A 121,896-nucleotide genomic window follows, 5' to 3' on the forward strand; every position below is an offset into this window, starting at 1 on the left:
TGTCTGTCTGGGTGTCTGTCTGTTACTGTGTGTGTGTGTGTGTGTGTGTGTGTGTGTCTGTCTGTCTGTCTAGGTGTCCGTCTATCTTGGTGTCTGTCTGTTTGTGTGTGTGTCTGTCTGTCTGGGTGTCTATGTCTGTCTGTCTGTTTGTGTCTGTCTGTCTATCTGTCTGGGTGTCTGTCTGGATTTTCTTCCCCTGTTCTACCACTTTATTTCTGTACATGTCTTTATTTTCTCTCTCTATCCTCCATCTCTCTCATTTGTGCACATTCAGTATCTGCGTCCCGTTGTATCTCTTTTATTCAGTGTCTGTCTTCCTCTCTGTCGGTCTCTCTCTCTCTCTCTCTATGCAGAATAACACGAAACAGGCCATTCAGCCCTTCCAGACTGTGTTGGTATTTATCCTCCACGAGCAGTATCCTAATCCCACGTGCCCACTCTGTTCCTATATCCTTTTATTCCCCAGCCCCCACCACTTTCCCTTCAATCACCCATCTAACCTGTTCTTAAAAGTTGACCTGGTCTCTGCTTCAAACACTAACTCTGGTTGTGAATACAACAGCCTGCAAAGCCTCTGTGTGAAGAACCTCCTCTGCTCTCTGTCCTAAATCTCTTACATTTAATCTTATACTGATGTTCATGGCTCTCGATCCCTCGATGACTGGAAAAAATCTCTTTCTATCTACTCTGTCCCATCCCTTCATCATTTTAAACACCTCCACTCAATCACCTCCTTTATCTCCTCTGTTCTAATGAAGCCAGCCTCAGTTTTCCCAAGTCTATCTTCTGTATTTGTGCTGCTCAGACTAGTGTCCCAGTGACTCTGCATGTTCCCTCTCCAAAGCCTCAACATCTGTCCTGTATCATGGAGCTCAAAACTGCACACAGTCGTCTAACCCATATCCCTTGATTTTCTGAGAGACCAAAAATCTCTCTATCCCAGTCTTAAATGTATTGAATGATGGAGCATCCACAACCCTCTGGGACAGAGAATTCCAAAGATTCACAACCCTTTGAGTGAAGTAATTTCTCCTCATCTCAGTCCTGAATGATTGGCCCCTTATCCTGAGACTGTGTCCCCGTGTTCTAGATTCCCTGACCAGTGGAAACAATCTCTCAGTGTCTACCCTATCCAGCCCTTTCAGAATCTTGTATGTCTCAATGAGATCACCTCTCATTCTTCTAAACTCCAGAGAATATTGGCCCAATTTACTCAGCCTCTCATCACAGGACAACTCCCTCATCCCAGGGACCAATTTAGTAAATCTTCACTGCACTGCCTCCAGTGCAAGTATATCCTTTCTTAAAGGTGGAGATCTCAGTTTGTATATTCTACATCCCTTGCTATTGAACCTAGTATTCTATTAGTTTTTTGCACTTAAGATGCTGTTTCTAATGCCTCATAAACCAAAAACCCAAAACTCTCTGTTTCTCCTAAACACCACCCAGCCTTTTGTCCATTCAAAGTATAACTCGTCATATTTAGTGACAATGAATTCCATTTTCTGCCCATTGCTTCATCTGACCAAAACTCTCCATGGTCCTCAGGATTACTTACTCTATCTCCTCTTTAAGTATTGTTTATATATCTAGACACCAATTCTCACTTCCAACCACTCTGGGAAGCCTCTGTTAACTCATGCCCACTATTTCCTCCCTTTCTAACCAGTTTTTATATCCAGTTTTCTACCCTAATTCTATACCTTAATCTTCTCCAGTAGATTCCTGTGTGAAACTCTGTTAAAGGCTTTCTGAATGTCCATATACACAGCATCCGCTGCATTTTCCCCAACTATACCACCTGTCACCTCCTTAAAGAAACCCATATTTGCTGCTTCCAATTACTTTCTCTTCCTAGAATCTTCCAGCACAGAAGGAGGCCATTCGGCCCATCGTGCCTGTGCCGGCTCTTTGAAAGAGCTATCCAATTAGTCCCACTCCCCTGCTCTTTCCTCACAGCCCTGCAAACTTCCCCCTTCAAGTATTTCTCCAAGTCCCTTTTGAAAGTTACTATTGAATCTGTTTCCACCTCCCTTTCAGGCAGCGCGTTCCAGATCACAACAACTCACTGTGTAAAAAAAAAAATCACTCTCACTCCCCTCTGGTTCTTTTGCCAATTATTTTAAATCTGTGTCCCTCTGGTTACTGACCCTCCTGCCACTGGAAACAGTTTCTCCTCATTTACTCAAACAAAACCCTTCATGATTTTGAACACCTCGATTAAATCTCCCTTAAACTGCTCTGCTTTAAGGAGAACAATCCCAGCTTCTCCAGTCTCTCCCTGTAACTGAAGTCACTCATCCCTGAGAACATTCTAGTAAATCTCCTCCACACCCTCTCCAAGGCCTTGACATCCTTCCTGAAGTGCGGAGCCTGGAATTGGACACAATTCTCCAGCTGGGGCCTAAACTGTGATTTGTAAAGGTTTAGGATAACAGCCTTGCTTTTTGTTTTCTAGATATTTAGTAACTTAAATGTTTAATTAGAGATTGCAGGTCTTCATGAAACAAATGAGCCTGTAATTATATGAGTTACAAACGATCTAACTTATTCTTAAATGTTGACGTGGTCTCTCCTTCAATCACTCCCAGTCCTTCATCACATTTTTCCAATCTTAGTAGAATCTTGAAATATCAATTCTGAAAGAAAAACATCAGTCCTCTATCACACACATACACACATATGTACACAGAGACACACAGTGAAAGCCTCATTCACTCTCCCAGCTCCTCACTCTCCTACACTTCACACATTTCATCTTTTCTTTCTTTATCTCTCACTATGTCTTGCTCTCCTCACTTTCCCCTCCCTCCCTCCCTCTTTCCCCTCTCTCTTTCTCCCCTCCCTTCCCGCTCTACCCCTTCCTTTCTCTCCCTTTCTCCCCTTTCCTCCCCCTCTCCCTTCTCCTCCCTTTGTACCTTCCCCTCCCTGTCTCCCCCTCCTTCTCCTCTCCCCTTCCCTTTCTCCCTCCCTCTCGCACCCTCCCTCTCTCCCACTCCTTCTCCTCTCCCCTCACACTCTCCCTCTCTCTCGCTCCCTCTCTCCCCCCTCCTTCTCCCCTCCTCCTTCTCCCCTCCCCCTCCTTCTCTCCCTTTCTACCCCACCCTCTGTGCTGGGAAACACTGGTTGATGCCGTTCCCCTTTGGCTTTGAGGCTCTGTTTTGTGAGTTAAATGATGTGATGTTTACTAGATCTGGTGAGTAAGTGATGAAATAACCAGAGCAGTAAGAACATGAGGTCACTCATTGCTGCTGTGAACTGTTCACAGGCCTCTGAAGAATGTTTCAGATGGAGCTCTCATGGATGACAACCAGAATGAGCACTGGGGCGCTGACAGTGGGACAGACACCAAGAGATTCAAGGTATGGGGTTCTATCGAGTGTTGTCTCCCCCCGGGGGGTGGGAGAGGGTGGGTAACTGTCCCGGCCAGTGTGGGCATGAAGATCGCAGGCCCAACCTCGGGTCTGTGTCATAATTGATCCCAACTGTTTGGGGCAGGGAAATTCAACCAGGTTATTCTGCTCCTGAAGGCTGTTGCGAGCCCCCTGTCAGGTGGGGAGAGTATCGAATACTCACCTCACCACCCCTCCCCCCTTTCCCCCTGCATTGTGGAGTCACCTCTTCCCTCTGGGTCACTCCTGCTCTCTCTCTCTCTCTTCCCTGCCACCCCCCCCCTCTCTCTCACACATGAAATAGCTTGGTGAATGTGTGTGTCTTTTGCTTTATGTTTGTAATCTTGGACAGTTTGAGGAACAGGCGATACTGGTGAACCGTGAGGACCACACTGACCACAGACAGTGGACACAGCAACACCTGGACGCTGCAGACCTCCGACTCCCGACTATGGCCCCCACCCCTCCCCAGGGGGAGATTGAGTCTGACTGTATGGATGTCAACGTCAGAGGCCCAGGTAGGTTACTGGGTGTAACACTGATGGTATAATAACGCACTGTGTGTTACTGGGAATAACACTGTATGTATTATATAATAGCACACCAGGTGTTAAAGGCCCGAACCCGACAGAACCACATCGGACCCACATCCCGACCATAGTGCACTCACTGTACGCACCACTTTATTTTGGATGGATGGAAGGAAGCTGTAGTCTGAGCGCGATGACATCATAGAGACGCTCACTCGCTCACTGCATTGATTCAGAGTCTGTGGAGTACTGTGTGTATCCGACTCAGATCTGGCCCGAAACGAACCCCACATATGTCGTTATGGGGTGTAACCCCGTATATATTATATGGTAATACACCAGGCATTACTGAGTGTAATACTGCATATATTATATAATGACACACCATGCGTTACTGGGTGTAACACCTCATATATTATGTAACAACACACTGTGCGTTACTGCTGTAACGCTCTATATATTATATAGTAACGCACGGAGTGTACCACCTCATATATTATGTAACAACACACTGTGCGTTACTGGTGTAACACCCTATATATTATATAATAACACACCGTGCGTTACTGAGTGTAACACCTCATATATTATGTAATAACACTGTGCGTTACTGCTGTAACGCCTTATATATTATATAGTAGCACACCATGCGTTACTGAGTGTAACACCCTATATATTATGTAATAACACACTGTGCATTACTGGTGTAACACCCTATATATTATATAATAACACACCGTGCGTTACTGAGTGTAACACCTCATATATTATGTAATAACACACTGTGCGTTACTGGTGTAACACCCTATATATTATATAATAACACACCGTCGTTACTGAGTGTAATACCCTATATATTATATAATAACACACCGTGTGTTACTGGTGTAACACCCTATATATTATATAATAACACACCGTGCGTTACTGAGTGTAACACCTCATATATTATATAATAACACACTGTGTGTTACTGCTGTAATGCCCTATATATTATATAGTAGCACACCATGCGTTACTGAGTGTAACACCCTATATATTATGTAATAACACACTGTGCGTTGCTGGTGTCACACCCTATATATTATATTTTAACACACCGTGCGTTACTGAGTGCAACACCCTATATATTATGTAATAACACACCGTACGTTACTGGTGTAACACCCTATATATTATATATTAACACACCATGCGTTACTGAGTGTAACACCCTATATATTATGTAATAACACACTGTGCATTACTGATGTAACACCCTATATATTATATAGTAACACAGCGTGCGTTACTGGTGTAACACCCCATCTATTATACAGTAACACACCATGCGTTACTGCTGTAACACCCTATATATTATATATTAACACACCGTGTGTTACTGGTGTAACACGCTATATATTATATAGTAACACACCATGTGTTACTGAGTGTAACACCCTATATATTATGTAATAACACACCGTGTGTTACTGGTGTAACACCCTATATATTATATAGTAACACACCATGCGTTACTGCTGTAACACCCTATATATTATATATTAACACACCGTGTGTTACTGGTGTAATACCCTATATATTATACAGTAACACACCATGTGTTACTGCTGTAACACCCTATATATTATATATTAACACACCGTGTGTTGCTGGTGTAACACCCTATATATTATATAGTAACACACCATGTGTTACTGAGTGTAACACCCTATATATTATGTAATAACACACTGTGTGTTACTGGTGTAACGCCCTATATATTATATAATAACACACCGTGCGTTACTGAGTGTAACACCCTATAATGTAATAACACACCGTGTGTTACTGGTGTAACACCCTATATATTATATAGTAACACACCATGCATTACTGAGTAAATGTGGTTTGTAGGCAGGGTCAAAGGTTTGCTGTGGGGTCAGGATTCGGGCCGTGATTGTGTTTTGGGGTTCAGGGATGGGGGTGGGGGGGTGAGATTGGGTGTTTGAGGTAAGGATACATCGCTGTGATCTCCAGCTGTCTGACACTCACCCCCTGGTTTTCCCCCACAGACGGCTTCACTCCCCTGATGATTGCCTCGTGCAGTGGGGGGGGTCTGGAGACCGGGAACAGTGAGGAGGAGGTAGACGACGCCTCCGGCAATCTCATCTCAGATTTTATCTACCAGGGCGCCAACCTCCACAACCAGACAGACCGGACGGGCGAGACCGCCCTGCACTTGGCTGCTCGATACGCCCGTTCCGACGCTGCCAAACGTCTCCTGGAATCTGGTGCAGATGCTAACATTCAGGACAACATGGGTCGGACCCCACTCCATGCTGCGGTGGCCGCCGACGCTCAGGGCGTTTTCCAGGTGGGTTCAGGCCGTCTTGGTACCAGTTTAACCCAAATGTCACGTGATTGGAGTTAAAACCCGTGACCCTACTTAAATGGGGGAGCAGCCTTGAGGCGCAGAATGGCCTCCCTCCTGTTCCTGCTCTCCCTGTGTCAGTATTCCTGATCAGTGTTTTATTGTCTACCTGGCAGATTCTGATACGGAACCGAGCAACAGATCTGGATGCGCGGATGCATGATGGGACCACACCACTGATCCTGGCAGCCCGCCTGGCGGTAGAGGGAATGGTGGAGGAGCTGGTTAATTGCCATGCTGATGTCAACGCTGTGGATGACTTTGGTACGAGACCTGCCGCTCGTCTCATGAGATGGGGGGTTAACGGGAATACAGGGAGCACTGCGGTGCGGCCGCGGCGGGGTGGGGGATCCCATTCGACTAGGTGGGTTGGAGTTGCTGATTGGAGGCAGCGGGTCAGGGGTCACTGATTGGAGGTAGAATGTTGGGGTTGGGTGGGGAGGTGGGTCACTGATTGGAGGTGGAATGTTGGGGTTGGGTGGGGAGGTGGGTCACTGATTGGAGGTGGAATGTTGTGGTTGGGTGGGGAGGTGGGTCACTGAATGGAGGTGGAATGTTGGGGTTGGGTGGGGAGGTGGGTCACTGATTGGAGTTGGAATGTTGGGGTAGGGTGGGGAGGTGGGTCACTGAATGGAGGTGGAATGTTGGGGTTGAGTGGGGAGGTGGGTCACTGGAGGTGGAATGTTGAGGTTGGGTGCGGAGGTGGTTCACTGATTGGAGGTGGAATGTTGGGGTAGGGTGTGGAGGTGGGTCACTGATTGGAGTTGGAATGTTGGGGTTGGATGGGGAGGTGGGTCACTGAATGGAGTTGGAATGTTGGGGTTGGGTGGGGAAGTGGGTCACTGATTGGAGTTGGAATGTTGGGGTTGGGTGGGGAGGTGGGTCACTGAATGGAGGTGGAATGTTGGGGTTGGGTGGGGAGGTGGGTCACTGATTGGAGGTGGAATGTTGGGGTTGGGTGTGGAGGTGGGTCACTGATTGGAGGTGGAATGTTGGGGTTGGGTGGGGAGGTGGGTCACTGAATGGAGGTGGAATGTTGGGGTAGGGTGTGGAGGTGGGTCACTGATTGGAGTTGGAATGTTGGGGTAGGGTGTGGAGGTGGGTCACTGAATGGAGTTGGAATGTTGGGGTTGGGTGGGGAGGTGGGTCACTGATTGGAGGTGGAATGTTGTGGTTGGGTGGGGAGGTGGGTCACTGAATGGAGGTGGAATGTTGGGGTTGGGTGGGGAGGTGGGTCACTGAATGGAGGTGGAATGTTGGGGTTGGGTGGGGAGGTGGGTCACTGATTGGAGGTGGAATGTTGTGGTTGGGTGGGGAGGTGGGTCACTGAATGGAGGTGGAATGTTGGGGTTGGGTGGGGAGGTGGGTCACTGATTGGAGTTGGAATGTTGGGGTAGGGTGGGGAGGTGGGTCACTGAATGGAGGTGGAATGTTGGGGTTGAGTGGGGAGGTGGGTCACTGGAGGTGGAATGTTGAGGTTGGGTGCGGAGGTGGTTCACTGATTGGAGGTGGAATGTTGGGGTAGGGTGTGGAGGTGGGTCACTGATTGGAGTTGGAATGTTGGGGTTGGATGGGGAGGTGGGTCACTGAATGGAGTTGGAATGTTGGGGTTGGGTGTGGAGGTGGGTCACTGATTGGAGGTGGAATGTTGGGGTTGGGTGGGGAGGTGGGTCACTGAATGGAGGTGGAATGTTGGGGTAGGGTGTGGAGGTGGGTCACTGATTGGAGTTGGAATGTTGGGGTTGGATGGGGAGGTGGGTCACTGAATGGAGTTGGAATGTTGGGGTTGGGTGGGGAAGTGGGTCACTGATTGGAGTTGGAATGTTGGGGTTGGGTGGGGAGGTGGGTCACTGATTGGAGGTGGAATGTTGGGGTTGGGTGGGGAGGTGGGTCACTGATTGGAGGTGGAATGTTGGGGTTGGGTGGGGAGGTGGGTCACTGATTGGAGGTGGAATGTTGGGGTTGGGTGGGGAGGTGGGTCACTGATTGGAGGTGGAATGTTGGGGTTGGGTGGGGAGGTGGGTCACTGATTGGAGGTGGAATGTTGGGGTTGGGTGGGGAGGTGGGTCACTGATTGGAGGTGGAATGTTGGGGTTGGGTGGGGAGGTGGGTCACTGATTGGAGGTGGAATGTTGGGGTTGGGTGGGGAGGTGGGTCACTGATTGGAGGTGGAATGTTGGGGTTGGGTGGGGAGGTGGGTCACTGATTGGAGGTGGAATGTTGGGGTTGGGTGGGGAGGTGGGTCACTGGAGGTGGAATGTTGAGGTTGGGTGCGGAGGTGGGTCACTGATTGGAGGTGGAATGTTGGGGTTGGGTGGGGAGGTGGGTCACTGATTGGAGGTGGAATGTTGGGGTTGGGTGGGGAGGTGGGTCACTGATTGGAGTTGGAATGTTGGGGTTGGGTGGGGAGGTGGGTCACTGGAGGTGGAATGTTGAGGTTGGGTGCGGAGGTGGTTCACTGATTGGAGGTGGAATGTTGGGGTTGAGTGGGGAGGTGGGTCACTGATTGGAGGTGGAATGTTGAGGTTGGGTGGGGAGGTGGGTCACTGGAGGTGGAATGTTGAGGTTGGGTGCGGAGGTGGTTCACTGATTGGAGGTGGAATGTTGGGGTTGAGTGGGGAGGTGGGTCACTGGAGGTGGAATGTTGAGGTTGGGTGGGGAGGTGGGTCACTGAATGGAGGTGGAATGTTGGGGTTGGGTGGGGAGGTGGGTCACTGATTGGAGTTGGAATGTTGGGGTTGGGTGGGGAAGTGGGTCACTGATTGGAGTTGGAATGTTGGGGTTGGGTGGGGAGGTGGGTCACTGATTGGAGGTGGAATGTTGAGGTTGGGTGGGGAGGTGGGTCACTGATTGAACCTCAGAATTAAGCTGAGGGTTGCGGGCACTGACGGGATGTGTTTCTGTTCCCAGGGAAATCGGCTCTGCACTGGGCAGCTGCCGTCAATAATGTGGAGGCGACAATGGTCCTGCTGAAGAATGGAGCCAATAAAGACATGCAGGACAATAAGGTGAGGAGACTGGAGCTATACTGACACAGGGGCTGTGGGGAGAGGCAGGTGGCAGGGGACACATTATAGATAGATACAGGGGATTTACAATAATTGGTAAAAGAACCAGAGGGGAGATGAGGAGAGGTTTTATTAACACAGTGAGTTGTTGCGATCTGGAACGCGCTGCCTGAAAGGGCGGTGGAAGCAGATTCAATAATAACTTTCAAAAGGGAATTGGATAAATATTTGAAAATGGAAAATCTGTAGGGGTATGGGGGAGAGAGCAGGGAGTGGGACTAATTGGATAGTTTTTTCAAAGAGCCGACACAGGCACGATGGGCTGAATGGTTTCCTGTGTGTTGTATGATTTGATGCCATGCACAGTTTCCCGATGGGTTTTTTGTACTTTTGACTTTCAAAAGTCTTCTGATGTTGACCCTTGTTGATCTGTGTTGCCCCTGTTTTTCCGTCTGCCCTCAGGAGGAGACTCCGCTGTTCTTGGCGGCTCGGGAAGGGAGTTACGAGACCGGCAAGCTCCTGCTCGAGCACTTTGCAAACCGCGAGATCACGGACCACATGGATCGGTTGCCCCGTGACATCGCCCAGGACCGCATGCATCATGACATCGTTAGGCTGCTGGATGAGTACAACCTGGTGAGGAGCCCCCAGGTACAGATGGGGAACACCACACTCTCCCCACCAATCTGCTCACCCAATGGCTACATGGCCAATCTCAAGCCAGCTAGCCACAGCAAGAAGTCTCGGAAGAATGGCACCAAGGCCGGAAACGGCAAGGAGTCCAAAGAGGCCAAGGCAAAGAGGAAGAAATCCCAGGATGGGAAGGGGAACCTGTTGGACAGCTCGGCTGTCCTGTCTCCCGTCGATTCCATGGAGTCCTCTCACACCTATCTCTCGGACGTGGCCTCTCCTCCTCTTTTAACATCGCCATTCCAGCAGTCACCCTCCATCCAGCTCAACCATTTGCAAGGCTTAGCTGGGGATGGGCAGCTGAACCTGAGTCACCTGGGCATGGGCAGCAAGCAGGAGGTGACCCTGAGTGGGACCAACAGGATGGTCTTCGAGTCGGTGGCCCCTCGCCTCTCTCATCACCCCAACGCCAACGGGCAGCCTCTGAGCAATGCTTCGATGGGCATGAACTTGGGAGGGGCTGGAACCATGAGCAGTCAGTGTGATTGGCTGGCTCGGATGCAAGCTGGAATGGTCCAGAACCCTTACAACGCCATGAGGAACCCAGCCCAGTCCCAGCCTGGTGGTCTCCAGCAGAATCAGCACGGGATGATGACCTCCTTACACAACGGCATGCCCAACACGACCTTGTCTCAGATTGTAAACTACCAAGCTGTGGCCAACAGCACCGGCCTGTCACAACCCCATCTGATGCAGCATCAATCACAGGGCATGCAACCACTCAACACCATGTCAAATGGAAACACTCACTCCACGACTCAAAGCTACTGCAGTGGTGATTCAAGACAGAACAATTTGCCCCCTTTGGGAGGAAACAACCTCCCCATTCACATGATTTCAGCTCAGGAGACCCAACTCGTCCAGACGTCAATGCCAACCTCCATGAGCCAGTCGATAGCCACCACCCAGTTCCTGACTCCCCCCTCACAGCACGGCTACTCCTCCTCCATGGACAACACGCCCAACCACCAGTTCCACCTGGCCGACCACCCTTTCCTCACCCCCTCTCCCGAATCCCCTGACCAATGGTCCAGCTGCTCGCCTCATTCCAACATGTCGGACTGGTCAGAAGGCATCTCCAGTCCCCCAACTAGCATGCACACCCAAATGGGACATCTCTCTGACCAGGTCTTCAAGTGAAAACCCCCCCATGCCTGCCCCACATTCCCCCTCCCCCAAACTCACCCTACCCCATTCCTGGGTTCAGGCAGCTCAGCAAGATAGAGGGAAAATGACTGAGGTTTCTGATGGGACAATGTGAGATCCTTCGATTGGACTTTAAGGAGCTGTTGGTCGACTTTCTGTTCAATGCCGGATTTTAAATGAATGAGGAAGGGGCGGAGTTTTATTCTGTGTTTTTGTTTAATTTATTTATGTACTTTCTGTTTTTACTGCATTCATTATTTAATACGTCAATGGGTTTTGTGTGGTCTTTCAGAACTTGGTTGGTTATTATGGGGTGGCTGATTCTCCATCACAAACCAGGCGGTTAGAGACTGTAGTTTTCATAGAAGCCTGACACTTCTTTTTAAAAACATAAAATTATATAGCTGGTATTTGTGTCGTTGAGTTTTTAGCCAACTGATTTGTTGCCAATAATTAATGTATAAAAATAGTGTGACTTATATTTATATACGAGTTCTGAATCTTCTACAGAACGGATTAAAAATGAACCCATGTAAAGCTTGTGTACACTCACCAGAACTCACTCTCACACTTGCGCGCACACTCACACTCACTTACACACATTCACGCACACGCACACTCTCACTCACACACTCACTCACTCATGCACTCGCACTCACACTCACTCACTCATTTACACACACACACTAACACTCGCACTCATTCTCACCCATACACACAGACTTGCTCACACTCACTCACACACTCTCTCACACACACACTCACTCATACACTCACTCATACACTCACTCATACTCACACACACACTCACATACTCACACTCACTCATACACTCACACACTCATACACACAATCACATGCACACTCACTGCTGTGTACTCACATTGACACTCGGGTGGTGTGAGGGGATGAGTACTCCAGCCACACATTAAATGGCAGGAGTTCCGGAAGGTTCTCGCATCTCTGCGAGTCTCAGCAGACTGCATACTCTGAAAATGATGCAAGTGTAGCTTTCCGTATTCCTGTGGAGCTGTCACATCAACATTTTCTAAAGATTCTGCTCTCAGTCTTGTGATCTCAGCCCCTGAAATTGAACCCAGCAAAGTGAGTACATGTGGTCTCAAAGTTACCAGGACAGTTACCTTTAACTTTAGTTTTTTTGTAACCACCTTGTGAAGACGTTTGTTTATCTTTAACTGAACTATTTCAATAATGACACTATTTTTTTTTTTAAATGGCACGTACTTTGTTCTGGGCAGGATGGAGATACGAGGGGAGGAACAGAAAGTTAATGGTTTGGGCTGTTGTGAACTAGCAGGCAGGTTCTACACCCACACCTATTCCTCCCAAACCCCTCCCCCACCGCTGGCCCTCGACCTCCCTTCAGCTGCCTCTTGAAATTATAAACACAAGACATGAGGAACCAAATCTGTCCATATCAGCAGGAGGAAGTGTCATCGAGAGATTTAAAGGGGACAGGACAGGGCTGGGAGAGGGGTACTGTCCTGATTCTGGGGTGCAGGGGTTGACGTGTGGCAGGGGGCATGGGGGGAGACAGGACACTCAAACACCTTTACACTGAATCCTTCAAGGCGTGGAGGAATTAGTAAAGAGGGGGTGCATAGTGACCCCCGATTATAAACATGGAGGTTGCCTTTAAAAAGAGAGTGTGTAAACGAATGATTCAGCTGTTCAGATGAGAGAGCCCATTTCTGTAAACGTTGTAAATAAACGATGTTTATTAAAAGATTTTGTTAAAGAAATCTGTATGATGTAAGTGAGACATTTAAACATGTCCTGACCATGCATCACAGTGTTTGATAGACCCCAAACTATCCATGTGAAAACCTTCTGGTTTTATAACAGCCAGTTAGAGCGGGCTCGTTTGAAAATCTGGTGTATTTTCTGTTAACTGCTTTTTGTAAAAGGTTCTCATAACAATAAAACTGTGCCACGGGCATCGCATTCTCATTGACGTTCCATATTTGGGCTCCAATTCCCAACTCTCTGGACAAACTCCCTCCCTTCAGTGCCTTTGCCCAACTGAAAGACAACTACTTGCATTTACATAGCGCCTTAAACATAGTAAAACATCTCAAGGTGCTGCTCAGGAGCGCTATCAAAAAAATTTGATGCCAAGCTACACAAGGAGATATTAGGACAGGTGACCAAAAGCTTGGTCAAAGAGGGAGGTTTTAAGGAGCATTTTAAAGGGGGAGAGAGAGAGAGATGTTTAGGGAGGGAATTCCAGAGTTAAGGGCCCAGGCAGCTGAAAACACAGCCACCAACTCACCAAGGCTCCTTCAACAGCACCTTCCAAATCCGTGACCTCTACCACCTAGAAGGACAAGAGCAGCAGATGCATGGGAACACCACCATCTGCAAGTTCCCCTCCAAGTCACACACCATCCTGACTTGGAACTATATCGCCGTTCCTTCACTGTCACTGGGTCAAAATCCTGGAACTCCCTTCCTAACAGCACTGTGGGTGTACCTACCTCACATGGGACAAAGTAAGAACAAAGTAAATTACAGCACAGGAACAGGCCCTTCGGCCCTCCAAGCCTGCGCCCATCCAGATCCTCTATCTAAACATGTCGCCTATTTTCTAAGGGTCTGTATCTCTTTGCTTCCTGCCCATTCATGTATCTGTCTAGATACATCTTAAAAGACGCTATCGTGCCCGCGTCTACCACCTCCGCTGGCAACGCGTTCCAGGCACCCACCACCCTCTGCGTAAAGAACTTTCCACGCATATCCCCCCTAAACTTTACCCCTCTCGCTTTGAACTCGTGACCCCTAGTAATTGAATCCCCCACTCTGGGAAAAAGCTTCTTGCTATCCACCCTGTCTATACCTCTCATGATTTTGTACACCTCAATCAGGTCCCCCCTCAACCTCCGTCTTTCTAATGAAAATAATCCTAATCTACTCAACCTCTCTTCATAGCTAGCGCCCTCCATACCAGGCAACATCCTGGTGAACCTCCTCTGCACCCTTTCCAAAGCATCTACATCCTTTTGGTAATGTGGCGACCAGAACTGCACGCAGTATTCCAAATGTGGCCGAACCAAAGTCTTATACAACTGTAACATGACCTGCCAACCCTTGTACTCAAAACCCCGTCCGATGAAGGAAAGCATGCCGTATGCCTTCTTGACCACTCTATTGACCTGCGTTGCCACCTTCAGGGAACAATGGACCTGAACACCCAAATCTCTCTGTACATCAATTTTCCCCAGGACTTTTCCATTTACTGTATAGTTCACTCTTGAATTGGATCTTCCAAAATGCATCACCTCGCATTTGCCTTGATTGAACTCCATCTGCCATTTCTCTGCCCAACTCTCCAATCTATCTATATTCTGCTGTATTCTCTGACATTCCCCTTCACTATCTGCTACTCCACCAATCTTAGTGTCGTCTGCAAACTTGCTAATCAGACCACCTATACTTTCCTCCAAATCATTTATGTATATCACAAACAACAGTGATCCCAGCACGGATCCCTGTGGAACACCACTGGTCACACGTCTCCATTTTGAGAAACTCCCTTCCACTGCTACTCTCTGTCTCCTGTTGCCCAGCCAGTTCTTTATCCATCTAGCTAGTACACCCTGGGCCCCATGCGACTTCACTTTCTCCATCAGCCTACCATGGGGAACCTTATCAAACGCCTTACTGAAGTCCATGTATATGACATCTACAGCCCTTCCCTCATCAATCAACTTTGTCACTTCCTCAAAGAATTCTATTAAGTTGGTAAGACATGACCTTCCCTGCACAAAACCATGTTGCCTATCACTGATAAGCACATTTTCTTCCAAATGGGAATAGATCCTATCCCTCAGTATCTTCTCCAGCAGCTTCCCTACCACTGACGTCAGGCTCACTGGTCTATAATTTCCTGGATTATCCCTGCTACCCTTCTTAAACAAGGGGACAACATTAGCAATTCTCCAGTCCTCCGGGACCTCACCCGTGTTGAAGGATGCTGCAAAGATATCTGTTAAGGCCCCAGCTATTTCCTCTCTCGCTTCCCTCAGTAACCTGGGATAGATCCCATCCGGACCTGGGGACGTGTCCACCTTAATGCCTTTTAGAATACCCAACACTTCCTCCCTCCTTATGCCGACTTGACCTAGAATAATCAAACATCTATCCCTAACCTCAACATCGGTCATGTCCCTCTCCTCGGTGAATACCGATGCAAAGTACTCATTTAGAATCTCACCCATTTTCTCTGACTCCACGCATAATTTTCCTCCTTTGTCCTTGAGTGGGCCAATCCTTTCTCTAGTTACCCTCTTGCTCCTTATATATGAATAAAAGGCTTTGGGATTTTCCTTAACCCTGTTTGCTAAAGATATTTCATGTCCCCTCTTAGCCCTCTTAATTCCTCGTTTCAGATTGCGCCTACATTCCTGATATTCTTTCAAAGCTTCGTCTTTCTTCAGCCTCCTAGACCTTATGTATGCTTCCTTTTTCCTCTTAGCTAGTCTCACAATTTCACCTGTCATCCATGGTTCCCTAATCTTGCCATTTCTATCCCTCATTTTCACAGGAACATGTCTCTCCTGCACGCTAATCAACCTCTCTTTAAAAGCCTCCCACATATCAAATGTGGATTTACCTTCAAACAGCTGCTCCCAATCTACATTCACCAGCTCCTGCCGAATTTTGGTATAGTTGGCCTTCCCCCAATTTAGCACTCTTCCTTTTGGACCACTCTCGTCTTTGTCCATGAGTATTCTAAAACTTACGGAATTGTGATCACTATTCCCAAAGTAGTCCCCTACTGAAACTTCAACCACCTGGCCCGGCTCATTCCCCAACACCAGGTCCAGTATGGCCCCTTCCCGAGTTGGACTATTTACATACTGCTCGAGAAAACCCTCCTGGATGCTCCTTACAAATTCAGCTCCATCTGGACCTCTAACACTAAGTGAATCCCAGTCAATGTTGGGAAAATTAAAATCTCCTATCACCACCACCCTGTTGCTCCTACATCTTTCCATAATCTGTTTACATATTTGTACCTCTATCTCACGCTCACTGTTGGGAGGCCTGTAGTACAGCCCCAACATTGTTACCGCACCCTTCCTATTTCTGAGTTCTGCCCATTTTGCCTCACTGCTCGAGTCCTCCACAGTGCCCTCCTTCAGCACAGCTGTGATATCCTCTTTGACCAGTAATGCAACTCCTCCACCCCTTTTACCTCCCTCTCTATCCCGCCTGAAGCATCGATATCCTGGGATATTTAGTTGCCAATCATGCCCTTCCCTCAACCAAGTCTCAGTAATAGCAATAACATCATACTCCCAGGTACTAATCCAAGCCCTAAGTTCATCTGCCTTACCTACTACACTTCTTGCATTAAAACAAATGCACCTCAGACCACCAGTCCCTTTGCGTTCATCATCTGCTCCCTGTCTACTCTTCCCCTTCGTCACGCTGACTTCATTATCTAGTTCCTTACAGGCTTTAGTTACTACCTCCTTACTGTCCACTGACCTCCTCATTTGGTTCCCATCCCCCTGCCACATTAGTTTAAACCCTCCCCAACAGCGTTAGCAAAAGCACCCCCAAGGACATTGGTTCCAGTCCGGCCCAGGTGTAGACCGTCCAATTTGTAATAGTCCCACCTCCCCCAGAACCGGTCCCAATGCCCCAAAAATCTGAACCCCTCCTTCCTGCACCATCTCTCAAGCCACGCATTCATCCTGACTATTCTTTCATTTTTACTCTGACTATCACGTGGCACTGGTAGCAATCCTGAGGTTACTACCTCTGAGGTCCCCTACCTTTTAACTTGGCTCCTAACTCCCTAAACTCTGCTTGTAGGACCTCATCCCGTTTTTTACCTATATCATTAGTGCCTATGTGCACAACGACAACTGGCTGTTCACCCTCCCCCTTCAGAATGTTCTGCAGCCGATCTGAGACATCTCTGACCCGTGCACCTGGGAGGCAACATACCATTCGGGAGTCTCGTTTTCGACCACAGAACCGCCTATTTACTCCCCTTACAATCGAATCCCCTATGACTATAGCCCTTCCACTCTTTTTCCCGTCCTTCCGAACAGCAGAGCCAGCCATGGTGCCATTAACCTGGCTACTGCTGCCTTCCCTGGTGAGCCATCTCCCTCAACAGTATCCAAAACGGTATACCTGTTTAGGAGGGAGATGACCGCAGGGGACACCTGCGCTGCCTTCCTGCTCTTTCTCTGCCTTTTGGTCACCCATTCCCTTTCTCCCTCAGCAATCCTAATCTGCGGTGTGACCAATTCACTAAACGTGCTATCCACGACCTCCTCAGCATCGCGGATGCTCCAAAGTGAGTCCACCCGCAGCTCGAGAGCCGTCATGCGGTCTAACAAGAGCTGCAGCTGGACTCACTTCCAGCACGTGAAGGAGTCAGGGACATCAGCCGTGTCCCTGAGCTCCCACATTGAGCAAGAGGAGCATGACACGGGTCTGAGATCTCCTGCCATTTTTAATCTTAAGCTTAACTTAGTCTTAACTTAGATAAATGAAAAAGGAACGAAAAGTTTTTACCAAACACACGAAAAAAAAATAAATAGAAAAAGCCTTACCTTATCTGCACACCACCGAGTCCTTTTTTTTTGGTTAGAGGAGGAGGGCGGGTGGGAGACACTACAGGTGTAGTGTCTCGGGTTCAGCCGCTGCCCAAATATATAGGACTTACTTACCCAGCTGCCACCTCGCTCTCCCTGTCGCTGCTGCAAAAAGGCAAGAAGTGGATTGCAGCGGTTCAAGAAGGCAACTCACCACCACCTTCTCAAGGGCAATTAGGGATGGGCAATAAATGCTGGCCTGGCCAACGACGCCCACATCCCATGAAAGAATTTTAAAAATATTGGGGATATGCAAAGAGGCTGGAATTGGAGGAGTGCAGAGATCTCGGAGGGTTGAGGGGCTGGAGGAGGTTACAGAGATAGGGAGGATGAGGCCATAGAAGGATTCGAAAACAAGGATGAGAATTTTAAAATCGAGGCATTGCCAGACCAGAAGCTGGTGTAGAGAGCAAGCACAGGGCAGATGGTGAACAGGACTGGGTGATCATAGAACATCCCAAAGTGCTTTAAAGACAACAAAATTCTTTTTAAAGTGTAGTCACTCTTGTAATGTAGAAAACACAGCAGCCAATTAGAGCACGGCAAAATCCACAATCAGCAAGCGATAACAAGCAGATCATCATTTATTTTAGTCATGTTAATTATGGGATGGATATTGCACAGGACAATGTGGAGAACCCACCTGCACTTGTTCAAAACAGCAGCCATGGAATATTTTAGATCCAACGAAGAGGGCAGATGGGGCCTTCGTTTAACATCCCAACTGTAAAACACTATCTGCAACAGTGCAGCGCTCCCTCAGTACTGCCCCTCCGACAGTGCAGCACTCCCTCAGTACTGCCCCTCCGACAGTGCAGCACTCCCTCAGTACTGACCCTCCGACAGTGCAGCGCTCCCTCATTACTGACCCTCCGACAGTGCAGCACTCCCTCAGAAGTGCACAGGGAGTGTTGGCCTGGATTCTGTGCTCAAGTATCTGGAGTGATGAACAACTCACAACGTTGTATCTCAGAGGCAAGAGAGACACTCTCTGAGTGAGGCTTGTCATCTCAGACTGGCCCATTTTACACAGTGAGTGTGACGGGATTTGAAAGGCTGATATCTTTGATCTGAGCGAGATTAACAATCAGGAACCAAACAGCCCTGGAGCGGGGGGTCCCCCAATGGCTTCACTTGTTCATGCAACACAGGAAAAATCATTGGGCGGACAGTACGGGGGCATTGCTTCACATTCACATTCAGGTGTACAGGTTTAAGAGATAGTAATCCCCGTTTACACGGCAACAGTTTCCTCCTATATCCAGAACTGTGGGAGATACTTACACTTCTTCACTACTGAAGGTACCAACTCTCACTGGGGTACGGGTTCCACACACACTGACTCTCACTGGGGTACGGGTCCCACACACACTGACTCTCACTGGGATACGGGTCCCACACACACTGACTCTCACTGGGGTACGGGTCCCACACACACTGACTCTCACTGGGGTACGGGTCCCACACACACTGACTCTCACTGGGGTACGGGTTCCACACACACTGACTCTCACTGGGGTACGGGTCCCACACACACTGACACTCACTGGGGTACGGGTCCCACACACACTGACTCTCACTGGGGTACGGGTTCCACACACACTGACTCTCACTGGGGTACGGGTTCCACACACACTGACTCTCACTGGGGTACGGGTCCCACACACACTGACTCTCACTGGGGTACGGGTTCCACACACACTGACTCTCACTGGGGTACGGGTCCCACACACACTGACTCACTGGGGTACGGGTTCCAGACACACTGACTCTCACTGGGGTAGGGGTCCCACACACACTGACTCTGACTGGGGTAGGGGTCCCACACACACTGGCTCTCACTGGGGTAGGGGTCCCACACACACTGACTCTCACTGGGGTACGGGTTCCACGCACTGACTCTCACTGGGGTACGGGTCCCACACACACTGACTCTCACTGGGGTAGGGGTCCCACACACACTGACTCTCACTGGGGTACGGGTCACACACACACTGACTCTCACTGGGGTACGGGTCCCACACACACTGACTCTCACTGGGGTACGGGTTCCACACTGACTGAGTCTCACAGGGGTACAGGTTCCACACACACTGACTCTCACTGGGGTATGGGTCCCACACACACTAACTCTCACTAGGGTACGGGTTCCACGCACAATGACTCTCACTGGGGTACGGGTCCCACACACACTGACTCTCACTGGGGTAGGGGTCCCACACACACTGGCTCTCACTAGGGTACGGGGTCACACACACACTGACTCTCACTGGGGTACGGGTCCCACACACACTGACTCTCACTGGGGTAGGGGTCCCACACACACTGGCTCTCACTGGGGTAGGGGTCCCACACACACTGACTCTCACTGGGGTAGGGGTCCCACACACACTGACTCTCACTGGGGTACGGGTTCCACGCACACTGACTCTCACTGGGGTACGGGTCCCACACACACTGACTCTCACTGGGGTAGGGGTCCCACACACACTGACTCTCACTGGGGTACGGGTTCCACACACACTGACTCTCACTGGGGTACGGGTCACACACACACTGTCTCTCACTGGGGTACGGGTCCCACACACACTGACTCTCACTGGGGTACGGGTCACACACACACTGTCTCTCACTGGGGTACGGGTCACACACACACTGTCTCTCACTGGGGTACGGGTTCCACACACACTGTCTCTCACTGGGGTACGGGTTCCACACACGCTGACTCTCACTGGGGTACGGGTTCCACACACACTGACTCTACCTGGGGTACGGGTCCCACACACACTGACTCTCACTGGGGTACGGGTTCCACACACACTGACTCTCACTGGGGTACGGGTCACACACACACTGTCTCTCACTGGGGTACGGGTTCCACACACACTGACTCTCACTGGGGTACGGGTCCCACACACACTGACTCTCACTGGGATACGGGTCCCACACACACTTACTCTCACTGGGGTACGGGTCCCACACTCACTGACTGTCGCTGGGGTACGGGTCCCACACACGCTGACTCTCACTGGGGTACGGGTTCCACACACACTGACTCTCCCTGGGGTAGGGGTCCCACACACACTGACTCTCACTGGGGTACGGGTCCCACACACACTGACTCTCACTGGGGTACGGGTTCCACGCACACTGACTCTCACTGGGGTACGGGTCCCACACACACTGACTTTCACTGGGGTATGGGTTCCACGCACACTGACTCTCACTGGGGTACGGGTCACACACACACTGACTCTCACTGGGGTACGGGTCCCACACACACTGACTCTCACTGGGGTACGGCTCCCACACACACTGACTCTCACTGGGGTACGGGTCCCACACACACTGACTCTCACTGGGGTCCGGGTCCCACACACACTGACTGTCACTGGGGTACGGGTTCCACACTGACTGAGTCTCACAGGGGTACAGGTTCCACACACACTGACTCTCACTGGGGTACGGGTTCCATGCACACTGACTCTCACTGGGGTACGGGTCCCACACACACTGACTCTCACTGGGGTACGGGTTCCACACATACTGACTCTCATTGGGGTACGGGTTCCAGACACACTGACTCTCACTGGGGTAGGGGTCCCACACACACTGGCTCTCACTGGGGTAGGGGTCCCACACACACTGACTCTCACTGGGGTAGGGGTCCCACACACACTGACTCTCACTGGGGTAGGGGTCCCACACACACTGACTCTCACTGGGGTACGGGTCCCACACACACTGACTCTCACTGGGGTACGGGTCCCACACACACTGACTCTCACTGGGGTACGGGTCCCACACACACACTGACTCTCACTGGGGTACGGGTCCCACACACACACTGACTCTCACTGGGGTACGGGTTCCACACACACTGACTCTCCCTGGGGTAGGGGTCCCACACACACTGACTCTCACTGGAGTACGGGTCCCACACACACTGACTCTCACTGGGGTACGGGTTCCACACACACTGACTCTCCCTGGGGTAGGGGTCCCACACACACTGACTCTCACTGGGGTAGGGGTCCCACACACACTGACTCTCACTGGGGTACGGCTCCCACACACACTGACTCTCACTGGGGTACGGGTCCCACTCACTCTGACTCTCACTGGGGTACGGGTCCCACACACACCGACTCTCACTGGGGAACGGGTTCCACACACACTGACTCTCACTGGGGTAGGGGTCCCACACACACTGACTCTCACTGGGGTACGGGTCCCACACACACTGACTCTCACTGGGGTAGGGGTCCCACACACACTGACTCTCACTGGGGTAGGGGTCCCACACACACTGACTCTCACAGGGGTACGGGTCCCACACACACCGACTCTCACTGGGGAACGGGTTCCACACACACTGACTCTCACTGGGGTAGGGGTCCCACACACACTGACTCTCACTGGGGTACGGGTCCCACACACACTGACTCTCACTGGGGTAGGGGTCCCACACACACTGACTCTCACTGGGGAACGGGTTCCACACACACTGACTCTCACTGGGGTACGGGTTCCACACACACTGACTCTCACTGGGGTAGGGGTCCCACACACACTGACTCTCACTGGGGTACAGGTTCCACACACACTGACTCTCACTGGGGTAGGGGTCCCACACACACTGACTCTCACTAGGGCATGGGTCCCACACACACTGACTCTCACTGGGGTACGGGTCCCACACACACTGACTCTCACTGGGGTACGGGTTCCACACACACTGACTCTCACTAGGGCATGGGTCCCACACACACTGACTCTCACTGGGGTACGGGTCCCACACACACTGACTCTCACTGGGGTACGGGTTCCACACACACTGACTCTCACTAGGGCATGGGTCCCACACACACTGACTCTCACTGGGGTACGGGTCCCACACACACTGACTCTCACTGGGGTACGGGTTCCACACACACTGACTCTCACTGGGGTAGGGGTCCCACAGGCACTGACTCTCACTGGGGTACGGGTCCCACACACACTGACTCTCACTGGAGTACGGCTCCCACACACACTGACTCTCACTGGGGTACGGGTTCCACACACACTGACTCTCACTAGGGCATGGGTCCCACACACACTGACTCTCACTAGGGCATGGGTCCCACACACACTGACTCTCACTGGGGTACGGGTCCCACACACACTGACTCTCACTGGGGTACGGGTTCCACACACACTGACTCTCACTAGGGCATGGGTCCCACACACACTGACTCTCACTGGGGTACGGGTCCCACACACACTGACTCTCACTGGGGTACGGGTTCCACACACACTGACTCTCACTAGGGCATGGGTCCCACACACACTGACTCTCACTGGGGTACGGGTCCCACACACACTGACTCCCACTGGGGTACGGGTCCCACACACACTGACTCTCACTGGGGTACGGGTCCCACACACACTGACTCTCACTGGGGGACGGGTTCCACACACACTGACTCTCACTGGGGTAGGGGTCCCACAGGCACTGACTCTCACTGGGGTACGGGTTCCACACACACTGACTCTCACTAGGGCATGGGTCCCACACACACTGACTCTCACTGGGGTACGGGTCCCACACACACTGACTCTCACTGGGGTACGGGTTCCACACACACTGACTCTCACTGGGGTACGGGTTCCACACACACTGACTCTCACTGGGGCATGGGTCCCACACACACTGACTCTCACTGGGGTACGGGTCCCACACACACTGACTCTCACTGGGGTACGGGTTCCACACACACTGACTCTCACTGGGGTAGGGGTCCAACACACACTGACTCTCACTGGAGTACGGCTCCCACACACACTGACTCTCACTGGGGAACGGGTTCCACACACACTGACTCTCACTGGGGTACGGGTTCCACACACACTGACTCTCACTGGGGTAGGGGTCCCACACACACTGACTCTCACTGGGGTACAGGTTCCACACACACTGACTCTCACTGGGGTAGGGGTCCCACACACACTGACTCTCACTGGGGTACGGGTCCCACACACACTGACTCACTGGGGTAGGTGTGCCACAGGCAATGACTCTCACTGGGGTACGGGTCCCACACACACTGACTCTCACTGGGGTACGGGTTCCACACACACTGACTCTCACTGGGGTAGGGGTCCCACAGGCACTGACTCTCACTGGGGGAGGGGTCCCACACACACTGACTCTCACTGGAGTACGGCTCCCACACACACTGACTCTCACTGGGGTAGGGGTCCCACACACACTGACTCTCACTGGAGTACGGCTCCCACACACACTGACTCTCACTGGGGTACGGGTTCCACACACACTGACTCTCACTGGGGTAGGGGTCCCACACACACTGACTCTCACTGGGGTACGGGTCCCACACACACTGACTCTCACTGGGGTAGGGGTCCCACACACACTGACTCTCACTGGGGTACGGGTCCCACACACACTGACTCTCACTGGGGTAGGGGTCCCACAGGCACTGACTCTCACTGGGGGTCCCACAGGCACAGTCTGTATTCATTGGCTGCTGAGCAGAGAATTTTGAGTTCACTGTGTGGAAAAGAGGATTTTTTGGGTTTCGGCGGCAATGTTGGTGTGTTGGAGTTGGTGCTCAGTGTGGAATGTGGTGATGGGTGAAATGCGGTTGGGGGGGAAATTGGAATGGGGAATATTATGGGATGTGAAGTGGTGAGTGTGATGTGCAACTCGGTGAGAGGCACAGTGAAGGAATGCAGCGGAAGCCAGTAGTCCGTGGCTGGGGTTCAGAGTTGGCGGAGTGGGAGGATGGAATTAAGGCAAGCAATACGGCGGGCATGGTGACAAGCAGTCGTATGATGGCCAAGGGGTCTTCCATTGGGGCAATGGGTCTGGGGTTTGAAGTTCAGCTTCCCCGGGTGGGAGAGTGAGTGGCAGCTGTGCACTGGGACGTGGAGGCCTTATCTCTGCTGCCCTCAGCTGGTCATGGTTAGGGCTGCAACAGAACCTCCCATCTTCTCAAATACCATCCCTGTCTCGGTCTCTATCTCTGTCTCTCTCTGCTGCTCTGTCTCTATCTCTGCATATCTCTGTATGTGTGTGTGTCTCTGTCTCTCTTTCTGTCTCTATCTTTTTCTCCTTCTCTGTCTTTCTCTCTGTCTCTGTCTTTTTCTCTCCCTTTCTCTGTTTTTCTCTCTCTCTCTCTCTTGTGTCTCTATCTCTGCCTATGTCTCTATGTTTTCTTTTATTCATTCATGGGATGTGGGTGTCGCTGGCCGGGCCAGCATTTATCGCCCATCCCTAATTGCCCTTGAGAAGGTGGTGGTGAGCTGCCTTCTTGAACCGCTGCAGTCCATTTGGGGTAGGTACACCCACAGTGCTGTTAGGAAGGGAGTTCCAGGATTTTGACCCAGCGACAGTGAAGGAACGGCGATATAGTTCCAAGTCAGGATGGTGTGTGACTTGGAGGGGAACTTGCAGGTGATGGTGTTCCCATGCATCTGCTGTCCTTGTCCTTCTAGTTGGTAGAGGTCGTGGGTTTGGAAGGTGCTGTCAAAGGAGCCTTGGTGCGTTGCTGCAGTGCATCTTGTAGATGGTACACACTGCTGCCACTGTGCATCTGTGGTGGAGGGAGTGAATGTTTGTAGATGGGGTGCCAATCAAGCGGGCTGCTTTGTCCTGGATGATGTCGAGCTTCTTGAGTGTTGTTGGAGCTGCACCCATCCAGGCAAGTGGTGAGTATTCCATCACACTCCTGACTTGTGCCTTGTAGATGTTGGACAGGCTTTGGGGAGTCAGGAGGTGAGTTACTCGCCTCAGAATTCCTAGCCTCTGACCTGCTCTTGTAGCCACGGTATTTATATGGCTACTCCAGTTCAGTTTCTGGTCAATGGTAACCCCCAGGATGTTGATAGTGGGGGATTCAGCGATGGTAATGCCATTGAATGTCATTTGGAGAATGGAGAATGGAGACCATTTTCTCCAACAAGAAAGTATCTAACCATCTCCCCTTGACATTCGCTGGCCTTGCAACATGAAAGCTTTTGTCATTTAATTTCTCCTGCCCTCCACCCTATCACAGACCTGCCCTTTTGTTGATAGAGCAGGCTCGAGGGGCCGAGTGACCTACTCCTGCTCCTAATTCGTATGTTCTTCATTTCCCTCCCACCTTCCATTTGCTCAAAAGCTGTTACATCTCTAACTTTAGATAGTTCTGATGAAGGGTCACAGACCTGAAACATTAACTGTTTCTCTCTCCACAGATGCTGCCAGACCTGCTGAGTATTTCCAGCATTTTCTGTTTTTGTTTCAGATTTCCAGCATCTGCGGTACTTTGCTCCTTGAATTTGGACTCTACTTCTGTGAGAAATTGACAACTTCAACGCTCAGTCAGAACCGATTTGTTCCTTTTATATTCCTCCTTTTCAAATATTTATCCAATTCCCTTTTAAATGTCCCGATGAATCGTATAACCAGGGCTGTAGAGAGGGCTTTAAACTAAATAATCGCAGAGAGGGTTCAGTTGAGGGGAAATTTAGAAAGTTAATGAGAAAGGACAAGCTCATAGTGCAGGGTAATGATAACCAGAGTGTGACGGGAAGGGAGAGAGCAGACAAACATAACAGTGCACCAGCAAATAAGGTCAGAGTAGGGAAAAATGGAAAAGAAGAGAGAATTATAGGCTCTTTATCTGAATGCAGATTGCATACAGAGCAAGATTGATGAACTGATGGTACAAATCGAAATAAATGATATGATAGCCATTACAGAGACATGGTTACAAGGTGACCAAGGCTGGGAACTAAATATTCAAGAGTATTTGACATTTTGGAAGGACAGGAAGAAAGGAAAAGGCGCTGGGGTAGCACTGATAATAAAGGATGAGATCAGTACAGTAGTGAGAAATGATCTTGGCTCGGAAGATCAAGATGTAGAATCAGTTTGGGTGAAGACAAGAAATAGCAAAGGAAAGAAGTCACTGGTGGGAGTAGTTTATAGTCACCTTAACAGCAGCTACACTGTAGGACAGAGTGTACATCAAGAAATAATGGGAGCTTGTAAGAAGGGTACTGCAATAACCATGAGCGATTTTAATCTTTATATAGATTGAACTAATCAAATTAGCAAAGGTAGCCTGGAGGATAAGTTCATAGAGTTTATCAGGGACAGTTTCGTCAAACAATATGTTTTGGAACCAACCCAGGAGTAGGCTGTTTTAGACCTGGTAATGTGTAATGAGACAGAATTAAGTAATGACCTCAACGTAAAGGATCTTCTAGGCAAGAGTGATCATAACATGGTAGAATTTCACATTCAATTTGAGAGTGAGAAATTTGGGTCTGAAACTGGTGCCTTAAGCTTAAATAAAGGCTGTTACAAGGGTATGAAAACAGAGTTGGCTAATGTGGACTGGTAAAATAGGCTAACAGATAAGACTGTTGAGAAGCAGTGGCCGACATTTAAGGAGATATTTCATAACTCTGAACAAAGATAATATTTCATTGATAAAGAAACACTCTATGAGAAGGATGCACCATCCGTAGCTAACTAAGTAAATTAAGGATGGTATCAAATTGAAAGAAAAGGTGTACAATGCTGTGAAGATTAATGGTAGGCCAGAAGATTGGGAATATTTTAGAAACCAGCAAAGGATGGTTAAGAAATGGAAGGCAGAAAATTAATGGATGAGTCTGGAAAACAGAGGAAATGAGGGTTAGAAAATAAAAAAAAGAGTTTGGCAGTGCTCAAGGGTATCTATTTCAATGCAAGGAGTATAGCAAATAAAGCAGATGAGCTGAGGGCACAGATCGACATGTGGCAGTATGATATCATAGCTAATACAGAATCATGGCTTAAGGAAGGACAGGAATGGCAGCTCACCGTTCCTGGTTACAGGGTTTTCAGACACGATAGGGAGAGTGATAAGAAAGGAGGGGGAGTGGCAATTTTGGTCAAAGAAACCATTACAGCTGTGAGGAGGGATGATATGTTGGAAGGTTCATCAAATGAGGCCATATGGATTGAGCTAAGGAGAAAAAAAGAGCAGTCACACTGCTGGGAGTGTATTATAGACCCCCAAACAGTCAGAGGGAGATAGAAGAGCAGATATGTAAGCAAATCTCTAAGAAGTGCAAGAACAACAGGGCAGTAATAGTAGGGGATTTTAACTACCCCAATATTAACTGGGATAGTTTTAGTGTGAAAGGAATTGAGGGAGCAGAATTCTTGAGGTGCATTCAGGAGAACTTTTTTGCCCAGTATGTAGCAAGTCCAACAAGAGAGGGTGCAGTTTTAGACTTAGTTTTAGGAAATGAAGATGGGCAGGTGGAAGGAGTGGCAGTGGGAGAGCATTTTGGTGATAGTGATCATAATTCAGTCAATTTTAACATAATTATGGAAAAGGACAGAGAGAGAACAGGATTTAGAGTTCTCAATTGGGGCAAGGCCAATTTTACTAAACTGAGGACTGATTTAGCGAAAGTGGACTGGAAACAGTTACTTGAAGGTAAATCAGTGTCAGAACAGTGGGAGGCAAAGGGGAGATTCAAGGGGTTCAGAGTCAAATCACGGCCAAATCTAGAGCCCCATGGATGTCAAGGAGCCTACAGGGTAAGATAAGGCAGAAAAGGAAAGCTTATGTTGACACCGAGAACTCAATACTACAGAAAGCCGAGAGGAGTATAGAAAGTGGATGGGTGAAATCCAAAAGGAAATTAGGAAAGCAAAGAGAGGGTATGAAAGAATATTGGCAAGAAAAATCAAGGTGAACCCAAAGATGTTTTATCAATACATTAAGAGTACGAGGATAACTAAGCAGAGAGTAGGGCCCATAAAAGACCAAAAAGGTAACCTATGTGTAGGAGCGGAAGATGTTGGTATTGTTCTTAATGAATACTTTGCGTCTGTCTTCACAAAAGAGGAGAACAATGCAGATATTTTAGTTAAGAGTGTGAAATATTGGATGTGATAAACATAGGGTGAGAGGATTTGGACGTAAATGTAGGAGGCATGATAAACATAATGGGATTAGCATCCTTGAAAGTTGATAAATCACCAGGGCCAGATGAAATGTACCCTAGGCTGTTAAAAGAAGCAAGAGAGGAAATAGCAGAAGGTCTGACCATCATTTTCCAGTCCTCACTGGATCCAGGTGTGGTGTCAGAGGATTGGAGAATTGCTAATGTTGTACCTCTGTTTAAAAAGGGAGCGAAGGATAGACCGAATAATTACAGGCCAGTCAGTCTAACCTCAGTAGTGGACAAATTATTGGAATCTATTCTGAGAGACAGGATAAACTGTCACTTAGAAAGGTGCAGGTTAATCAGGGATCGTCAGCGTGGATTTGTTAAGGGAAGATCTTGTTTGACCAACTTGATCGAATTTGTTGAAGAGGTAAAAAGGAAGATAGATGAGGGTAATGCAGTTGATGTGGTCTACTTGGATTATAGCAATGCTTTTGACAAGGTTCCACATGGCAGACTGGTTAAAAGAATAAAATCCCATGGGATCCAGGGAAATGCAGCAATTTGGATACAAAATTGGCTCAGTGGCAGAAAACAAAGGGTAATTGTTGACGGCTGTTTTAGTGACTGGAGGGCTGTTTCCAGTGGCGTTCCGCAGGGCTCAGTACTGGGTCCCCTGCTTTTTGTGGTGTATATTAATGATTTGGACGTAAATGTAGGAGGCATGATCAAGAAGTTTGCATACGACACAAAGATTGGCCGTGTGGTAGATAGCGAGGAGGATAGCTGTAGGCTGCAGGAAGATATTGATGGTCAGGTCAGATGGGCAGAAAAGTGGCAAATGGAATTTAACCCAGAGAAGTGTGAGGTGATGCATTTGTAGAGGTCAAACAAGGAAAAGGAATACATGATTAATGGGAAAATACTGAGGTGTAGAGGAAGTGAGGGACCTTGGAGTGAATGTCCACAGATCCCTGAAGGTAGCAGGACAGGTCGATAAGGTGGTTAAGAAGGCAAATGGAATCCTTTCCTTTATTAGCTGAGGAATAGAATATAAGAGCAGGGAGGTTATGCTGGAACTGTAACACTCATTGGCTCGGACACAACTTGAGTACTGTGTGCAGTTCTGGTCACCTCATTACAGAAAGGATGTAATTGCACTAGAGAGGGTCCAGAGGAGATTTATGAGGATGTTGCCAGGACTGGAAAAATGCAGCTCTGAGGAAAGATTGGATAGACTGGGGTTGTTCTCCTTGGAACAGAGAAGGCTGAGGGGTGATCTGATTGAAATGTACAACATTTTTTGAGGGGCCTGAATAGAGTGGAGGTGAAAGGTCTGTTCACCTTAGCAGAGAGGTCAGTGATGAGGGGGCATAGATTGAAAATGATTGGTAGAAAAATTAGAGGGGAGATAAGGAAAAACTTTTTCACCACAGTCTGGAACTCACTGCCTGAAAGGGTAGTTGAGGCAGACACCCTCAACTCATTTAAAAGGAGTCTGGATATGCACCTCAAGTGCCGTAATCTGCGGGGATATGGACATAATGCTGGAAGGTGGGATTAGAATTGGTGGATCGTTTTTCAGCCAGCACAGACACGTTGGGCCAAGTGGCCTCTTTCTGTGCCTTAAACTTTCTATGATTCTATGAAAATAATAAAGAGGGAGAAATTGGAGTCTGAGGGTAAACTAGCAAGAGCTATAAAAAGAGACAGTAAAAACTTCTACAAATATATAAAAAGGAAAAGAAAGTGAGTATTAGTCCCTTAGAGGATGAGACTGGGGAATTAATAATGGGAAACAAGGAAATGGCAAAGACTTTAAGCAAGTATTTTGTACTGTCTTCACAGTAGAAGGCACAAAAAGCATCTCAAGAAAAGTAAAAAATATGGAGGCAAAAGGGATGGAGGAATTAAAACAGTCACTATCACTAGAGAAAAAGTACAAGGACAACTAGTACTAGGAAAACTCCACTAGTTCCAGTTTGCCAACCTGAAAGTGCCCCATTTAACTCTACTCTCTGTTTCCTGTTAGTTAACCAACCCTCTATCCATGCCAATATATCACCCACAACACCATGAGTTCTAATCTTGTGTAGTAACCTTTTATGTGGCACCTTATCGAATGACTTTTGGGTCTAAAGGCTGACAAATCCGCTGGACCTGATGGCCTGCATCCTAGGGCTTTAAAAGAAGTGACTGCAGAGAGAGTGGATGCATTTTTGTAATCTTCCAAAATTTCCTAGATTCTGGAAAGGTCCCAGCGGATTGGAAAACAGAAAATTTAACACCTCGGTTCAAGAAATGAGGGAGACAGAAAGCAGGAATCTATAGGCCAGTTAGCCTAACGTCTTTCATTGGGAAAATCCTGGAATCCATTATGAAGGAAGTAGTAACAGGATATTTAGAAAATCACAATACAATCAGGCAGAGTCAACATGATGTGAAAAGGAAATCGTGTTTGACAGATTTATTAGAGTTCTTTGAGGATGTAACAAGCAATGCAGATAAAGGGGAACCAGTGGATGTAGTGTATTTGGATTTCCAAATGTCATTCGATAAGATGCCATATAAAAGATTACTGCACAAGATAAGAACTCATGGTGTTATGGGTGATATGTTGGCATGGATAGAGGATTGGCTAACTAGCAGGAAACAGAGAGTTGGGTTAAATGGGGCATTTTCAGGTTGGTAAACTGTAACTAGTGGAGTGCCACAGGGATCAGTGCTGGAGGACTATCAATTCGGTGAAAGACGCCCTTTGGTCTGCCCGAAACTTGCTGGTCTTCCAGCGCAAAGAGTTGTCCACCACCGAATGTTGCAGACTGGCACATTCCAAGGTCCAGGACTACGTGTTGAGGGACGCACTCGAGCTTGGGGCAGCCGCTGCAAAGGCTCAATGGGGAAAGACCACAGTGTAAGGTCCCCCCACCAAGCTGGACTGAGGGGCTGGATCCATGGGAAACCCCTCGAACTGTATCGTTGATATTTTCATTTGCTGTAAATGTAAAACTGTAATTGGCATGACAATAGTGAAATGGAAGGGTTGGGAAGAAACTCATGATAGTATAGAAGGAAACTGATCTCCCTTGCAATATTTGTATTTTTTGGTGCTGTTTGAAACTGTTTGGCAATGTAATTTTTGCAGATTTTTATGAATAAAGTATATTTTGGAAATAAAAATTTTTTTTAAAAAGGCACAAACTCCGTGTCACTACGTGCTGAGGTTCTATCTGTCTCTGGTGTTGCGAAGGATGGGCTTGGCCACATTGCCGCGGAACGCTCCATGCAGTTGGGCCGTGCCGTACCACCTATCCTTCGTGGAGCAGTTTCTGCGGGAAAACACCTTTGACCACCGGTCCATCAGGCAGTGGTCTGCACGGAATGTCCTCAAGGCCCTACGGGAAAAGGAAACGGTGGATCATGTCGGATGGTTCCCCGAGCAGACCGTCAAAGTCATTTGGCGGAATGCCTCATCACCAGAACTTTCAAACAAGCACCAAGACGTAGCTTGGCTGGTGGTGAGAAGGGCCCTCCCCGTCAGATCCTTCATGCACACCCGAAGTCTCGCCCCCTCGGTCAGTGGCTGTGGTGGGGAAGAGACGGTTGCCCACCTCCTCCTGGAATGTGTCTTCGCAAAGCAGGTGTGGAAAGAGAAGCAATGGTTTTTGTTGAGGTTCATCCCAAGCAGCTCTGTAACACAGCAGTCTGTGCTCTACGGGCTGTTCCCAGGGACGCACACCAAGATAAACATCATCTGCTGCTGGAGGACCGTCAATCCGGTGAAAGATGCTCTTTGGTCTGCCTGAAACTTGCTGGTCTTCCAGCGCAAAGAGTTGTCCACCACCGAATGTTGCAGACTGGCACATTCCAAGGTCCAGGACTACGTGCTGAGGGACGCACTAAAGCTTGGGGCAGCCGCAGCAAAGGCTCAATGGGGAAAGACCACAGTGTAAGGTCCCCCCACCAAGCTGAACTGAGGGGCTGGATCCATGGGAAACCCCTCGAACTGTATCATTGATATTTTCTTTTGCTGTAAATGTAAAACTGTAATTGGCATGACAATAGTGAAATGGAAGGGTTGTGAAGAAACTCATGATAGTATAGAAGGAAACTGATCTCCCTTGCAATGTTTGTATTTTTTGGTGCTGTTTGAAACTGTTTGGCAATGTAATTTTTGCAGATTTTTATGAATAAAGTATATTTTGGAAATAAAAAAAAAATTAAAAAGGAGAAGAGTAAGTAAAGTGAGTGTTGGTCCTCTAGAGAGTGAGAATGGGGAATTAATGGTAGATAATAAGGAAATGGCAGATGAAATGAACAAATATTTTGCTTCTATCTTCGCTATAGAGGATACAAAAAACATTCCAGTAATAGCTGTAAATCAGGAGGTGGAAGGAAGAGAGAAACTTGGTGAAATTACAATCACCAGGGAAGCGGTACTGAGCAAACTGATGGAGCTGCAGGCTGACAAGTCCCCGGGTCCTGATGGGCTTCATCCTTAAAAGAGGTGGCTAATGAGGTTGTAGATGCGTTGGTGTTAATTTTTCAAAATTCACTAGATTCTGGAAAGGTTCCATCAGACTGGAAAGTAGCAAATATAACCCCTCTATTCAAGAAGGCGGGAGGCAGAAAACAGGTAAATATAGACTAGTTAGCTTCACGTCTGTCATGGGGAAGGTGTTAGAATCGATCATTAAAGAGGCTATAGCTGGGCACTTAGAAAAACTCAAGGTAATCGGGAATAGTCAGCATGGCTTTGTGAAAGGGAGATCATATTTAACCAATTTATTGGACTTCTTTGAAGGAGTAACATGTGCCGTGGATAAAGGGGAGTCCGTTGATGTACTGTACTTGGATTTCCAGAAGGCATTTGACAAGGTGCCACATAAAAGGTTATTGTGCAAAGTAGGAGCTCATGGTATAGGGGGTAACATATCAGCATGGATAGAAGATTGGCTGGCTGGCAGAAAACAGAGAGTATGCATAAATGGGTCCTTTTCTGATTGGCAGGATGTGACGAGTGGAATCCCGCAGGGGTCTGTGCTGGGGCCTCAACTTTTTATAATTTATATCATTGACGTAGATGAAGAGAGCAATGGCATGGTATCTAAATTTGCAGATGACACAAAGATAGTTAGGAAAGTATGTTGTGAAGAGGACATTAGGAGTTTGCAGACTGATATAGATAGGTTGAGTGAGTGGGCAAAAATCTGGCAGATGGCGTATAATGTGGGAAAATGTGAAGTTGTTAACTTTGGCAGGAAGAATAAAAAAGCAGAGTATTACTTAAACGGAGAACAACTGCAGAATTCCGAGGTGCGGAAGGATCAAGGTGTTCTAGTGCATGAGTCACAAAAGGTTAGTATGCAGGTACAGCAAGTAATAAAGAAGGCTAATGGAATGCTATCCTTTATTACAAGAGGAATTGAAAATAAAAGTAAGGATGTTATGCTTCAGTTATACAGGGCATTGGTGAGACCACATCTCGAATACTGTGTGCAGTTTTGGTCTCCTTATTTAAGGAAAGATGTAAATGCGATGGAGGCGGTTCAGAGGAGGTTTGCTAGATTGATACGTGGAATGAGCGGGTTGTCTTATGAGGAAAGGTTGCACAGACTGGGCTTGTTTTCACTGGAGTTTAGAAGAATGAGGGGAGACTTGATTGAAGTTTATAAGATCCTCAACAGTCTTGACAAGGTGAATGTGGAAAGGATATTTTCTCTTGTGGGTGAGTCCAGAACTGGGGGGGGGCACTGATTTAAAATTAGGGGACACCCTTTTAGGACAGAGACGAGGAGAAATGTTTTCTCTCAGAGGGTTTGGCGATTTTGGAACTCTTTGCCTCAGAAGGTGGTGGAGGCGGGGTCATTGAATAATTTTAAGGCAGAGGTAGATAGATTCTTGTTAGGCAAGGGAATCAAAGGTTATTGGGGGTAGATGGGAGTGTGGAATTCGAGACACAAACAGATCAGCCATGATCTTATTGATTGGCGGAGCAGGCAGGAGGGGCCGAATGGCCTACTTCTGCTCCTGATTTGTATGTTCGTATGTATGTTTGTCTGTTTGTGTGTCTCCCATCTAAGATAGAGATGATGAGGAATCTCTTCTTTCAGAGGGGCATAATCTTTGGAATTCTCTTCCCCGGAGAGCAGTGGAGGCTGGGCCATTGATTATATTCAAGGCTGAGTTAGACATATTTTTGATCTACAAGGGAGTAAAGGGTTATGGGGGGGTGGGTGGGGGGGGGCAACAGGAAAGTGGCGTTGAGGCCACAATCAGATAAGCAATGATCCTATTGAATGGTGGAGCAGGCTCAAAGGACTGAATGGCTGACTCCTGCTCCTATTAATGTAGGATAAATGGGTGGTTGATGGCCGGCGCAGACTCGGTGGGCTGAAGGGCCTGTTTCGGTGCTGTATCTCTCTATGACCCTATTATGTTGTGATCTGGAATGCGCTGCGTAAAAGGGCAGTGGAAGCAGATTCAATAGTAACTTTCAATAGACAAATTGGATAAATATTTGAAGGGGAGAAAACTGCAGGGTATTGGGGAAAGACCAAGAATCTAATTGCATAACTCTTCCAAAGAGCCAGCAGGGGCACGATGGGCTGAATGGTCTCCTGCTGGAGGTTCTGGAACTTGGTCCCTTTAAGGGGCCGAACTTCAGCTCGGCAATTTCCGTCAAAAACCCGAAGTTTTCAACCTCCTTCCTTCAGTTTCAAAATATAAACTAGATTTTTAAATGATGAACTAATATCATTAAAAGAAATTAAAAACCGACATTTAAACATGTGCAGCGGAAAAAGGAATTTGTTTCTTTTTAAAAATTCTACCGGCGGGGCGATGACGTCACGCGCGGTGGCGCGTGACGTCAGGATGTACACGTCGCCGATCGGCGAAGCGGGGAAGATGGCGCTGGGAGGCCGCTAGAGACCGGGAGAAAGCGGGCAGTGGAGACACAGAGAAAGGCCAGCCGCCAGGTGAGGCCGTCGCCCGGGGGGAGGCGGGCGGGAGAAACAGAGAGGGGCTTTGGGGCAGAGTTGGGGGGGAATGGGGCAGAGTTGATGGGGGGGGAATTGGGCAGAGTTGATGGGGGGGGGAAATTGGGCAGAGTTGATGGGGGGGGGAAATTGGGCAGAGTTGATGGGGGGGGGAAATTGGGCAGAGTTGATGAGGGGGTGGAAATTGGGCAGAGTTGATGGGGGGGGAAATTGGGCAGAGTTGATGGGGGGGGAAATTGGGCAGAGTTGATGGGGGGGGAAATTGGGCAGAGTTGATGGGGGGGGGGGAAATTGGGCAGAGTTGATGAGGGGGTGGAAATTGGGCAGAGTTGATGGGGGGGGAAATTGGGCAGAGTTGATGGGGGGGGAAATTGGGCAGAGTTGATGGGGGGGGGGAAATTGGGCAGAGTTGATGGTGGGGGGGGAAATTGGGCAGAGTTGATGGTGGGGGGGGAAATTGGGCAGAGTTGATGGGGGGGGGGAAATTGGGCAGAGTTGATGGGGGGGGAAATTGGGCAGAGTTGATGGGGGGGGGGGGGAATTGGGCAGAGTTGATGGGGGGGGGTGGAAATTGGGCAGAGTTGATGGGGGGGGGGTGGAAATTGGGCAGAGTTGATGGGGGGGGGAAATTGGGCAGAGTTGATGGGGGGGGAAATTGGGCAGAGTTGATGGGGGGGGGAAATTGGGCAGAGTTGATGGGGGGGGGAAATTGGGCAGAGTTGATGGGGGGGGAAATTGGGCAGAGTTGATGAGGGGGTGGAAATTGGGCAGAGTTGATGGGGGGGGAAATTGGGCAGAGTTGATGGGGGGGGAAATTGGGCAGAGTTGATGGGGGGGGAAATTGGGCAGAGTTGATGGGGGGGGGGGAAATTGGGCAGAGTTGATGAGGGGGTGGAAATTGGGCAGAGTTGATGGGGGGGGAAATTGGGCAGAGTTGATGGGGGGGGGAAATTGGGCAGAGTTGATGGGGGGGGGGAAATTGGGCAGAGTTGATGGTGGGGGGGGAAATTGGGCAGAGTTGATGGGGGGGGGGAAATTGGGCAGAGTTGATGGGGGGGGAAATTGGGCAGAGTTGATGGGGGGGGGTGGAAATTGGGCAGAATTGATGGGGAGGGGAAATTGGGCAGAGTTGATGGGGGGGTGGAAATTGGGCAGAGTTGATGGGGGGGTGGAAATTGGGCAGAGTTGATGGGGGGGGAAATTGGGCAGAGTTGATGGGGGGGGGGAAATTGGGCAGAGTTGATGGTGGGGGGGGAAATTGGGCAGAGTTGATGGGGGGGGGGAAATTGGGCAGAGTTGATGGGGGGGGGGAAAATTGGGCAGAGTTGATGGGGGGGGGAAAATTGGGCAGAGTTGATGGTGGGGGGGGAATTGGGCAGAGTTGATGGTGGTGGGGGAAATTGGGCAGAGTAGTTGTGGGGGGGGAATTGGGCAGAGTAGTTGTGGGGGGGGGAATTGGGCAGAGTTGGGGGGGAGCTGGGCAGCGTTTGGGGGGCAGCGTCGCGGGGGAGCTGAGAGCTGCAGAGACTGAGAGTTGGGATTTAAGTGGAAGGGATGAAAGGGGGGCTCGGACCTGGGGATTAAGTTGGAGGTTTCCAAGGGGAATGAGGTTTGGGAGTTGGGGAGATTCTCGCAGGGGACATGGGGGTGGGGGGGGGGGGCGGTGGTAGTGTCTGCAAGTTTAATGGCTGCAGGCAGTGGTTATTGGGAGTCCCAATTCTCCCCTTCTCGGAACCCTTTTGATCCCACTTGATTATTTAAAAGTATCTCCCCCCTTGCCCATTATTTTGTGCAGCCGACAACAACTGAACCCTGTCCATCCACACAACTCGAAGCTTTCCGAGGGACACATGCCATTCATGCTCCCCACAAACAGAAAGACGTCTTTTGGTTGTTGGCTGTGGCTTTAGTGGGTAGCATTCTTGCCTCTGGGTCAGAAGGTTGTGGGTTCTTGGCCCTTTGCTGAAGACTCTGACTCACTCGTGCTGGATTTAAAAGGGTGCCGGCTGCCTTCTGTGATCTGAGCCAAATGTTGTTAATCCTTAACCCTGTGTATTGAGTTTCATCAGAAGCAGGACATCACAGATTTTCCCAGTGTTCATGTTTGCCCGTTCCAGCAGGCTCAGTTGGGAGCAGGAAACGTGTCTGTTTTTATTTTTAGCACTGATGCCAATTGTAGTAACCTAACTTGAGAGCTGCTCACTCAGTTTGGGCTGTGGATTCTCCTGCTCAGTAGCATACTGGGCAGTCCATTTATCGCATTAAATAAAGACTTGCATTTCTATAGCATCGTTCCTCACCTCAGGATGTCCCAAAGTACTTTACAGCTAATGAAGTACTTTTTGAAATGCAGACACGACTGTAATATAGGTGAAATGGCAATCAGTTCGTGCACAGCAAGCTCCCACAAACAGCAGTGTGATCATGACCAGATAATCTCTCATGTTGTTTGAGGGATAAATATTGGCCCAGGATGCCAGGGAGAACTTCCCAGCTCTTTGAAATAGTGGCCGTGGGATCTTTTATGCCCACTTGAGAGGGCAGACAGGGCCATGGTTTAATGGCACCCTGGCAGTGCAGTGCTCCCTCAGTACCTGGATAATGTGCTTTTCAAGAACCATCCCTTTTTTAATAAATCTGCGTTTGTTCTTGGTTAACTTTCACCCTCTTCATCAAGTCTTGAACATTTGTTTAATTTATTCTAGTTATGGGGACATTGCTAGCAAGAATGGCATTTATTGCACATCCAGTAGTTGCCCTGAGAAGGTGATGGTGAACTGCCTGTTGTAATGCTTCTTTGTACAAGTTCAGTAAACCAGGGCCAGAATGGAGAGGGTTCCTGAAGGACATTTGACAGTTTGGCAGCTTTCAAGATCAGTTTAGCCCTGGTGGGATTTGAAGTTGTCTGCTATTGTACCCACTAGGCTTCCATCCACTTAACTGTTTAGCTTACCCAAAGATAGAATTCATGTAAAGAAGGAACTTGCATTTATATAGAACCTTTCACAAACTCGGGTCATCCCAGAACACACTACAGCCAATTTACACGCAGCAAGATCCCACGAAACAACAATGTTCCTTGTTTCTTTTTGTCATCTTGCTACCTTTCTGCCCACCTTCTTCTCGATCTGCTTCCTCAAATGGATTTTCGGTGATCTCTCCTAACTCCTATTCATCGCTGAATTCCTCCCTCACAGTGGTGGTTGGATGCAGTGTTCACTGGAACAGTGGTGCCAGGAGCATGGGGTCTAGTTTCCTTTGTGGTTGAGAGTGCTAATATGGTATATAGGGAGAAACCTTTGTGGGATCGTGTGAGTCTGTGTATGCCTGTGGGGGCAGAGAAAGATCGAGAAATCTAATTCTGAACCCCACTCTTTAGGAAAAATGTCAGGGCCTTAGAAAAGGTGCAGAAGAAATGGGGTACAAGTTGCACGGAGAGATTAAAGAAACTGGTGTTCTTCCAGTAGAGAAGATTATGGGACGATTTAGTAGAGGTGTTCAAGAGAAAATAAGGAGAAACTTGACTGGCAGGAGGGTCAGTAACCAGAGGTCACAGATTTAAGGTAATTGGCAAAACAACCGGATGGGAGAGGAGAATTTATTTTATACAGCGAGTTGTTGTGATCTGGAGTGCGCAGCCTGAAAGCAGATTCACTTGCCACTTTCAAAAGGGAATTGGATAAATATTTGAAAAGGAGAAGTTTTCAGAGCTGTGGGGAAGGAGCAGTGGAGTGGGATTAATTGGATAGCTCTTTCAAAGAGCCGGCACAGGCACGAGGAACGAATGAACTCCTGTGCTGTATGAGACTGCTGCTTTGGACAGCAGACCATTGTTCTGTAGAGCTCTTTGAGAGTGTCTTTGTACAGTAACAGCATAACTGTGAATTCAGCCAGGGTCTAACTGCAGTTAATGTGAAATCAGTACGTCTGTCATATCTAAATGTAACTTATCTGCTGTTTCCTGACACATCCTGTAGGGCTGAGAGAGAAGGGTTGTAGCAGGTTTTCTACAAATCTCCAGCGCCCCTTGAAAATATTCGAGTTTAAATATAATTAATCTTTATCAGGGAGTCTCCAACAGAGCCAGACATGAGGTGAGATCAACTTCCAGTGGGGGAAACCTTTGGGAACCGCAGGTCCAAACTCACCTGTTCCTCCCAAACACACTGTACTCACCACTCGTTATGTCTCAAATTACTCATATATTGGGCCCAAAATATTTTCTGAAAGAAATTTCAGAGGTTGCTGGTTCAGTTTATTTTAGTGGGAGGTTCCCTGTTTGTATTCAGGATATAGTCTACCTCTTCAATCTGGGAGAGCTCTTCCATATGTAACTATCACCTCATCCTGGTGTATGTACACATACATGCACACACTCCATATCTGAGATCCCAGTTGAGTTACTGTTCAGGATATCCGGCATGCTAGCACTGTGTTAAATGAGCCAGGGTAGCTTTAGCACCTGCCAGCTACAGCCCTGAATTATTATTTGAACAGCTGGCAGCTTCAGTCTCTGGATCATGTAGAGGGAACCAGGCTATACTTGCCTTCAGGTGTTCCTGGCCTAGGGAGAGAACAGGGTCCCTGCTTCTGATCCAGTGAACCCACCCCCTTTGTATGTGTATGAACATCATAGACTGGAATAGCCTCCTTTTGTGCTGTAGTATTCTATCATTCTATGTTCAGGTGAGGTCGAGCTCAATTGGGATATCTAACTCCAATCTCCTCTCTACTCCTTAGCATGGTGGAATAGCTTGCTGACATGAGAAACAGGTGAAGGCCATTCATCCCCGTTATTAGATCATAGTTGATCTGTTCCATGCTCCCATAACTGCCTTTGCTCCCTGTCCTTCAGTATCCTTACCCAAGAAAACCATATCTCATTCCTGAAAATTTCTCTTGATCCCTATTATCCATATGTTCACTCATGATTAATTCCCATTACAGTAAGTGAGGTGCATTTATATAGCACCTTCAATGTTTGAAAAACATTTTGTGGCTCTTCGCAGGAGCACAATCAGACAAAAATGGGTGTTGTGCAAAAGGAGATATTAGTACATGTGACCAAAAGCCTGGTGGGCCTTGGAGGCAATGGAGGTAGCGAGGCGGAGGGGTTTAGGAGTGAGGTACCGGGAGAGGCGACTGGTGCCGTTGGCAACTCTGCCCCGGGATTGATGTTTTCAGGACAAGAGAGAAGACAGTTTGTTTGCCTGCTTGTTGTAGTTGATTCTGAATCTTTCTCAGTTCTGTACGTTCCTATGTCCCTATGTAATCAGAGCCAGATTAATGGTGCAGCTTGGACAGTTTACAGAGTTGGGAATGTGGGCAGAAGGGAGTGCTGGGTCAGTGTAGTGCTGCTGGCAGTTAGGCAAATGGTTCTGTGGACTCTGAGGTTCACAGGTTTGACATTCCCTGCAGCATACAGTGGATTGTATTCTCATTGTGCTGGTGTTTGTTCGCAGTTGGATGAAGATAGTGTGCTCTAAAGTGAAAAAGACTTGCATTTATGTAGCGCCTTTTATGACCTCAGGACATCCCAAAGAGCTTCATAGCCAATGAAGTACTCTAGAAATGTAGTAATGTAGGAAACGCAGCAGCAAATTTGCGCACAGCAATCTCTCACAAACAGCACTGAAATAAATAATGAGATAAACTGATTTAAGTGTTAGTTGCAGGATAAATATTGGCTAGGCCGCTGGGGATAACTTTCCTACTTTTTTTATTCATTTGTGAGATGAGTATTGCTGACAAGTCCAGCATTTGTTGCCCATCTCTAATTGCCCTTGAGAAGGTGGTGGTGAGCTGCCTTGAATTGTTGCAATCCGTGTGGTGTAGGTACACCCACAGTGCTGTTAGTGATGGAGTTCAAGGATTATGACCCAGCAACAGTGAAGGAATGGCAATAGTTCCAAGTCAGGACGGTGTGTGGCTTGGAGGAGAACTTGCAGGTGGTGGTGTTCCCATGCATTTGCTGTCCTTGTCCTTCTAGGTGGTAGAGGTCGTGGGTTTGGAAAGTGCTGTTGAAGGAACCTTGGTGCATTGCTGTACTTCATCTTGTAGTTGGCACCCATTGCTGCCACTGTGTATCTGTGGTGGAGGGAGCGAATGTTGAAGGTGGTGGATGGGGTGCCAATCAAGCGGGCTGCTTTGTCCTGGATGGTGTCGAGCTTCTTGAGTGTTGTTGGAGCTGCACTCATCCTGGCAAGTGAAGAGTATTCCATCACACTTCTGACTTGTGCCTTGTAGGTGGTGGACTGGCTTTGGGGAGTCAGGAGGTGAGTTATTCGCCGCAGAATTCCCAGCCTTTGACCTGCTGTTCTGGCCACAGTATTTATGTGGCTGCTGCAGTTCAGTTTCTTGTCAATGGTAACCCCAGCATGTTGATGGTGGGAGATTCAGTGATGGTAATGTCACTGAACGTTACGGGCAGATGTTTTGATTCACTGTCATTACTCCCCTCAAACGGACAGCAACTTCTAAGGTCTGCGCAACCGCAGTTAAACACGGAAATCCAGAGACCCCACAAACTGCAATCGATTAGAAATCACAGAACCGATGAAAACCTGTTATTATGTGCACTGTCAAAAAAAAATCTTGAAAAAGTTACTCCTTGTTGAATGAGGTGTAACTGAGTTTTTAATGACATGATAACTTCATAATTACTGCTGCAAAATCTCTTTGGCCATGAAAAACTAATCTTATATTTATTGAATGTCTCTTTTTTTCCATTAAGATTATTCTGCATTTTTCAAATGTTTTTTGAAGTTTGATATTTCAGCTTCTACCTTAATCTTGTTGTGCCTAACTCACACTCTAGTCTTAAAGAATCTACGGAATCCGATTGGTGAAAGATATATCAATATTTTATTCACACACTAATTCATCAAGTACAAGCTTTCACTATTTGTACAGTATACTATCCGTCAAGACACGAGGTGATCAGTCTCGGGCTTGCAGCTGCTCTTCTGTTCTCTGAGCCCCTGTCTCAAGGTATCTTCTCAAATGTTCTTCCCCGGGGTTCTCGTACCTTCCTCAGTTTCTGTCGGGTTAAATCTTGTTTCTAAGACCCGCCCCTCTTACTTATTCATAGGGGTCTGGTATAATGACATAATGATAATTCCTTATTTGGCTCAGTGAGAACCTGTTCAAAACTTCACAGTTTCCCATTGTCTGTTATGAGTTTAATCATATCTGGTGTCCATGACGACTCCTAGTTTCTGGGATCCTCCTCAATACCTTTTCTATAATCATATCTACAATTCCTCGGCTATCTGTGTGCTTTGCCCCTTTGTACTCATCCCGCTTCAACACACTGTTCATTGCTGTGTTACTGGCCCCTTTGTTTTAATTAAGTTCTTATGTGTTTTTGCTGTATGTGTTTTTACTGTATGTGTTTTTACTGGATCTACAATCTCATGTATATGTCCCAATCATTTAATTGACTGTCTGTAAAATGATATTTAAAAGTAAATGATAATCAGGACTTCTAACAACTTGGTTTTTCTCTGTGAGAATGCTTCAATGTGATTGGCTGCTTACCCTACTTGATGACATCACTGTTGCTGGATACCTGGAGATCCTCTTGATTTGGCGTCAGATTTGAACTAACATTGGGAAAGGGGAAATCTACGCCTCAGAGATGGCTAGATCTTTGTCGGCAGCTTTCTTCGAGGCCAGCAGCAAGCACAGACATTTTGTCGCTGACCGAGAAATCTGGGCAGATAATTCTGTGACTCGTTTGATAGCTACCTCAGCCTTGAATCAAGGAGATTGCTGCTGTCATGTAGCACAGTACATGAAGTCCTGTCATTTGATCTGTGCATTCTGTTGAAAGAGCTTATTTGTGCAAATGTAGCCATTCTTCATTGTCTGAGCTTTGAGTATTGGCATCACAGCTGAACTTGAGCTTGGTCTCATCTGTCTGTGCATGCAGATCCAAAGGTAGCGACCAGGGTCGGCTATACTGGCTGGCTGGTTCCCTCTGTAGTAAAATAAACCCGAGCCTGGTTATGTCCAAAAATGCTAACAAAGCACAGGGATTTATTTCTACGGCTATAGAGTTTAAATGTAGTGAAATTATGTTAAACTTGTACAGGATCCTCGTTAAGCCGCACTGAGAGCACTGTGCACAGTTCTGGTCTCCATACCATAAAAAGGACATAGAAGCACTGGAGAAAGTGCAAAAGAGATTTACAAGAATGCTACCAGAACTGAGAAATTACAGCTATTGAGAAAGATTGTATAGCTTTGAAATTTTTCTTCAGAAAAGAGAAGGTGCGAAGGTGACTTGATGGAGGTTTTAAAAATTTTGAATGGGTTGGATGAAGAGAAAATATTTCCATTGGCGGAAGAATCCAAAACTCGGCCATCAGTACACGATAGTTACTAATAACCCAAGAGGAAAATAGAGAAATATCATTACTCAGAGTGTTGAGAAAGTGGAACTTGCTACCACAGGATGTGGTTGAGGCAAATAGTGTCAATATTTTCAAAAGGAAACTAGATGAGTATGCAAAATCATTGGGTGGTACAGCACAGAAGGAGGCCATTTGACGCATCAAGTCTACACTAGTTCTTTCGAAGAACAATCCAGTTAGTCCCACGTAGAAAACAGAATGGAAAGCTGAAAGGCTGAGATGAGGTAGATGGAATGAGAGGGGACTGGTGTGGAGCATAAACACCTGCACAGACTAGTTGGGCGAAATGGCCTGTAGCTGTGTTGTATACTCTATCTCTCCCATCTCTGCCCACTCTGTACAGGTTATAAACCCAGCCTGGGACCTTCCTGCTTCATCTGGCTGTGTAACACGTACTATGGGGGTCTTTGCCTCTTTGGAGACTGGTAAAGTACAGGGCTGTATAAAAGCTGGAATATTACTGTAAATATTCAAGCAAAAACAAAATCAAATACTTTGACAGCACACTGATGTAAGAAAACTTTGAATTGGTAAGGGATACAATACAGTTCATTACAGTACAGCAAATGGAGGGGGAAGAGAGATTTACTGTCACCTCTTATGCATAAGCTTTTTGAAAAATAAGTTGTTTAAGCATTGTAAAAAGACAATAGTTGTAGGAGATCCCCGGTTAGGCCTCAGTTGGAGTATTGTGTTCAATTCTGGGCACCGCACTTTAGGAAAGATGTCAAATCCTTGGAGAGGGTGTGGAGGAGATTTGCTAGAATGGTTCCAGGGATGAGGAAATTCAGTTACATGGAGCGACTGGAGAAGCTGGGATTGTTCTGCTCAGAACAGAGTAGGTTAAGGGGAGATTTGATGGAGATGTTCAAAATTGAGGGATTTTGATAGAGTAGGTAAGCAGAAACTGTTGCCAGTAGCAGGAGGGTCGGTAACCAGAGGAAAGAGATTTAAGATAATTAACAAGAGAGCCAGAGGGGTGGATGAGAATTTTTGTTGTTGTGATCTGGAGCGCGCTGCCTGAAAGGGCAGTGGAAGCAGATTCAGTAGTAACTTTCAAAAGGAAATTGGATAAATACTTGAAGGGGAAGAGTTTGCAGGGCTCTGGGGAAAGAGCAGGGTGAGTGGGACTAATTGGATAGTTTTTTCAAAGAGCTGGCACAGGCATGATGGGCCGAATGGCCTTCTGTGATACAAGACAAGAAATTAACCAGAAAAGTGAGTTTTAACCTTGGTTTACTGTCCAATGTTTTTGAACATGAGACTTCTGTTCAACTCTGCATGATGGGTTCAAGGTACTGACTTGATTCTTTACTGTAGAAATCTACAGCGCAGGAGGAAGCACTTTGGCCTCTTGTATCTGAATTATTATTGCTCTTAGACTGGAGCTCTGTACTCGAAATCTCAGTCCACGCATCCTTTTATAATATAGTTCCCTTTCAAATTGTCATCCCAGTACCTTTTAAATGATTCTACTGTCTCTGTAGCCACTTGAGGCCAAGCATTTCATATTCTAGCAATCCTCTGTATAAAGTCAGTCCCGAGTTATTGATTCACCAACCAGTGGAAACACACTGCCACTATTTACCCTCTTGCTTGATTTGTTTTTCCCGACAGAACTCCCAAAACTGAGTTACTGTTGTGGTGAAGTTGCCTCTATAGGTTTTTTGCTTTATCGCTCTAGGTTGTGAAAGGACTTTCCAGGGTGCAGCACAGTGTTCTGTTGCCTTGTTCAGAAATCTGCTGTAACTAGTACAAGTGACTTTTAACATTTAACTCGTGTGCCTTAGTTTGATTCCTTGTTTTTAATTAATCTTCGGGATGTGGGAATCACTGGCACTTATTTTCCATCCCTGAGTTGGGGTTTCTGGGCCACCTCACAGGGCAGTTAAGGATCAGCACAGAAGGAGGCCATTTGCTCCATCATGTCTGTGCTGGCTCTCTGCAAGAACAACTCAGCTAGTCCCATTCCCCAGCCATAGTCATCCAGGGTGAGGCAAGACTGGAGTCCTAAAAAGGCCAGACTGGGTAAGGACGGCAGGTTTCCTTCCCTAAATTGATGTTAGCAAACCAGATGGGTTTTTACAAATGCTTGGCCACCTTTACAGATCCCAGCTTGTCATTTCTGCATTTTATTTAGAACTAAATTCAAATTCTCAAACCGCCCTGGGTGGATTTGAACTTACGTTCTCTGGATTGCTGATCCAGTAACATAACCACTACACTTGAAGAAATGAGATATTTAAGGGAAGTCACTGTCTGAATTGTCAAACGATGTTAAACCATATTGAACTTGTAAGCTTGTGCTCTTAGCTCAGTGAGCACAACAGCTTGCATTTATGGGGGGTCTTTGTAGTAAAACGTCTTGAGGTGCTTCACAGGAGTGAATATCAAACAAAATTCAACACTGAGCCATTTCAGGTGATAGGTGACCAAAAGCTTGTGCTTGGACTTTTAAGGAGCATTTTAAAGGAGAAATGAGACGTAGAGAGGCTGAGACGTTTAGGGACAATTCCAGAATTTAGGGCCCAGGCAGCTGAAGACGCAACCACCAATGGTGGAAAGATTTAAAATAGAGAATGCACAAGAAAGTCTAATAAACTTGATTGAATTTTTCGAGGCGGTGACTAGATGTGTAGATGAGGGTAAAGCAGTTGATGTAGTCTACATGGACTTCAGTAAGGCTTTTGATAAGGTCCTGCATGGGAGATTGGTTAAGTAGGTAAGAGTCCATGGGATCCAGGGCAATTTGGCAAATTGGATTCAAAATGGGCTTAGTGGCAGGAGGCAGAGGGTAATGATCGAAGGTTATTTTTGAGATTGGAAGCCTATGACCAGTGGTGTATCGCAGGGATCGGTGCTGGGACCCTTCCTGTTTGTAGTATACATCAGTGATTTAGACGTGAATCTAGGAGGTATGATCAGTAAGTTCGCAGATGACACGAAAATTGGTGGTGTCGTAAATAGTGAGGAGGAAAGCCTTAGATTACAGGACGATATAGATGGGCTGGTAGGATGGGCAGAGCAGTGGCAAATGGAATTTAATCCTGAGAAGTGTGAGGTGATGCATTTTGGGAGGACTAACACAGCAAGGGAATATACAATGGATGGTAGGACCTTAGGAAGTACAGAAAGTCAGAGGGACCTTGGTGTACTTGTCCATAGATCACTGAAGGCAGCAGCACAGGTAGTTAAAGTGGTTAGGAAGGCGTATGGGATACTTGCCTTTATTAGCCGAGGCATAGAATATAAGAGCAGGGAGATTATGATGGAGCTGTATAAAATGCTAGTTAGGCCCCAGCTGGAGTACTGTGTACAGTTCTGGTCGCCACACTATAGGAAGGATGTGATTGCATTGGAGAGGGTGCAGAGGAGATTTACCAGGATGTTGCCTGGGCTGGAGCATTTCAGCTATGAAGAGAGACTGGATAGGCTAGGGTTGTTCTCCTTGGAGCAGAGACGGCTGAGGGGGGACCTGATTGAGGTGTACAAAATTATGAGGGGCATAGATAGGGTAAATACGAAGAAACTTCTTCCCTTAGTGGAGGTGTCAATAACCAGGGGGCATAGATTTAAGGTAAGGGGGCAGGAGGTTTAGAGGGGATTTGAGGAAAAGAATTTTCACCCAGAGGGTGGTTGGAATCTGGAACGCACTGTCTGAAGGGGTGGTAGAGGCAGGAACCCTCACAACATTTAAGAAGTATTTAGACTAGCACTTGAAATGCCATAGCATACAAGGCTACAGGCCAAGTGCTGAAAAATAGGATTAGAATAGATAGGTGCTTGATGGCTGGCACGGACACGATGGGCTGAAGGGCCTGTTTCTGTTCTGTATAACTCTATGACGACGCCAGAATTGGAGGAGTGCAGAGGTCTCGGAGGGTTCTAGGGATAGAGCAAGATACATGGAGTTTGGCGGGTGGGGGGCGCGATATCATGGATGGATTTGTAAATAAGGATGAGAATTTTAAAATTGAGGTGTTGCAGTCCTGGAGCCAATGTAAGTCAGTGAGTTCAGGGATGATGGACGAACAGGGCTTGGTGGGCGACAGCAGCAGCAGGAGAAATGTGCTGGGCTGTGTCCCTTTGGTTCAGTTCACTGAGCCCAGCTGGAGCAGCCCTAGGGATATCGCGATTGTCTCATTGCTGTTTGTGTGACCTTGTGTGCAAATTGACTGCCACGTTTCCTAAATTGCAAACAGTGACCGCACTTCAAAAAAGTACTCCATTGGCTGTAAAGTGCTTTGGGACATCCTGAGGTTGTCAAGGACGCTGTATAAAAGCAAGTTCTTTATTTCTTGAAAACTATTCTGATTGAATGTTGTGGCTGGTTTGATATTTCTTTGCGTTGAGGGGCACCAGTTTTATTGTTCTGTGACTGAATCTTCTGGGGCCGTTGTTCCTGTAAGACTAACTTTGCGTTTCTCTCTCAAAGGAACAGTGATTGCTCGGCAGTCCCAACAGCCCCAGAGATTGTGTTTCAACCGCCACAGCCTCGATGCAGAGCCCGGCAATGCAGCAGCCGCCGCCCCCCCGATCATCATCAGGAGTTGGCAGCACCGCTGGAGCCCCCCTCGGTGGGGGAGCCCACAACGTATTCCGCCGGAACACTCCCTACAGGCGACCCAACACTCCGTTGACAGGAGCCCCTGTCCTACTGCCTCCGCCACCAGTCACTGATCCATTTGGGCTCAGCCAGCCGGCCCAGACTGACAGTTCACCATCACCACAGAACGCCGTCAATGGAGGTCTACCATTCCCGAGCCGGCAAGATGGGAGTCAAGTCTTGCCTTGGCCCCCAGACGCTATGGGGGGTGTGCAAGCTCAGTTTCCTGGAGCACCTGCCAGTCTGGGGGAGCGGGGTGAACCCTATGGCACACCGGCCCCTCTTCCCCCGACACTGCGGGTCGGTGAGGCTGGCCACCTTTCTCCTGCGGCCCCTCAGCAAGGAGCTGAAGCCGGGCAGGGCCTACCCTCTGAGCCCTCGTATTTTCACACAGGGTTGGGGTCAGAGAGCAGCGAGGTGGGGCAGGCACGCCTGCAGGGCAGGCCCCCCCACGGGCAGGAGGGGGGCCGAGAGTCCCATTCCTTTCCCCCTGGAGCACCCGCTTTCCCGCCGCAGTTCCAGCCGAGCACTTCTGTCTCTTCCCAGTGGGTGGCGAGCCACGGTAGTCGACCTCCGTCCGTCCAGAACTACTTCCAGCCCAGTGACCCCCAGACGCAAGGTTTTGTTGGTTACTCTCCTCCTCAGCCAGCGCTCCAGCCTGTCCCACTTCACCAAAATCAGGCGGCAGGCGGCCATTTCCCATACCACCGCTCGCCACCGCTGGATTCCCTTGCGCAGATTGCCGGAGCCGAGCGCCAAGATGCCTGCCGGCTTCCTCCCTTCCACCAACCCCTCCAGCGACAACACAATTTCCCCAGCCCTGGTTTTGCCCAGTCGGAGCACTGGCCTTCCGGCCTCCCTCGAGAACTGTGCCAACAGCAGGCTGCACCTCACCCCACACACCAGGCTGACTGTCCCACCTCAAACTCGGGTCCACCACTACACTCTGACCCAGGAACCGTCTCCATGTTTTTCAAAGGGGGCGAGGTGGAGAATGAAGAGACCCTGGTGCCTGAACAGCAGAGTGCGAACTGTGCTGCCATCAGGGACGCTTTTCAGCCCAGCACTGGGCCGTTTTTCAGTGCAGTGCCGCTGCCCGACCCATGCGCCAGTGTTGTGGAGCCCTGGAGCTTAGGCCAACGCTTGCCTGCCTCGTGTGGTGTTTACAGCCAAGGGGGTGGGGAGCCCAGTGGGGCCACAGATTCCACTTTACCCCAGGGCGGGCGGCCAACATTGGAGGATGATGACAATTCCGAATTCGTCCAGAACCAGGAGGTTCTGCCCAGTGAGCCCGTCAAGATCCCCACAGGATTCCAGCCTGTACCTGGATTGGTGAACCAAGGGCTGCACGCTGTTAGAAACATAGGTGGAACAGGAGGAGGACCACCACCAAACCTCGAGACCCCCGATTCTGCGCATCACCCACTGCGATCCGACAGCATTTCTTCGAACCACAGTAGTGCCAGTCACAGCAGTGGGTCCAGCCTGAGGAAATCCCAAGCCCAGGCAAGCACATTTATCCAGCAAGAGAGCGGGAAGCCCCCCGCTGACTCCCCCTCCCACTTCTTCGAGCAGATTGACTCTTCCCCCCTGGGTCGGGACCCTTCGAACCCCAGCAGGGAGGTGGAGAGTGTGGGACGGACCTTGTACTACAGCCAGCTGTCTCAGTCCCCTGCTATCAGTGCTCCAAAGCCAATGGCCACATTCCAAGCCAGCGCCAACAGCTCCTTCGAGCCGGTCAGGTCACATGGCCAGCTGGCGGTCAAAGCTGTTGAAGTGGACCAGGCGAAGTTGGTGATGGAGCTGAACCAAACCACTGTGAGTGCTGTGGGGCAGCGGCAAGTTGCTGGTGCATCGGATGTCTCCCCAGGAAACCTGGAACAGCCGCCGGACAACCTAGAAAACATCCGTGTACCCCGGCCTCGCTCGAACCTCTATGCTGGCGCAGGGGTCTCTGACAGCACAGCACGACCTGTACCAGAAATGGCCGACAAGAGACCATCCTCGAGAGTGGCTGGTGTCTGGGTGAAATCGGAGAGCCCCGCTGCAACCCTGTGGGCGCAGAGTGAGCTGCCAAGCTTCTGTGCCGGGATCATGCTGGCACCGGCTGCGCCTGCAGTGCCTGCGGCAACCAAGGAACCAGTTGTGGAGGTTGTCCAACCGCCTGAAGATGGTGGCAAGGGCCTGAGCTACCCTGTGCCTCTAGGAAACATTGAAAACCCTCCTCAGGGGGCAGAGGAAAGAGCCTCAAAAAGCCAGGCAAGCCCCAGCTACGCCACGCTGCTGGTCCCATCTCCAGCCTCGCCAACCCTGCCCGTGCTCCTTGCTCGGCCTCTCCAGACGTCTCCCCACGTGCCCAGCCCTGACCAACCTCTCCGAGATCGAGGCGATAGCCAGAGTGTTGGCTTTGTGAGTCCTGCCCCACCGAATCCCGACCTCGTCACCACAGCACTGGGACCACCGCCCGTGCAGACTCCACTCAACCTGGCCACGGATGGTCGCCTCAACCCAAGGCTGGCTGCCGAAGGACTGACAACGGATCCTGCCACCCCCGCGAACTCCGCATCAAGCCGGGCTACTGGTGTAACCATGACCACCCCGACTTCTAACCTTCAGCCGCCTGGTGACGGCAGCAAGGATGAAGTGAGGAATCGAGTGTTTCAGCAGCCCAACTTGCCGACCAACTGTGAGCTACTTGATTTCACTCTGCACCAGACTCCGCCTAATCAGCCCTTCACTGGTAATAATCTGGCTGCTTCCCTGCCACTCAGTGGTGCCGCACAGCACCCTGCTCCCTGCCACACTTACACTGCAGGGCTCTACACTAATGACAAGCCAGGTTTCTACCTGCAAGTCACCACAGACATCCAGCAGCAGCAACCCGTCGCCACGGTGACTGGACAGCAGGCAATGCTACCTCCACCAGTGGCTCAGGACCAGACCCAGCGCCAAACTGCGTCAGTGCCAGTCTGCGGGCAGTACCCTTCCTCTGCTTATGGGTACCCTGGGTCCAGTCCTACCCAGCCTCCGGCGCAGCAGCAGCTGGCGGCTCAAGCTCCGGTAACAACAGCGGGTGCCATGCAGCCCCCTGCCCACCATGAGGTGATACCACAGCAGTCGTACCCCCCGGCTCAGCTGCACGCAGATTATGGTTACCCCTACCCGTATATGTGCCAGGATTACAGTGCGGACCCTCAGCAGCCTTACGCTGTTCCTTACTCATCGTACGCACCCCTGGACCCCAGAGTCAGCCAACAGATGTCCTACCCACTGATGGATTCCAGAGGCAATCTCCCGTACTACCAGGTAATTCTGCCTTCCTTTCTCTCTCTGTTGTTGGTGAAACTCTGTTCCATAGTTCAGTAATTTGCCAGTAATTAAGGTTGGGGAAGGGGGGTGTAATCTGTTTTTTTTTGTTGTTTTATATAATGCCTTTAACATAGTCATACAACCCAAGGCACTTCAGAGGAGTGTTGTCAAACACAAATTGCCACTGAATCACGTAAGGGGACACTAGGATGGGTGACCAACAGCTTGTTCAGAAGGTAGGTCTTTAAGGAGTGTCTTATAGGAGGAGAAAGAGGTAGCGAGGCAGAGAGGTTTAGGAAGGGAATTCCAGAGTTTAGGACCTAGTGGCGAGGCGATTAAAATTGGGGGAATGGGTAAAAGGCCAAGAATTGGCGAAGTGCAGAGATCTCAGGATTGTAGGGCTGGAAGACATTAGCAATAGGAAAGGGTGAAGCCAAGGAAGGATTTGAAATTGTGGATGAGAATTTTAAATCAAGGTATTGCTGGACCGGGAGCCGATGTGGGGCAGCGAGCACAGTGGGTGATTGGTGAATGGGACAAGAAATAGAGTGTTGAGATAAATGGGTCATTTTCAGATTGGCAAACTCAAACTAGTGAGGTGCCACAGGGATCAGTGCTGGGGTCTCAAGTATTTACTATCTATGGATGAAGGGACCGAGTAAGTGTATTGCAGCCAAATTTGCTGACGATACAAAGATAGGTAGGAAAGCAAGTTGTGAGGAGGGGACACAGGTTCTGCAAAGAGATATAGATAGGTTAAGTGAGTGGGCAAAAATTTTGCAAATGGAGTATAATGTGGGAAAATGTGAGGTTGTCCACTTTGGAGGAAGAATAGAAAAGCAGAATATCTTAAAAAAAAAAAATATTATTTGCCCCAGGGATGTGGGCATTGCTGGCTGGGCCAACATTTATTGCCCATCCCTAATTGCCCTTGAGAAGGTGGCGGTGAGCTGCCTTCTTCAACCACTGCAGTCTGTGTGGGGTAGGTATAGCTACAGTGCTGTTTGGAAGGGAGTTCCAGAATTTTGCCCCAGCGACAGTGAAGGAACGGCGATATAGTTCCAAGTCAGGATGGTGTGTGACTTGGAGAGGAACTTGCAGGTGGTGGTTTTCCCATGCATTTGCTGCCCTTGTCCTTCTAGTTGGCGGAGGTCAGGGGTTTGGAAGATGCTGTCTACGGAGCCTTGGTGAGTTGCTGCAGTGCATCTTGTAGATGGTACACGCTGCTGCCAATGTGCATCGGTGGAGGGAGTGAGTGTTTGTGGATGGGATGGAGAGAGACTACAGAATGCTGCGGTACAGAGGGAACTGGGTGTCCTTGTGCATGAATCACAAAAAATGAGCATGCAGATACAGCAGATAATTAGGAAGGCAAATGGAAAGTTTGCCTTTAATGCGAGGGGGATGGAATATAAATGTAGGGAAGTCTTGGTACAGCTGTACAGGGAATTGGTCAGATTGCACCGAGAGTGCTGCGTACAGTTTTGGTCTCCTTACTTAAGTAGAGATATAGAAGCTTTAGAAGCAGTTCAGAGTAGGTTTGCTAGGCAGATTCCTGGGATGAAGGGGTTTTGTTATGTGGAAAGGTTTTGCAGATTGGGCCTTTACTAATTGGAGTTCAGAAGAATGAGAGGTGATCTTATTGAAACATATAAGATTTTGAGGATAGATGCTGAGAGGATGTTTTCCCTTGTTGGGGAATCTTGAACAAGGGGGCACAGTTTCAAAATAAACAGTCACCTTTTTAAGATGGAGTGCACCTTTTAAGTGCACCTGGCCTTCCACTCCCCCAGCAACCCATTGAGGAACGCATTAAATCAGCACCTCTCAACCAGTTTCATGCCCGCGCCCTTGCCCGCTTTCTTGAGGGCGGGATGGACGGACTGGATGATCAGCGCCAGACTCGACCAACGGCCGAAGGCCAGCTGAACTTCATTGCGGCAACCCCTGCATGCCGCGAGGAAATCCCGGAGTTCTGCTGTGGGGATCAGAGGAGACTCGGTGGGAGGCACGAGGGACTCCACCACCTCAAGGTCGTCCTCAGTGCCCCACACGAGTGTCCCCATCCTCCTCCGGGTCATCACCGCCAGTGGCCAACACACCCACCCCACACAGTGGGGTGGATGTCCTAGCCATGCCAGCTGGTCCTGCCTCCGTCGCGACCCGACCCCCAGAATCGATGGCGAAGGAGTCCTCTCTGCGTTCTGGAATGGAACTGGAGCCTGTGGGCGCCAGCGCTTTAGGACCCCTCTCCACCTCCGTGTCCAGGCCAATGAGTGGTCCAGGGGAGATGGAAGTGCCCGATTCCGCAAATTCAGCCGGAGCTGGAATCTGAGGTGGAGCGAGGAGGCCATCTCCCGTCCCGTCAGCGCCCACAGGACCAGCAGACAGGGAATTACACAGATTGGCCTCTGGGTCGGGTACATCCGGTGTGGCAGCGTCAGGCTGTTGGGAGGGAAGCCCCTCACAGGTCTCGCTCTCACCCAGGACACCCAACCCATCGGCCAAAGGAATGATTTCTCCCGTGGGGTCCACAGATTCCCCTACCAAGGGCGGGCCCCCCACCTCAGGAGTTGACAAGATCACGGGCATTTCCCCCACCTCTGTTCTGAGGGGCTCGAGGCCCTGATCGTGCTGGTGGCAGGGGGAGGCTGAGGACCCACGCCAGGAGACGGACCCCGTGGTTCAGGGCCTTCTTTAGAGGAGGGACGTCTCTTCTTATTTCGGGAGGGGCGTGGAGGCTCAGAGAGCTCCATGTCATCAGGGGTGTCTGCCTCCGCACTCACCATTTGCTTGGTCAACCTGGGCCTGAGCCACGCCCTGTGGCAGGTGGATTCCCTTGGAGCGGGCCTTGGGCTGAGCTCAGTCTCGGGTTGTGTCACGGTGTCCAGGGGACGTGCCTTTTGATGTTTATTTTTCCTCCGTGCCTTCCTTCTACTTGGACGGGCATCCCCCCTCCCCGCTGGAGGCCGTGAAAACCACAGCCTCCGGCACTGATTGAACGGTATCTAGTGGAGGTGTAGGGGGGGTGGGAGGAGGTGCAGCGGTGCCACCCTGGGCTGCCGTGGTGGAGTTGTCATTGGAATGTTGGGGCAGTTCTTAAGAAGATGCCCCACCCCCTTGCAGACATGGCACCGTGCCCCGTCCAAGGTCCAGAAGATGCAGTAGGCCGTCCCCTGGAACTCTACATTGAAATGGCCCTTTGTGCCGCCGACCTGCGCCAGCTGAATAAATAGCTGGCGGCGGAAGGAGTGCACATGCCAGAGGCTGTTCTCCCGAAGACCGAGCGGGACTGGGGTGAGCCCCGTCTTTACTTCCCCCAGGTGGTGCAAGTGGGGAAGGCGGAGCTCACCAGGAATGAAGGGTGAGACATTTGACAATGATTTGTTGTGCAGTGGCCTCCAGGGGGTCCACTGGCAGAAAGGTCCCGCCCACGGTGAGCCCCTTGTTCAGAGCCAGGGACACCGCCTGCTCGGTCTTCAGGAAAAACACTGCCTTCCCGTGCATTTTAGAGGCTGCAACAATGGCCGAAGGGCCGACAACCTCGGCCATTGCCTTAACACATACCTCTATCGTCATGTTCGAATGGACGTAGCTTTTGACCCCATGCTTTGATATTATTAGTGCAAATGGTGACGGGGCAACAGCTGCAGTAGCCGCAGCAGCATACGTGCGAGAAAACCCCGCCACCGGTGAAGATGGACTTGCCATGGGGTCGCAGAGCCACGCTCACCCTTAAGAAATAAACTAACAGTTTTTAAACTAAAGCAATATGATGGGAGGGGTGGGGGTAGAGGAGAACAGAGGTGCAAAGGATGAGGAGAGAATAGACAGCCGTTTGAAGGGAGCGATGAGCTGCGAGGATGTTGCTGTGGTTCGGTAGTTGGAGCACCTTACTCCAGAGTTCACAGTCCTGTCTTCCAGTTAGGGGAGGGTTCATCGCCTGGGTCGGTTAAAGCCGCCCGGTTCTCTCCTTTTCCTCTGTTCTGTAAAGACTGAAGACTTTCTTCAGCCGGGCAGCTCCAGCCGTCCTGAGCCACACAGTTGGGGGTGGGGAGGGAGTACCCTTTGTGCAGGATGGAAGATAAACACGAGCAAATACAGGGGCTCCCGATAGAATTTGGCAGACCCACCCCTGGATCTTCGGGCACCTCCTCCCACCCCCAACAGTCCAAACAACAAAAAGTTCCCTGGTGCTCCAACACCCACCTCTCCAAAATGACTTGCAGTTCTCCTTTGTCCTTGTAAGAAGTACAACAGTTGCACAGTTGAAGCAGTAAATGCAGCTTTCTCCAGTTGCAGCGCTCTCAGCCTGCTCAGGTGCAGCTGGTTTGACTATTCGCATATAGGAAGTGCTCCAAATTGCCCAGCCAATCCCGTGCTGTACCTGTCCTGGGAGTGTTTGATGGGGAGAGTGTAGAGGGAGCTTTACTCTGTATCTAACCCCGTTTTTATTTTTTTTTACAGTGTAGAGTGAGCTTTACTCTGTATCTAACCCCGTGTTGTACCTGCCCTGGGAGTGTTTGATGGGGACAGTGAATTTATCCCTTTCCAAGAGTGCTTGATGCTGGCACTGAGGGATTGGTTTAAGCTTTTACTCCTCAGCATGGTTGTCCCTTATTCTGAGCACAAAATTCCCTCACATATTGGAAAAAAAAAGGTGATGGAGAATTAATCTTTACAGGAAGGCTGCCAGAAAAGAGTGTCAGGTCTTATCAAGCCCAGCCAGATACTGTGCCACAATCGCAGCCTTTAACCACACATTCTCCTTGGAGAGGGGGAAATCTTGCCATTAGGGCGGCATAGTGGCACAGTGGTTAGCACCGCAGCCTCACAGCTGCAGCGACCCGGGTTCAATTCTGGGTACTACCTGTGCGGAGTTTGCAATTTCTCCCTGTGACCGCGTGGGTTTCCTCCGGGTGCTCCGGTTTCCTCCCACTGCCAAAGACTTGCGGGTTGATAGGTAAATTGGCCATTATAAATTGCCCCTAGTATAGGTAGGTGGTAGGGGAATTGAGGGAAGGTGGGGATGTGGTAGGAATATGGGATTAATGTAGGATTAGTATAAATGGGTGGTTGATGGTCGGCACAGACTCGGTGGGCCGAAGGGCCTGTTTCAGTGCTGTATCTATAAATAGATAATACCCAACTGCTCCAAATTGGTGTTTATGCTGCACCCTACTTCACCTCACCCTGTCAGCATATCCTTCTTTTCCTTTCTCCCGCATGTTTATCCAGCTTCCCCTTAAATGTATTTTTTTTATTTGTTCAGGAATGTGGGCGTCGCTGGCTAGGCCAGCATTTATTGCCCATCCCTAATTGCCCTTGAGAAGGTGGTGGTGAGCTTCCTTCTTGAACTGCTGCAGTCCTTGAGGTGTAGGTACACCCACACTCTGTTAGGAAGGGAGTTCCAGGATTTTGGCCTAGCGACAGTAAAGGAACAGCCGATATAGTTCCAAGTCAGGATGGTGTGTGACTTGGAGGGGAACTTGTAGGTATTTGTGTTCCCATGCTTCTGTTGCCCTTGTCCTTCTAGGTGGTAGAGGTTGTGGGTTTGGAAGATACTGTCAAAGGAGCCTTGGTGAGTTGCTGCAGTGCATCTTGTAGATGGCACACACTCCTGCCACTGTGCGACAATGGTGGAGGGGGTGAATGTTGAAGGTGGGGTGCCAATCAAGCACGCTGCTTTGTGCTGGATGGTGTCGAGCTTCTTGAGTGTTGGAGCTGCACCCATCCAGGCAAGTGGAGGATATTCCATCACACTCCTGACTTGTGCCTTGTAGATGGTGGACAGGCATTGGGAGTCAGGAGCTGAGTTACTCGCCACAGAATTCCCAGCCTCTGACCTGCTTTTGTAGCCAAAGTATGTATGTGGCTGGTCCAGGTCAGTTTCTGGTTAATGGTGACCCCCAGGTTGTTGATAGTGGGGGAGTCAGCAATGGTAGTGCCTTGAACATCAAGGAGAGGTGGTAAAATTCTGTCTTGTTTGAGATAGTCATTGCCTGGCACTTGTGTGGTGCGAATGTTACTTGCCACTTATCAGCCCAAGCCTGGGTGTTGTCCAGGTCTTACCGCATCTGAACATGGGCTGCTTCAGTATCTGAGGAGTTGTGAATGGTGCTGAACATTGTGCAATCATCAACAAACATCCCCACTTCTGACCTTATGATGGAGGGAAGGTCATTGATGAAGTAGCTGAAGATGGTTGTGCCAGGACACAACCCTGAGGAACTCCTGCAGTGATGTCCTGGGACTGAGATGATTGATCTCCAGCAACCACAGCCATCTTCCTTTGTGCTAGATATGACTCCAACCAGCGGAGAGTTTCCCCCCGATTCCCATTGACTCCAGTTTTGCTAGAGCTCCTTGGTGCCATGCTGCCTTGATGTCAAGGGCAGTCACTCTCGCCTACCAGGACTATACTATACTATTTACCTCAATCACCCACTGTGGTAGCGAGTTCCACCACACTCAGGGTAAAGAGGTTTCTCTTGAATCCCCTTTCAGATTTATTAGTGATTGTCTTAAATTAATGGCCCCTGGTTCTGGTCTCCATCTCAAGTGCAAACATCTCTATGTTGACCCTATCAAATCTTTTCTAATTTTAAAGACCTCAATCAGGTCACTCCTCAGCCTTCTCTTTTCTAGAGAATAGAGCCCCAGCCTATTCAATCAGTTCCTGTATTTTATGTAGTATCTCCAGGAGTGTTCCATTCAGTAACACACAGTATTATTCTATCAGGGTGTGGGAGAATCGTGGTTATGTTACTGGATTAGTAATCTAGAGACAGGAGTTCAAATCCCACCAGAGGTACTGGGGAATGTACATTTAATTACTTAAATAAATCTGGAATAAAAAGCTAGTCTCATGACATTGTCATAAAACCCCTCTGGTTCACTAATGCCCTTTAGGGAAGGAAATCTGCCGTCCTTACCTGGTCTGGCCTACATGTGACTCCAGACCCACAGCAATGTGGTTGACTCTTAACTGCCTCTGAAATGGCCTAGCAAGCCACTCAGTTATATTCAAGAAGGTGGCTCATCACCATTAGCTGGAACAATGAGTGTGTACAGTACTTCATGTTCAGCTGTCCTCAGGGGTTAGGTGGAGATCTCCTGAGGCATGTTATTCAGCAAGTGTTCCGATAGGAACTGCATGCATAAATGCTGATGCAGCCTCTATGTGTGTTTTTATCAGTGGAAGCACATTAGAATAAGGTTCCTTGAGAGCTATGTTGGGGAAGATGTATAGCTGAGCTGTACGGAGCAAGGAAAGTCCCAGGTTCAATCCCTGGCCTGTGCTGAGTCAACTGACCTCAGTCATAGCAATGGTCAGGGTGTCTTGAAATTGGCCTCAGTGTACCTGGGTGTGGGGGGATAAAGAACCCACTGTAGTTCTTGGTTTCAGGTCAGTGAGCCCGTGACTGACCATGTATGGCGCCCGATTCACTGGGAATCAGCACTTTCAGGAGTGGGTGGAGCGAGAAAGTTGGTCTGGGAGAATTCTTTGCAGATTATAACCGTTGTTACAGTCTGATTCATTTAGGTAACCAATAGAAAAGGGAGAGCTTACATTTATATAGTGTCGTTCGTGACCTCAGGACACACCAAAGTGCTTTACAGCCAGTGAACTACGTTTTGAGTGTAGTTACTGTTGTAATGTAGGAAACGGGGCATCCGATTTGCACACAGAAAGATCCTACAGACAGCAGGGCGGTTGTGACCAGTTAATTTGTTTGTGATGTTGGTTGAAGGGTGAATATTGGCCAGGGCACTCAACTGGTTGAAGCCGGTAATGTTTGATTACCGGTGATCCAGGTGTTAACTAATGCTCATTTCTTCAGGATGATGCGTACCGGCGTTACGTCCGATATGCCAGGTATGATGTCAACAACGTGGGTCACAAGGAGCCGGAGAGGGAGAAGACCAGTCGGCCCAGCTCGAGAGCGAGTCAGTCCTCCAACAGACCATCTTCCAGGTACGTTACTCCATAAACTCCACTGCTTTCTGGGGATGAGAATTCCACAGACTAACGACCCTTTGAGAGAAAAGATTTCTCCTCATCTCCGTCTTAAAAGAGAGACCTCTTATTCTTAAACTGTGTCCCCTAGTTCTAGTCTCCCCCCACAAGAGGAAACATCCTCCTGGTATACACTCTTATCAAGTCCCCTCAGGGTTTTGTATGTTTCAATAAGATCACCCCTCATTCTAAACTCCAATGACTCATCTCAGGAATTAGTCGAGTGAGCCTTCTCTGAACTGCTAACGCAATTGTATCCTTTTTCAAATAAGGAGACCAAAACTACACAGTACTCCAGATGTGGTCTTACCAAGGTCCTGTACAGCTGCAGTAAAACTTCCCTACTTTTATTCTCGATTCCCCTTGAAATAAACACCAACATTCCATTTGCCTTCCTAATCACCTGCTGTACCTGCATACTAACCTTTTGTGATTCACGTACCAGGACACCCGGATCCCTCTGTACCACGTTCTGCAATTCCTCTCCATTTAATTAGTATACAGCTTTAATATTATTCCTGCGAAAGTGGACAAGTTCACATTTTCCCACATTATGCTCTATCTGCCACATTTTTGTCTACTCGCTTAACCTATCTAAATCCCTTTATGTCCTCTTGACAGCTTTCCTTCCTATCTTTGTGTCATTAGCAAATTTAGCCACCATACCTTTGGTCCCTTATCCAAGTCAGTGATATAGATTGTAAACAGTTGAGGCCCCAGCACCAATCCCTGTGGCACTCCATTAGTTACAGCTTGCCAATCTGAAAACGACCCATTTATGCCTACTGTCTGCTTCCTGTTAGCTAACCAATCGTCTATCCATTCTAATATGTTACCCCCTGTACCATGGGCTGTTATCTTGTGTAGTAACCTTTGATGTGGCACTTTATCGAATGCCTTTTGGAAATCCAAGTACGCTTCATCTACAGGTTCCCACTTATCCACCTTGTTTGTTACTTCCTCAAAGAACTCTAATAAATTAGTCAAACACGATTTCCCTTTCACAAAACCATGTTGGTTCTACCTGATTGTATTATGATTTTCTAAATGTCCTGCTATTACCTCAATAATGGATTCTAGCATTTTCCCTATGACAGATAGCCTATAGTTTCCGGCTTTCTGTCTCCCTCTTCTTGAATAGAGGAGTTACATTTGCAATTTTACAGAATCTAGGGAATTTTGGAAGATCGCAACCATTGCATCTACTATCTCTGTAGCGACTTTTTATAAAACCATAGGATGCAAGCCATCAGGTCGAGGGGACCTGTCAGCCTTTAGTTCTAATAGTTTTCCCAGTGTGTTTTCCCTAGTGATTGTGATTCATTTAAATTCCTGTCTCACTTTTACCTCTTGATTTTCAAGTATTCTTGGGATGGTTTTTGTATCTTCTACTGTGAAGACAGACACAAAATATCTGTTCAGTGCTTCCGCCATTTGCTTATTGCCCGTGATTAATTCCCCAGTCTTGCCCTCTGAGGGACCAATGCTCACTTTAGTTACTCTTTTTCTTTTTAAATACTTGTAGAAACTCTTAATATATCTTCTATTTCTAGCTAGCTTTCTCCCATACTCTAATTTCTCCTTTTTTTTTAGTCATTCTTTGCTGGTTTCTAAAATCTGTCCAATCTTCTGACCTGCCACTAATCTTCGCTGTATTATACGCTTTTTCTTTCAATTTGATACTATCCTTAACTTCCTTAGTTAGCCATGAGTGGTGCATTATTCTCCAAATTTTTCTTTCTCAATGGGATATATCTTTGCGAGTTATGAAATATCTCCTTAAATGTCTGCCATTGCTTCTCTACTGTTCTACCTTTTAACCTATTTTCCCCATTCACTATAGTGAACTCTGTTTTCATACCTTTGTAATTGTCTTTATTTAAGTTTAATCAAAGAATTATTACAGCACATTTGGCCCATCATGTCTGCACCAGCTCTCCAAATGAGCAATTCACCTAGTACCATTCCCCCGCCTTCTCCCCATAACGCTGCACATTCTTCCTTTTCCAATAACTAATTCCCTTTTGAATGCCTTGATTGAACCTGCCTCCAGCACACTCTGAAATGGCTATCAGGTCATACATATTTATTTCTGTTTGTGCTAACGATTCATCCGTTTTGTTACGAATGCTGCGCGCATTCAGATACAGAGCCTTTAATTCTGTCTTTTTACCATTCTTGCAAACTCTTGCCTTATCTGCTGGTGCACTCTTCCATTTATGCGCTCTGTCCCTTCCTGCCGCACTCTGGATATCATTACCCATATTGTTACCCTTCTCTACTGCCTTGTCCTTTCTCTTTAATTCCCTTCGCTGTTGCTGGATCAGAATTCTGGAATTCCCTCAGCACTGTCACACAGACTGCAGTGGTTTAAGAAGGCGGCTCACCACCACTTTCTCAATTAGGGATGAGCAATAAAGGCTGGCCTTGCCAGTGATGCCTTTCAGCATGAATCCCTGGAGAGGAATCAGGAGCAGGAACGCTGGCTCTTACTGGTACTCATCACCCCACCCTCCCCCTCCAAACACCCCAAAGCTTTGCTGGGGATGGAGGTGAGTTTGGTGTTAGCCCTCCCACTAACATTGCTGTTTGGCAGGTGAGCGAATGCAACACCGGCCCAGGGTGGAAGCTGTTAAAGCAGCTTCTCATTGCTGCACAAGCTGGTGTGTTCATTCACAAACCTGCTGTTAGTTTAATCTCACTCTTGGGGTTAGAAAGGCCTGTAGGTGCTTTGTTGATATTTAGCCTTAATTTTCCTTAAAGCGTTCTCACTGAAATCTCTGAAGGAGTGAGGTGAGGAAATTGGGAGCGGAGTTGAGATTTAAGATCCTTGTCCGCATTAATGGTGCAGCAGCACTACTGTCTCTGTCTAAAAATTAAAATTTTCTCCTAAATTTATCTCCTCCTGAAGGCGTTGCCTTCTGGCTAGGCTGTAGTCCCAGTGCACCATCCGCTCCCTCACCCGAGTACTTGTTCTGTGCATGCTGGCGTTCTATTTGACTGTTGTGGGGGGTGGGGTATGGTGTGACCACAGCATCACATCGGCCAAATCCCAGACACGCTTCCCAGGATAGTGAGTGGGAAGCCTGGTTAGTGTGGTTATTTTCTCCCTACCATTGGCTTATCATAAGTGAACTCTGGCATCTTGCCTGCCCTGCTACACCTGCGCCCCTCTCCTGTACACTCTCCGCCACCCCCTTCTCTCTCATAGCCCTTGGTCCTACCCTATACTCTCATGCATGTACTTGCCCACATCCCCTTAGTATCACTGTTCTGTCACAGAGGGAGTGCAATGAAAGTTCACCAGACTGATTCCTGGGATGGTGGGATTGTCCTATGAGGAGAGACTGAGGAGGCTGGGCCTATATATTCTCTAGTGTTTAGAAGAATGAGAGGTGATCTCATTGAAATTCTTACAGGGCTCGACAGGGTAGGTGCAGGAAGGATGTTGGCCCTGGCTATATTGGTCTAGAACTAGGGGACACAGTCTCAGAATAAGAGGTAGGCTGTTTAGGACTGAGATGAGGGAGAATTTCTTCCCTCAGGGTGGAATCTGTGGAATTCTCTACCCCAGAGGGCTGTGGAGGCTCAGTCATTAAGTATGTTCAAGACAGAGATCGATAGATTTCTAGTTATTAAAGATAGCAAGGGATATGGGATAGTGTGGGGGAAATGGCATTGAGGTAGAACAGCCATGATCTAGTTGAATGGTGGAGCAGGCTCGAGGGGCCGAATGGCCTACTCCTGCTCGTATTTCCTATGTATGTTCTCATTCTGCTAAAATACCAAAATACTTTCTCCATGATAGAAGCAAAATACTGCAGATGCTGGAAATCTGAAATAAAAACAAAATGTGCTGGAAAACACTCAGCAGGTCTGGCAGCATCTGTGGAGAGAGAAGGAAAGTTAATGTTTCAGGTCAGTGACCTTTCATCAGAACCGGCAAAGGTTAGAAATGTAATAGGTTTTAAGCAACTAAAAAGTGGGGGTGTGGCAAAAGAGAATAAAAAGGAAGGTGTTGATAGGACAGAGGGTCACAGAGAATAACTGACAAGGAGGTCATGGGGCAAAGGCAAAGAGCGTGTTAATAGTGTGGTGAAAGACAAAGCGTTAGTGCAGAGAGAGTGTTAAATGACAGAATAATGAAAGTCCTAGCCAAAAGCACAAACATGAAAGAAAACAGTGGGCAGGCACATGGCAAAAAAAAATTGAATTCTGAAACAAACTAAAATAAAATTTTAAAAAAAGTACAACTAAAAATAAAAAAGGTGAGGCCAGTCATTCAGAGCATGACTGCCGCCCCTCCCCCCGCCCCACTTTTGCACTTTTCGTTTTACTTTGCTTTTTTAAATTTTATTTTAGTTTGTTCCATTATTCAATTTTTTTTTACCATGTGCCTGCCCACTGTTTTCTTTCATGTTTGTGCTTTTGGCTAGGACTTTCATTCTGTCATTTAATACCCTCTCTGCACTAACACTTTGTCTTTCACCACACTATTAACACGCTCTTTGCCTTTGCCCCATGACCTCCTTGTCAGTTATTCTCTGTGACCCTCTGTCCTATCAACACCTTCCTTTTTATTCTCTTTTGCCACACCCCCAATTTTTATTTGCTTAAAACCAATTACATTTCTAACCTTTGCCGGTTCTGATGAAAGGTCACTGACCTGAAACATTAACTTTCCTTCTCTCTCCACAGATGCTGCCAGATCTGCTGAGTATTTTCCAGCACATTTTGTTTTTACTTCCTATCTCTATTTTGAATATACCTCCACTGTATCTCTGGGCAGTCCATTCCATTCATTCTGCTCCCTTTGTATGAAGTAGATGGGTCTAGACTGTTCACCATTCCTCTTAGACCCTCGAGTATTTTATTTTATTTTTTATATTTAGAGATACAGCACTGAAACGGGCCCTTCGGCCCACCGAGTCTGTGCTGACCAACAACCAGCCATTTATATTAACCCTACAGTAATTCCACATTCCCTATCACCTCCCTACACTAGGGGCAATTTACAACGGCTAATTTACCTATCGCCTGCAAGTCTTTGGATGTGGGAGGAAACCGGAGCACCCGGCGAAAACCCACGCAGACACAGGGAGAACTTGCAAACTCCGCACAGGCAGTACCCAGAATCGAACCCGGGTCCCCGGAGCTGTGAGGCTGCGGTGCTAACCACTGCGCCACTGTGCCGCCCCTCTGTTTGTTATTCTGTGTGATATTGTGGCAATGGGTGGGTTGTCGCTGTACCCAAGGCTGGTCAGGCTGCATGGGTGGGTGGTGCCTGATTTGCAGTTGTTATTCCAACCTTCAACATGAACTGACAGCAAGTGAGAACCTTCAGCAAAATTTTCACTCCTACCTTCTGTTTGGTGATCTCCTCAGGCAAGGTTGTATTGAAGACCCTTATGGTGGAAGAGGTGGACGAGAGGGCTATGCTAGTTACTATGCAGATTATTACAATGGGCAATATCAGTACAGAGGTAAGAAAGGATCACTTCTCTGTTATCTCCTTCTGGAGAGCTGTTGCGGTTACACTTGGCAATGGTCACTTAAGTGAAATGTCCAGTAAGTTCGAGGAGTGTTAAATCCCTGCAAAATCTTTTACTGAGATTCAGGTTCCACAAGCATTGGCTGACCAGCACGATGTGCTTCATGGCTGAGGCTAGACATTAAGCATGGAGGGGCACCAGGATCACCCTGATCCGGTGCTGCTTCTGTTGTGGACCCATTGTCCTGAGATCTATGACATTTACCCAAGGCACCAGACAGGAGCTTGGTTTAATATCCCTTGTGAAGGACAGCACCTCAGTATTGTGCAGCACTGTCAGTCTAGGTTAGAGATTCGGGTCCTGGAATCAGGATCAAACTCATGATCTCTGGCTCAGGCAAGAGTGACAGCACATTCCTCGCTCAGCATGAGATCAAAGAAATGGTGAGCCTATTGGGTGTAATGTCCTTTTCCTGTTCTCATTGTAGCAGGGGTTGTGCTTGTCTGGAAGTATAGTGCACTTTAGTGATTGTTACTGGACTAATCCTCCAGGGAACACGAGTTCAAATCCTACCATGGCAGTTTGGGAATTTGAATTCAGTTTATAAATAAAAAAGGTAGGTTCGGTAAAAAGAACTGTGGAACTGTAGGATTTGCCATAAAAACCCATCTGGTTCACTGATGACCTATAGTAAAGGAAATCTGTCATCCTTACCTGGTCTGAGCCTTTATGTGACTCCAGTCCCACACCAATGTTGATTCTTGCTGCCCTTTGAAGCGGAAGACACTCAGTTGTGGCAATAATGGATGACAACTTCGCCAGGATCACTCGAATCCTGAGAAGAGTTATAAAAACTAGATTAGACCATTCAAACCGGAGCAAGTTTGACAGTAACAATCAATGGTGTCATTTTTTATTTAAACATCTTGCTCAGGTTGGCTTGCTCTGTCATCCTGAGTGGATGGTTTTCTCGCAAACTTCTGCTTGTACGCTCGGAGTGGCCACTGGACAGTATGATGGCTGGAGACACTGCATTATTGGCTTTACTCCCTCAAACTTTATCAAACCATGCCTGGATTTATTTAATGAAAGGACCTGGGTTCTGTAACTGATATAACGGTTAATATTTAAACTGTACTGCATCAGTAAGATAAGATACTGCAGGTAAAACTTTGTACAGGATTTAGAATATTCCAGCAGAGAAACAGGTCATTCACCTCATCAATCCTTATCCACTGTTGTTTCTTGTAAGACATCCAGTCTAGTCCCTCTCTCCTCATCACTCTCTGTACCCTTTAATATCCCATTCAATCTAATCCCACTCTCCTCATCGCTCTCTGTACCCTTTAATATCCCATTCAATCTAATCCCACTCTCCTCATCACTCTCTGTACCCTTTAATATCCCATTCAATCTAATCCCACTCTCCTCATCACTCTCTGTACCCTTTACTATCCCGTTCAATCTAATCCCACTCTCACTCCCTATGCCCTCTAACATTCAACACATTCTAATCTTGTTCCCCATTTCCTTTAATATCCCACCTAGTCAAGCAGGAGAGCTCCTTTGTAGGGCCAACCACCATATCCCAATTCTAATGAAGGTTCTCAAATATTGTTATCAAATATATTGCCCCTCCTTCAGTTGGTGACCCTTCTGCTATGTTGCCAGTTTCTATACCGGACCACCATGATGTTTCCCGTGGTAACCAGATGTGGTTGTGATGTTTAGCTGTTGTGTGGGACTGTGTTGTTGCTTTCTCCCTCCCCATACTGCTGTACTTTCCTCTCGTGTGGATGTATGAGCATAATTTGAAATGTCTTGGCCATTATTTATCCCTTATCCAACATCACTGAAAAAACGCACATCTGGTCATTGTTTCATTGCTGTTCGGGGAACTTGCTGTGTGCAAATTGGCTGCCATTTTCCATAATTACAAAAGTGACCATACTTCAAAAGTAATTCATTGGCTGTGAGGAGTTTTAGGATGTCCTGAGGTTGTGAATGGTGCTATAGAAATGCAAGTCTGTCTTTGTCCCTTTCCTTTTCCTATATGCAGCTTTCAGTGTGAGTCAGTGATTGCTATGTTATGTTTTGTTGCTAGACTCAACTCACTGGGATAGGTATGACCCAGCTGTCTATGATACTCGATACAGAGACTACAGGGAGTACGATGTGCCGTACTGGTACTATGGATCTTACCAAGCACGGGATCTTTATCGGGAGCTGTATGCTGACAGGTGAGTAACAAACCTTCTGGGACCGGGCATTGCTCTGCAGTTTCTCTGCCAGGTTAGAGTCATGGCTCCACTAAGTCCCGACTATGTGTCTCTTAAGATATGTTGCCCTATCTTGAGGATTGGGTGGGGGGGGTGGGTGTTGGCAGGGGTAGTGCTGGGGAAGTGAGAGAGTGATAATGGGCCTCAGCACATATTCTGTGGGCCTTGGAGGGAGTGCATCCCAGAATGATGCAGGGGCTAAAAGGGGTAAGTTATGAGGAAAGGTTGCACAGACTTGCTTGTATCCTCTTGATTATAGAAAGATTGAGGTGATCTAACCAAGATGATTAAAGGATTTTATAGGGTTGACCGAGAGAAACTATTTCCTCTGGTGGGGGGAGTCCAGAATAAAGGGGCAGAACCTTAAAGTTAGAGCCAGGCCTTTCAGGAGTGATGTCAGGAAGCACTTCTTCACACAAAGGGGAGTGGGAATCTGGAACTTTCATCCCCAAAAAACTGTTGATGCTGGGGGTCAATTGAAATTTTCAAAACTGAGATAGATAGGTTTTTGTTGAGTAAGGGGATTAAGGGTTACGAAACCAAGGTGGATCGATGATACAGATTTCTTTCTTCTTTCTTTTGGGCCTCCTTATCTCGAGAGACAATGGATACGCGCCTGGAGGTGGTCAGTGGTTTGTGAAGCAATGCCTGGAGTGGCTATAAAGGCCAATTTGATACAGATTAGCCATGATTGAATTGAATGGTGTAGCAGGTTCAAGGGGCTGAGTGGCCTCCTCCTGTTCCTATGTAATGGGGTGAGGAGGGAATGTGGAAAGTGGGCAGCACCTCCCAAATGAGAAATTCAAAATTCCTGTTAACGCAGTTCAACATGATACATGCCCCATACCCTTTGTGGCGTTTCCGTGTCTCAGCTCCAGCTCTGGATTATTTCATAGGTCAGTGCTCTCTCGGGTAAGGGGGATGTTACTGAGGGTTGGAACTCTTTGAGCACCCCTTAATCAGCCTTGAGCACTTCTGAACCAGCCTCACTGGTGGTTAGTGGACTGGTATGATACAGGTCAGTGCTCCGAGCTCCTTCCAGATCTGAGCAGCGTTGCTCAGTGTGAGGTAAATAGGCTTCCAAGGGTGGGAGGGCAGTGGCTGTTCCCTGGGGTGTGGCGAATGGTCGAAATTTAGCTACTAGGATCTGAGAGTGGCCTTGGCTGGAGGACGGAGAATTGGTCTCCAATCGAGGAGGGATGGTGGGTTAGGGGAGGGATAAACATTGAGATGTCAGTTATCTTGGGGTGGGGGGGTGCGTGTGCATAGAGTGAGATTTCAGAAGATGGCAGTGCAACAGGTGTTTTGTTTTGCCATATTCTCCCCTCCTCTCCTACAGGCTCTGACTTGAGCTGGTGGCAGCTTCCTATCTCACCCATATTCCTGTCCTTCCAATGGGTGGTGAATGTCATCAGGCTATTTGACTATGGATGCCGTTGCAGCCAAGTCCAATTTTGTCCCCCAGAGGTCTGCAGTTGTGCAATTTCCAGCTCTGGAGGAGGAGCCCTGGCTGATTGGCCTTGGGTTAGGAAATGGGAACATTGAGACCGACACTGTGCACCCACTCCAACAGAGCAAATAAGGGGCAGGAAGAGAACAGCTGATCCATCAACCCTGCCCAACATTCACGACAACTGGAGTATCGCAACTAGACACTTCCTCTCCCCCTCCTCTCTACCCCTTTCCTGGAAGTGGGGGGGGGGGAACAGGGTCAAAAAAGGGAGGGGAATATCTAAAACTCCTCTCTGAACCCCTCAGGTGATTGAATCCAGTGCATCACAATGACTATGTATTAACTGTTATCATTTATATTATCATTTATATGCGATCTCTGTCCCAGCTAGGAACCACTTCAGCTCTAATCCACTAATTTAATACAGACCAGGATTTGATCCTGAGCTTTTCCAGTCTGAGAGACTTTGGGAGGGGGTGGGGCAGTGATGAGATCCAGAATTTTCCTTCAAGGCTTCTTGCCTTTCAACAAAACATTAACCCTGTTGCCTTCTGTTTAAAAGGCGGAATGGGTTTGAGGACCCCTGGCAGTATGGCCCTCGATATGACTCTAGCTTCGAATGCAGCCGGCAGGACCCGTACACTGACGAGTTTGATGGACGCAGCACACACAGCGAGCATTCCGCTCACAGCGCGCTGAGCTCACACAGTGTGAGGAGCAGACGGAGCAGCTTCAGCTCCCGCTCTCAGCAGGTGAGGAGCGCTGGGGCGCCCGGTCTCGGCAGGTGAGGAGCGCTGGGGCGCCCGGTCTCGGCAGGTGAGGAGCGCTGGGGCGCCCGGTCTCGGCAGGTGAGGAGCGCTGGGGCGCCCGGTCTCGGCAGGTGAGGAGCGCTGGGGCTCCTGGTCTCGGCAGGTGAGGAGCGCTAGGGCGCCCGGTCTCGGCAGGTGAGGAGCGCTGGGGCTCCTGGTCTCGGCAGGTGAGGAGCGCTGGGGCTCCTGGTCTCGGCAGGTGAGGAGCGCTGGGGCTCCTGGTCTCGGCAGGTGAGGAGCGCTGGGGCTCCTGGTCTCGACAGCTGAGGAGCGCTGGGGCTCCTGGTCTCGGCAGGTGAGGAGCGCTGGGGCTCCTGGTCTCGGCAGGTGAGGAGCGCTGGGGCTCCTGGTCTCGGCAGGTGAGGAGCGCTGGGGCTCCTGGTCTCGGCAGGTGAGGAGCGCTGGGGCTCCTGGTCTCGGCAGGTGAGGAGCGCTGGGGCTCCTGGTCTCGGCAGGTGAGGAGCGCTGGGGCTCCTGGTCTCGGCAGGTGAGGAGCGCTGGGGCTCCTGGTCTCGGCAGGTGAGGAGCGCTGGGGCTCCTGGTCTCGGCAGGTGAGGAGCGCTGGGGCTCCTGGTCTCGGCAGGTGAGGAGCGCTGGGGCTCCTGGTCTCGGCAGGTGAGGAGCGCTGGGGCTCCTGGTCTCGGCAGGTGAGGAGCGCTGGGGCTCCTGGTCTCGGCAGGTGAGGAGCGCTGGGGCTCCTGGTCTCGGCAGGTGAGGAGCGCTGGGGCTCCGGGTCTCGGCAGGTGAGGAGCGCTGGGGCTCCTGGTCTCGGCAGGTGAGGAGCGCTGGGGCTCCTGGTCTCGGCAGGTGAGGAGCGCTGGGGCTCCTGGTCTCGGCAGGTGAGGAGCGCTGGGGCTACTGGTCTCGGCAGGTGAGGAGCGCTGGGGCTCCTGGTCTCGGCAGGTGAGGAGCGCTGGGGCTCCTGGTCTCGGCAGGTGAGGAGCGCTGGGGCTCCTGGTCTCGGCAGGTGAGGAGCGCTTCAGCTCCTGGTCGGCAGGTGAGGAGCGCTGGGGCACGCGGTCTAGGCAGGTGAGGAGTGCTGGGGCTTCTGGTCTCGGCAGGTGAGGAGCACTGGGGTTCCCGGTCTCGGCAGGTGAGGAGCTCTGGGGTTCCCGGTCTCGGCAGGTGAGGAGCTCTGGGGCTCCCGGTCTCGGCAGGTGAGGAGCGCTGGGGTTCCCGGTCTCGGCAGGTGAGGAGCTCTGGGGTTCCCGGTCTCGGCAGGTGAGGAGCTCTGGGGCTCCCGGTCTCGGCAGGTGAGGAGCGCTGGGGTTCCCGGTCTCGGCAGGTGAGGAGCTCTGGGGTTCCCGGTCTCGGCAGGTGAGGAGCTCTGGGGTTCCCGGTCTCGGCAGGTGAGGAGCACTGGGGTTCCCGGTCTCGGCAGGTGAGGAGCTCTGGGGCTCCCGGTCTCGGCAGGTGAGGAGCGCTGGGGCTCCCGGTCTCGGCAGGTGAGGAGCGCTGGGGCTCCCGGTCTCGGCAGGTGAGGAGCGCTGGGGCTCCCGGTCTCGGCAGGTGAGGAGCGCTGGGGCTCCCGGTCTCGGCAGGTGAGGAGCGCTGGGGCTCCCGGTCTCGGCAGGTGAGGAGCTCTGGGGCTCCCGGTCTCGGCAGGTGAGAAGCGCTGGGGTCCCCGGTCTCGGCAGGTGAGGAGCGCTGGGGTTCCCGGTCTCGGCAGGTGAGGAGCGCTGGGGTTCCCGGTCTCGGCAGGTGAGGAGCACTGGGGTTCCCGGTCTCGGCAGGTGAGGAGCTCTGGGGTCCCCGGTCTCGGCAGGTGAGAAGCGCTGGGGTCCCCGGTCTCGGCAGGTGAGGAGCACTGGGGTTCCCTATTGCTCCCAGGGCAATAGCTGTGAACTTTGCTGCTGATCTTTACATTTAGGTTTTTAGGTAAAATGATGTTTTTTGATTCACAAAAAACCCTTTGATTAATTTCTATGCCCAATAGGGAAAAATGCAGTTTTAAATACACAGTTTAAATACACAGAAACTGTGTATTTAAACATGCCACACTGTAATTACACTCTCACCAATGGTTGTGTTGCACCATCCCCTCTGCCAGGCAGGTGTGAATTACAGTGTGATGTGTTTGCATATATGGTTTCCATTATAAATGTGAACATAGGAATTTATGAAAGAAATAGTTGACAAAGTGCACGCAGATGCAAGATTCGGAATAAATTATAATCAAATTGTGATTCTCAGTCATTCACCTGGTGAACTACGAAGGCAAACAATGTACAAGAGCCCTCAGACATGTGTATGTAGACATGCCACACTGTAATTGCACTCTCACCAATGGTTGTGTTGCACCATCCCGTCTGCCAGGCAGGTGTAATTACAGTGTGATGTGTTTACCTATACAGTTTCCATTAAAATCTGGCGATAGGAATTTTTAAAGGGAACGTATAAAATAAGGACACAATGTATGACTTTAAAATGGAGTTTACATTATGTCTGCGCCCTCGGGTCCAATTATTCCCGCCCTCTAATCCCACCTTCTTTTTCTTTGTAGAGCCAGATTTACAGGAGTCAGCAGGACTTGGCCGGTCCCTATGAAGCACCGACTCAGGCAGCCAATGCCGATTACACTTATGGGCAGTACTCACAAAACATGGTACACCCAGGCTACTCAGATTATCAGTACAGATACCCGGCCGAAACAGGTTGGCAGCCTGTGGAGAAAGGTCTGTTCCTCTACACCGCATGCTACTTAACACCAATGCTCCCTTTAAAATTTAGTTGTTGCGCGTGGCCATTTTTTTCCGTGCGTGGCCTCTTTAAATTTGGATAACCTATAGAATGATACCCAGGAATGTGTTGCAGGCTGTAATCTATAATTGAGGGGTTCGAAGGGGTTTATATATAGGATAGCAGATACTTGGGAGTGAGTAACAGGCTGCAGTTTAATAGAGGACTTTGTTTATTCCTTTTTGTCAATGCTTTTTTTTTGCCCTAGCTCCACCAAGACCGGTGACCCCAGAGAAATTCACAGTTCCTCACCTTTGTGTCCGGTTCAGTCCTGGAGGGCAGCTGTTGAAAGTGTTGCCCAACCTCCCTTCAGAAGGACAGCCTGCCTTGGTGGAGATGCACAGCCTAGAGGTACTTTGGGGAGTGGGGTTGTGTGTTCATTATACACAGCAAGGAGGCAGGAATCCTGTGCTTTAATGTCTGCTGTAGTTATTGCTCCATATTGCTCTGTGCTCACAGTACTGCTCGAACCCCTGTCTTAGACCCATCCAGCTACCTGACATATGTGTTAAAAGAGCACCAGGGTTAGATGTGGAAGCGTGGACTACAGCAGTTCAGACACTGGTTTCCACGGATGAATTTTCATTGTCATGAACTGTAGATTTAAATGCTGGGCAGATTCTGGGGAGCAGAGCAGCTGATTTCCCCATGAGTGAGGCGCAAGCACTCCAGGGGGATTCCTTTGCTACTGGTCTTAGTTCAGCTCTGGTGGAGGGCCGTGTGGAGAGTTGCCCACACACCACCTATCTGGGGTTTGGTGCAGGGTGTTGTGCTTATTCCAGCTCTCAGACCCTGCAGAGAAGCTGCTAAGTGCAATGCTGCCGGATGGGAGGTGAATGTTTAAATCCCAGTGTTAAGGGTTAACAATTGGAAATAAAATGAGAAAATTCTGCATATTCCCAGCACCCGAGAAAGGGTTTAATCTTTCATCTCTGAACCCCAGGGTGGGAGGTGCAGGAGGAAATGCCTAAACTTGTGCCTCTCAACCCATGCGAAGGGTTAACCTTTCACCTCAATCTGATGGCAAGCAGTTGCCCTTTCACTTTTGCACCTCATCTCTGACTGGCCACACCCAGAAAGACATGCTTGTCGGATGCTGCCTGATCTTTGGAATATTTCCAACATTTCCTGATTATTAGCTTTGTCCAGGGATCCGGGCTGGAATTTGGTCCCTGAGGGGATGCAGCATCTGTCATTAGAAGGTCTCGTCCCGTCCTGACTGGAGGATAGTGAGGGAAAGAGTCCAAAAACCTGTTGGGCCGGACTGTTTATGTGCAGTGTATTTGATATCAGGTCAGAGGTTTGGTTAATTTTTTAAAAATTCTATAAGCTGCTCGTTATCTTGGCTGATGTATAGACTGTTCCATTTCCCAGATGATACTGCAGCACTTGCCTGAGCAAGAGGAGCTGAGGAAATTCCCAGGGCCTCTGGTGAAGTAAGTCTTTTAACTTTATGCCTCTTCACAGAGTTCACTCCTGTACCAGTTCTGTTACTGGACCAGTAATCCAGACTTTCAAATCGCAGAAGTTGAATTTAGTTTAAAAAATGACCACGAAGCTGTCAAATTGCTGTAGAAATCCAACTGGGTCACTAATGTCCATTAGGGAATGAAACCTGACATCCTTTACCCAGTCTGGGTCTATATATGACTCCAGACCAATCTGGTTAACTTCCTCCTGAAGTGGCCGAGCAAGATGCTCTCTTTACACCTGGGACCTCTGGTCTCTTTGGCTCAATGTAGGTATAGTGTGTCCACGTAACTTCCGCAGCCCCAGAAAGAAAGCACTTGAGAGGCGTGATGAGATGTGTCTTGCACTATGCCACTCTTAATATGTAAGACAAAATCAAACATAATGTCCTGCCCTTGTCAGATGCGCATATGCAAATATTGTTGATTCTATTACTGCATGTTCAAGAGGACGCCATTTAGTCCTGCGAGCCTGTTCCTCTAATCATTTAAATGATGCCAGACCTGTACCTCAACCCCATTAACTGTCTTCACGCTGTATCCCTTGACACTCTTGCCTCATAAAAATCCACCAATCTTAGTCTTGAGATTTTCATTTGACCTCCAGCCTCAACAGCTTTTTGAGGGGGAAAGAGTTCCGAATTTCCACTGCCCTGTGTGTGAAGTGCTACCTGACATTACCCCTGACTGGCTTAGCTCTGTTCTGGACTCCAACACCAGAGTAGATACAGAGAAACTGTCTCATTCCTTTATCATGTAAAATACCTCAATTAGATCATACCTCAACCTTCTAAACTCAAGGATATACAAACTATGTTTTTGCAACAGGGCTGTATAATTTAACCCTTTAATCCTTGATATTCTGGTGAGTGTGTTGCCCCACCAGCCCCCTCCAAGGTCCATGTATCCTTCCTGAGGTGCAGTAACCAGAACTGAATGCAGTTACTACAGATGGGGTTTGACCAAGGCAAGTGTTTTGCCAGAGCCACTCAGCTCTGAAGTGAAACTGTGCAGATCAACCCTTTTCAGTACTGAACTTCTTACGGACTGCCAGAAATGATTTTTTTCCAGCTCTCTTCAGATAAAGGCCAACATTCTTGGTTACCAAGATGCCTCTGTTACCTCTGGACTTGACTATTCCAATGCATTCCTGGCCAGCCTCCCATGTTTTGCCCTCCATAAACATGGGGTCATCCAACACATTCCTTGCTGTGTTCTAATTCGCACCAAGTCCCTTTCACCCATCACCCTCTGTCCTTGCAGACCTACATTGGTTCCCAGTTAAAGCCTCAATTTTTAAAATCCTCGTTCTTGTTTTTAAATCCCTCCATAGACTCACCCCTCCCATCTCTGTAATTTCCAGCCCCACAGCCCTGTAAGATAACTGCACTTCTCCAGTGTCCCTTCTGCTGTCCCTTTTGTAATCTCCTCCTCCATCTACACAACTTACTGTGCATTCTAACTTAGTGTCATCTGCAAATGTGAATGTCCAACGTTCTCTTCCTTCATCTGAGTCTATATATATGATGAAAAGCTGAGGTCCCAGTATAGATTCCTGGAAAACATTACTGGTCACTTCCCACCAAACAGAGCGACCCCTTTCTCCTTGCTCTGTCTCCAACCTCCCCACTAATTACTGACCCATGTACAAGGTTGCCTCCAATTCCATGCGCTGCTAATCTTGTGCCCTGTTGCTGTTTTCACTATTGCTGTGCGTGTTTATTTATTAATCAGTGACCTTTAAGGGTTCAAAGTTCCTTTCTGATTTTTTCTTTAGGGAGGAGACTCATAAAGTTGACGTTATCAACTTTGCTCAAAACAAGGCCACAGAATGCCTGCGGAATGACGAACTTCTGGATAAGGAGTCTGCCAACTTGCTGTGGGAGCTGATTGTGTTGCTGTGCAGACAGAACGGGGTGAGTCTCTGCTCTGTGCTGCTGGGACCTCCCAGAATGAAAGTTCTCCTCTAGCATCTAGTCTCAATTTATTGGCTGCATTTTAACGGTCGATAAACAGCTTGTGTGGGTTACAACGTTGTGTACTAGGGAGCTCATGATTACATGAGCAATATATCAGATGGGAGTGCATCATTCCCTTTTACCTGCTGTGTACTGTACACGTACAGGAGCTGATGGGCATATCGTGGGAATCAGTGAAACATCTTTCAAAATGCTTTTAAAGAGGAATGTTGATCTGTTTCACCTCACTTCTCCTTTGGTCTCGGGAGAGTGGGGAATGAGAGCAGGGAAGCAGGTTCCTTGAAGCGACTGGGAGAACCTGTTGACACTAGTCCTCTGGTTCACCTCCGTCGCAGTCTGCCTGAGATGAATGGTGTGTGAATCTGGTGGAATATGCCAGGGCCCAAAGCACTGAAGAGCTCATCATGCAGCTCAGTGGGTAGTGCTGTCACCTCAGTCAGTCAAGACTTGAGCACATAATCTAGGTGGTTGATCCCGGTGCTGTACTGAGGGAATGCTGTGCTGTCGGAAATGCCGTCTTTTGGCTGCTGATGTGATGAGACCCCGTCTGCTCCCTTGGGTGGGCATAAAAGTTCCCAAGGCACTATTTTGAAGAAGAATTCTACTGGGTGTCCTGGCCAATACTTATCCCTCAACCAACATCACTAAAGAACAGATTATCTGGTCATTTATCACATTGCTGTTTGTGGGATCTTGCTGTGCACAAATTGGCTGCTGTGTTTCCGACATGACAAGTGATTGTACTTCAGAAAGTACATAATTTGGTGTAAAGTGCTTTGAGATCATGATGCTATAAATACAAGTATTTTTTTAATCCTTGCACATGTAGTTTATTTCCAGTTCTCCCCACCGCCCCCCCCTCTTTCTGAAGGCACTGACATCACTGCGGTATAATTTCATAGCCCCCGGCTACAAGCTCTGGCTATAGGGTAACTTTGTAGGTGATGGACTCTTCCCTGCTAAACGCTTAATGCCATTAACATATCTTACAGACGGTGATCGGTGCAGACATCGCCGAGCTCCTGTTGCGGGAGCACCAGTCCATCTGGCTTCCCGGCAAGTCGCCCAATGAAGCCAACCTGATTGACTTCAACAATGACTTGGTTCCACGTGCGGAGGATGAGTCCTGCACCTCCCTCCTCACTGACAGCTTCCTCAATGGCAACCCCTCAGAAAGCCCCAGCAAGAACACGGAGCGCTTCCGGGAGCTGCTGCTATTTGGCCGCAAGAAGGTAAGTCTTGGAGCCAGATGCTCAGCATCTGTGCTGGAGAGTTGCTCACTGACAGCGCTGTGTGTCTGTCTGCTGGAGTGATCCCATTGTTGACTGCACTGTCTCTCTCTCTCTCTCTCTCTAGGATGCCCTGGAGTCTGCCATGAAGCACAGGCTGTGGGGTCATGCTCTGTTACTGGCCAGCAAAATGGACAGCCGGACACACGCAAAGGTCATGACCAGGTAGGGCCCACATTCAACATTAAACAACACTCATTTGTGTTTCACACTAGAGAGATAGAACTGAAAAGCGGAGAAGTTTTGTCAAACTTGCATTGGACCTTGGTTAGACCACAGTTAGGATACTATGTGCAGTGCTGGTCTCTATATTACTAAAAGGATACAGAAAAGGTGCACAAAAGGATTACAAGGATGATACCAGAATTGCGAGATTATACCTATCAGGAACAATTGGACAGGCTGGGAACTCATTTCTCTAGAAAAGAGAAGCTGAGGGTTGACCTGTAAGAGGTTTTTAAAATTATAAAGGGGGTTAATAGGGTAGATGTGGAGAAGATGTTTCCACTTGTGGCGGAGACCAAAACTAGGGGCCATAAATATCAGAGAAAGACTTGCATTAATATAGCACCTTTTCCGACCACTGGATGTCCTAAAGTGCTTTACAGGCAGTGAAATACTTTTTGAAATGTAGTCACTGTTGTAACGTAGGAAAGATAGTCACTAATAAATCCATCATGGAACTGAGGAGAAACCTCTTTACTCAGACAGTGCTGAAAATGTGGAACTCATTACCACAGGGAGTGGTTGAGGTGAATAGTATCTATGCATTTAAAGGGAAGCTGGCTAAACACATGAGGGAGAAAGGAATAGAAGGATATGCTGATAGGGTGAGATGAAAAGTGAAAGGAGGCTCGTATAGAACATAAATACTGGCATAGTCCACAGAAGTATTTAGAAACACCATAGCATACAAGGCTATGGGCCAAGTGCTGGAAAATGTGATTAGAATAGGTGCTTGATGGCTGGCACGGACAAGATGGGCCGAAGGGCCTGTTTCTGTGCTGTATAACTCTATGACTCTGAGTTCAGTTGGGCCACATGGCCTGTTTCCGTGCTGTACATTCTATGTTCTAGTTGGCCTGCAAGTTGGAATGATTGTGTGTCCCGGCCTGGAGTTCAGTCTTCATTTTAAAGTCAGGCATTCTGTTATTTTTATATACTTTCATTATGAATGTGCAAATGAGTCTTGTCAGTGGTGTTGTTGCAGTGATTCATTGGGAGGTTGGGATGTGATTTGATAGAGGCACTCAAAATCATGAGGGGTCTGGACAGAATAGATAGAGAAACTGTTCCCATTCGTGAAAGGATCGAGAATGAGAGGGCACAGATTTAAAGTATTTTGTGAGAGAGGCAAAAGTGACGTGAGGAAAACTTTTTCACGCAGCAAGTGGTTAAAGTCTGGAATGCGCTGCCTGAGAACGTGGTGGAGGCAGGTTCAATTGAAGCATTCAAAAGGGAATTAGACTGTATATGAAAAGGAAGAATGTGCAGGGTTACGGGGAGAAGGCAGGGGAATGGAACTGAGGGAATTGCTCTTTCAGAGATCCAGTGCAGACATGATGGGCCAAATGACCTCCTTCAGCACTGTAATGATTCTGAGAGTCAGTTCCATTGTAAATTTCTAGGTAAACCTGTCACGTGTAATTACATTCTCGTCAGTGGTGTCATTGAAGTGATCCACTGGGAGATTGGGCTGTAATTATAGAGTGACAAACTTACATAGTTGCCACTATAAATGTCGACAACTGATTTTCTGTTTTTATTTCAGATTTCCAGCATCTGCAGTATGTTGTTTTTATTTTAAGCTATTTTTCCAGGTGGGGCATCACATCTGAACTTGACATATCCAGTAGGGGTAGCTGGTTAGCAATCTAGAGCAGGAATCGGGGGTGGATTCTGACCCCTCCCTGGAGAAGGCCTGTTGCAGAGCCCACTGTGTAGTATATCTCGATGATGTACTAATATACAGTAACACTTGGCAAGAACACTTAAACCAATTAAAACTTTTGTTTAAAAAGTTACAAGCCGTGGACTAAGTGGTAAATTTGGAAAAAAATGAATTTGGAAAGGCAAGAGTAATTTACCTTGAACACATAGTGGGGCATGGTCAAGTAGTACCAAAAACGGCAAAGGTGCAATCCTTAATGGGATTCCCTATCCCTAAATTGCAACGGGAAATAGAGATTTTTAGGGATGTGTGGGTTTTACCAGAAATTTGTATGAAACTTTAGTACTGTGGCTGCTCCGTTAACCGACTTGCTAAAAGAAAAACAAAGTAGTATGGTCAGATGAATGCCAGGCAGCATTTGAACAGCTAAAGGCAATCTTAACTAATGAACCAGTGTTGGCTGCTTCAAATTTCACTAAACTCTTTAAAATAGCGATCAATGGTAGCGACCCGGGGGTTGGTGCAGTCCTTACTGCAAGATGACGAATCGAACATAGAGAAACCAGTAGAGTATTTTTCTAGAAAGCTAAATTGTCATCAGAAAAAAATATTCCACTGTGGAAAAAGAAACATTGGGACGTTTACTGGCTTTCAAACATTTTAAGCTATATGTCCGCCAGGACAATAAAGAGATATTAATATGCATTAACCATAACCCATTAACATTTGTCGAAAAGTTTAAAAACTGAAATGCTAGATTCTTTAGATGGAGTCTGTTGTTACAGCCTTACCATCTGTGGTTGTACATATTTCGTGGAAAAATACTGTTATCCCCGACGCTTTGTCGCAGATTTAACCATGTGGGTGGCGATGGAATAAAAGAACGATGTAATTATCAATAAAGTATATCAGTAAATGCGGGAAAGAATGTGTTAGCATTTTTTTCAATTTGTATTTTTTACACATTGAAGTGTAACGCATTCCAGGAATGGCGTTTCATTCTGCCAGGGGCGGCGATGTTATGATCCTGTAGTTCTTTTTTCCGGGAAGTATGCAGTGTGCCTTTAAGGTTGGAAACGGATCAGTACTGCTTTAAGGCAACAAGCTCCAGGGACTGTAAAGTCATAGGGTCGTAGTTATACAGCACAGAAACAGGCCCTTCAGCCCATCGTGTCCGTGCCGGCCATCAAGCACCTATCCTAATCCCATTTTCCAGCACTTGGCCCGTAGCCTTGTATGCGATGGCGTTTCAAGAGCTTCTTAAGAGCTTCTAAATACTTCTTAAATGTTGTGAGGGTACCTGCCTCTACCACCCCTTCAAGCAGTATGTTCCAGATTGAAAAGTGTCTGCAAGTTGTTGATTGCTGAATTCATCGCTGGAAGAAGAGCATAATTTCAACTGCTGAACTAGACTATGACTGTTCTACTGTTGAACCTTATTTTTTTCCATCGGACGGCTGTGAAGACTTCACGCAACCTTGGACTTTTCCAAATTGGAAGATTCCACTTTGGCAGGAACGTAAATCTGCAAGGACACTAATTTTCTATTTTAAATTTTGTTTATGTCTTAGTAGTGTTTAAGAATTTAGTTTTTCTAATTAAACAGTTAATTTGTTGATCTAAAAACACTTGGTGTGGGTTAATAGATGATACAATTTGGCTGGGTCTTTAATTTGGAAAGTTTAAAATAATATGTGAAGCGATCTGTGGAGGGGCGGGACTGAATCATCAGTGTGTTTCTCCCACCGCAATCAGAATCATATATTTTGATAGGGAACTTTGTCTTGAGCGGTCGGTTGTAACAATTTATACCGTGCCTTTCATGAACTCAGGACATCCCAAAGCGCTTTACAGTCGTGAAATCCTGCAAAGTAAAATTTACATGCTGACAGTTCGTGCTCTGTTCTCTCCATGTGCAGTTTTGCCAACAGTCTGCCCATCAATGACCCTTTGCAGACGGTGTACCAGCTGATGTCCGGGCGCATGCCAGCTGCAGCCACGGTCAGTCCTGCTACTGTTACTGTTAACTTAACCTTGTGATCAAAGCTCCCTTGTCACGGTCCCATCAAACCCTCCCAGGGCAGGTACAGCACGGGGTTAGATACAGAGTAAAGCTCCCTCTGCAATGTCACCATCAAACCCTCCCAGGGCAGGTACAGCATGGGGTTAGATAGAGTAAAGCTCACTCTACACTGTCTCCCATCAAACCCTCCCAGGGCAGGTACAGCACGGGGTTAGATACAGAGTAAATCGGCTGAGATTTCAGTTTGTGATTAGCTTTTTTAAAATTCATTCTTGGGATGTGGGAACTGCTGGCAAGGCTAACATTTATTGCCCGTCCCTAGTTGCCCTGAAGCGCTGGTAGCAGGTCTGATACAACTTGAGTTACCACTTCAGGGGGTAGTTAATTGTCAACCATGTTAGTGTGGGACTAGAGTCACATATAGTCTCAGACCGGGTAAGGACGGCAGGTTTCCTTCCATAAAGGACATTAGTGACCCGGTTGGGTTTTTACGGCAATCCGACAGCTTCATCGTCACTTTCACCGATCCCAGTGTTTTATTTCCAGACTTTAAAAAAAAAAAAATCTGAATTCAAATTCTCAAACTGCCCGCTGGGGGAATTTGAACCCATGTTCCCTGGATTTAGTGCAATAACATAGTCGCTACGCTACTATCTCTGCATCAAGTGCTCTCTTCTGCAAAATGTATGAGTGCAGGGGGAAGGTGGGTAGTGGGTAGAAGGACATGATCAGCCTTGATCATGCTTCCTGTGGTTGAATAGCTTGTCAGCACAGTTTAGCCCAACACGTGGTACCAGAGACTGCTGTCTGTGAAACCTTAAGAAAAGTCATCATTTAGCAAAGGACTGGGTTATGAATTAGCTTCGAAGAAAATGCTTTGCGACCCCGCACCCCACCTTGTTTTGATTCCTGATGCACTGTTCCACATAATGGCTGATCAGTGGCACTGTATAAAACCAGGAACATCAGGAATATGAGATAACCTGTAAATCTGTTGTGTTTTTTACATTGCAGTGTTGTGGAGATGAGAAGTGGGGAGACTGGCGACCACATCTTGCCATGGTGTTATCCAACCTTTCCAATGGGCCAGACCTGGACAGGAGGACGATCACGACAATGGGAGACACGCTCGGTAGGTCACAGCTCCGCCACTTCCTGACACTTGGGGGGTTTTTACCCTGGCATTTTCTCTCCCTTCCCCTTCCCTAAATGCTTGCTCTACCTGCATGCTAACTTTGTGTTTCTTGTACAAGCACAACCAAGTCTTTCCAAATATCAACATTTAGATGTTTTATGCCTTTTAAAAAATATTCTGCTTTTGGAAATTCAAGTATACTACATCTCCTGGTTCCCCTTTATTTACCCTGCTATTTACATCCTCAAAAAACTCCAATATATTTCTCAAACACGATTTCCCTTTTGTAAAACCATGTTGACTGTCTGATCGTACTATGACTTTCTAAGTGTATTCTTCTTCTTTGGCCTCCTTGTCTCGAGAGACAATGGGTAAGCGCCTAGAGGTGGTCAGTGGTTTGTGGAGCATTGCTTGGAGTGTCTATAAAAGCCAATTCTGGTGTGACAGACTCTTCTGCAGATAAATTTGGTTGTTGGGGCTGTTACACAGTTGGCTCTGCCCTTGCACTTCTGTTTTTCATGCCAACTGCTAAGTCTCTTCGACTCGCCACTCTTTAGCCCCGCCTTTATGGCTGTCCGCCAGCTCTGGCGATCACTGGCAACTGACTCCCACGACTTGTGGTCAATGCCGCAGGACTTCATGTCACGTTTGCAGACGTTTTTAAAGCAGAGACATGGACGGCCGGTGTGTCTGATACCAGTGACGAGCTCGCTGTACAATGCATCCTTGGGGATCCTGCCATCTTCCATGTGGCTCACATGGCCAAGCCATCTTAAGCGCCGCAGACTCAGTAGGGTGTATATGCTGGGGATGTTGGCCGCCTCGAGCACCTCTACGTTGGGGATACGGTCCTACCACCTGATGCCAAGGATTCTCCAGAGACAGCGAAGATGGAACGAGTTGAGATGTTGCTCTTGGCTGACATACGTTGTCCAGGCCTCGCTGCCGTAGAGCAAGGTACTGAGGACACAGGCTTGAAACACTCAGACTTTTGTGTTCCGTGTCAGTGCGCCATTTTCCCACACCCTCTTGGCCAGTCTGGACATAGCAGCGGACACCTTTCCCATGTGCTTGTTGATTTCTGCATCGAGAGACAGGTTACTGGTGATAGTTGAGTCTAGGTAGGTGAACTCTTGAACCACTTCCAGAGCATGGTCGCCGATATTGATGGATGGAGCATTTCTGACGTCCTGCCCCATGTTCGTTTTCTTGAGGCTGATGGTTAGGCCAAATTCGTTGCAGGCAGCCGCAATCCTGTCGTTGAGTCTCTGCAGACACTCTTCTGTGTGGGATGTTAATGCAGCATCGTCAGCAAAGAGGAGTTCCCTGGTGAGGACTTTCCGTACTTTGGTCTTCACTCTAAGATGGGCAAGGTTGAACAACCTGCTTGTGTGGAGGAAAATTCCTTCTTCGGAAGGCTTGAACGCATGTGAGAGCAGCAGGGAGAAGAAGATCCCAAACAGTGTAGGTGCGAGAACGCAGCCCTGTTTCACGCCTCTCAGGATAGGAAAGGGGTCTGATGAGGTGCCGCTATGCTGAATTGTGCCTTTCACATTGTCATGGGATGAGGTGATGATACTTAGTAGCTTTGGTGAATATCCAATCTTTGCTGGTAGTCTGAAGAGACCACATCTGTTGACGAGGTCAAAGGCTTTGGTGAGATCAATGAACAACAATGTTGTTCGCGGCATTTCTCCTGTAGCTGGCGAAGGGAGAACAGCATGTTCCAATGGTGGATCTCTCTGCTCGAAAGCTGCACTGTGCCTCAGGGTAGACACGCTCAGCCAGCTTCTGGAGTCTGTTTAAAAAGACTCAAGCAAAGACTTACCCCACTATGCTGAGCAGGGAGATTCCACAGTAGTTGTTGCAGTCACCGCGGTCACCTTTGTTCTTATAGAGGGTGATGCAATTTCATTGCGCATGTCCTGTGATACTGATCCCTCATCCCAGCGCAGGCAAAGCAGCTCATGGAGTGCTGAGAGTATTGCAGGCTTGGCACTCAGTTATTTCAGGGGTAATGCCGTCCTTTCCAGGGGCTTTTCCACTGGCTAGAGAATCAATGACATCACTGAGTTCCGATTTTGTTGGCTGTTCGTCCAGCTCATCCATGACTGGCAGAGACTGGGCTGCATTGAGGGCGGTATCTGTGACAACATTTTCCCTGGAGTACAGTTCTGGGTAGTGCTCCACCCAGCGGTCCATTTGCTTGCGTTGGTCAGTGATCGTTTCCCCTGATTTAGACTTGAGGGGGGCGATCTTCATGATGGTTGGCCCAAAAGCTCTTTTAATGCCATCATACATTCCTCTGATGTTTCCGGTGTCGGAGGCCAGCTGAGTACGACTGCATAGGTGTTGCCAGTAGTCATTTGCGCAGCGCCTGGCTGTTATTTGTGCAGCGCTTCTGGCTACTTTTAAGTGCTACGGATGTTAACTCGCTGGGGGCTTTCTTGTATTTCAACATTGCAGTGCATTTAGCGCCTATGACAGGTTCCAGCTCTTCAAAGTGAGATTGAAACTAGTCTGCATTCTGCTTCTCATGTTTGCCAAAGGTGGTCATTGCTGAGTCATAGATGGCATCTCTGATGTAGGCCCACTTTGTGTCTGCATCCCCTGCAGGAGTGTTTTGAAGGGCTTTTTCAAGTGAATTTAGAAACTTATGTGACTGCTGTGGATAAGAAATTCTGTTAGTGTTGACGCGCGGGCGGCCCTCCTGCTTGGAGTGATGTTGCTCCTTTGGTTTGAGTCTAACTTTGCTGCACACCAGGGAGTGGTCGGTGTCGCAGTCCGCACTGTGGAAGCTGTGTGTGATTTGGACACTGTTTAAAGAGGCTCACCTTGTGATGATGAGGTCCAGCTGGTGCCAACGACGTGATCTTGGATGCCTCCATGAAACCTGGTGACGGTTTAGTATGAAAGAACGAGTTGGTGATGCAGAGGTTATGATGGGTACACAACTCCAGCAGTCTCTGTCCATTCTCATTGATCCTTCCAATGCCATGAGTCATGGTTGGCCCCAACCCTGGCATTAAAGTCCCCCAGCAGGAACAAATGTTTGGTATTAGGAATGCTACTAATGATATTATGGAGTTCCTCGTAGAACTGGTCTTTAGCTTCAGGTGGGGAGCAGAGTGTTGGAGGATAGACGCTGAGTAGGTGTACTGGACCAGAGGCGGTGAGCAGTCGGATGGACAGTATGCGTTCCGAGCCATCTGAAGGTGGCTCTATCATGCTGAGCAAGGAGTTTCTGATGGCGAAGCCCACTCCATGCTGTCTTGGTTCTTCAGGATCCCTACCCTGCCAGAAGAAGGTGTAGTCTTGCTCTCTTAGAGATCCACTCGCAGAGAGGCGTGTCTTATGAAGTACTGCAATGTCCACATTGAGTCTACTGAGCTCGTTGTTAATGATGGCGGTCTTCCGAGAATCGTTGATTTGTGTTGGGTCTTCCGACAGGCCAGGACACATAGTTCTGACGGGGCGATGATGAGCTACGGAACCAAGCCAGCTAATTGGAGTTGAGGTGCAGATCAGCCATGATCTTATTGATTGGGTGAACAGGAGGGGAGGGGCTAAATGGCCTCCCCCTGTTCCTATGTTAGAACAGTAGATGTGAATATGTTGACAGTGGGATTCCTTCCCTTGCAGCTACCAAGGGGCTGATGGATGCCTCGCACTTCTGTTACCTGATGGCACAGGTTGGATTTGGAGTGTACACCAGAAAAACCACCAAGCTCGTTTTGATTGGCTCAAATCACAGGTAAGCTCACATGTGATATCTTATGCTTGCCAACCATGTAAGAAAGAAATATCATTTCTGCAGCGCCTTTCACATCCTTGGGAGGTCCCAAAGTACTTTGCAGCCAATGAAGAACTTTTTAGTGCAGTCACTCTTGTTTTGTAGGCAAACATGTCACAGACAGCTACAATGGTTATGACCAGATAAGCAGTTTTTTAGCAGTGTTGGTTGAAGGATAAATATTGGCCAGAACACCTGGGAGAACTTCCCTGCTCCTCTTTGAATAATGCTGTGGAATCTTTTCTCTCCACCTGAGAGGGCAGATTAAACGATTCAACTGAAAAATGGTACCTCTGAAGATGCAGCACTCCCTCAGCTGCACCAGAGTGTCAGCATGGATTATGTGCGCAAGTCCCTGGAGTGGGACTTTGGCGAAAGTGCTACCACCAGCTGAGCCAAACTGGCAGGAGCAGGACAATCTGAGCGAAAGAAACCAAGAGCCCAAATTAATGAATATTTTTGTCATGGGTAAGCCAGCTGGATATACAGTACAGAAAACAACCTTGTATGTTACACAGTCAAAGCAATCTGAAGAGACCCGGATTGGTCCCTGACAAACGCTCTTGCTCAATCGCTCTCTGTCCTGGTGAGGATTTGCTCAGCCTTTGTTTGGCTGTTGGCTGCACGCCCATTATGTAGTCCCAGCCTCCAAACACTGCACACTCATCTCTCCAGAATCTCTACACCTGGGGCATTATTCTTTCGAACATTTGGCTCTCTATAGCAGAATAGACACTTGATAGAAAAGGTTTAAGGAGTTGGCGGCTGCTTAGTCACTAGTTTATTGGAGGTGGAGCCCTGGGATCTAGGTCCATTTGTTGCCTAGTTGGGAGCAGCACGTTTACAAAGGGGGAGTCCAGAACTAGAAGCTGTAAATGTAAGATAGTCACAAATAAATCCATTCGGGAATATAGGTAAAACTGCTTTGCCCAGAGAGTGGTGAGAATGTGGAACTCGCTACCACAGGGAGTGGTTGGGGTAAATGATATAGATCCATTTAAGGCGAAGCTAGATAAGCACATGAGGGAGAAAGTTTTCAAATCTGGGAAAGGTAGATTTTTATTGGATAAGGATATCAAGGGATATGGAGCAAAAGTGGGTAAATGGGTTTGAGGTGCAAATCAGCTAGGATCTAACTGAATGGTGAAATTGGCTTGAGGAGCTGAATGCCCTTGTCCTGTTCTTGTGTTCCAAAACTCTCCAAGTGTGTGTGTTTGGGATTTCTCTGTCTGGTTACAAGTGGCTTTGGGCTGCTCCCTTAAGCTCACCATCTGGGAGTCTCAGAAGCCAGCATGTCTGTGGAGATCAGCTCCTGACTCAAGGCAAAAGCGGGAGAGTGGCAGGTGGAGATCACAAGCATGCCAGGATCCTGGGACAAGATGCTTTCAGAAAGATTTGTGTTTATGCAGCACCTTTCACCAGTTTAGGACATCACAAAGTACTTTACAGCCAATTAAGTACTTTTTGAGGTGGTGTCACTATTGTAGGAAACACAGCAGCCACTTTGCACACAGCAAGTGCCCACAAACAGCAATGTGATAATGACCAGGTAATCTGTTTTTAGTGATGTTGGTTGAGGGACACTGGGGAGAACTCCCCTACTGCTATTTGAAATAGTGCCAGGAGACCTTGGTATAAAGTCCAATCTGAAAGACGGCACCATCAACAGAGTAGTGTCATCTCAGTACCACACTGGGAGTTCTGGCCTGGATTTTGTAGTCAAGTCTCTGACGGACGTTGAAAGGCCCTTGTTAGGGTGGGCATAACTCCTCTTCATCTTTCTCCTTTATGTACACTACAGAAACCCCCCTCAGGGATCTGTCAGTCTCACACGTTCAAAACGCTGAAGGGAAAAAAGGAAAATGTGATTTTTTTTTTTAAAAAGGGGATCTAGTTCTGAAATGGTCTTTACTGTTTTCAGCTGGTCGTTTCTGAAGTTTGCTTCGAATGGAGCCATCCAGTGCACAGAGGCTTACGAGTACGCACAGGCTCTGGGCAGCCAAGTCTGCTTCCTCCCCAACTTTCAGGTACAGGATGAACTTGCATTCAGATTTACTGTCTCCCCTGCTGCGCGCTGATCATATCTGGGACTGTTGATGTGTTTTGACCGAGTGTAGGCTGTAATGGAGAATTTTGTTGCCCTTCTGTCGCAGGTGTTTAAGTTTATTTACGCATGCCGACTGGCTGAGATGGGCTTGGCAGCACAAGCTTTTCACTACTGCGAGGTCATCGCAAAGACTGTTCTCCGGAATCCAGCCTATTACTCACCAGTGTTTTTGAGCCAGCTCATTCAGGTACGCAGACTGATTGTGACCAGTATGCACTGCTATATTTTAATAAAGAATAAAGCTGGTAAACTCTCCAAAAAGCCCAGGGGCCATAAATATAAAATAGTCACCAATAAATCCAATAGCGAATTTAGGAAAGACCTCTACCTAGAGAATGGTGAGAATGTGGAACTCACTACCACAGGGAGTGGTTGAGGTGAATAGTATAGATACATTTAAGGGGAAGATGGATAAACACAAGGGAGAAAGGAATAGAAGGATATGCTGATAGGGTGAGGTGAAGAGGGGTTGGGAGGAGGCTCGTATGGAGGAGAAACACTAGAATTGCTCAGTTGAGCCAAATGCATGTTTCTGTGCTGCACACCCGATCTAATTATAAAAGCCTGATTATTACAGTGCACAGTGTGGTATCGAACCTGGTAACCCCCCCCCCCCCAGGTGTAGTTTGTGGCGTCTGTCGATCTTGGTTCCAGGGATTGGGGGGGTGGGGTGTGCTCCAGTTGAACTCAGTATCCCTGGTGAGGGAGGGGAACAAAGACCAGCCTGGCTTTCTGCTTCCTCTGGCAAGAGAGCACAGGCCTGAGAATAGACATTGTTTTGAGCTGGGCGCTATCTACTCTCCTGGCATCATGGGATCCGTTGTTCAGAGTGGGTTTCAATTTCTTTGCTGTCCCCCCTCTTAATTTTGTCTCAAAGGTATTGTCAGGAGCTGGGCCTGATGTCACTGTGATTGTGATGTCAGACTGGGTTGTGATGAGAATTTTTAATCGAGCATGCTTAGCTGTGTCTGCATTGTGTGGTGCCAGAATAACTGTGGTCAGTCGGGACGGGTTGGAGGAGGCGGGTGTCTCGCTGTGAGGTGGGACACGTGCCCTGTAGACAGATGCGAGTAAGATCGCCCCCCACCCACCCCCGTGTTCCAGAACGCTAAGAGACGTTAAGAGTGACGGAGTTTGTACGCAAGGGCTATCTCACCTGATGACTCTGTTTGATCAGTGCGGTCAGTAAGTGATGCTTACTGACCAGGAGCGGCCACAGGTTAGTTAGTTCCCCTCCTAGTCTTTGCTGAGTCAGTTGATGGGAGTTGAGCACGTTGCAGTTAGTGGGATTAGGGAGCAGGGGATAATCAGGTAATCCTTGGTCTCTGCTGGAGAGTTTCTGGATACCATGTAAGGACACGAGTGGGCTTGGCCTCTTTCCCCTGCCCCCCTACCCCCACTGCATTCGCCATATAGCTTACTGATGGCTTGGCTCACACACAGAATAATCGCTCAGGCCTCTCGTGGCTGTAGAGCTGTCTGCAGCAAGAGGCGGCACCTGCAGGACAGATGGGAAGAGATGGAGTGAGACCATGTGCTTTAAGGAAGGACAGTATTTCAGCTGAAAGACCAGGGTGGATGATTTATGCCATTAATGTCACTAACGCAGTCAGATTCTATCTTGGTTCCGATCCTGGACTAGCACCTGAGGCTGTGAGTTCACATTCCACTGGGGCAAGCTGTGGAACTCATTCAATAAATCTGGTCACTTATGGGCAGGCACCAGAAAAGAAAGCTGCCCAGCACCCGAACTGGTCGCTGATGTCCAATTCTGGGCACTGCACCTGCGGAAGGATGTCGAGGTTTTGGAGAGGGTGAGAGGAGATTTCCTAGAATGGTACCAGGGTTGAGGGGCTTCAGTTATGTGGAGAGACTACAGAAGCTGGGATTGTTCTGCTTAGAACAAAGATGGTTGAGGAGATTTAATAGAGGTGTTCAAATTATGAAGGATTTTAATTGAGTAAATAAGGAGACGGTGGCGTAGTGGTAATGTCACTGAAGTTGTAATCCAGAGGCTGAGGCTAATGCCCTGGGGACATGGGTTCGGATCCCACCATGGCAGCTGGTTGAATTTAAAATCAGTTAATAAAAATTTGGAATTGAAAGCTAGTCTCAGTAATGGTGCCATGAAACTACCATCGATTGTCATAAAAACCCATCTGGTTCACTAATGTCCTTTAAGGAAGGAAATCTGCCATCCTTACCTGGTCTGGCCTACAAGTGATTGCAGACCCACAGCAATGAGGTTGACTCTCAACTGAATGGCTTGCTAGACCATTTCAGAGGGAAGTTGTCAAGGGCAATTAGGGGTGGGCAACAAATGCTGGCCTTGCCAGTGATGCCCATATCCCATGAAAGAAATGTGTTTTCAGTGGCAGGAGGGTCAGTGACCAGAGGACACAGATTTAAGGTAATTGACAAAAGAACCAGAGGGGGAGATGAGAATTTCTTTTACTCAGCGAGTTGTGATCTGGAATGCACCACCTGAAAAGGTGGTGGAAGCAGTTTCAGTAGTAACTTTCAAAAGGAAACTGGATAAATACTTGAGAAAATAGTTGCAGTCTTGCTCCCGAAAGCAAATCAGGAGCAGTTGCTTCGCAGGGATGGTACCTGAGCTGCTGTTGCTGAATGTTTTCCTTCTTGTCTCTCCCCACCCCTGCCCGAGCAGATTTCCTCCCAGCTGCGATTCTTTGATCCTCAGTTGAAGGAGCGATCGGAACGGGAGTTGCATGTGGAGCCAGATTGGATTCAACACCTGCAACAGACGGAAAGCCAGTTGAAGGTGAGGCTGTGCCCTCCGCCTCGCGTCCCCTCACAGCCTCTAAGGGGGGGACCACTCACCCCCTCCCTGTCCTGCACTACCCCTGCTTACCCTCTCTTCCCCCTTTTTTCTCTCCAGGACGGTGCATTTGTTTGCAGGTCGGGCAGAACCACACCCCAGCCATTCTGCTCCAGCACCCCTAGTTCAGAGTACGACCAGGTCAGCCATTCAGACGGAGGCCTAGCATCAGGCCTCCAGGAGGAGGCCACAGGTGTGGAGAATCCACTGATCACATCCTACGTGCCAGACGCAGGATTGTCGGGAATGCACGGAGTGCAGCTCATGCCACCAGGTATCTGAAGGGTACAAGGAGCTGGGTGCTTTCCCCTACCCCTCACCCTCCACCATCTTGCATCGAATTACATCAAGTCTAAGGCCCAGAAACGGGCCTTTTGGCCCATCAGATCCGTGCTGGTTTTTATGCTCTACATGAGCCTCCTCTCATCCTATTGACTTATCCTTCTACTCCTTTCTCCCTCGTGTGTTCATCCAGCTTCCCCTTAAATATATCTGCACCATTCACCTCATCCACTCCCTGTGGTAGTGAGTCCCATATTCTCACCACACTCTGGGTAAAGAAGTTTTTCCTATTTATTAGTGATTGCCCTATATTTATGGGCTGTAATTTTGAACTCTCCTTCTCGTTGGAGCTTTGCAGATAAAACCCACCACTCCCCTGCCCCCCCCCCCCCCCCCCCCCCCAAAATCTCACTTCCCCTGCACCCCTTGTGTCACACTCTGAACTGGGCATGAATGGCACCCTGACTGTTGGTTAACGGACCCAGCCCAAGCTGAGGCGGTCCAGACTGTTAGTCTTTGTGATATCAGCTACATGTACTGCTCAGTCCAGTACACTAGTCATGGGCCTCATGTGGCTAATTGTGTTCCTGGTTCATAAATAAAAGATTAACACTTGCTGGGTCGTGTGATCTCCATGCATTGGCGTGGAGTTTAATCTTTTTGATTGTTTATTACTACTAAAATGGTGAGAGGAAAAGCAGAGCCTGCGATTGTCTTGATTGATGTGGCTGCTTTACTGTCTTGATTACTGAATGGTGAGAGATGTTTGTTCAGTAAATACACTCCTGTAAAATACATTTACCTGGATTGTGGGTGTGGAATTTTCCACTAAAATTAGTGGTTAAAACAGTGTCTCCATAACCACATTTTGGCTGGTCAGTGATTTCTGTTGGACAGCAGTGTGCTCAGGGCTCTGCTCATCTTGTGTTTTATTTGAATTATCTGGGCCTCCCTCGATGTATCTGGGTCAAGGAGCTGGCCAGAGTGCTACTGGGCTACATGTAGAAACATAGCGAGGTTACAAGACAGGATTGGACCACTGGGTCCAACCAGTCCCTGTTGGCATTTACCCTCCACACAAGCAAATAGTTCCAATCACATTTACCCTCACGGTTCACCAACTCCTTTTCCTTCATCCACCCCTCCATGGTAATCCTGAATGTTGACATAGTTTCTGCTCAACCAATTCACCCTAGCAGTGAATTCCACAGCCTCACAACTTGCTACGAAGAAGTCTTCCTTGTCTTCTGTCCTAAATCTCTTACATTAATCTTGTACCTATAATCCCATGTTCTAAACTCCTCCACTACTGGAATCAGTCTGCTTTTAGCTGCCCTGCCCCATAATTTTAAACAATTTTTCAAGAGTTCCCTCCAGCAGACCAGGAAGATCCCAGCTTTGACCCTTCACCTTTGCTGAGTTAGCTGACCTTAGCTGGAGACAGCAGTAAGATGCTACCATAGGGCCTCAGAGTCTTTGGGCGGTGTGTGGGGAGGCGGTGGGGAACTACACTGGGAGGAGCAGGGATTTGGTGAGTTGGTGCATGGGCCTATTTAGAAGCCAACAATAAAAGCTGTTGAGGCTGGGGGTCAGTTGAAAAATTCAAAACTCAGATCGATAGATTTTTGATAGGTAAGGGTATTAAGGGTTGCAGAACTAAGTCAGGTAAATGGAGTTAAGATGCAGATCAGCTGAGATTTCATTGATTGGCAGAACAGGCTCAAGGGGCTGAATAGACTCCAGCTGTTCTTGTGTAACAGACTCCTGTTTCTTTCTCCTTCCTATTTCCTGTGCATGTGCTTTTTTTCTTGCAGCTCCTCCTCACACCGTACTGGATGGCAGGCCAGTGGCAGTCCCTGCCCCGCAGACGATGATGGACAGCAGTGTTACCCTACACTCACCGACCCAGACTACGCCTGGCTTCCAAGGACAGTCTCCCAATTCCGCCTTCAAACAGCCTGGTGATGCAGCTAAAGGCCCCTTGTCTATGGGACTGATGGCACCTCCCCTGGGGCCTCCCGCAGAGGCTCTACAAACCGTGCTGGAGCAGCGGGTGTCTGAGAACACAGGTTTGTACACAGATGGCAGCAGGTGTGGACGGGATTTGGGGCCAAAAAGAGCATTTAAAAAGTTTCTGAGATGAAGCTTGGAATTGTCTGTGGGGAGTTCACTAACGTGTCTCTGGTCCTCCAGATTTGTGCTGCTTTCCAAAGACAGACTACCATTTCTGTGATGCCTTTCTCCACCACATTGTCCCAAAGTGCCTCACTGCCAGTGAACTACTTTTTGAAGTGTAGTTACTGTTGTAATGTAGGAAATGCAGCAGCCAATTTCTGCACAGCAAGATCCCATAAAGCAGTACTGATAATGACCAGATCATCTGATGTTGGTTGAGGGATAGTTATTGGCCAGGACTCAGGAGAGAACTCTCCTGCTGCTCTTTGAATAGTGTCGTGGGGCAGTGGCATTAATTTGATACAAGGCTATGGAGAGAAAGCATGGCAGTTGGTTCAGTTTGGGATTGGTACAGGGTGTTAGGGAGAGAGCAGGGCAGTGGGAGTAATTTGGGATTGATACCGGGGGTTAAGCAGTGGGACAGTTTTGGATTGATGCATGTCAGTGGGAGTAGTTTTGGATTGATACAGGGCAATGGGCAGCAGGAGTAGTTTTGGATTGATACAGGACAGCGGGAGTAGTTTTGGATTGATACAGGACAGCGGGAGTAGTTTTGGATTGATACAGGGCAGCAGGAGTAGTTTTGGATTGATACAGGGCAATGGGAGTAGTTTTGGATTGATAAAGGGCATTGGGAGTAGTTTTGGATTGATACAGGGCATTGGGAGTAGTTTTGGATTGATACAGGGCAATGGGCAGCAGGAGTAGTTTTGGATTGATACAGGACAGCGGGAGTAGTTTTGGATTGATACAGGACAGCGGGAGTAGTTTTGGATTGATACAGGACAGCGGGAGTAGTTTTGGATTGATACAGGACAGCGGGAGTAGTTTTGGATTGATACAGGACAGCGGGAGTAGTTTTGGATTGATACAGGACAGCGGGAGTAGTTTTGGATTGATACAGGACAGCGGGAGTAGTTTTGGATTGATACAGGACAGCGGGAGTAGTTTTGGATTGATACAGGACAGCGGGAGTAGTTTTGGATTGATACAGGACAGCGGGAGTAGTTTTGGATTGATACAGGACAGCGGGAGTAGTTTTGGATTGATACAGGACAGCGGGAGTAGTTTTGGATTGATACAGGACAGCGGGAGTAGTTTTGGATTGATACAGGACAGCGGGAGTAGTTTTGGATTGATACAGGGCAGCAGGAGTAGTTTTGGATTGATACAGGGCAATGGGAGTAGTTTTGGATTGATACAGGGCATTGGGAGTAGTTTTGGATTGATACAGGGCAATGGGAGTAGTTTTGGATTGATACAGGGCAATGGGAGTAGTTTTGGATTGATACAGGGCAATGGGAGTAGTTTTGGATTGATACAGGACAGCGGGAGTAGTTTTGGATTGATACAGGACAGCGGGAGTAGTTTTGGATTGATACAGGGCAATGGGAGTAGTTTTGGATTGATACAGGGCAATGGGAGTAGTTTTGGATTGATACAGGACAGCGGGAGTAGTTTTGGATTGATACAGGGCAATGGGAGTAGTTTTGGATTGATACAGGGCAATGGGAGTAGTTTTGGATTGATACAGGGCAATGGGAGTAGTTTTGGATTGATACAGGGCATTGGGAGTAGTTTTGGATTGATACAGGGCAATGGGAGTAGTTTTGGATTGATACAGGGCAATGGGAGTAGTTTTGGATTGATACAGGACAGCGGGAGTAGTTTTGGATTGATACAGGGCAATGGGAGTAGTTTTGGATTGATACAGGGCATTGGGAGTAGTTTTGGATTGATACAGGGCAATGGGAGTAGTTTTGGATTGATACAGGGCATTGGGAGTAGTTTTGGATTGATACAGGGCAATGGGAGTAGTTTTGGATTGATACAGGGCAATGGGCAGCAGGAGTAGTTTTGGATTGATACAGGACAGCGGGAGTAGTTTTGGATTGATACAGGGCAATGGGAGTAGTTTTGGATTGATACAGGGCAATGGGCACTGGGAGTAGTTTTGGATTGATACAGGGCAATGGGAGTAGTTTTGGATTGATACAGGACAGCGGGAGTAGTTTTGGATTGATACAGGACAGCGGGAGTAGTTTTGGATTGATACAGGGCAATGGGCACTGGGAGTAGTTTTGGATTGATACAGGGCATTGGGAGTAGTTTTGGATTGATACAGGGCAATGGGAGTAGTTTTGGATTGATACAGGGCAATGGGAGTAGTTTTGGATTGATACAGGGCATTGGGAGTAGTTTTGGATTGATACAGGGCAATGGGAGTAGTTTTGGATTGATACAGGGCAATGGGAGTAGTTTTGGATTGATACAGGGCAATGGGAGTAGTTTTGGATTGATACAGGGCAATGGGAGTAGTTTTGGATTGATACAGGGCAATGGGAGTAGTTTTGGATTGATACAGGGCAATGGGAGTAGTTTTGGATTGATACAGGGCATTGGGAGTAGTTTTGGATTGATACAGGGCAATGGGAGTAGTTTTGGATTGATACAGGGCATTGGGAGTAGTTTTGGATTGATACAGGGCAATGGGAGTAGTTTTGGATTGATACAGGGCAATGGGAGTAGTTTTGGATTGATACAGGGCAATGGGAGTGGTTTTGGATTGATACAGGGCAATGGGAGTGGTTTTGGATTGATACAGGGCAATGGGAGTAGTTTTGGATTGATACAGGGCAATGGGAGTAGTTTTGGATTGATACAGGGCATTGGGAGTAGTTTTGGATTGATACAGGGCAATGGGAGTAGTTTTGGATTGATACAGGGCAATGGGAGTAGTTTTGGATTGATACAGGGCAATGGGAGTAGTTTTGGATTGATACAGGGCATTGGGAGTAGTTTTGGATTGATACAGGGCAATGGGAGTAGTTTTGGATTGATACAGGGCAATGGGAGTAGTTTTGGATTGATACAGGGCATTGGGAGTAGTTTTGGATTGATACAGGGCATTGGGAGTAGTTTTGGATTGATACAGGGCAATGGGAGTAGTTTTGGATTGATACAGGGCAATGGGAGTAGTTTTGGATTGATACAGGGCATTGGGAGTAGTTTTGGATTGATACAGGGCATTGGGAGTAGTTTTGGATTGATACAGGGCAATGGGAGTAGTTTTGGATTGATACAGGGCAATGGGAGTAGTTTTGGATTGATACAGGGCATTGGGAGTAGTTTTGGATTGATACAGGGCATTGGGAGTAGTTTTGGATTGATACAGGGCAATGGGAGTAGTTTTGGATTGATACAGGGCAATGGGAGTAGTTTTGGATTGATACAGGGCAATGGGAGTAGTTTTGGATTGATACAGGGCAATGGGAGTAGTTTTGGATTGATACAGGGCAATGGGAGTAGTTTTGGATTGATACAGGGCAATGGGAGTAGTTTTGGATTGATACAGGGCAATGGGAGTAGTTTTGGATTGATACAGGGCATTGGGAGTAGTTTTGGATTGATACAGGGCAATGGGAGTAGTTTTGGATTGATACAGGGCAATGGGAGTAGTTTTGGATTGATACAGGGCATTGGGAGTAGTTTTGGATTGATACAGGGCAATGGGCAGCAGGAGTAGTTTTGGATTGATAGAGGGCAATGGGAGTAGTTTTGGATTGATACAGGGCAATGGGCAGCAGGAGTAGTTTTGGATTGATAGAGGGCAATGGGAGTAGTTTTGGATTGATACAGGACAGCGGGAGTAGTTTTGGATTGATACAGGGCAATGGGAGTAGTTTTGGATTGATACAGGGCAATGGGCACTGGGAGTAGTTTTGGATTGATACAGGGCAATGGGAGTAGTTTTGGATTGATACAGGGCAATGGGAGTAGTTTTGGATTGATACAGGGCAATGGGAGTAGTTTTGGATTGATACAGGACAGCGGGAGTAGTTTTGGATTGATACAGGGCAATGGGAGTAGTTTTGGATTGATACAGGGCAATGGGCACTGGGAGTAGTTTTGGATTGATACAGGGCAATGGGAGTAGTTTTGGATTGATACAGGGCAATGGGAGTAGTTTTGGATTGATACAGGGCAATGGGAGTAGTTTTGGATTGATACAGGGCAATGGGAGTAGTTTTGGATTGATACAGGGCAATGGGAGTAGTTTTGGATTGATACAGGACAGCGGGAGTAGTTTTGGATTGATACAGGGCAATGGGAGTAGTTTTGGATTGATACAGGGCAATGGGAGTAGTTTTGGATTGATACAGGACAGCGGGAGTAGTTTTGGATTGATACAGGACAGCGGGAGTAGTTTTGGATTGATACAGGGCAATGGGCACTGGGAGTAGTTTTGGATTGATACAGGGCAGCAGGAGTAGTTTTGGATTGATATAGGGCAGCGGGAGTAGTTTTGGATTGATATAGGGCAATGGGAGTAGTTTTGGATTGATACAGGGCAATGGGAGTAGTTTTGGATTGATACAGGGCAATGGGAGTAGTTTTGGATTGATACAGGGCAATGGGAGTAGTTTTGGATTGATACAAGGCAATGGGAGTAGTTTTGGATTGATACAGGACAGCGGGAGTAGTTTTGGATTGATACAGGGCAATGGGAGTAGTTTTGGATTGATACAGGGCAATGGGCACTGGGAGTAGTTTTGGATTGATACAGGGCAATGGGAGTAGTTTTGGATTGATACAGGGCAATGGGAGTAGTTTTGGATTGATACAAGGCAATGGGAGTAGTTTTGGATTGATACAGGGCAATGGGCACTGGGAGTAGTTTTGGATTGATACAGGGCAATGGGAGTAGTTTTGGATTGATACAGGGCAATGGGAGTAGTTTTGGATTGATACAGGGCAATGGGCACTGGGAGTAGTTTTGGATTGATACAGGGCAGCAGGAGTAGTTTTGGATTGATATAGGGCAATGGGCACTGGGAGTAGTTTTGGATTGATACAGGGCAGCGGGAGTGATTTTGGATTTATATAGGGCAGCGGGAGTAGTTTTGGATTGATACAGGGCAATGGGCACTGGGAGTAGTTTTGGATTGATACAGGGCAGCGGGAGTGATTTTGGATTGATACAGGGCAGCAGGAGTAGTTTTGGATTGATATAGGGCAGCGGGAGTGGTTTTGGATTGATACAGGGCAGCGGGAGTGGTTTTGGATTGATACAGGGCAGCGGGAGTGGTTTTGGATTGATACAGGGCAGCGGGAGTGGTTTTGGATTGATACAGGGCAGCGGGAGTGGTTTTGGATTGATACAGGGCAGCGGGAGTGGTTTTGGATTGATACAGGGCAGCGGGAGTGGTTTTGGATTGATACAGGGCAGCGGGAGTGGTTTTGGATTGATACAGGGCAATGGGAGTAGTTTTGGATTGATACAGGGCAGCGGGAGTGGTTTTGGATTGATACAGGGCAGCGGGAGTGGTTTTGGATTGATACAGGGCAGCGGGAGTGGTTTTGGATTGATACAGGGCAATGGGAGTAGTTTTGGATTGATACAGGGCAATGGGCACTGGGAGTAGTTTTGGATTGATACAGGGCAGCAGGAGTAGTTTTGGATTGATACAGGGCAATGGGCACTGGGAGTAGTTTTGGATTGATACAGGGCAGCGGGAGTGATTTTGGATTGATACAGGGCAGCAGGAGTAGTTTTGGATTGATATAGGGCAGCGGGAGTGGTTTTGGATTGATACAGGGCAGCGGGAGTGGTTTTGGATTGATACAGGGCAGCGGGAGTGGTTTTGGATTGATACAGGGCAGCGGGAGTGGTTTTGGATTGATACAGGGCAGCGGGAGTGGTTTTGGATTGATACAGGGCAGCGGGAGTGGTTTTGGATTGATACAGGGCAGCGGGAGTGGTTTTGGATTGATACAGGGCAGCGGGAGTGGTTTTGGATTGATACAGGGCAGCGGGAGTGGTTTTGGATTGATACAGGGCAGCGGGAGTGGTTTTGGATTGATACAGGGCAGCGGGAGTGGTTTTGGATTGATACAGGGCAGCGGGAGTGGTTTTGGATTGATACAGGGCAGCGGGAGTGGTTTTGGATTGATACAGGGCAGCGGGAGTGGTTTTGGATTGATACAGGGCAGAGGGAGCGGTTTCGGATTGATACCGGGCAGTGGGAGCGGTTTCGGATTGATACAGGGCAGAGGGAGCGGTTTCGGATTGATACCGGGCAGCGGGAGCGGTTTCGGATTGATAACGGGAGGCGGGAGCAGTTTGGGATTGATACCGGGCGGCGGGAGCAGTTTGGGATTGATACAGGGCGGCAGAAGTAGTTTGGGATTGATACCGGGCGGCAGGAGTAGTTTGGGATTGACACTGGGTGGCAGGAGTAGTTTGGGATTGATACCGGGCGGCGGGAGTAGTTTGGGATTGCTTTAACAAAGCCACAATGGGTTGAATATCCTCTTGCAGTGTAAACTTCCATAGTTTTTAAAGAGAAAAAGCTTGGTGAGAGGACAAAAGCATCTTTTGCCTTCCTTGCAGTAACTTTCTTCTCTTTTCCCCACGCTCTCCAGAATTTAATTCCATCAATCATCAGATGTCGCCTAAAAGACACAGCTTTGGTGAAAGTGGGCAGCAGGATTTCTACGATAACATGAGCAAAATGGTAATGCTGCCTGGATCCATCGCCAAATGACCTTTATCTTAAAATCTGTGTGTTGGGAAATGTGCCATGTCCCTTCCTGCATTCAGGCGGGTGTGGAACATTCATCGCCTTGTTAGATCCTCTGCTGGTGCTCATTGTGGAAGACCTCCTGATTGGACCTCAGCTGGGCAATGCTACGATGGTGTTTCAGTGAGGCATGCACAGCATGAGTGTTGGGATCCCTGGTTGCGATGGTGGTGGGGTAGGTCACCCATGTTTGAACACCCCCCCCACAGCAGTCCTCGTCAATAGACTGATGATCTCCGCAGTGCAGTGTGGAGGCTGGCCTCTCATCCCCCATCCCCTCCGCAAGGGGGTAGGGGATGTTAGTGTTGCAGCCCCTCTGGCCACAGCTCATATTGAGGGAGTCGGTTTGAGAGGAGGCTCAAGTAGTAAAAGAAATGTCCCCGAGGGTTAGTTGTCTGGGGTGCAAATCACTTGTGCAAGGCTGAGTTCCCTATCTAGGCTGTGCATTCCTTCCACCACCCCATCTCACATGAACTGCTGTGCCAGCTGACCCCGTGGGAAAATGCATTGTCAGTGGTATGATCCATTGAGGGTAGGCGAGTACCAGAGAAGCCGGTCATTCAGGATACATTACAATGGAGTTTGTACCTGATGCAATATCTTTAATCTTATATGTGTTAACTGAACTGTGCCTCACTGAGAATAATTCAGTTATTTGAGCTGCTGCAGTTTTTTAAACCATTGCATTTTACTAACTGGCCATATAAGCTGATCTATGATTACAGACTCAAGCTGGCTCCATGCCATCAGTCTCAGTTTATTGCCAGATGTGTGAACAAGTGCTGCTTTACACAGGTTTGGCTGGATTTCTGATCAACATTCTCGTTATTTTGACTCACTAATGATGCACAAACTTTATCCATCTCTTTTGGAATACCAGAGGGAGAGGAGCAAAGTCCAAACCAGATTTATTTCCCCCACTCTGCTCCCTGTGTCTCCTAGAGGCACCAACTTTTGCTGGGCTACAGCCCACAGTCACCCCAGTACCACAGTCAAGTGGCCATTCTTTGTCAGAGCCTTGGTCGCAATTGTCAGTGGGCCTTCTGATTATAGAATGCATCACAGCTGAGGCCCCTCCCTCTCATGCCCCTCCCCAAGCCTGGGTGTGTCGCTGTCTGGGGCATCCCTGAAGCATCCCAGTGCAACAGAAGCCAACAGGGCGAGCTCATGCTGGAGGTCAAAACATGGCACTTACTTTAGCAAGTTGTATATTAAGCTTTAGATTATGTGCACTGTGAGGAACTGCTCCCTTGAACTGTAGTGAGGGTGAGATTTTAATACAGCAGTGATAAAGAATTGGCAATCAGGTTGCTGGTAATTTGCACTGGAGCTTCTGCTTGGGCTGAGTGGCGTGTCTAGCACTGAATATGAAGGTGAGCCTGTTTAGCTGTTTGTGCAGCAGCATAAGGTTAACATGGCTGAACGTTTGTGTCTGAACTAGGCCCCCGGAAGAAGATCGAGGTCAACGTCTCAGTCGTCTTTGCATATGGTACGCAATACCTGATGCCTCTGTGTTAGGGTCCTGGTGCTTCACTTCCCATTCTTTACTGGTGCTCCTTTGGTGGTGGTCCCTGCTGTCCTTCCCTCCCTCTCTTTCCCCATCCCACCCTGTCCCTCCCTCCCTCCCTCCCTCCCTCTCTCCCCCATCCCAGCCTGTCTCACTCTTTGCCATCCAATCATTAACACATGTAGCTTTGATCACGAGTGTACTTGCTAACCATCTTTGCAAGGGTGTTGGATCACAGGGTGAGTTGTGCACCCAGTGGTTCTCTGGCTTTGTTTGCAGTGGTTAGGGGAAGGGCCGGGTGTAGGGGTGCAGCAGTGCTTGGGCTGTACCCTACCACCGATGAGTGCATCAGTCTCACTTGTGCCATTGCGGGGAAGGTGGGAGCTGCGTGCTGCTCTGTAGTAGAGCAGGCCAAAGCATATGGCGGATGTGCACTTGTTGATTTTATCTAGGGCTGTGGGGAGAAAGCTGGAGTGGGGGATTATTTTGGCCTTGCTACAGGACTATCTCTATCACTTTCCCCTCTCCTTGGGTGAATTACTTAATTATGTGCTGTAGACCAAGTGCTGTGAACATTCCCTCGGATTCTGTCTCTGGGAACCAAATATTTAACAGGTCGGGGTGAGAAAGGTAAAATGCTGTGCTTGAACTGTGAGGGAGGCTGGTGCTGGGCAGCAGAACCCATCCTCCTTTCACCTCTGATTGTGATCTTTAACCTGTGTCCTCCACTCTAACCCACGCTAATTGCAGCACCAGTTCCATTGCTCCTACCAGCCATCCGGGTGACTTAGAAACCATAGAAAAGTTATGGCACAGAAGGAGGCCATTCAACCCATCGTGTCTGCGCAGGCTGAAAAAACTAGCCGTCCAATCTAATCCCACCTTCCAGCACCTGGTCCGTAGCCTTGAAGGTTACAGCACTTAAGTGCAGGTCTAGGTACCTTTTTTAAAAAAAAAAGTTGAGGGTTTCTGCAATCACCACCAATCTGGGCATTGAATTCCAGACACCCACCATCCTCTGGGTGAAAATGTTTTCCCTCATATCCTCTCTAATCCTTCTACCAATCACCTTAAATCTGTGCCCCCTGGTAATTGACCACTCCACCAGGGGAAACTGGTCCTTCCTGTCTGCTGTATCTAGGCCCCTCATAATTTTGTACACCTCAGTTAAGTCACCCCTGAGCCTCCTCTGTTCTAAGGAAAACGACCCCAGTCAATCCAATCTTTCCTCTTAGCTGCAACTTTCAAGCCATGGCAGCATTCTTGTAAATCTCCTCTGTACTCTCTCCAGAGCAATTATGTCCTTCCTGTAATGTGACCAGAACTGTGCGCAATACTACAGCTGTGGCCTAACTAGTGTTTTTTACAGTTCCAGCATTACATCCCTGCTTTTGTATTCTATACCTCGGCCAATAAAGGAAAGCATTCCATATGCATTCTTCACTTCTCTAGCTACCTGTCCTGCCACCTCAGGGACCTGGGGACATGCACTCCAAGGTCTCTCATTTCTTCTACCCCTCTCAATATCCTCCCGTTTATTGTGTATTCCCTTACTTTGTTTGCCCTCCCCAAATGCATTACCTCACACTTCTCCAGATTGAATTCCGTTTGCCACTTTTCCGCCCACTCAACCAAAACCATTGACTTTCCCGAGTTTATGTTGCTGCTGAATTGTTGGCACCTTTATGCCAGCTCATAAGGCAGCAGTGCAAGTTCACAGTCCTTTCAGACCGTGTCTCCCCATTCAGGCAAGTGTTAAATATTTCCCCACTCCTCTGGCACTGTTTGAGCAGGAGCAGGGAGTACTCCTGGAGGTACACTGGAAGCACAAGGCAGAAAAAAAGCTGAGATCCATCAGGTTCACTGCCTGCCATCCATGGTAGTCATATGATACAACGATAATGGAATCGTTGATTTGTCAGTCTACAACAGACATGGAAATGAGGTGAGGAAAACCCCCAGTGGTGGAGAGCTTTGAGAACCATAATATTCCTCCCTTAACTAATGCCACCAAAAATGAAGCTGCACATTATCATGTTGCTACTTGTGGGATGTTGCAGGTATGGATTGGCTTATATTTGCTTGCATTTCATAGGAACTGGAAGAGACCATTCAGCCCCTTGAACTGTTGTGTCAATCAATTAGATCATGGCTGATCTGTATCTTAACTCCATCTACCCACCTTGGTTCTGTAACCTTTAATCCCCTTACCCAACAAAAGTCTATCAATCTCAGTCTTGAAATTTTCAGTTGACCACCTAGGATTCAGAATTTTGTTGGGGGTGGTGGGAAAGCACTCATGAAGCACAGTGGAATGCTTTGATGGCATGTTGAGACAGATCAGTGCAAGCATTTCTCTTCCTTTCACCTTGCAGCCCACAGAGAGAGGAGAGTTTTGTTTCTTCGATTTATTCAGTGGGTCTCCTGGTTTATGTCAAGTCAGAGTGGGTTGCTGGTGTTTTATTGGAGGGTGAGAGGGGTTTTAAATCTGGGTGATTGCTGGTGAGAGCTTGGCTTCCGCCTGCCCTCGATGTTTTCACGTTGGATCATCTTGTTTCAGCCCTATGGGAGGCGCTCACGAACCACCTCTGAGTCATCTGCCCACAGCATGGGCCGGGAGAGGCATCCCTCAGCAGTTAACCAGTCATCACTCCCACCTCAGCCAGAGGCCACCAACACGGCTGCAGAGGCAAAGAAGGAAGCCAGACGGAAGGAACCTGAGAGCAAAAAGATAAAGGTAAAGAGACCAGCGGATTACAGGGGTTAACAGGGTGGCTGCATCTCTTTCATGCCACTGCCTGAGACGCAAGCAACACCAGCATTTATTGCTCATTATCTTGCACTGCTGATCCTTGGGCCTTGAAGCATTGCTGTATTTGTGGTAGTTGGAGAATCACAGATATTGATGCTAGAACAGAGATGGTTATGGGGAGATTGATGGAGATGTTCAAAAGCATGAAGAGTTTTGATATAGTTTCCAGTCACAGTTTCTGTTTGTGGGTGTTGCTGGCATTTATTGTTCAGAGTGGCAGGAGGGTCAGGAAGCAGAGGACACAGATTTAACGGAACCAGAGGGAGAAGAGAATTTTTTTTTACGCTGAGTTGTGATCTGGAACGCGCTGCCTGAAAGGGTGGTGGAAGCAGATTCAATAGTAACTTTCAAAAGAGAATCGGATAAATAGTTGCAGGATGAACAGTTGCAGAGCTATGGAGAAAGAACGGGCGATGGGGTGGGGAGGGGAGTAGGTCTAATTGGATAGCACTCTCAAAGAGCTAGCACAGGTACAATGGGCTGAATGGCTACTGCCTGTGCTGTAAGATTTTATAATGCAGCAACAGCATAGGAACAGGATTATATGCCCAAGTCAGGGTGGGTGTTTGGAGGTAAGTGTGTCCACGGATCTGTGGTACCATGTGTTCCAACTCACTGGTAGGGCTCGCAGGGCAGGGAGGAGCTATGGAAGTGAGCTTGGTATTGCTGAGGGCAGTGTCTGTTAGGTGTCTAGAGGACTGGGTGTGTTTCCCCAGCTCCCATGGCCTCCTTTCAACAGTGCTGTGTTCATTTGGCATTAAGGAGCTGCTACCCTCATGGTTTCAGGATGTTAGCACTGGGAATGGAACATTTCCCCTTTTGGGGGAAATGTGTCCCATCAAACACTCTTCAGGGTAGGTACAGCACGAGGTTAGATACAGAGTAAAGCTCCCTCTACACTGTCCCCATCAAACACTCTTCAGGACAGGTACAGCACGAGGTTAGACAGAGTAAAGCTCCCTCTGCACTGTCCCCATCAAACACTCTTCAGGACAGGTACAGCACGAGGTTAGACAGAATAAGGCTCCCTCTACACTGTCCCCATCAACCACTCTTCAGGACAGGTACAGCACGGGGTTAGATACAGAGTAAAGCTCCCTCTACACTGTCTCCATCAAACACTCCCAAGACAGGTATAGCACAGGGGTTAGATACAGAGTAAAGCTCCCTCTACACTGTCCTCATCAAACACTCCCAGGGCAGGTCAACATCTGCCACCCAATTGATCACTAGGGTTGATTCAGCTGATCTTGCTGTCTAGGCAGGTGTCCCCCTTCCCTCACAGCTCCATGTGCATCCCTCCTGAAGCTCAGCACGGTCACAGAGGATGACTCCCTAGAAGAGGACCACTGTGCCAGTCTAGGATATATGATGTAGCTACTCCCCTGCTAGACTAAACCTCCAAGACTTCAGACACATCCAAGTAAGGCACTGCATGTGGCAGTTTGCTGTTCTTTTATTTAAAAAAAAAGGGGTAAGATACAGAGTAAGGCTACCCCTACATTGTCCCATCAAACACTCCCAGGACAGGTACAACACTGGGTTAGATACAGAGTAAAGCTCCCTCTACACTGTACCCATCAAACACTCCCTGGACAGATTAGCCTGCCACTTGGTACGGAATCAGGATATAACCCACCCCGCCATCCTAACCCCACCCCAACACTACGAGGCTACTAATATTTTATTTCTCACTGTGTCTCAGGGAGGATGGCTAAGCTGGTTACGGGCCGGCAGGAAGACTGAAGCCCATTTACCAGATGACAAAAACAAATCGGTGAGTGATCGCCCATCTGGCCTAGGAAGGAGCACTGCCCACACCAGGCATAGGACATGGCAATGGATCGTCCTTACATGCACAGCAATGCGCTGCCTCTCCGAGTGTTGAGATGCTGAGCGTTGGCTCCCTCTGGGCCAAAAGCGCATGCAATTCAACGCACCTTCTGGAGCTGAGAATAATTATTTGTGCAGAATATCCCGTTGGCGCCACCACCTGGGTTCCCCCTTGAAAAATTATTTTCTGGTTGTGGGTGTTGCTGGCATTCAGTGCCATGAGATGGTGGTGGACTGCCTTGGAATGCTGCAGGCTCACTATGGTATTAGGTAGGGAGTTCTCGGATTTTGACCCGGTGACGATGAAGTAATGATCAATGTACGCCCAAGTTGGAATGATGTGTGACTTCCAGGGGAATGTGGAAGTCCGAGTTGGAGGAACTTGTTTCCATGTGCCTGCTGTCCTTGTCCTCCTTAAGTGGGTGGAGGTTGCAGGCTTGCGAGGTGCTGCCAAAGATGCTGAGTTGCTGCAGTACATCCTATAGACAGTACACACTGTCACCGTGGTGCGCCAGTTTCTTGAAGGGCAGAAACCAGCCTCTGCTCAGTGCCTCACTCTGGCCCCCACAGTGGAGTACATGACATGCTGAGGCTTTAGCGCGCTTGTTTGCACCGTTTTTATTTAAGCTCAAAGTTTTCCATTCAGCCATGAGTTGACCAGAGCCTGTGGAGTTGCTCCCACTTGACCCGTTGTGGTCTCTGATGGAACATCGGAAAAGGAGGAGGCCATTTAGCCCCTCAAGCCTGTTCTGCCATTCAACCAGATTACGGCTGGTCTGCAACCAGGGGAGCACCTGACTACTGTCGTGCATGCTGCCGCAGTCTGATATGATGGAGTCATTCTTGTATCTTCACGCTCTCCCCTTGTGCACTGAGAGATCTGACAGGGTGACGCAGTTGAAGGATTCGGGGACTGATGAACAGCCTTGACAGGCTGGGGAGTGATTGCTTCTTCCACGGCTGTAACCACCTTTATCCCAACTCATAGGGGTCTAGTTCAGTACGACAGGAGGGTTTAATGGGTCCCCACAACCCATACAATTGAGGTGGAGGGCCGCCCACACCCACTGGATGCAAGAATCCTACTGGATTCAGAACTGGAGCTCCAGCCTCTACTTGCCAAGACTTTTTTTTATCCTTTCATGGAATGTGGGTGTCACTGGCAAGGCTAGCATTTGTTACCCATCCCTAATTGTCCTTGAACTAAGTAGCTTGCTAGGCCATTTCAGAGGGCAGTTAAGAGTTAACCACATTGCTGTGGGTCTGGAGGCCAGACTAGGTAAGGATAGCAGATTTTCTTCCCTAAAGGGTGAAGCAGATGGTTTTTTTTTATGACAAACGATGATAGCTTCACAGCACCATTACTGGGACTAGCTTTCAAATCCAGCTTTTTTTTTTTTTCATGAATTAATTGCCGTGGTGGGATTTGAACCCATGTCACCAGGGCCTCTGGAATACTAGTCCAGTGTCATTACACTACCGTCTCCCCAACAGAGGAGCAGAGAGTTTGAACCCTCCACCTTCTGACCCAGAGGTGGGAGTGCACCAGTGTTGGGTGAGAACAAGATTGGAGTCGGCTGTGATTGCCCAGCTCTGAGTGAAATACCTGAAGTGCAGCCCCCTTGAGTGGAATACCCAAGCATAATCGGACACCCCATACCCCAGTGAGAGTCAGTGCCCTTGAGAGTGGGAAAAAATTGATCTAATTTTCCTGCTGTTTTGTGCACAGATTGTGTGGGATGAGAAGAAGCAGCGATGGGTGAACCTGAACGAACCCGAGGAGGAGGTAAGCATCTAGTCCAGCAACACTCCAGCTTCCTGCCAATTATTTTTATTATAAATTATTGGGATGTGGGAAACACTAGCAAGGCTGTCATTTGTTGCCCATCACTAGTTGCCCTTGAGAAGGTGGTGGTGAACTGCCTTGAACCACTGATAGCGAGTTTGATACAACTGAATGACCAGTTCAGAGGCCAGTTAAGAATCAATCATCTTGCTGTGGGCCTGGAGTCACATATAGTCTCAGACCGGGTAAGGACAGCAGGTTTCCTTCCATAAAGGACATTAGTGACCCAGTTGGGTTTTTATGACAATCCGACAGCTTCATGGCCACTTTTACTGATCCCATTGTTTTATTTCCAGCAGACTGCAGGCTGTTGTACTGCAATTGGTGTCAGCATCTCTGGGTTATAAAGAGGGTTCCTGGGTTCTGTTCTCCTGCTGACTGCTGGCACAGGCTCCCGCAACAAGTGCAAGGACCTGGATAAATTAAAACTGCCTTGATCGTACTGTGGCGAGGTGTGGAATATCTCTCCTGGGCCTGCCAATGGTTCACAGTAATCCAGTTAGAGCCAGCAGCTCACCATGTGGAGAATTGCAGGAGCAGACACATGTGGCCCATGCAGCTTATCAGCAGGTGGCAATAGTCTATAAGTTATCTGAGGTTGATTTCTGGACTGGCGTTTGGAGGGGTTGGGGGGCTAGTGGGAATAGGGATTTGTTGAGGCTAAAGGCACAGCCTGGTATGGCAGGGCGGGAGGGAATTTCTGATCTAATTCTCATTTGAAGCCGAAGTGAGGAGTGTGAAGTGAGTGGGCTGCGGCAGAATGTTGGAGTAATGTTGCTTGTGTAATTGCAGAACAAGCCTCTTCCTCCACCACCGAGCATCCCAGTGTCTGCTCCTGCCTCGGCTTCCACTCCCTCGCCCGCTCTTGCAGGTGGCCCACCTAGGAACAGGTTCTCCATGAAAGCAGGTGAGGTTTCGGCTCGGTGAGGCTCATGCATGCTCTCGCTCTTTCTCTCGCGGGCGCGCGCTCTCTCATGGCCGCCCTCCTAGGAACAGGTTCTCCATGAAGGCAGGTCAGGTTTTGGCTCTGGGTGAGGCACTTGCTTGCACTCTCACACTTTCTCTTGAGGGAGCAGAATTCTTGAGATGCATTCAGGAGAACTTTTTTGGCCAGTATGTAGCAAGTCCAACAAGAGAGGGGGCAGTTTTAGATTTAGTTTTAGGAAATAAGGATAGGCAGGTGGAAGGAGTGGCAGTGGGAGAGCATTTTGGTGGTAGTGATCATAATTCAGTCAGTTTTAACATAATTATGGAAAAGGACTGAGATAGAACAGGAGTTAGAGTTCTCAATTGGGGCAAGGCCAATTTTACTAAACTGAGGACTGATTTAGCGAAAGTGGACTGGAAACAGCGACTTGAAGGTAAATCAATGTCAGAACAGTGGGAGGCATTCAGAGGGGAGATTCAAGGGGTTCAGAGTCAAATCACGGCCAAATCTAGAGCCCCATGGATGTCAAGGAGCCTACAGGGTAAGATAAGGCAGAAAAGGAAAGCTTATGTCCGACACCGAGAACTCAATACTACAGAAAGCTGAGAGGAGTATAGAAAGTGGATGGGTGAAATCCAGAAGGAAGTTAGGAAAGCAAAGAGAAGACAGGAAAGAATATTGGCAAGAAAAATCAAGGTGAACCCAAAGATGTTTTATCAATTCATTAAGAGTAAGAGGATAACTAAGGAGAGAGTAGGGCCCATAAAAGACCAAAAAGGTAACCTATGTTTATGGGCGGAAGATGTTGGTATGGTTCTTAATGAATACTTTGCGTCTGTCTTCTCAAAAGAGGAGGACGATGCAGATATTTTAGTTCAGGAGGAGGAGTGTGAAGTATTGCATGTGATAAACACAGGGAGAGAGGGAAGTATTAATGGGATTAGCATCCTTGAAAGTTGATAAATAACCAGGGCCAGATTAAATGTATCCTAGGCTGTTAAAAGAAGCAAGAGAGGAAATAGCAGAGGGTCTGACCATCATTTTCCAGTCCTCACTGGATACTGGTGTGGTGCCAGGTGATTGGTGAACTGCAAACGTACCTCTGTTTAAAAAGGGAGCGAAGGATAGACCGAATAATTACAGGTCAGTCAGTCTAACCTCAGTAGTGGACAAATTATTGGAATCTGCTGTGTATCTTCCAACACTTTTTGTTTTTATTTATTCTATTAACCTATTTTGTTATTTTTTGTACCTGTCCACTAGCTGTTAGTAATTTTTATACTTGGACCACATACTTCTCAGCATCTCCACAGTTTATAGCTTTTCACCGTTTACAAATTATTTTGATTTTTTGTAATCAGAAAGATACCTTTGTGCAACTCCTGTTTAACCGATGGTTAACTCTCTTCCCCATTGCCCCCCCCCCCACCCCCCCCCACACAGGTACGAAGGCTCGTTATGTGGATGTCCTGAATCCCAGTGGATCGCGGCCTGGTGGGGTTCTGCTGCCCCCCGTGGACCTGTTTGCCCCCCTGGCACCGATGCCTATTCCCACCAACCTCTTTGTGCCGATGCCAGGTATGAAAAGTTGCTGTCACAGTTGGCCATATGCTTATTACTATGTCAGTGTTATAAAGTATTCCTTCTCCTCCTCTTCCCCCCAGGGTCCTTGTGCTGTCCAGAGATGGTGAGGCCCCTGATTAAAATAGTCTTGCATTTATGTAGCACCTTTTGTGACCTCGGCATTTTCCGAAGTGCTTTACAGTCAGTTAAGTACTTTCTTTGAAGAGTAGTCACTGTTGTAGGAAACGCAGTAGCCAAATTATCAACAGGTTCCCACAAACAGCACTGTGCTTATGACCAGATCATTTGTTTTTATTTATGTTGGTTGAGGGATAAATAATGGCCAGGGCACCAGGGAGAACTCCCCTACCCTTCAGTGAGAAACAGGCCAAATACAATACGTTGAGAGGGGAAGTGAAGAGGAAATTAATACTTGCAAAGAGAGAATATGAGAATAGAATGGCAGTTAACATAAAAAGGAACCCAAAAATCTTTTACCAGCATGTAAATAGTAAGTAGGTAGTAAGAAGTAGAGTGGGGCCTATTAGGACAAAGAGGTAATGTGTGTTTAGAGGCGCAGGGCAAGGCTAGAATATTTAATGAGTACTTTGTATTGGTGTTTACCAAGGAAGAGGTTGCTGACAAAATATCAATAGAAGCGAAGATGGTGGAGGTAATGGATGGGGTGAAAATTGATAGGCAGAATGTACTGGAAAGGCTGGCTATGCTTAAAGTGGATAAATCACCTGGTCCGGATGGCTTGCATCCCAGGTTGCTAAAGGCAGTGGGAGTGTAGATAGTAGAAGGGCTTGCCGTAATCTTCCAATCTTCTCTAGATACAGGGGAGGTGCCAGAGGATTAGAGAGTGGCAAATGCGACACTTGTTTAAGAAAGGGTGTAAGGACATTCCTAGTAACTACAGGCCGGCAGTTTAATATCAGTGGTGGGTAGGTTTCAGAAACAATAATCAGATCAAAAAGGTACTTTGAGAGGTTTGAATTAATTAAGGATCGCAAGTATGGATTTGTAAAAGGAAGATTGTGCTTGACTAATTGAATTTTTTGATGAAGTAACAGAAAAGGTTGATGAAGGGAAAGCAATGGATTTATCTATAGATTTTGAGAAAGCATTTGACAAAGTACCACATGAAAGGCTGGTTAACCAAATTGAGGCTCATGGAATAGGAGGGTCAGTGTCAGCTTGGATAGAAAAATTGGCTTAAGGATAGAAAACAGTGAGTTGTGGTAAATGATTGTTTTTCAGACTGGAGGATGGTAGACAGTGGTGTTCCCCAGGCGTCAGTGCTGGGACCACTGCTTTTTTTTGCTAAATATTAACGACTTGGATATTGGAATAGCGAGTAGAATTTCAAAATCTGCTGATGATGCCAAACTCAGAGGATTTTAGATTTAGAGATACAGCACTGAAACAGGCCCTTCGGCCCACCGAGTCTGTGCTGACCATTAACCACCCATTTATACTAATCCAACACTAATCCCATATTCCTACCACATTTTCACCTGTCTCTATATTCCCCTACCACCTACCTATACAGGGGCAATTTATAATGGCCAATTTACCTATCAACCTGCAAGTCTTTTGGCTGTGGGAGGAAACCGGAGCACCCGGAGGGAACCCACGCAGACACAGGGAGAACTTGCAAACTCCACACAGGCAGTGCCCAGAATTAAACCCGGGTCGCTGGAGCTGTGAAGCTGCGGTGCTAACCACTGTGCCACTATGTGGCAAACAGTGAGAATGATACCAATCAACTGCAACAGAACATAGATAGGCTAGCAGGATGGGCAGACAGGTGGTCATGGAATTTAATAAAGAAGTGTGAGGTGCATTTTGGCAGAAGGGATGGGGAGAGGCAATATAGACTAAATGGCACAGTTTTAAAGAGTGTGCAGGGACAGAGGGACCTGGTGGTTCATGTGCATTGACCCTTGAAGGTGACGGGACATATTGAGAGAGTAGTTAGCAAAACAGATGGGCTTCATAAGTAAGGGTATTGAGTACAAAAGCAGAGAAGTTATGCTGAACCTTTATCAAGCTCTGGTTAGGCCCCAACTTGAGTATTGCGTCCAGTTTCTGGTCATCACTCTTTAGGAAGGATGTGAGGGTCACTGAGAGGGTGCAGAGGAGATTTACCAGAATGCTTCCAGGGATGGAGGATTTTAGTTACAAGGTTAGGTTGGAGAAGCTGGGGTTGTTCTTAGAGCAAAGGAGATTGAGGAGAGATTTGATCGAGGTATGCAAGATTATGACAGGCTTAGATAAGTTAAAGAAAAGCTGTTCCCATTAGCTGATGGTACAAGGAATGGGTTGGCATCCTTCCATCTATGAAAGATGGTGGACATGCAGCAAATAATCCATTTAGGTGCGATGTCTTCTCTTGATGCATCTTTGCTGATGGCTGTGAAGGCCAAATCTCGAGAGGCAGGTTCTGCCACAAGTGCCACACGTGAAGTATAGAAAGTGTACTTAAAAATATAATTAGGAGAGCGAAGAGGGGGCATGAAAAAATACTGGCGGGCAAGATAAAGGAAAATCCCAAGGCACTTTATAAGTATATTAAGGGAAAGAGGATAACCAGGGAAAGAGTAGGGCCCATTAGGGACCAAAGTGGCAATGTGTGTGTGGAGCCGGAGGACATAGGTGAGGTTTTAAATGGTTTAAATGATGATCTATGTTCACTATGGAGAAGGACGATGTAGGTGTAGAGATCAGGGAGGGAGATTGTGATATACTTGAACAAATTAGCATTGAAAGGGAGGAGGTATTAGCGGTTTTAGCAAGCTTAAAAGTGGATAGATCTCCAGGCCCAGATGAGATGTATCCCAGGCTGTTGTGTGAGGCAAGGGAGGAGATTGCAGGGGCTCTGACACAAATTTTCAAACCTCTCTTTAATCAAGGATAGTCAGCAAGGCTTTGTCAGGGAGAGATCGTGTCTAACTAACTTGATTGAATTTTTCGAGGCAGTAACTAGATGTGTAGATGAGGGTAAAGCAGTTGATGTAGTCTACATGGACTTCAGTAAGGCTTTTGATAGGTTCTGCATGGGAGATTGGTCAAGAAGGTAAGAGCCCATGGGATCCAGGGAAATTTTGCAAATTGGATCCAAAATTGGCTTATTGACAGGAGGCAGAGGGTGATGGTCAAGGGTTGTTTTTGCGATTGGAAGCCAGTGGTGTACCACAGGGATCGGTGCTGGGACCTTTTTTGTAGTGTACATTAATCATTTAGACATGAATATAAGAGGTACGATCAGTAAGTTCGCAGATGACATGAAAATTGGTGGTGTCATAAATAGTGAGGAGGAAAGCTTTAGATTACAGGACGATATAGATGGGCTGTTAAGATGGGCGGAGCTATGGCAAATGGCATTTAATCCTGAGAAGTGTGAGATGATGCATTTTGGGAGGACTAACAAGGCAAGGGAATATACAATGGATAGTAGGACCTTAGGAAGTACAGGGGGTCAGAGGGACCTTGGTGTACTTGTCCATAGATCACTGAAGGCAGCAGCACAGGTAGATAAGGTGGTTCGGAAGGCATATGGGATACTTGCCTTTATTAGCCGAGGCATAGAATATAAGAGCTGGGAGGTTATGATGGAGCTGTATAAAATGCTAGTTAGGCCACAGCTGGAGTACTGTGTACAGTTCTGGTCACCACACTATGGGAAGGATGTGATTTCCCTGGAGAGGGTGCAGAGGAGATTCACCAGGATGTTGCCTGGGCTGGAGCGTTTCAGCAATGAAGAGAGGCTGGATAGGCTAGGGTTGTTTTCCTTAGAGCAGAGAAGGCTGAGGGGGACCTGATTGAGGTATGCAAAATTATGAGGGGCATAGATAGGAAGAAACTTTTTCCCTTAGTGGAGGTGTCAATAACCTGGGGGCATATATTTAAGGTAAGAGGCAGGAGGTTTAGAGGGGATTTGAGGAAAAAAAATTTCACCCAGAGGGTGGTTGGAATCAGGAACACACTGCCTGAAGGGGAGGTCGAGGCAGGAACCCTCACAGCATTTAAGAAGTATTTAGATGAGCACTTGAAACGCCATAGCATGCAAGGGTACAGGCCAAGTGCTGGAAAATGGGATTAGAATAGATAGGTGCTTGATGGCCAGCACAGACACGATGGGCCGAAGGGCCTGTTTCTGTGCTGTTTAACTATGGCTCTAAGTGTCACTGAGTTGTTGTTTTTGATCGCGCCTGTTGCCAAGCTGCTGTAGCCACTGCTCGTCATGGTCGTGCACACCAGTCCCCAGGATGTGTTGTCATTTCCCTCTTTCGTCAGCTAGTGACTCCCAGGTGTGATAGTCGACATTTAGGGCCTTCATGTCATGCTTGCAAGCATCCTTGAAGCAGAGCTTTGGACACCCCACTGGTTGCCTGGCCCCGGCTACCTCACCATACAGAAGGTCCTTGGGTATGTGATGGTCTTCCATCCTGCGGACGTGTCCGATCCACCGAAGCCCCCTCTGTTTGATTAGTGTCAACACGCTTGGGAGCTTTGCCTTTGAGAGGACTGTCACATTTGTGATTTTGTCCTGCCAGGATATACCCTGAATGCACCGCAGACACAAGATGGAAATTATTGAGCTGCTTTTCCTGGTAGCTGTAAATCACCCATGTTACAAGGACGACGGGACACAGATTTAATGTTTTGAGCATGAGGTTAAGGGGGAAATGTGAGGAAATATTTTACACATTGTGTGGTAATGACCTGGAACTCGCCTATGAGAGTAGTGGAAGCAGAGGCCATTAATGATTTTAAAAGGATATTGGATGGGCACTTGAGGGAAATAAACTTGCAGGTCTAAGGGGATAGAGCAGGGAGAATGGGACAGAGTGGAAGGAACTCGATGGGTTGAATGGCCTCCTGTGCTGTAATGACTCTGAGATTGTGTCCACGCCATAGAGTGGAACTTGAGGCCGTGACTTTGAGCTGAGGGAGTACAACCCACTGAGCCGCAACAGATCCTGTTGGAAAAGGAGGGGGAGGTGGAAGAGGTTGGGGGTTGAAGGACAGCATCTCTGATGGGAAGTCCTTTGCTGGGGTGTCCATCCTGATAATGGGCTCGAGTCCTGCCGAGTGGGACTCAACACTGCCACTTTCTGACTCGGAGGTGACAGTGCTCTCGACTGATGTTCAGTGTTGTGGCCAGTGCTGCACTGGGACCTGGGTCAGTCCTTCAAACTATCTGGGGAACCCTACTTCCAGTCAGAGAGAGAGAGACTAACATTGCTGTTTGTTGTGTTTGCAGGTGAGGGACCTCAGCCTCCTGAAGGAAGCCCAGCAGAGAGTTCACAGCCTGTGGAACAGACACACCCTGAGGCAAACACACAGCCCGAGGTACCAGTCTGCAGTCTCTCATTTACACAGCAAGTACAGCACAGAAACAGGCCATTCAGCCCAACCTGCCTATGCTGGCATGTATGCTCTGCATAAGCCCCCTCCCATCCCTCTTCATCTCACCCTATCACCATATCCTTCTATTCCTTTGTCCCTCACGTTTATCCAGCTTCCCCTTAAATGTATCTATACTATTCACCTCAACCACTCCCTGTGGTAGCGAGTTCCACCTTCTCACCATTCTTTAGGTAAAGAGGTTTTTCCTAAATTCCCTATTGGATTTATTAGGGACTATCTTATATTGATGGCTCCTAGTTCTGGTCTCCCCCACAAGTGGAAACAACTTGTGTACATCTACCCTCTCACATCCCGTCATCATTTTAAGGACCTCAATCAGGTCCCCCCCTCAACCTTCTCCTTTCTAGAGAAAAGAGCCCCAGTTTGCAATCCAGCCTCAGACTCGGGACTGATTTGCTATCTGTGAGCTCATTCCCCCTTTTGTATATTTGTTTTCTCTTATCCCCTGCATGCCTACAGTCCTGATTCCCACTGGGGTGCTGTTTCCACAGGAGCCAGGCACCCTCTGGTGGCTGTGACAATGTGAACCCAAACAGCAAGCGTTGGTAGGTTGTTCAGCATTGCAGGCAAGTCCCACACTGGCTCACCTCTGCACACTTACTAAGAGGTGGAGATCCGAATCATATTGCCCACCCACTGCATTCCCTCCAGCAATATAGAGAATGAAACCTGGCATAGACAGATTTGAGGGGAGAGGAGAGAACAAATAAGATGGAAACTAAGTTTGCAGAATTACATAATTGTTACAGTGCGGAAGGAGGCCATTCAGCCCATCGTGTCTGCACCGGCTCTCCGAAAGAGCAAATCACTCAGTTCCACTCCCCCACCTTCTCCCCGTAACCCTGCACATTCTTCCTTTTCATATAACTGTCTAATTCCTTTTTGAATGCTTCAATTGAACCTGCCTCCACCATGTTCTCAGGCAGCGCATTCCGGACCTTAACCACTCACTGCGTGAACAAGTTTTTTCCACATGTCAGTTTTGTTTCTCTTACCAAATACTTGAAATCTGTGCCCTCTCATTCTCGATCCTTTTGCAAGAGGGAACAGTTTCTCTCTATCTACTCTGTCCAGACCCTTCATGATTTTCAATACCTCTGTCAAATTTATACTGAATGCTTCGCTTCTCCTTTTCTAGATTTTTAACCCAGTACCAAATGTTGATTCATCGCCTTATGAGCCTGAGGGTTTCCAGTCTGGAGAGGTAAATTGATACCAATGCTAAACCACATTGCAAGGTTTATTGTTGAAAGAGGTGGCTCATTTCCTCCCACCGACAGTAGCCAGCTCCCTGACTGGGTGATGCTCCCGTTCCCCCATCTCCTCTGCTACCCATTCAGTTGATGATCTTAATAAAGGAAAACATGCCGCTTTAAGTTTGAAACTGGTTTTTTTCGCTCATTTTTCTCCAGCTCCCTGTCTCCCTTCCTGCCCTGAACGTGGCTCCTTTCAGTGGGGTACGGGCTGCGCATGTGCAGGCTGTCTTCAGTCTCACCACAATGACTCTTTAATGCGTCAGCCTAGAATCCCAGAGGGCTATTTCGCTATTGAAGGCATCACGGCTGAGCCCAATTCTGACCTTGCTGGTGTCCCATGCAACCAAGCTGGTCAGTGGGAAGCTGATTAGGAGCAGGAGTCCTGGCTCATTAATCATCCTTCCCTTAGTCAGGACAACTGGGATTGATTGAGGCACCAGGACACTGACTGTTACCAGCTGACTGGCCTGGAAGAGAATGGAGACCTTTTTGCGGTCTGTACAGCCTGAGCTGCTTGTGGACTAAACCAGCTGGGCCATCAGGGAACATCTAAATTTGCTGATCCTGTAACTTCGTCTTTTCCAAAAGCAAAGAACTTGAATTTCTGTAGCACCTTTCACAACCGCAGGATGTCTCAAAGTGCTTTACAGCCAATGAAGTACTTTTGAAGTGTAGTTGTAGTAATGTAGGAAACGTGGGAGCCAATTTGTGCACAGCAAGATCCCACGAGCAGCAATGTGATAATCGCCAGTTATCCTGTTCTGGTAATGACGGTTGAGGGATAAACAATGACCAGGATACCGGGGAGAACTCCCCTGCTCCTCTTGGAATTAGTCTGTGTTGCATCCACCTGCAAGAGCAGATGAGCCTTCATTTTAACATCTCATCTGAAAGACAGTGGCTCTGACAGTGCCGCTGTCCCTCAGTACTGCACTCGGAGTGTCAGTCTGGATTTAGTGCTGAACTCTCTGGAATGGGAGTGAACTCACAACCTTCAGAGACGAGTGTGCTACCTATTGTTGTACCTGTTTGTTCTCCGGTTGAGACCTTCACAGCTGCAGGATTGATCCAAGGGCATTCTGGAGATTACAGCAGCACTTCAAAAGTGCTGCATTGTCTTTGGAGCGCTTTGGGATATCTGAGGTTGTGAAAGGTGCTATATGAGTGCAAAGTCTTTCTTTCCTTGGATGCCTTATGATATAATATTGAGGCCGCTGTGTTAAATGTTTCTGTTTTCCAGGCTGCCCCTCAGCCTGTCCAGGGTCCTGCACCAGGAGCCGTTCAGTTTTACAATCCTGCCCAGTTCGCCCAAGTGAGTACTTAGTTGTTTTTGATTTTAAGTTCTGCTTTGCGATAATCTATTTAAATCTGTGGAGAATGTTAATGTCTAGTGTACAGGCAATGCATGTGTTGGAGAGGCTGCAAAACAATCCACTGTGAATGCTTGACAGAACAGTGCAGAGAGAGCTTTACTCTATCTAACCTCGTGCTGTACCTGTCCTGGGAGTGTTTGATGGGGACAGTGTAGAGGGAGCTTTACTGTGTATCTATCCCCGTGCTGCACCTGTCCTGGGAGTGTTTGATGGGGACAGTGTAGAGGGAGCTTTACTCTGTATCTAACCCCGTGCTGTACCTGCCCTGGGAGTGTTTAATGGGGACAGTGTAGAGGGAGCTTTACTGTGTATCTATCCCCGTGCTGCACCTGTCCTGGGAGTGTTTGATGGGGACATTGTAGAGGGAGCTTTACTCTGTATCTAACCCCGTGCTGTACCTGTCCTGGGGAGTGTTTGATGGGGACAGTGTAGAGGGAGCTTTACTCTGTATCTAACCCCGTGCTGTACCTGTCCTGGGGAGTGTTTGATGGGGACAGTGTAGAGGGAGCTTTACTCTGTATCTAACCCCCGTGCTGTACCTGTCTTGGGAGTGTTTGATGGGATAGCGTAGTGCCAGACTCCCTCCCCAGTGTTTCCCATTTACTAATTAGTGATGTGACTTGATTTACAGCCCTCGACCGGCACTGCAACCTCTCGACCGGGGCGTTTCGGACAGAGGAAGTATCCGACGTTAAAATGAAGAGACGTAGAATGAACCCTGAAACGAACGAAATTGTAAACCCTTAATTGGGACTGTGCAGGTGACGTGTTGTGATGTTTGCAATTACAGGCAATTAAATCAGAGCGGTGTGTGTTTTAAATCATTCTTTCAATTGAAGGGGCCTCCAGAAATGCCAGCGATTACTGCATTACAAAGCCCTTTGAGAGTTGTCGAGGGACTAAAAACTGAAGATGTGTGAAATGTAATTTTGTTTATTCCAGGCTTAGCCAGTTAATTAATGAAGCTGAGTTTAAAGGGAGCTTGTAGCTACATGGCTGAGGTTACAATGCAACGTGATATAAAAAACACACACCCTCTGAAAGTGACTGTAAATGTCAGAGCATCTATTGCGCGGCGGAATTGGCATAACCTGATGTCATGCCCAGAATAATACCCAGCACCAAATCATTCTTTGATTGCTGTAACTGTTCAGTTTTAAATGAGCAAATTGTGTTTGGGTGGGGGGAGGTAAGGGAGGGAAATGCTGGAAGGATTGTCCCTGATGATTTGTATTTAGGTAATATATATATATATATAAAAGGCTGATGTAAGAGTATTGTATAGCCAGACCCACCTGTTGTACATTAATACTTTGAAATATCTGGAGACTGTGTGAATAAATATTAACACGTGCAATATAGATGCTATCTTTCTCTTATTCTGGGAGAAGATCTGATGGGACATGGCACGAGGAGGAGAGAACACCTAGACAAGCTGAAGGGCTTTGGTCCCCTCAAAGGATCATCTCCCTCCCTGTGTGTGTCAAATTGAACAGTATTCTAACGATGATGGTCCAATTGCCTGATAAACAGCAACATTTAAAACAGCCACAGAAATGCAGTGTAATTTGGGAATAGTTTTGTACAGAATGAAATCTGATCTCAAGCCCTACAAACAATGTGATTATCCCCCAACCTCACTTCTCGTTAATTTTCTTTTACCACCCCCCCCCCCCCCCCCGCTCCCCCCTTCTAGTTTAGAGTCCTCTTTTTTTCATATAGATGGCAGAACATTTCAGATTCAGAGGCTCCCCTTGCTTGAGGAGTTTATTTTCTTGTGTTGATGCACACTGTAAATTGTTGAAAGGAAATAAAATATTTTGTGTTCTGGAACACTTTCAACCTCTTGCTGGGCCTGCATTTTGTTGATTTTGTTTACTCATTCGCAAGATGTGAGCGTTGCTGGCAATACTGCCATTTATTACCCATCCCTAATTGCCTTTGAGAAGGTGGTGGTGAGCTGCCTCCTTGAACCGCTGCAATCCATGTGGGGTAGGTACACCCACAATGCTGTTAGGAAGGGAGTTCCAGGATTTTGACCCAGCAACAGTGAAGGAACAGTAATGTAGTTCCAAGTCGGGATGATGTGTGGCTTGGAGGGGAACTTGTAGGTGGTGGTGTTGCCACTCGTCTGCTGTTCTTGTCCTTCTAGGTGGTAGAGGTCATGGGCTTGGAAAGTGCTGTTGAAGGAGCCTTGGTGAGTTGCTGCAGTGCATCTTGTAGATGGTACACACTGCTACCACTGTGTGTCGGTGGTGGATGGGATGCAGAGCAAGTGAGCTGCTTCGTCCTGGATGGTGTTGAACTTCTTGAGTGTTGTTGGATCTGCACTCATCCAGCAAGGAGAGTATTCCATCACACTCCTGACTTGTGCCTTGTAGATGGTGAACAGACTTTGGAGAGTCAGGAGGTGAGTTACTTGCTGCAGAATTCCCAGCCTCTGACCTCTTATAGCCACAATATTTATGTGGCTACTCCAGTTGAGCCTCTATCAAGCTCACTACCCCTTTAAAAGCCAACTGCACCGGGGACTAGTAAACATCTGGACAGCGTAAGCTGCAGCTGGCCTTTTACCTCCAGTTTGGAGCACCTTAACGTAGGACAGCGCCAAAGCCTCAGAGGAGATTCATTAGGATAAGAAAATTTAAGCTGAGACACTAGGGCATTTAAAAAAAAACAAGTTATCTGATGGGGTTCAAAATTTGAGGGAGTTTCATGAGGTGACTAGTGATAAGCTAGTTCTACTGACTGCATTGTCAGAAAACAGTCTTGACAGAATCATCACCCGTCACAAGAAAACAGTCTGACAAAACCATTGCAGTGGAACGGTCGAAAGGCAGGGGTGAGGTAGAGATGTGGGCTTATCCAAGAGGGAATCAAGCTTGTG

The 121,896-nt window shown here is 48.0% G+C and overlaps 2 protein-coding genes across 5 annotated transcripts in view; both read left to right on the forward strand.

Annotated features, from left to right (window-relative positions):
• The window catches only part of LOC137347564 (neurogenic locus notch homolog protein 1-like), a 154,572-nt gene extending 141,441 nt beyond the window's left edge, over positions 1-13,131 (forward strand). For both annotated transcript variants that reach the window (XM_068012052.1, XM_068012053.1), the window contains 6 exons: positions 3,269-3,362; positions 3,745-3,910; positions 5,977-6,278; positions 6,452-6,599; positions 9,246-9,343; positions 9,806-13,131. In XM_068012052.1, coding sequence (XP_067868153.1) covers positions 3,269-3,362; positions 3,745-3,910; positions 5,977-6,278; positions 6,452-6,599; positions 9,246-9,343; positions 9,806-11,173 — 2,176 coding nt within the window. In that variant the 3' untranslated portion in view covers positions 11,174-13,131. The remainder of the gene's footprint in view (positions 1-3,268; positions 3,363-3,744; positions 3,911-5,976; positions 6,279-6,451; positions 6,600-9,245; positions 9,344-9,805) is intronic.
• Positions 13,132-35,649: 22,518 nt separating this feature from the next.
• On the forward strand, positions 35,650-120,851 carry sec16a (SEC16 homolog A, endoplasmic reticulum export factor). 3 transcript variants are annotated; one of them, XM_068012054.1, is made up of 31 exons: positions 35,650-35,741; positions 48,615-52,091; positions 59,939-60,072; positions 65,500-65,597; positions 67,711-67,846; positions 69,901-70,090; positions 72,651-72,822; positions 73,095-73,237; positions 74,261-74,322; positions 76,133-76,271; positions 77,327-77,566; positions 77,691-77,788; positions 81,434-81,515; positions 82,552-82,669; positions 86,315-86,426; positions 88,387-88,492; positions 88,619-88,759; positions 91,241-91,354; positions 91,472-91,685; positions 93,508-93,762; positions 100,295-100,386; positions 101,894-101,941; positions 104,520-104,696; positions 106,477-106,548; positions 108,334-108,390; positions 109,243-109,357; positions 110,822-110,956; positions 116,214-116,302; positions 117,519-117,584; positions 118,877-118,948; positions 119,641-120,851. In XM_068012054.1, the coding sequence occupies exons 2-31, from the start codon at positions 48,678-48,680 to the stop codon at positions 119,707-119,709; spliced, it is 6,960 nt and encodes a 2,319-aa protein (XP_067868155.1). In that variant the 5' UTR covers positions 35,650-35,741; positions 48,615-48,677; the 3' UTR covers positions 119,710-120,851. The 3 variants fall into 3 exon arrangements, with proteins under 3 accessions (XP_067868155.1, XP_067868156.1, XP_067868158.1); XM_068012055.1 differs by having other exon boundaries at positions 48,621-52,091; XM_068012057.1 differs by lacking the exon at positions 101,894-101,941.
• Positions 120,852-121,896: the final 1,045 nt, after the last annotated feature.

The sequence above is a fragment of the Heterodontus francisci genome, chromosome 32 (genome assembly GCF_036365525.1).
Source record: "Heterodontus francisci isolate sHetFra1 chromosome 32, sHetFra1.hap1, whole genome shotgun sequence".
Lineage (NCBI taxonomy): Eukaryota > Metazoa > Chordata > Chondrichthyes > Heterodontiformes > Heterodontidae > Heterodontus > Heterodontus francisci.

Coding starts and splice junctions, on each gene's coding strand:
- sec16a (XM_068012054.1), top strand. CDS start 48,678: ATGCAGAGCCCGGCAATGCAGCAGCCGCCGCCCCCCCGATCATCATCA. Junction 65,598..67,710: donor TGGGCAATATCAGTACAGAG/GTAAGAAAGGAT, acceptor TTTTGTTGCTAG/ACTCAACTCACTGGGATAGG. Junction 74,323..76,132: donor TTCCCAGGGCCTCTGGTGAA/GTAAGTCTTTTA, acceptor TTTTTTCTTTAG/GGAGGAGACTCATAAAGTTG.